At 36.3% G+C, this 144,179-nt stretch overlaps 2 protein-coding genes and 1 pseudogene across 3 annotated transcripts; 2 read left to right on the top strand and 1 right to left on the bottom strand.

The window, feature by feature from the left end:
• The first annotated feature begins 7,841 nt into the window (after positions 1 to 7,841).
• Positions 7,842 to 25,130, top strand: LOC120071184 (neuroblastoma-amplified sequence protein). 2 transcript variants are annotated; one of them, XM_039023294.2, is made up of 12 exons: positions 7,842 to 8,190; positions 8,339 to 8,387; positions 8,831 to 8,998; positions 9,409 to 9,610; positions 9,726 to 9,943; positions 10,826 to 11,825; positions 12,146 to 13,119; positions 19,811 to 19,896; positions 20,014 to 20,373; positions 20,651 to 21,851; positions 21,970 to 22,235; positions 22,327 to 25,130. In XM_039023294.2, exons 1-12 carry the CDS (start codon positions 8,107 to 8,109, stop codon positions 24,925 to 24,927), a joined length of 7,209 nt encoding a protein of 2,402 aa, XP_038879222.1. In that variant the 5' UTR covers positions 7,842 to 8,106; the 3' UTR covers positions 24,928 to 25,130. The 2 variants fall into 2 exon arrangements, with proteins under 2 accessions (XP_038879222.1, XP_090167440.1); XM_090311314.1 differs by lacking the exon at positions 9,409 to 9,610 and having other exon boundaries at positions 7,846 to 8,190.
• Positions 25,131 to 37,741: 12,611 nt separating this feature from the next.
• On the bottom strand, positions 37,742 to 131,714 carry PIR121 (transcription activator). The gene is made up of 30 exons (XM_039022792.2): positions 131,472 to 131,714; positions 131,188 to 131,260; positions 129,911 to 129,975; positions 125,616 to 125,693; positions 112,404 to 112,523; positions 112,260 to 112,330; positions 112,033 to 112,125; positions 103,866 to 103,935; positions 99,397 to 99,461; positions 99,043 to 99,238; positions 98,794 to 98,945; positions 98,342 to 98,435; positions 97,649 to 97,861; positions 87,647 to 87,858; positions 79,915 to 80,059; positions 69,550 to 69,718; positions 69,222 to 69,298; positions 67,783 to 67,953; positions 55,867 to 55,943; positions 55,686 to 55,788; positions 55,217 to 55,336; positions 54,977 to 55,120; positions 54,057 to 54,206; positions 53,679 to 53,822; positions 53,000 to 53,087; positions 52,533 to 52,660; positions 48,875 to 49,079; positions 40,587 to 40,759; positions 38,977 to 39,183; positions 37,742 to 38,169 (listed from the first exon to the last, which is right to left on the bottom strand). Exons 1-30 carry the CDS (start codon positions 131,523 to 131,525, stop codon positions 37,969 to 37,971), a joined length of 3,858 nt encoding a protein of 1,285 aa, XP_038878720.1. The 5' UTR covers positions 131,526 to 131,714; the 3' UTR covers positions 37,742 to 37,968.
• LOC150037862 (uncharacterized) lies at positions 93,737 to 96,420 on the top strand (annotated as a pseudogene).
• Positions 131,715 to 144,179: the final 12,465 nt, after the last annotated feature.

Raw genomic sequence — 144,179 nt, 5'->3', positions numbered from 1 at the left:
CATTAAATTCTACAAATTTAATTCACAATCGGATTAAGGTCGCAATTACCCACTTAACTAGATTAAACTAGTCTCTACAAAGGCAGACAACTAGTATTAACCTAGTCAAGAGAGCGTCATAATCAACAATTAAGGTAGGATAGCCCTAACCTTAATCAATATACATGTTTCTACCTCTATTGGGTTTGATAGTGGCCATATAAAAGAGAAAATACACGCATTAAGTTCTAGGATTCAATTGCACCAATTAATTGTTAAGATAGCTTACTCAATTAATCGAATTTTCTTCAAATCTAGTAATTAGTGCATCTTAGAATAGTTATTAAACACACAATTACTATTGCCTCTTGTAGATCTTGGCTAGATATTCTATCGAACATATTAAAAGCAACACATTCAATCATGAGTGTGACAACATGTAGGCTAAACATGTTCAAGATATAGATCATTTAACATGCTTCAAGAATTAAAAACAGATTCAAGAATGCTCAAATCAGGTTGCTAATGATAAAAACAAGTAAAAACTCAAAAGAATTTGCAAGAACTCTTGAAATAGAAACGAGATTCAATTACTTCACAAACCATAGACAAATTCATGAAGAATTACAAATTATTGATTACAACTCAAAAAGAAATTAAAATCTAACATAAGTAGGAAACAAAATTACCATAGAGACTAATTGATACGTAGAGAAATTCCAGCCTCCATTGATATCGTGTTTCTTTTCTTCAACAAAAATGAAAAAAAAATATTTATACTTGCAGGGTAGCGTCGCGACGCTAGGGTCAGCGTTGCAATGCTAAATCACAAAAAAACCAAGAAGCGTTGCGCTTGAGATGTGACGCTGGGCTTGACGTTGCATTGCGTGAGGTGCGTGCGGGATGAATCGCGTCAAAATTTAAAGCGTTGCAACGCTGTCCTGTTTTGTAGCAAAAGCGAGCTTTCTATCTTCAAGCGTTGCTCGACACTTCTCCTAGGGTCGTGATGCTAAAGCATGATGACATTTTGGTAATTTTTTATTCTCTTCAACTTTGTTGATTTTCTTGGTCATTTTTTTTAATCTTTTTGGGCCAATTTTCTCAGAATGACTCCTAATCACCTCCGGGATTGTTTTATCTACAAAATGAGCATTAAAAGTAAATAATCAACACGATTTTGGGGGAATTAACATAGAAAATATATGTCCTTTAAAGACCTAACAGTAGGGATGAGGTCACTGGTCTCGGTAAAAGGTGTAGAAATGGGGTTAATGGCCTTGGTGGATAGTAGATGGATGTTGTTGGGTTTTATGTCCTAAAACTCGTGGTATGTAAACAATGGAACTTATTCTAAAAATTCAGTAAAGGTGTTATTGAATAGATCTATTGCTTGAATAGAAATCCAATAAACCTAAAAGTCCCCTTGACTATTGGATGCATACTTGAACTTTATGTAGAGACATAAAGGTGGATCAGGTTCGAGTAAATAGTCAAAATGATCTATAGTATATGGATAAGGTTGGGTACCTTATTCTGGTAACACTACTGGATGCGGCCTGCTCTGTAGTTGTTACAAGGAGTTGTAAAGTGCTACAAATGAAGTGATCCTAATTCATTCATGTTGGACATGAGGAGTGGGGGTGTCCTTGTGCAAAAGAGTTTGTACAAGATCGGACCACGAAATGAGTCACTCTTACTTTATAACACTGTTTACTGTTTAAACTGACTATTTCAAAGCGATGACCTAGGCAACTTGACCTTAATCCTAAGTTAACTATGAACTTTTGTTTATCTGGAATTATCCTTAGATTTGCATAGGTGAGGGTTGGCTCAACAGCGGCGACTCAATAAGACTGTCATTTCAGGGTAAGACTAGATAGATAGCTGAGGACATAGGGTGCAAGAGGGAATTCACTCCTACCTACTTTAGGGAAAGTAGAGAGGTTGTTCCCTTAAGTGTTGATTCTGGGTCTTGAAGAAGGGATCCCGAACTCTCATTTGACATGAGAGAGACTCGATTTTGTGATTGAATCACATAAAAATTGTTCATTAGGGAATCAGTGGGGACTTAAGGAACAATAAGTCATTTCGGGGATAAAACAGAGATTTGACCCAACCGTTATTATGAACAACCTGTGAAGGGTTAACTTACTGATCATGGTTATATCGAGTGAACATAATATATCTACAGTGAGGGAAGTTCAACTATGGGCTTTAGTGGAGTGACCCATTAGTTAACGAATGGAGGTTAGATCGATATAATGAGTTTAACCAATTAATCTTGGATCGTTGGAGCTCATGATCTATAAGTCCATGAGGTCCCCCTACTAGCTCGAAAATGGATTAGCTCTAGAGTAACGTAATAAGTTAATTTGAACATTTCAAATTAAAATCAAACGGAATTGGAGAAAATGTATTTAAATATGATTTAAATATATGAAGATGAATTTATGTAAAAATTATTTTAATATTGGATATTAAAATAATTAGAATTATTTAAATTGTTAAAGTAATTATTTATTAATTTATTAGAAAATTAATCTGGAAAATTAATAAATTTTGATTTTAGAAATAAAATATGATTTTAAAATCAATTTCGGATTTTTGGAAATTGAAAAATTACACAAACTTGAAAAATGGATTTTTAAGTTCATCTTCAACTTACTCACTACGAACCCACCATCTCTTCCTTGATTTACTCCAAGCATGAGCTGCATCCTATGCAGTACATCTTTTTGCATGATAGTCTGCAATATATTGAAGAGATTGGAGTGAAGAAATGAGTGATGGACCGATTGAATTTTTGCCGAAAAATTTGGATGAAGAAGATGTTCTTCAATGGGTTGGTTCAGTGAGCTTTCTCCATATTCTCTTTGATTCCAGCTTATTTTGAGTCCTACAACTCAATCTAGAGTACCAAGAGGATAGTAAGGAAGATCTTATAGTGGTCTACACAAGGATTTAGAGGATTTTGCAGCTGGAAATCAAGATTTCAATGGTTCGGCCAAGGTATGTTCTTGAAATCCATTAAACTCTATTTTAACATGTTTCTTTTCAACCAAAATTAATGAATTAGAGTACTTTTGGATCTTGTTCCCTTCCGCTGCATGCTAGTGTTAATCCAACATGGAGTCAATGACTTTATGGATGGTGGAGGGATGGGATCAATGGGCTCGGTGAATTGTAGCTGGATGGGATCAATGGGCTTGGTGAATGGTGGTTGGATGGGATCAATGGACTCTGTGGATAGTGGATGGATGGGGTCATGGGACTCGGTGGACGGTGGAGGAATGAGGACACTAGTCTTGGTGGAAGGTGGAGGAATGGGGTCACAGGACTTAATGGAAGTTGGAGGAATGAGGTCACTAGTCTCGGTGGAATCCACACCTAAACCCTACATCGTTTACGAAGTACATTAGAGCAAACACTACATGTTATATATTTACATTAAAACAAGTTCGATATAATATTATGTACCTGACACAAGGATTGCAGTAAGCTAGTGATTGTTTGTACACCGGTCTGAAGGACACTTAAGTCAGACTTCACATCTTTCAACTTTGACCGCATCATCCAATTTATGCTTCATCATAGACACTCTGTGGTCTATGTCATAAAATGATGTATGAATGCCCACACCCCTCATGAGCTCTAGATGGAATGTATTCAGCTAAGACGACACTTGCTTCTCAATTAGAGGCACATGCTCGTTAGTAGGGAGCTCGTGAGACTCATTATGATGAGGGTGAGTCTCACGCTCATCAGTAGGGAGCTCGTGAGACTGATGCTCATCGAGTTCTAGCTCGTGAGACCGATGCTCGTGATTCTCGTAGTCAGTCATGTGATTTATGTGTCTCTGAGGAGCTCGTCTCAACATCAATGTGCTCGTTTATGGGTTGTTCATCAATCTTAATGTCCTTATACTGCCTCTCCCTATCTGACATGATGAGTGGTGTGGGTGTGATCCTTGTCTGTACAAAACAACAAAGAATTTATTAGCTATATGTGGCATTCACCTTAAATCCAAATAAATATTGATGTAATACACTAACCTCATTGGACTAAAAAATGTCTGTTGTATTGTTTTGGTCGGTGGTGAGTATATACACTCCTACCTCAAGAATCGAGGTACGACATGTTTACTCAGTCAATTTGATGTCATCTCATATGTCCACACCTACCATAATTCATACACAATTATAAAACAAGAATAAATAGTAATTCATATTGTAACTAAAATAAGTAGATCTCGTATGGCCAATGAATGAATATTACTTGGAATGCATGAGAAAACCCTGATAGGTTGTACTTCACAATGTAATTCTTATTGTTCTTGGACTTTTTTTTTAATAGTTATTTGTCTTGCTATCAATCCTCTTTGTAGTCCAAGTAACGTCCTCTCCCATAGCATGTTTCCCCAATCCATGAAATTAAAGTAATCTAAATCCTCCAAATCAATTAATAATGTCTTGTCAATATTGGCCTTCGTCTTCTCCTTCCCTATCATACCCAATTCAGTATAATAGACCAATGTCATCTTCATAGCATCCATATCGTTATCAAACTCCATCTCCTTGTACACTGTCTCTAGGATACTAATGTTAATGTCCCTCGCAAAATCATTCTTGAAGTACCTACTATGCAGTGATCCAAGTGCTTCACCCCTCATCACAACTATTGGATTAGGTGACCACTACAATCCCTTCACCAACAGGTAGTTTCTTTGGAGAATGTAACAACCATACCATTCAAATCGAAGGTCATTGCATCCTTCCTATCGTCTCATTTAATAGAATGTAGTGGATCAATAGACTGTCGAAGATAATGTCCATGTCCACGAATCGCCCAAATATTGTCTTTTTGAAGAGGGCAAACTGAGTGGGAGTAAGCTTATCTTTCACAATCTTGTTAGCCGCCCCAATGTGAGAGGATAGGCTGGTCGCTTGGCCTGGGAAATGATATTGGGAAGGAATCTTGAATTGTCTAGCCATATTGCACAAAATAACAAAGAACACCAGAAATTAAGCATTTTGTTCAATACTCGATATACGATGTACGATACTTTATGCACTATACTCAATACTCGATACATGATACATGATACACGATGTACGATACTAGATGCACTAAACTCAATACTCGATACTTGATACACGATACACGATATACGATACATGATTGCTCGATAGCAGATACACGATACATGCTACATAGTGTCCCTTACTCAATACACGATACATGAGTCTCAGTTTGATTTTCCATCTTATTTGTTAGGTTTTATGTCCTAAAACTCGGGGTTTGTAAACAATAAACTTATTTTGTTAACCAATAAAGATGTTATTGAAGTTTGATTCAATAAAGTTGTTATTGAATATATAAATTACTCATTTCATTTTAGAAATAATCAAAATCCAATAAACTAAGATCCATGGCTATTACATGAGTACTTGAACTTTATGTAGAGACATAAGAGTCGATCAAGTTCCAGTAGATAGCCAAAATGGTCTATAGTATACAAATAAGGCGAGGTACCTTATTATGGGGACACTATTGGATGTGTCCCACTTTCTAGATGTTACAAATGTTATAAAGTGCTACAAACAAAGTGATCCTAATTCGTTCATGTGGAAACATGAGGAATTCGAGCATCTTATATAAAGAGTTTGCATAAGATTGGACCAAGAAATAAGTCACTCATACTTTATAATGTTGTTTACTATTTAAGACAGACTATTTCAAAGCAATGATCTAGGTAACTTAACCTTAATCCTGAGCTAACTATGAACTCTTGTTTATTCGGGATTATCCTTATATTTGCATGGATGAGGGTGGCTCAATAGCGCTCGCTCAATAAGCCTTCCATTTCAGGGATAAGACCGGATAGATAACTGGGGACATAGGGTGCAATATGGAATTCATTCCTACTCGCTTTTAGGGATAGTAGAGAGGTTATTCCCTTAAGTGTTGAATCCAAGTTTTGAACAAGGGGCCACACTCTTTTATTGCCTGAGAGGGACTCGGTTTGATGATCGGATCTCAAACCAATTGTTTATTAGAGGATCATTGGGGCTTAAGGAATAAGAGGTAATATTGGAGGTAAAACAACTATTGACCCAGTCGTTATTATGAACAACTTGTGAAGGGTTAACTTACTAATGATGGTTATATCAAGTGGACACAATATATCTACAGTGAGGGGAGTGTAACTACTGGGCTTTACTGGAGTGACCTAGTAATTAGAATGGTGGTTAATTAGGTTAAAGAGTTTAGCCAATTATTCTTGGATCGTTGGAGTGCATGATCTGTAGGTCCATTAGGTCTTCCTGCTAGCTTACAAACGAATTAAACCTTAGAATAACGTGATGAGAAAAATTTGAAACGTTCAAATCCAAATTAAGGGATTTAGTAATTATATATGAAATAATTACATGTTTAATTATCGAATTTAACGAAATTGGAGAATCAAATAATATTTAAATTTGATTTAAATATTAATTTCATGAATAGAAATTCATGGTAGTGGAATTAGTGTCTAATTAATTTAATATTTGATATTAAATTAATATAATTAGTTAAATTATTTAATCAATCAAATCAATTAAATTTAAAAATTAAAAATTTGAATTTTGTGAAGATTCAAATTTAGAAAATCAATTTTGTTTTAATTTCATTTTTGAAAAATTAGATTAAAATTGAATTTTAGTGAATATTCAAATAATCGGTTTTAAATCAATTTTAAATCATTGATTTTGAATTGAAAATTGGGTTTTTTCATTTAAAGTGGGGTTTCCCACTTTGTGTCACAATTCCACCAAGAATATCCAAGGAGGAGCTATCCACCCCTCGTGTAATTTGTTTGCATGAAGAAATGGAATACAGTTCAGCTTTAATGCTAAGAAATTAGGCCATGCCAGAGTGGATTAGGGTGAGGTTTTGGGTTGGAGAAGAGTTCTTCAATTTTCAGTGGGTTCTTCCTCATTCTTCTCTCAATTCAATTCATTTTAATCCCACAATTTAATCTAAGGTTCTAGAGAATAGTAGGAAATATTCTTTGGTGGTCCACAAGCTTTTGGAGGAATAAAAGGAGTTCATCAAAAGTATTTCTGAAACCTTTTTGTTATTTCATGAATCTACTGATTTTGATGCTAATATTAATGAATTAGAGTGCTTAATGATCTTGAATTCTTGCGTTGTATGCTTACTAATTCTAACACATGACTTATCCTACTTAAACCCTAAACTCTAGACGGTCTGAAATACAAAAAATATAAAATTAAAACGAAAAATTCGAGCTCCAACCTAACGTGCAAGTTATGAAAACCGTATCGGTCGAGTATCGAGGAATATGATGCCATAATATAATAAACAAAGAGATGAATGATGCCAAAATATAAACAAAAAGAAGAATGTTACCCGATGTAGAGAGAATCGAGAGAGTTTCGAGTGTATAGGTGCAGTAGTCGAGGGATATAAGATCAAAAGACGAGAGAGAATAGTTTGAGAAATGAGTTGAAGTGGTGGAACAATGGACTTCAAACGGGTTAAGAATTCAAGAAGTTCAAAATGATCAAGTATACATTAATCAAATATCGAGTATGACGTGGCTATGGTCAAGTATCCACGTATGAAGTGCACACGTATCGAGTGATCCGAGTATCAAGTGACCATGCATCGGAGATCGAGTGATGGGTAATCAAGGATCGAATTTCTTGGTGTGGCAGACACGTGGGATGTTTCTCAATAAAATCACATGTGGATAATATCATAGAAGATCACTTTCAATTACTTTTTCCATTGGGACCATTTTTTATTTCAACCTCCCAAATGGGCGATTTATATAAAAAATCCTTATTGATCTTTTTACACAAAAATAATGAAAAATCTGCACAAAAGCACGCAACCGTGATCCCCATCTCCCCCGTCCCTATTTCTCTCGTGCTTCCCTCTCCTCCGCCTCTCTCCGTCGTACTACCCAGTCGCCGGCCGCTCCTCTCCCTGCGAATTTCCTTTCCGGTCACACCCGGATCCGCCGGTTGCAATTCCGCAACATGGACTAAGTTCAAGAGAAATTGTTCCGTATGCCCATTTTGATTGTCTGCGATCTCCGGTCTGCAGACAAATTTGGCCATGGAGGAGTCTCAACTGAAAGTACTGTACGAAACCCGTCGTCACGCTTCAAGACCGTTCCGTTCCAACTATCCTCCTCACCAGGTCTCTACTCAACTCCTTTCTTCTAACTTTTCTCCCTGACTTGAAGTCTGTCTATAAGCTCAATTCTCTAAACTTCCATTTCTTTTTCTGCAATGCATTTCTTTGTTGTTTAAATTCATATATGGGTATTTCTTCGTGTTGCATTTAGGCAAACGAGGGTGCTAAAGGGAGCTTCCTCTCTTTGTTTCGCATTGGAGGTATGTTGCATTTCTATGGATTTTTTTTTTCTTTTTCAGACCAGTAATTTTATGTTTCTCTCAACATATTGGCATGTTGCTCAATTGAATTGCGAGCTTGAGTAGAGTAATCAGTTTCCAAAGCTTTTACTTTTCATTTATTCCAATTCACCTATTTGATTGCTTATCGGCCTTTAGGGGATCAATTCAAGTTAAGATGAATAAGAGTTGTTTTTGGAACTGATTAAGATGTTGTTCATTGTATCTGACGTTGGTACCTATAGAAGTCAAAAGTTATTGTTGAAGGATGTGTATCTTGTAAGTGGTTGTGATCTTCAATTCACTTGGATTCAAGATGTTGATTCTTGATTGTTACGTGAAGACTGAGTTTCTAGATGATGTTCATTCTTTTGAGACATTCTATGAATTAATTCTTACTTCTCTCCTGATACGTGCCGTGGCAGGCAGACTCAAGGATAAATGGATTGGTTATAACCAACCGCATAGAGTAGGAAGATCGGTATCGTTATTTATTTCTCCAAGTGGGGAACATGTGGCGGTGGCTGCAGGAAATCAGATAACGATATTGCGGAAGGAAGATGACTACTTGGACCCATTTGGCATTTTTTTGGGTATTGTTTTTCTTCTGAAAATTTCTTGCAAATTTCTTTTTGACATGTGACTACTTTTAGAAATTGTCAAATTCAATCGGCTTCAGTCATCTACTTTGTAAAGGACTGGCAAATGAGTTTTCAATTACTCACCACGTACATCCAGGATTATGTTTATTCCGGGTTTTTTATTATTATTTTTTTATTCTTTCCTTTTCTCATTTGTTTCCATTTTATTTCCATATTTTAATTGAATTTTTAAAATTTTCCCAGACGTATTATGCTATTATGCTACTATGCCTGTCTTACTTTATTCTCTGGAACCTATTTCCAAATCCAAACCAGATGATGTCTTTCATTAGTAATAATGGATAGTTGAATAAGCAGTTGAAAATAAAACTAGTATTGTTTTCATTTGTCCCATGCATTAGAAACCAATGTTGCTTCATTCACTGTGGGAGCTTGGTCCGAAAGTTGCAATGTTCTTGGAGTCATTGATGATACCGATACAATTTATTTTATCAAATCAAACGGTGAAGAAATATCAAGAGTTACAGGGAGGCGATTAAAAGTTTCTCTGCCTATATTAGGCCTGATTGCAAAGGAGGATTCTGATATTCAAAGATCTTACTTGTAAGCAATTATCCAAGATTGGCTACAAAGAAGTTCTGGCTTGTGTAGTATTTAGTTGGGATTTTTAGTTTCATTTTTTGATCAACGTGTAAGTTGTCCAACCTCTATATTTCAGGTGTACCTTCTTCATTGTTGCATCAGATGGTTCTATTCGGCAAATGGAGATCAGTAAAGAGCCAACATTATCTTTTCCCCCTGCACACTCAAACAGTGGATTGACTACAAAGAGCCAATTTCCAAACAGGGTTTTCTGCTTTGATTATTATCCTGAGCTTTCTTTGTTCCTCATCGTTGGTAATTTTAGCACCTCTATACCTTCAAGGAGAAACTCTGGTATGATATCATACATTCTTGAATTATTGAAAAGAAAATTTATGCTTGATTTCTAAGCCACCATCACGTGAGAAAGAAAATAATGAGATATAATCGAACCACTACTCTTTTGTACTCCCTTTGATAGAGATCTTTTGTACATCCTTTGGATTATTCATACATCAATGAAATTGTTTCTTATCCAAAAGAAAAAAAAATACAACCACTACTCTTCTATAGTTTCTTCTAGGAAAATGAATCATAAGTTTTATATTCTGTGCTGTATCGTTTTTTTTAATAACTGCAACATAGAAAAATTTCTATGAAGAGGCAGTTCAGAATTATCTTTCTTTCCTCTTATTTTTGTATGGTTTCTTTTTATACTAATTGTACATGTTAGCATCAGTTTAAATAGAAGCTACCACTTTTTACCTATAGGTTTGCTTCCCCATAGTAGAAGATTGCCTGCTTTACGTGAGAGTTTGAGACCCTTCTGAATTCTTTGCCTATACTTATTATGTGAACTTGTACACTAGAGAAGGGTCTAGTCTTCTCCATGTTGCCAATGCTTGCCAATCAATTTTCTCTGCTAGCCTTCTTTCTTTACTTCCTTTTTTTACCCGACATTGTGATAACTCTAATAAAGCTTCAGTATTTTCTCAGTCAGAGTTTCATCTCCCTCTCTTTCTCTTTCTCTTTCTCTTACCAGTTTGGTTCTTTAACATCTCTTTTCAGTTGCATATTGTGGCCATGATATTTTAGTACCTTTATTGACATTCCATGTTATGTTTTCTGCTATGAAGTGGAACATTCTACGTGATTTGTGCATCCTTTAAATTGTGTGTATTTAAGTATAACCAGACGGCTTGTTTATTTAGTTATTTTCAATGTTTTTTTTCCCAGGATCCTGTTATCTTTCTCTTTGGCGTAGTGGGATATTTGAATTAGAGCTGTTATATTCTATTCAGTTTGACGGTTTATACTCTATACCAAAAGGATATGAAGGTCAAACATCACATTCAAAGCTGCAAGTTTCACCGAAGGCACAATTCATTGCAACTCTAGATGTGACAGGACAATTGTACATTTTTAATCTACATAGGGAACACTTTACCATTTCAAGCTTTTCTTTTCCAGAGAAATACAAATCTCAGGCGACAGATAAGACATTAAATGGAACAAATAGGATGCTAAATGACATTTTGGATTTTACATGGTGGTCTGATCATATACTTACAATTGCAAAGACAAGTGGTCTTGTTGCTATGATTGACATCCTCAGCGGTATAGAAGTTCAGGAGGACAGTCCTATTTATTCCAGGCCTATCATAGAAAGGGTACAGCAGTTAGAAGGCCAAAATTTTCTTTTAGAGTGTTTAGAAAATAAAGGGATGTCAGATCCAGCTAAATATAAGGAACATGGTGACTTGCATGACATGGATCAGAGGATGGAAGAGTCAATTAATAATTTTGACATCTCTCGGTTGGAGTGGAGCTTGCTATCATTCACACAGAGATCTGTTTTGGAAATGTACAATATCTTAATTAGAAATCAGAAGTATCAAGATGCCTTAATCTTTGCTGATTCTTATGGCTTGGATAAAGATGAAATTCTGAAGTCACAGTGGCTGCATTCTGATCAAGGAATTAATGAAATGAATGCATATCTGTCAAAGATAAAGGATCAGGTTTTCATCCTTTCTGAATGTATTGAAAAAGTTGGACCAGCAGAAGATATTGTAAAGGCAATGCTTGATTATGGACTGAAACTGACCAACCATTACCAATTTCTTGAAGTAGAAGATCTTGAAAGCAATGAAATGTGGAGTTTCCGCCTGGCTAGACTCCGATTATTGCAATTTAAGGACAGACTGGAAACATATCTTGGCATAAATATGGGCAGGTATTATGCTTTGAGAAATATTTCAATACTATTCCATGCTGACTATTGACAACAAGCCTTATTATTCATTGCTTTTGACAAGAAAGAGTGTCTGTGTCTTTGACCAAGTAATAGATTTGCAGATATATCATGTCTGTAATAGATTTATGGATATGATACGCTGTTCCCCATCTCATGCTCCATGATTATTGGTTGTACTTTTGAACACTATAAGATATTGTGACTCATTTCTGTTGCATACCTGTGTTGCATTCTTTAGGAAGCTTCATTGTTGTTATAACTTATTTTGACTAGCAGTTTTGACAACACAACTTCGTCAGGTTTTCTGTGCAGGAATATAGTAGCTTCCGTATGAAGCCTATCAAGGAAGCTGCTATCAATCTTGCAAAAAATGGAAAAATTGGGGCCTTAAACCTCTTGTTCAAGCGCCACGCATATTCTATGAGTCCTTTCTTGTTAGAAATTTTATCTGCTATTCCTGAAACAGTTCCTGTGCAGACTTATTTGCAGCTTCTTCCTGGAAGGTCTCCTCCTACTAGCATTGCAGTGAGGGAAGAGGACTGGGTTGAATGTCAAAATATGTTGAACTTTATAATGAAATTACCTGAAAATCATGAGCTTAGTTCACAGATTAGGACTGAACCTATTGTCAAGAAATATCTGGGACTTATCTGGCCTTCAATTAGTGAACTTGCAATGTGGTTCATGAAAAGAGCTAGAGACATTGATACTTTGAGTGGCCAGCTTGACAATTGTCTCTGCTTGCTTGATTGTGCTAATCGGAAAGGTATTCATGAATTACAAGAATTTTATGAGGATGTCAGTTACTTGCACCAGCTGATTTATTCGGAAGGAAGCGATGAAAATATCTGCACTAATCTTGTTTCTTGGGAGCAGTTGTCTTCATATGATAAATTTAAGTTGATGCTGAAGGGTACAAATGAGGAAAGTGTAATCCGAAGGTTAGTTGAAAAAGCAGTTCCGTTCATGAGAAAAAGATCAGCTGATATGGCCTCAGTTCCTAAAGGTCAACAAGAAGAATCTAATTTTTTGGGTAACCATGATATGACTGAGTCATTTCTAGTTAAATGGATGAAGGAAATAGCTTCGGAGAATAAGTTGGAGATATGCCAATTGGTTTTTGAAGAAGGGTGCAGAGACTTTGAAACTAGTGAGTTTTTTAGAAATGAGGTCGAAGCCATTGACTGTGCATTGCAGTGCATATATTTATCTACTGTAACTGATAGATGGAGTACCATGGCAAGCATTTTGTCAAAACTACCTCAAATGCAAGGTGATTTAACTTCATCGGTATCATATTTTTATTCCATTATGCAAGTTTTATGCTAGTCGTTTTTTCCTCTTTTTTTGTTGTAAGAATTTGTGATTTTCATTTGATATTTGGAAAGTACTAAAGTATGCAAAAAAACTGAGTGAGCTTACCACCCAGCTTGAATCTATCGTGAAGGAGTTGTAATTACAAAAAGAAGTGGGAAGAGTACACCATTATTATTTCACAAAATGAATCCAGTCCCCCAACTCTACCCAGCCTTTTCCCCCTTTTATTTATTTATTTATTTTCTTTGAAAAAAAATGGTCTTCATTAAGATAATCAAATGAGAGAAAAGCTCAATGTACAATATGGAAACAAAGAACAATAGAACCTAAGAATCAGGAAGTGCACCCGGGCATCTCAACTAAGTTGACATCCCTTAGCACCTTCATTATCTCCAATTATCAAAATAAAATTCGTACTATATATATGTCTACCAGTCAAAGACTAATACATCTCAAGTGCACAACTACCGGACAAAGTAAAACACAAAACACAAAATTTCATCAACGGGATAACCAGAAAACCCAAAACAGTCAACAAACGCCTACAAATACATTCAAGAAATTTCTAAAAATCTGGAAATATGATAGCCCTCCAATTTAAGCTTAGGTCTTGAATTGAAAAATCTGCAAAATGCTTGGAAAGTGTGCATCGGGCCAAAGTGTTGAGCTGGACGATATCAAAACGCTCTATCCAAGTGGTCTGCTTGTCATGGAATACTCGTTGATTTCTTTCGAACCAAATTTCAGACAGTAAGGCTTTCACCGCATTATTCCGCAGCAATTTGACTTTCTTTTTTAGAGAGGGACTCATCAAAATCTGCAACACATTAGTACGAAAGACATTTCCAAAGACCCAATTTAAATTGAACAAATGAAACAGTCCAAACCAGCAATTCCTCGCATAACTACAATTGAAAAACAAGTGCTGCAGCTCCTCTGAATCAGCCATACACAGTGGGCATATTTGTGGAGAAAGGCAGTGGAAAGGTAGTTTTTTCTGCATAACTGCAGAGAGGCACCAAAAAGCATGATCCACAACGTGATATTAACTCGGTGAGGGCTTTTGGTTTTCCAAAGAGATTTTCTAACTTTTTGTCCAAAGGGAAAATAAATGATAAGTGTTTAACGAGGGATATAACCGTAAAGACTCCGCTGCCTTCTAAGGACCAAATTCTCTTGTCTGTATTTTTGACACTTTTTCCCCTTGAAGAAGGCCAAGCAGTGTCATAAAATCTTTTATCTCCTCATCCTTCAATTGTCTACAAAAGCAAACTGACCAAGATGAGGGGGAATGGTCCCAATGTTCAGCTATTGATCCTTTTGGGTTGATAGCAATTCTATATAAACCAGGAAAGCGCTCATACAAAGACATTGTCAATCCAAGGATCCATCCAAAAGCCAATTCTGCATCCATTGCCTAGCTTGAAGACCGCCAATGCTTCAATTTTCATCCAAGATCTAGAAATGCTAGTCCAAGGGTTCCTTAGGCTTAGGCTACATTTGCTTGCTGTATGCCATCTGAACAAGCTACTACCATGGACGCTCTTTACAACTTGAGTCCAAAGGGATTTGTCTTCATTAAGAAATCTCCAACCCAACTTAGCTAGCAATGCCAAATTTCTGTTTCGAAGGCCTCCAATGCCAATTCCTCAATCTCTTCGGCCCTTATGACCTTCTCCCATTTGATTAGATGATTCATTTTACCTCCATTGTGACCTTCCCAATAGAAGTTTCTCATTTTTCTTTCTATGATAGCAATTACTTTTTCAGGCATAAGAAAGGTGGACATGTAGGAGGTTGGGAGATTAGACAAAACCGATTTACACAAAGTGCCTCTTCCTCCCCTTGATAAGTTGTATCTCCTCCATTTGTCTAATTTATCTTGAACTTTATCAATGACCGGCTGCCAAAAAGAGATTTTCATTTCATTTAATTTTTTTTAAAGGAGTCTCTTTCACTGCTTTGAGGAAAGTTAGATTAAATCTCTAGGATCCCCTGCTTAGGAGTTAACAAAAAAAGCATCTCAATTAGAGTTACAAAGGGTGTATAAAAACAAAAAACAATGTTAAAGATCACCAATAAGAGCATTGATCTTTAGCTATGTAATAAATCTCCCTCCGATCCTTTCCTTTCTAAAAAATATCCAAAAGTTCCTTTTAAAAAAAAAATCATTGGAAGATGATCAAAGCTGGTCTTTGGAGTTTTTTAGGCTTTTTCGGGTTAAATCATGTTACAATCATTTGATTTCCTCTTCACCTATGGAGAAATCTCTTTTTGCTGCTATTTGGAAGTTAAAAAGTCCGAGAAAGATTAACATTTTGATTTGGATTATGTTGAATAGAAGCCTCAATTCATCGGATGTTTTGCAGAAAAAGTTTCCCAAGCATGTTCTTATGCCTTCGGTTTGTCCTCTTTGTTTAAGGGCAGGGGAATCTCTCGATCGTATATTCTTCGAGTATTTGTTTGGTTTGCTCTTTTTGAGATATTAAAATTCAGTGGGTCTTCTCTAATCAATTGAGAGATAATGTTATTTGTTGATCGGACCGATAATGAATTCGAAGGCCATTTGTTTGTGGATCAGTGCTATTAAAGCTATTTCATTAGAGTTATGGTTCGAGAGGAATCAACGGTTTTCCATAACTTTTTTGCTCCAATCATGTTAGATTTGAATTGGCTCGTTTGAAATCTTCTTCGTGGTGTTCTAAGAAGTTTGCTAATTACTCCATTCAAGATATCCATCGCAGCTGGGCTGCTTTCATCTTTCCTTATTAGTTTTTGCTATCATTTTGCTATTATGATTTTTTTTTGGGTCTCTTATGCTTTTGCGTTTTTTTGCAATTGGTGTTCTTATCTTTAAGCATTAGCCTCTTTTTATTTTCTTAATGAAAAAAGACCAATTCATCCGAATTTGAAGGCCATTTGTTTGTGGATCAATGCTAATAAAGCTATTCCACTAGAGTTATGGTTCGAGAGGAATCAACGCGTTTTCTCTAATTTTTTTGCTCCAGTCATGTTAGATTTGAATCGACTCATTTGAGATCTTCGTGGTGTTCTAAGAAGTTTGCTAGTTACTCCATTAAAGATATCCATCGCAATTGGGATGCTTTCATCGTTCCTTATTAGTTTTGCTATCATTTTGATATTAGGATTTTTTTGGTCTCTTATGCTTTTATGTTTTTTGCCATTGGTGTTTGTATCTTTGAGCATTAACCTCTTTTCATTTAAGAAAATGAAAAGTGTTGTTTCCTTGATTAAAAAAAAGGACAAATGCTTTGACTATATTCATCCAAAGCATTTTAGCTTTCCCTTTGTCTCTCAAGGCAGATAGTCATATTATATCCAGCTCATGAGTCCAACATGCAAACTATGTGAAAACAACTCAATAACATATTCCACTTCTTCATACTCTTGGAAGATTGAAATATCGCAGGTCTACTTTCTTTTGAATTATTGCACTAAGGGTGCTAAAAACCATTATTTTTTCTCTTATTAATCTTAGGAGGAAAGAGTTTCTTTTTTTTTTTTTTTGAAAAGGATACGGGTCTCTTTATTAATGTAATAGAAAAGAGACTAATGCTCCAAAGTACATGAGGTTTATACAAAGGGCATAAAGATCAAAGTAAAGATAAACGTCCTAGCCTAATGAAGAGAAAAAAGAGAGAGTACAACTTTAGTGAAAAATGAGAGGATAAACCGAGACAAGGACTGAAAAAAGTTGAGGTGCTGGAAATATAAAAGCCTGCCAATTAAGGAAAATGTCTTGAATTGAGAAACCATCAAACTCTTTGTTCAAAGAGCACCAAGCTGAAGCATTCCTTTTAGCTGATTCAAACCGAAACTCCCAATTTTTTCCAGTATCGTGAAAGATTCTCTGATTTCTTTCGAACCAAATATCAGAAAGGACAGCCTTGACCATGTTAATCCATAGCAATCGAGACTTTTTTGGGAGAGAGGGGCTCGAAAGGAGATAGTTGAGGTTGCCTCTGAGACTATCACCAAAAACTCCTACAAAGTTGAACAACTGAAAGAAGGACCACCAACACTTTTCTGCAAAGGTACAAGAGAAGAAGAGGTGTTGCAAGTCTTCACTTGCCGAATTACATAGAGGACAAACTGAGGGCAGCAGGGTGACTGAATGAAGCTTTCTTTGCAGAACCAAGGAGCAATTCAAATGGCCAAAAAGTATTATCCATATGTGGATGTTAACTCTCCTTGGACTTTTAGATTTCCAAAGAACTTTGAGAAGGGAGGTTTATATTGTACTTCGGGGTATTGAGGTTTATATTGTATTATATTTGTTGTATTTTATTCTTTCCTTATTTGTAATTAGGTATTTCTTCTATTTAAGAAAAGAGCAATACCCCGAAGTAGATCTTCTATCAGTCATGCTTCCTGCCTAATCAGCATCAGTGTAAACCTCAATGTTTAGGTGGTCATGCTTCGTGAATAATATACCTTTTCCTGGAGTACCTTTCAAATATCTCAAAATTCTATGAACTACTTCAAAGTGAACTAACTCGGGAGCATGCATGAACTGACTTACTACGCTAACTACGAAAGCAATGTTAGGACGTGTGTGAGAGAGGTATACGAGTCTCCCTACATACCTCCTTTTCCTTTTACTTCTTTTTCAGTTGCAACAACCAATTTTAAATTTTGCTCAATAGGAGTGTCTGCTATCTTGCAACCAAGTAAACTTGTCTAATTCAGTAGGTCAAGAATATATTTCCTATGGTTGACAAGAATGCCATTTTTAGATCTGGAAAACTCCATTCCTAGGAAATACTTTAAGGTTCTCAGGTCCTTGATTTGAAAATCATTAGCAAGGTTTTTCTTCAAAATATTCAGTCCTATCTCATCATTACCTGTAAGAATGATATCATCAACATACACTATCAAAATGACCAACTTACCACTTCTAGTATGTTTATAGAATATAGTATGATCAGCTTGACTCTGACTGAATCCATAGCTTGTGACGGCCTTTCCAAACCGTTCAAACCATGCTCTGGGAGATTGTTTAAGCCCATATAATGATTTCTTTAACTTGCACACTTTGTTAATCCCGAGATCCACCTCAAAACTAGATGGCAAGTCCATAAAAACCTCTTCTTCAAGATCCCCATTGAGAAAGGCATTTTTCATATCAAGTTGATAAAGAGGCCAATCAAAATTAATTGCCACAGACAACAAGATTCTAATAGAATTAATTGTAGCTACTGGAGCAAATGTTTCTTGATAATCAATGCCATAAGTCTGAGTGAACCCCTTGGCAACCAATCTGGCCTTGTACCTTTCAATACTACCATCAGCTTTACATTTTACAGTGAACACCCATTTGCATCCTAACGTCTTCTTATCTTTTGGTAATTTGACTATGTCCCATGTGCAATTTTGTTTAGTGCATTGAACTCTTCCATCACTTGCTAATTTCCAATTCAAATCATTTAGGGCTTCCTGTATATTCCTTGGAACAAATATGTTGGTTATTTTGGATGTGCAGGCTTTATGACAGTTGGACAATCTATGATAAGAAAGATAGTTTTCAATGGGATATTTGGTGCATTTACAAGTACCTTTCCTATGGGCAATTAGAATATCAAGATCAGAGACATCAGGTAAAGGATTAGAAGGAGATGAAGTACAAGGAGAAATAGGAGTAGAGTGTCTAATACCTGGATCTTCAGGATCATTCATCGGAGTATATGATTGGTCTTGTGATAAGTCAATTGTCTGATCTCGGACTCTTTGAGTCAAGTTTCTTCTAGTATAAACCTGAAGTTCAGGATTTCAACTTGTAGAGTCATTTTGTAGTGTTTCTCCCCTTGAAGAAGAACTCTCCATACTTGGTATCGAAGGACTAGAGCTCATAATTGCAGGACCACTGATATTTGGGAGAGATAAAGTATCCCAAAAATTATCTTCAAGGTTAGATATCTCCCCCTAAAGAAAATTTGGGCAAAAAAAAGGTTGATTTTCCCAAAGAAACACATTCATACTCTTAAAATACTTGTGGGTCATCTGGACTAGGAATGGTTTTTTCTCCTGTGATGTAACCAATCTTTCCTTGTCCACGAATATACATCCGAACACTTTGGGACCAAGGAAGAAAATTATCCCCATTGAGTCCAATGGTAGTTATTTGGACAGTGGGACCGGTTGAATGGCCACGATTGTCGCAAACTCAAATGATGGGTGCCTTAGTGTCCGACATATCGTTGAAAAAAGAAAACCCAAAATACAAAATTAGCAAATATAATACAATAAGTACAATATAAAATTTCACAATAAAGGAAATAATCAACAAATGGCAACTAAGCCTTTGTCACCTGTTTGGCCACCCCCCTCCCCCTGGGTCCCCTATAAATTCTAATTACAATTAATGATGGTAAATGTTACTGTATTGCCCAAAAAAAAAACTCATTTCCTATTCCTCAATTGCTGATTCCAAAATGATGCCTTCCTAGTAGTAGTGAGGTTTATTTTCCACAAATGTTATGCAATGTTGATGTTGCTTCTGTATTCTAAAGCTATCTGATCTGCACATTAATTATTCATCATTGTTTGCTTTGCTGCCTGCTGTATTTTACAACTAAGTCATTGGTAATCGTTAAATCTCAATTGCTTTATGCTCAAAAACTCTTCAGACACCAAATCCTATGATGATCTGAAAAGAAGACTCAAGCTGGCAGAAGGCCACGTTGAAGCAGGAAGGCTTTTGTCATTTTACCAGGTTGGTAAACTTCTCATAAGTTGAGATTAGTATTATAAAACTGAAACTCTTTACTTTTTATTTTCTTCCAATAAATGTTAAATCCAACAATATCCAATTTGCTTTCTAATGTTTCAGGTGCCAAAGCCTATGCATTTTTTCGTAGAAGCTAATGATGATGGTAAAGGTGTAAAACAAATTATGCGCCTTATACTGTCAAAGTTTATTCGTCGACAATCCAGTCGGTCGGACAATGATTGGGCGAATATGTGGCGTGACATGCTGTGTCTGAGGGAGAAGGCATTTCCCTTTCTGGACCTGGAGTATATGCTGATAGAATTTTGCCGAGGATTGCTAAAAGCTGGGAAATTTTTGCTTGCAAGGAACTACTTAAAGGGTACCAGCTCAGTCTCTTTGGCAGCAGAGAAGGCTGAAAACCTTGTCATTCAAGCTGCTAGAGAGTATTTTTTCTCTGCTTCAAGTCTTAATGGTCCAGAAGTAAGTTTTCATGATTTCAATATATCAGGTTACTACATAGAGCCGAGACTTTAATTTGTCTTTGCAAAACTACATGCTTTTGCCGATTGTTTGTATCTCGTACTTTTGAAAAAAGTAACGAATAAGAATGCAATAACCTATACATTGCAAAAACTAGTGCATTAAATGAAGTAGACTTAAATTGTAACACTAAACTAGCACAGAGTTTGCTTATGGATTCCCCCCTGCCAAGTAGTAGATACTAGTTGAATGATAGCCGTGGAAAATCTTTTTACAGGTCTGGAAGGCAAAGGAGTGTCTCAACATATTTCCAAGCAGTAGAAATGTCAAAGCGGAGGTTGATATTATTGATGCTCTGACAGAATTACTACCAAGCCTTGGAGTGACTCTTCTGCCCGTGCAGTTCAGACAAATAAAAGATCCAATGGAGATAATAAAAATGGCAATTTCAAGTCAGACTGGAGCTTATATACATGTTGATGAACTCATTCAGGTTGGCAAGCTTCTCGGATTGAGCTCTACAACAGAGATATCAGCAGTTGAAGAAGCTATAGCTAGAGAAGCTGCAGTTGCTGGTGATCTGCAATTGGCATTTGATCTCTGCCTTAGTTTAACAAAGAAAGGGCATGGCTCCGTTTGGGATTTGTGTGCTGCAATAGCAAGAGGTCCTTCCCTTGAGAATATGGATATTAATTCTCGAAAGCATCTACTAGGTTTTGCTTTGAGCCATTGTGATGAGGAATCAATTTCTGAACTCCTCCATGCATGGAAAGAACTTGATATGCAAGGGCAATGCTCAAAATTAATGATGATGGCTGGATCAGATTGTTCAAATCCTCCAGTACAAAATTATTTGCTCTCACTTCAAGGAAACAATATTCAAAATATTGGTGAATTCAAAGATTGCTTTGAATTAGTTGATGATCAAGAATCTTTTCTAGATAGTACATTGAATAGGCTACTTTTTGTTGCAAAAGAACTACCTATTGAAAATAGGACTAAATTGGATACCTTTCTGAGAGAGAACGGAAAGATTTTGTCATTTGCTTATTTGCAACTCCCGTGGTTGCTTGAATTGAGTAAGAGTGCAGAAATTAAGAAACTGGGTGCAGGAACAGAATACTCGAGTATGAAAACACAAGCTATTGTTACTATTTTGTCATGGTTAGCTAGGAATGGGTTCGTTCCTAAAGACAGCTTGATCACCTCTCTTGCAAAATCAGTTATTGAATGTCCTACCAAGGAGGCAGACTTAACTTGCTGTATACTGTTGTTGAATCTCGTGGATGCCTTCAATGGGGTTGAAGTTTTTGAAGAGCAATTAAGGACGAGGGAAGACTACCAAAAAGCCAGTAGTATAATGACTGTGGGAATGACATATTGTTTGTTGCACGACTCTGGAGTTGAGTGCGATAGTCCAACCCAAAGGAGGCAGCTGCTTCTTGAAAAGTTTAAAGAAAAGAACACTTTTAACTCTGGTGATTTGCTTTCCTTTTTATATATTTTGATGGATTGTTGTTATTACTTTTTACAATGCTCCCTTTTATTTACATTGAGATGTGATGAAAACTTCTTTCATGTTTTTCTTGTTCTCAGATCAAAGTAGAAAAAGTAATGAAGTGGAATCAACATTTTGGCGGGAGTGGAAACTGAAGCTAGAAGAACAAAAACGTGTAGCTGATCATTCTAGAACGTTGGAGAATATTATTCCTGGCGTTGAAACATCACGGTTTTTATCTGGAGACCGTTATTACATTGAGAGCGTCGTTCTGTCCTTAATTGAATCAGTAAATTTGGAGAAGAAACATATTTTGAAGGACATTCTTAATCTAGCTAATACCTATGGCATGAATCGCACTGAGGTATTCAGGTTTGCTGACTTTAATATCTTAAAGTGCAAGTACAGAAGACAATTGTCTCATTTTAACCATGCAAAATAATATTTTCCTGCAGGTGCTACTGAAATATCTAAGTTCCATCCTTGTTTCAGAGGTTTGGAACAATGAGGATATTATGGTTGAAATCTCAGAATTCAGAGAGGAGCTTATTGGTTGTGCTGCAGAAACCATTGAAACTATTTCCACAGTTGTGTACCCATCTATTGCTGGGACTGATAAGTTGCGGCTACACTGTATATATGGTTTGCTCGCTGACTGCTACTTGAAGCTGGAAAAAGGTGAATGGTTACCACAGAAGGCACATCATGATGAAGCCTCCAGCTTGGGTTTGGCTCATTTCTATAAAATTGTCGAGCAAGAATGCAGACGAGTCGCCATGATAAAGAATCTCAATTTCAAAAATATTGCTGGATTGAGTGGGCTGAATTTCGAACGCTTCAGCGCTGAAATCTACTTGCACATTGATGATGGTAATATAGAAGTTTTGGCACAAATGGTGGAGACCCTGGCTGGTATCTATTCTGATCCGGAGCTGGAAGGTCTTATATGTTCCCAGGACATTTATAAGCACTACATCCTGAAACTATTAACAACCTTGGAGACTAGAATAAACATAGATTTCAAGAATGGAAGCCCTGAGAATTTTCAGGCTTTTGTTAGTCAACTTGAGCACAGTTATGATTTGAGCTCTACTTATCTTAGATTGTTGTCTCATTCAGATGCTTTGGATGTTATGAAGCGGTATTTCACTGTAATTTTACCCCTATATAGCAACTACGGAGATATACCTGATAACTCGGCATGGCAGGAGTGCCTCATCATCCTTCTAAACTTTTATATTAGATTGCTGGACGAAATGGGAAAAACTGAAACCAGAGGTGAATTTTTGAAATCTAATGCTGAATGTTTAAAGAGTTGTCTAAAGGTTCTTATTAGATTGGTTATAGAGGATAGTGTCTCACCAAGTGAGGGTTGGAACACCATTGTAAGCTATGCTACATGTGGTTTAGTAGATGATTCAGCTTTTGAAGCTTTTGTTTTCTGCAGAGCGATGGTTTTCTCTCGCTGTGGTTTTGGAGCTGTAGAACAGGTGTTGTCTGAGTCAGTTTCACTATATCCCACTGCTTTCGCTTATGGAACTGAGACTGGGGTCCAGGATATTTCTTGTGTATACCTGCAAATATTGGAGCCTGTTCTACTCGACTTGGTTAATTACTCCCATGAGCACCAGAATCTGCACTATCTATTATCCTCACTCAGTAGATTAGAAGGTAATCTGGAGAATTTAAGAAGTACCAGAGGCAAGGTTTGGGAAAAAATGGTGGAGTTCTCCGATAATCTGCAATTACCAAGCTCTGTCCGTGTCTATGTGTTAGAGCTTATGCAGTATATTACAGGCAGAAATATCAAAGGTCTCTCGTCTGATTTACAGTATAATGTTTTACCTTGGGAAGGTTGGGACCAGTTCCAGTATACAACCAAGGAGAGCGACCTAACAAGTATTCCAACAACATTAGACGACAAAGATACTTCTAGCAGGTTTACAAGTACTTTAGTTGCCTTGAAGTCAACTCAGCTTGCAGCAACAATCTCACCTAGCTTAGAAGTTACAACTGATGATCTTTTGAGCATTGAGACTACAGTTTCTTGCTTCATGGAATTGTGTGCAGTTGCAACTACGGATGTCCATGCGGATAGTTTGCTGGCCATTTTGGCAGAATGGGAAGGACTTTTCCTGATTGAGAGAGATGAAACTCAAGCCTCTGTAGCAGCCAGTGGAGGAATTGACTGGAGTGCAGATGGTTGGGATGAAGGGTGGGAAAATTTTCAGGAAGTGGAACCGGCAGCGAGTAAAGGGAGCGAGACTACCCCTGCCCCTACACTTCACCCTCTACATGTTTGTTGGACTGAAATTTTCAAAAAACTCATTTCACTTTCTCGGCCTAAGGATGTGTTGAGATTGATTGATGAATCGCTTTCGAAATCTTGTGGAATGTTGCTTGATGAAGATGATGCCAAAACCCTGAGCCACATTTTGGTCGATAAAGATTGTTTTTTTGCTTTGAAATTGGCGGCTTTGTTACCTTATGAAGCATTAAGATTGCATAGTCTGAATGCGGTTGAAAGCAAATTGAAACTAGACGGAATCTCAGATGAATTGGGCGGAGACCTTGAATTTTTATTGCTTATATTATCCTCCGGAATTGTATCAACCATTCTCACCAATGCTTCTTATGATAACACTTTCTCCTATCTCTGTTATCTGGTGGGAAATTTTTCACGTCACTTTCAAGATGACCAATTAACATGCATCAAACAGAAAGGGTGGAATGTAAGTAATAAAAATAGGAGAGAGTTGCTTATTTTTAAGAAGATTGGCTTCCCCATCTTCATATCAGAGCTCGTAAAGGCTGATCAGCCTGTTCTTGCTGCATTTATGGTGACGAAATTTATGTACACTGTTCGTCTTGTTAACGTGGCAGAGGCCAGTCTTCGTACATATTTGAAAAGGGAGCTCCTCCACACGGTACAGAATGATGAATCTGGTGACATGGAGGATTTGGTACCTGAAATTTTGAGGAACGCTGTTTCCAGGTTGAGAGAGAAGCTGGGAAGCCTAATCGAAACCGTATTGTTGTCGCTATCTCAAAATTGAGACGATTTCTGTAAGAAGTATTCCTTAAGAGTAAAGCAATACAGATTGGGATTGAAGCCAAATGTTTGTTTTAACTTCACTGTCAGTTTGCCATTTGAGCGTATTACGTTGCTATTTAGTTGAACAAAGTGAGTTATATTGTATTTTAGGCATTTGGTTTCCAACTACACACAAAAATAAAAAAGGTGATATGGAGGTTAAAATTTGTGCTGACAAGAGAAATAGCAAACTTTAATGTTTCATTTGAAAAAATGGCAAAAATGTTTGAAAATTGGAAAAATAGCAAAATGAATTTAAATAATAAAAAATACAAATGGGTAAATGACCAAACTATTCCAACGACTAACAAATTGAATACAAATAAACATATTTTAAAAACAACTTGAAAATTGTAAATACACTCTAACTTCTAGAAGCCAAGAACTAAAAAACAAATAGCATGGTCAAAATCCTAGAAATGGTTCGAAAATCTAAAAACTCACCAATATGGTCATCACCGAGAAACAATAGGTGACAGCTTCAATAAACAACCATGATAGTGTGTCTTTAGTGCGCTGAGCAAAAGAAGATCTGACAGTTATGCAAGATGATGGTGAGAGAAAAAAGAATGGAAGGTTCTAAAGGAGGTGACCCAAGATGTGACTGAGCTGAGGAGGATATGCTAGCATAGATTTTAAAGGAGAGGTTATGGAGATGTTATGACCACAAGCTTGTTGCAAATGGAAAATAGGAAAAAGAGAAAGAAAAGAATGGATAAGAGGGAGGTAAAATAAAATTAGATTTTTTTTTAAATTTTTTTTAAAAATATGTAGGGAGAAAAGCGTTGGATTTTATGTCGTAAAACTCGTGGTATAAACAATGGAACTTATTCTGAAAATTCAATAAGGAGTTATTGAATAGATGTTTTGCTTAACAGAAATCCAATAAACCTGAAAGTCCCTTGACTATTGGGTGAGTACTTGAATTTTATGTGGAGTCATAAAGGTGGATCAGGTTCGAGTAAATAGTCAAAATGATCTATAGTATATGAATAAGGTTGGGTACCTTATTCTAGTAACACTATTGGATGCGGCCTGCTATGTAGTTGTTACAAGGAGTTGTAAAGTGTTACAAACGAAGTGATCCTAATTCGTTCATGTGGCGACATAAGGAGTGAAGGTGTCCTTGTGCAAAAAGGTTTGTACAAGATTGAACCACGAAATCAGTCACTCTTACTTTATAGCGTTGTTTACTATTTAAGACTGACTATTTCAAAGCGATGACCTAAGTAGCCTTAATCCTGAGCTAACTATGAACTCTTGTTTATTTGGAATTATCCTTAGATTTGCATAGGTGAGGGTTGGCTCAACAGTGCCGACTCAATAAACCTCCTATTTCAGGAGTAAGACCGGATAGATAGTTGAGGACATAAGGTACAAGATGGAATTCGCTCCTACTCGCTTTTAGGGATAGTAGAGAGGTTGTTCCTTTAAGTGCTGATTCTGGGTCTTAACAAGGGGTCCCGCCCTCTCACTGACCCGAGAGGGACTCGATTTTGTTGATTGGATCACAAAACAATTGTTCGGGATCAATGGGACTTAAAGAACAAGAGGTAATTTTGGGGGTAAAATAGAGATTTAACCCAGCCGTTATTACGAACAACCTGTGAAGGGTTGACTTACTAATCATGGTTATATGGAGTGGACATAATATATCTATAGTGAGGGAAGTTCAACTATGGGCTTTAGTGGAGTGACCTATTAGTTAACGAATGGGGGTTAGATCGGTCTAATGAGTTTAGCCGATTAATCTCGGATCGTTGGAGCCCATGATCTGTAGGTCCATGAGGTTCCCTACTAGCTCGAAAATGGATTAGCTCTAGAGTTGTGTGATAAGTTAATTTGAAACGTTCAAATTAGAATCATGGAATTGGAGAATATATATTTAAATATGATTTAAAAATATGAAGATAGATTTGTGTCAAATTAATTTAATATTGAATATTAAATTAATTAAAATTATTTAAATTGTTTAAATAATTATTTATTAATTTTATTAGAAAATTAATTTGTGAAATTACTTCATAAAATTAATAAGTTTTGATTTAGAATTAAAATATGATTTTAAAATTAAAAAATGGATTTTGGAAATAGAAAAACACAAAATGGAAAATGGATTTTTCCATCTCCATCTTCAAAATAGCTCACAAAGAACCCATTATCTTCAACCTTCAATAACTCCAAGCATGAGCTGTATCCCATGTAGCAATCTCTTTGCATGATAGTCTGTAATATATTGAAGAGATTGGAGTGAAGTTGGAGTGATGAAACCGAGATTGAATTTTCCTAAAAATTCAAGAGAAGAAAGTGTTCTTCATTTTGGGTTGTTGTAGTGAGCATTCTCCAAGTTTCCAAGTTTCCAAGTTTCCTTTGGTTTCAGCTTATTTTGAGTCTCACAACTCAATCTAGAGTACCAAGAGAATAGTAAGGAAAATCTTGTGGTGGTTTGTATACAAATTTGGTGGATTTAGTAGCTGGAAATCGAGATTTCAAAGGTTCTTCAAAGATATGTTCTTGAAACCCATTAAATTATGTTTGATGTTTTTCATTTCTGCCCAAAGTTAATCAATTAGAGTGTTTATCCCAACAGAAAGAGCTTAGATTTTTTTTCATAAATTATAAATATATCGAAACTTTATAAATAAGGTTTTTTTTAAATGAAACAAAATAAAACAAATATTATCAAAATAATAAATAGGTATATAAATATATATTATATACCAATGATATATTGTTATATCACTAAATTATATTTTAAAAAGTATAAAGTATATAAATAGTAATAATATACAAAAAAAAAAATTATTATAATAACAAAATGTATAAACAAATAATAAAGAAAAAAGAATAAAATAGAATTTGATAACAAAAGATAGATTCAAATAGATATTGTTGGAGAAAAATCAGGGAGAATCTCTAATTTAAATCATGAAACATAAAAAATGAAGGTTAAAATCATATAACTCATATTACAATTACACTGCATGTGTAAATGTAGATTAGTTAATCTCATAACTTCATGTTACAATTATATTGTTTCTGTAAATGTATATTAATTAATTTTTAGAGCCCATCGAGGGCAAACTGGAAATAAGTTTAACTCTATATTACATTTTGAAGCTAATAACAACATGTTTAAACTAATGAAAAAAGATTTAGATAAAATGAAATCTGGTAACAAAAAGTTAAAGCAATTGAAAAAGAATTAGATAAAGCAAAATTGATGATAATGTGCTTAGAAGGTTGAAGAGAAGGTTTTGTTTCTACTAAATTATTATTCATATATAGTGTATTTGCAAGATTGACAGGTATATTAGAAAATAGTCAACCACCACACAAAAATCATAACTCCAATTCTCCGACATTCCCTGCAACCGCGAAAGTTTCGATTTATTATAGTGTCCAACTCTGATTCTCTTCGATGAACAAGATTTCATCTTCTTTGGCCGAAAAACAAAGAAAGTTGATTATAATAATGAAACAAAATAAGATTGAATCGTCATACAAGAACAAATGAAGAGGAAAAGGGGAAAATTGATAGATCGATGGAAAGAGGAAAAGAGGAAAAAGAAGTCTAATCCGTTGTAATAGCAAAAACAATAGCTTGTGAACAAAAACCATAACAAAACCTAAATTGATAAACACTTTGTGTGAAAAAACCCACAACGAAACCTAAATTAATAAACACTTTATGTGAATAACAAAAGTGATGGTTATTTTTTACGATAGTGATGGATATTTTTTTTCCAAATCATTAAAATAATATAAAACAATTTAAACGGATATGAGAAATATCCAGCTAATTTATTAAGAATATGTATAAAATTATGAAAAACAATCCAAAGATTTTAATAAATTTGAATATGTATAAAGTAATGAAACACAATTCAAAGATTAGAATAAATTTGAAACTTGATTAGATAAAATAAAATTTAATAATATATGGAGATTTGAAATATAAATTTGGTAGAAAAATCTGGATATCTAATTAAAGTGAGATTTATTCGAAAAATGGTTAAACAGAATCTAAATTAATTATAAAATATGCAGATTACGTTAACTACATGAGGAAAATCAGGAGGGCAGTGACATCTATCACATCTATTTTGCAATGATGCTTCAGTGAGTAGGGTAAATGAGCATTTACCCTCCCACTAAAATGAGACTATCGCATCCAATAATTACACCAACAACTCTTCTTCCTATAATTATTAGTCACCATTGTTTGGTTCATAAAATAATTAACTAGCTTAACATGTTCTTGTAAGTGTATCCCCTCATTTTAGATTCTAAAGTTTCGCCTCAATGAGCTAACCGTAGAGAAAAATCGATTGGAAAAAAAACTAAATCAATCATATCCATTTATGGAGTTTGAGTAAAAGGTCATGCAAATGCCATCTGTAGGAGGATACAAGCAAAGATATCTCGAGGCTGAACATGAAAGTTTACTAGAAACTAATGAGAGATACCATAGATGTGTTGACACATGTCCTACTCCCACTTACTATAAACACTCTCTCCATTCACCTTGTTATTGACCTATATAAATACCACCCGTAGGGGGACACAAGTAAACATACCTCGAGGCTGAGTATAGGTCTCACGGTGTGAACTTTTAGGGAGAAACGTGATAGGAAAAATGAAGTATCATATATTACATTTTTCTTCCATTGAATGTTTTACTTAGGGTTGACTAACTCAAAGAAAATATGGCCAATTCTTTTTTCTAAGTGTTTGTTAACTTTGTTCAACGTAACATTTACTTTGGATAGTTAAACAATGTTGATTTATGTTCGTTAAACATTTTGACAAACTTTAATTACTCATTGCATACTTGTAATATCTCTATCTACTTCACATTTCAGGTCAATTCTCAGGTAGGGGTGTTTTGTTTCCGTCAGCTTAAATACCCCAGCCTAGATAGAACCGTCCTTAAACAAAGGTGTCTTATAGATACGTTTGTTACAAATTTAATCTTTTATGATTATCCAATTTAATTCTAAAAATGAATTACAAGACTAAATCTATTCCTAATCTTATTAGAAATATTGTGATCATAGGTTTAAAATGAATCAATTTTAAACTATTTAACAAATGATTTGTAACCTATATTAAAATGCAACTCTTTCTTATAGATTTTAATTTCTAATTTCATTTAACTCATAACTAATATAAAGTATGAATTAAACAAATTAAAACCTAAGATTGCATCTAATGACATCTTTGAAAAATTATAACATTTATAATTTACCTAAAGTGATGTCATGCATCATTGTTCACACGAAGTCTCCGAAGAAACTTATTTTATGGAGTGGAACTTGTATTAATTTTGATTTGATGCGATATGGTTCGATCTTTAGTACTTGATCCTCTGATTCTCTCTTAGTTGAATGCATACGCTTGACTTGAAGAAGCAAAGCGCGTGATTTTCTTGAAGTTTAAGTCTTGGAAGAGCCTTGATTTTCTTGAAGTTGAAGTCTAAGAAGAGTCCTTGTATCTTTAGGAGACTCGTGTCTCCAAGGAGTGTATAGTTTCAGGAGTCTAGGAGTCTTTTGATTGTTGAGAGAATTCTTTATGGGCTCTCTAGAATGTAGAATTACTAACCTTCACAAATGAAGAGAGCTCCTCTATTTATAGAGTTTTCTAGTGTGCTTCGTGGGCTTGAGCTTGGTCAATCCATGTGTTGGGGTTGTTGTCCTAAATCTCGTAGAGTTCTATAGTTTGTAAACCTTATATGAACAAACATACTAATGATTAATAATATTTGATATTTTATTCACGTTGTCTATGAAATATATGATATTTTAGTTGCATTAACCACAAACCAATAAACTAACATCCAAGGTTATCGTTGTAACTTAAACATATATGTGAAAACATACAGGTGAATCATGTTTAAGTGATAACCTAAATGGTCTGTAGTATATGGATAAGGTTGGGTACCTTATCTTGGTGACACTATGAATATGGCCTGCTTTGTAGATGTTACAAATGTTGTAAAATACTACAAATAACCTGATCATTCATGTACTAGACATGCGAGCCAGGATATTCTATGCAAAGGAGTTTGTATAAGACCGAACCACGAATGTTTAATCTCATTATATAATGTCATTCACAATAGACCTTCATTTCACTAGAATGATCATAGGTAACATGACCTTAATCCTGAACGAGTAGTGAACTCCTGCCTATGAAGGCGATCCTTTGATTTGCATAGATGAGAGTGGCCAGATCGCCGACTTAACAAGCCTACCATTTTAGGCATTCATTTGATTGAGGAGCTGGAAACTCAGCTACACAAGATGGAGTTCACTCCTTCCACGAAGTAGGGGTAAGTAGATAAATTGTTCCTTTAAGGGCTGATTCTGGGTCTTGAATAATGTAGAACCACACCATCTCTTGAATCAAGAGGGGTTTAGTCATAGTGAGACTATGATCTATTGTTCATTAGAGGAATCAGTGGTACTTAAGGAGTTAGATGTAACTACAGGGGAAAAACGGTAATTTGACCCAGCTGTACTTACCAGCAATTTGTGAAGGATCATCGTACTATTGATTGGTTATATCCAATGGACACAGAAATATATTTGTAGTGCAAAGAGTGAAGCTGTCGGTCTTTAGTGAAGTGCTCGACATTTGGATATTGTGATTAAAGAGTTTAATTAATTATTTACGTATCATTTGAACTTCAAGCTACATGTCCATAAAGTTCCCTTGGTAGCTCAAAAGAATTTAGTTGAGAATTAGTTTTTGGATTAATTTGAATTGTTCAAATTAATAAGAGAGAATTTAATTATATTTGATATAATTAAATTGATTCGATTATATATGATATAATTGACATAATGTATTTGATACATTATAGTTTAATTGGAGGAATCAATATTTGAATGTGATTCAAATATATTTTCTATGAATAAGATTGATAGTTGTTAAATTTAATATAAATATGATTTATATTAAATGCCATAAAATAGAGAAAAGAACTATAGTTTATATTGTATATGATGCAATATTAAAACTATAGGTTATAAATATAATATGATAAGTTGGTTATCCCATTTATTTATATTATTAATTATTTGATAATTAATTCTCATTTTCTCTCTAACCACCTTAGTGGGAAGTTAAGTGGTTTTTGTGGCTTTTGGAATAAATAAAATAAGATTTTATTTTTTCCTAACTAAGTTACACGATTTGTGAGATAATTTTACACAATTTCAAGAGAGTCTATGCAATAGACTTTGTTATCTACACGATTGAAGACAACTCTATGCGATAACTTGTTCTTCTCGTCTTCCTCCTCCAAACTCCTAAACAGCCTCCTAACCAAAATAGCCAGAGCCCACCATTTATGAGTTCTCACCCCGAGAATACCAAGGTCACCAAGTGGTAGTGTCCTTCACTTTTGGTTCGAGTGTTCTGGTTGTTGTTTGTTCGAGGAGAGTTCATTGCTATTCGAGGAGTTCGAGTTAGTTCGAGGGATTTACGTGAAGAAGAGTTCTTCAAAGGAATTATCTTTTCAACCTTGTTTCTTATTCAAAAGCATGCTGTAATTTATGTTATGATGCATAATCTGGTTGCTTTACTGTAAATGTTTGTTTCAATCGAAATGAGATTTGGACGATCCACTTCCGCTCATAGATTCTCTGCAAAACGAGTTTTTTCACCATGGGCCTGGTCCTTGGGCTCAATTAGTTGGATTTTGGCCTATTTTGGCATTTGAGCCAAATTAAGCCCATTTTTGAGCTTAAATGCGCTTTAGCCTAAATTATAATATCAAATTGGACCAAATTAATTTTACTCAATCCAATGGTCATGATGAAAACAAGTGTCTTTACGGAATCTGCCAAGTCTTTAGTTTCAATTTGGGACACATGTCTATTGGGTATGTCCTAAAACTCGCAGCTTGTAAACATTAAACATATTCTATTCACTATAAAGTTGTTGTTGAAGTTTTTATCAATAAAGATGTTACTGAATACATTTTTTTATAAGATCCAATAAACGAACCATGACTATAACATGAATACTTAAACTTTACGTAGAGATATAAAAAAGGATCAAGTTTTAGAATATAGCAAAAAAGGTCTATAAGTATATGGATGAGGTTGGGTACCTTATCCTGGGGACACTATGGATGCGACTCACTTTGTATATTAATACAAACGATGTGATCCTAAAATTGTTCATGTGGAGACATGCGAGTGGGAGCATACTAGCAAAAGATGTTTGCATAAGATCGGACCACAAAATAGTCACTTTTCTTTATAACAATCATTTATTGTTAAAACTGACTATTTCAAATTGATGACCTAGGGTAACTCGATCTTAATCTTGAGCTAACTATGAACTCCTGTTTATTTGGAACTATCCTTTAATCTGCATAGGTGGGAGCGATTCAACATCACCACTCAATAGCCTCCCATTTTAGGGGTAAGATCAGATAGATAGCTAAGGACATAGTTCTACAAGAAAGAATTCACTCCTGCTCATCTTAGGGTTAGCAGATAGGTTGTTTCCTTAAGTGCTGACTCCTGGTCTTGAACAAAGAGGTCCCGCTCTCTCATGATAGAGAGGGATTTGGTTTATTGGTTAGACCACAAACCAATTATTTAATAGAGGATCAATGAAAACTTAAGGAGCAAGATGTATTACAAGGGTAAAACGGTAATTTTGACCTAGCTATAAATATGAACGACCCGTCAAGTATCGACTTACTGATTATGGTTAAATCAAGTGGACAGAAATATATCTATAGTAAAGAGAGTGCAACTACTGAGCTATAGTGGTATGTCTTGGTAATATTGATTAATTCAGTTTAAAGAGTCTAGCTAGTTAATCTCAAATTATTGAAGCTCATGATCTATAGGTTCATTAGATTCCTCTACTAACTCGTAAAAGGATTACCTTAGATTAGGATATTGAGTGAATTTGAAATGTTCAAATTCAAATTAAGGTTTAGATAATTATATTCGATATAATTAACGTTTAAATTTATTGAAATTAAATGTATTTGAAAAGTTTAATATATTTAAATATTGATTACATAAACAGGGAATTCATGTTTGAATTAGGTATTTTTATCAATTTAATATTTGATATTAAATTACTATTGTTTAATTAATTAAAATTATTTAATAAATTAAACCAATTTCAAATTTTAGAATTTCAATTTCAGAAATTGAATTTAGATTTAATTTAATTTAATTTAATTTGAAAATTAGATTGAATAAAACTAAAATTGAAAAAATTGAAAAAATATTTGTAAATCCATAGTGGATTTTCACCAAATTAAACACCTAGCCCACTAATTTGGTGATATTTGAAGTGTCAAATAGTTAATTAATTGATTTCGCATGTTTAATTTGATTAAATACCTCAGAATTCATTTGAATTTGAGGTATGCAAACGAAATTCTGAAAATTTTCTGCAAAAAACTTGCTTTTCTATTTAACCCTCCAATTCAATCCAAATTCCCTCCGAATTGGAGTTCCACCATTCAATCCAAGGCTGAGATTAGTAGAGAAGACTTTTGTGAAGGTTCTACGGCAAAGCTTGAAGGAGAATTCCGTGGAGAAAGCAAGGAATTTGTGAAAATTATCAAAGGTATTCAACTTGAAACCCTAATGACAAAATTGTGAACTTGCATGCTTGTTACTCAAATTAATTGAATTAGAGTGCTTAATGATTCTGTTTGCTTTCGTGTTATGCATGTTTACTCTATCAATGTTAACTTTTAAATGACCCCAAATTTGACGATTTGTAATTTTGTCATTGATTTGGGAAATGACATGACAATTTGACTGGGCCAAATTTTTTCATTCAACAATCATTCAATCCCATTTTTCATTACATACCATACATAACAGTTATATACTATGGTAATGAAAAAAATATAATAACATATATCCATACATTTGAAATTGTATATTATAATATTTATAATATAAATGATGCATGGATATGTTATTGATACATGTATATGTCATTGATGCATGGATATGTTATTAATGCATGCAACCATATATTATAACTATTATACTATATGATGCATGAACATGCTTAACTAAAAATCTTGCAAGCTCATAATATAACATTTATATTAAAATTATATATGAACAAATGTATATCCTATGGTGAGATCTTTTCTATATGACATACTGACATATATTAAATAAAAATTGCCATACATCCAATGTATAATTCAAAAACAATATTTTGGATCGGGGTTGGCTTCCTAAACCACTAATTAAATTATATAAAATTTATATTAATTTAATTGATAAAAATAAATTTAAAATACAATTATTACAAACAAGTTGAATATAAGAAGAATTTCTGCCACTGAACCACCTGGGAGAAGCGAACCGCCCCTTTGAACCTCTAGACCATGAACCGCTTGCCGAACCGGTCTCCTCGCCCGCGGCATCACGTTTGGAGTGATAGCGTCGCGACACTACGGAAAAAACCTTTCGCAGCCTCGCGTTGGAGCATTGCAGCGCTAGTTTACAATGCCGCAATGCTGCTGTACAGACAACCTCTATACAGTGCGATTTTTTTCTTTGAATTCCTCCGATTTGGCCCTGAATTTCACCAAAACGACGCTAGAAAACTACATGAATGACCCATACTTTAATTTATAGACTCGATAGTAATTATTATACCCAAAAAAAAAAAAACAATTGGTCCTTACATATGGAATAAAAAAGAAAATTCTAAAGCCGATCCCGAAAATATCCAAAACTTGCAAATCCCACATTCATCATACATAAATACATAACAGGAAAAAAAATTCTGACCATAGATCTGAATTTAATTCTAGAAAAATAAAAATTGAGACTAAAAAATCTGGCTCTGATACCAATTGAAATTCATGTGAACACTTGATGCAGAAGCCCAATTTTGAATTTTACATAAACAACATAAATTTAAGAGGACAGAAACGTTTCATATGCATTCTAATAATACAACATGTTTTATAGAATTTTAAAGAGGAATTAAAGGGATGAAATACTTACCCTTGAAGACCGAAAACTTCACGAAATTCCTCTTCGATCGCGAACAAACTTGCTCTCCCACAAATGTATGAATGCACAAAAATAGCAACGCTAAAACCTAATTGGCCGGACACCACTACAAAGAAATCTGTGTATTCTCTCCTTGCAATAATTGTGAGAGAATTCTGCAGAGTGATTTTGTAGGAAGTTCTATGTATCATTTTATAGAAGATAAAAACCATTTTTTTTATCTTTCCCTGCACCAGTTACACACTTAGGAGAGAAATAAGGGGAGAGGGTTATAAAAAATAACTTCCTCCAACAACATATTATTTTTTTTTAATAAAGAAAACTTTGGGTTGTATGAGTAAAAATAACTCAGATGAAATTCACTTCTTCATATATGGTAAGTAGATAGTTCCTTTGAGTATTGATTTCATGACTTAAACAAAGGGGCCCCATCCTGTCATAGAGTTGAGAGAGGCTTGGTTTATAATTGAATCATAAATATATTATTCATTACAGAATCAATGATATTAAAGGTGTAAGAGGTAATTACACGAGTATAACAAATATTTGACCAAATTGTAATTAAGAACAAGTTGTGAAAGGATCAACTTGCTTTTAATGATTATCTCCATGGACACAACATATCCTATAATGCAAGAGTGCAATTCTAGGTCTATAGTGGAGTGACCTATACTAAATGAATAAAAATTGATTAAACTAGCTTAATGAATTAGTTTGGATCATTTAAGATTATAATTTGTAGGTTCATAAATCCCCTAACTAGCTTATATAAACAATTAGAGATCAACTTTATTGGGAAAAAAAAATTGAAGCATTCAAGTTTTGGTTAAATGGAAACTTTGTTCAATTGAAATATTTAGCTTTGAAGCTTTGTTTAATTGAAAGATTCTGGTTTGGAAGCAATGGTTATCTAAAAACCCGTTTGGATTGACTTTCTAAAGATTTATAAAACACTTTTTTTTTTTTTTTTTTTTTTTTTTTTTTTTACAATTATAAACATTTATTTGGACATTTAGAAAGTTAATCCAAACACATCTTAAAAATCTTATATTAAAGTTTGCAAGGATTTATATTTTTCTACAATTGTTCAAAAGAGAAGAATTCCAAAACTTGATAGGAGAATTTTTATTGAACATTTTTGTACCCAATTTTGCTTTTTCCTAATGTTTTAAGAAAGATTAAATGATAGTTTTGAAGTGAGGTTTTACTTTATGGCACAAGATATTGTCAAGGATTTGATAGATTATTTTAGATAATATCTAAGAAACTGCATCTATTAATTATTTAAATGTGTTGTTTATGGCTAAATGCACTTTTGGTTCCAAAAGTTTGCAGTTCATCTCTATTTGGTCCATGAAATTACAAAACAAGCACTTTAGTCTGTCACATTTGCAAATGCCTCTAAGATCACCGACTTAATTTTGATGCTAATTGTGTTGATGAACTGTTGCATGACATTTAAGCTCTTCACGTTGCAATAAGATCGAAAACAACCAATACCAAACAGAACAAATCCATGACCATACGAGAAGGCTGATTTTTGTAGGTGGAGGGTTGAGTATATGAAGGGTGGTGATAATCTTGCCTCAAATTATGTGGCAAACAAGTGGGGATTATTTGGGACTTGACTTTTAATAGAACAGAATGAAGTGGCATTAGAGTTGATCAAAGTAATCAGTGTGAAAATAGCCCATTGTTTTCAGTGGCAACTCAAGAAAACATCATGCATGAAAAACAATCAACTTACAAACACCCCCGTAACATGTATAAAAGAAAGCGAAAGAAATGGTTTTAAAACATCAGAATTAGCTATGGCTCACCATCATTCTCATTGATAATACAGCTACTACTATCACAAATGTGAAACAATTAGCATCAATATCAAAGTAGGTAATGTTCTAGAGCCAAAAAAAAAAAAAAAAAAAAAAAAAAAGAGTTGAAGTTTCTCCTACAGAGGAAGCATATTGGAATTAGCTGACGGCACCCTTCTGGGGCAGTGTCTCAAAAGCAGAGACAGTGTTCTCAAATTTAATACGATGAAGAGGAGCTCCACTCTGCTTAATGGCACAAGCAGTCTTGTCTTCAAGAGGACAACGTGCCTTCAGCATTGAGAATACATGGTTGTTCAATCTTCTCGCCTTCTTCATGGCTTCTATTAACGACTCCCATCCCTGCATATAGAAAAACAAGGTCCGTGAAGCCAAAAAATGCAACTAACTCGTGAGAAAACATGCCACAGATGATGAAAAATACAATCATCACAGTTAAACAGCAGTTGAAATGCATAACTTTTCGAACATGTACGTATTTCTTAGTATATTGGTTGAGGACCAAATTTGTATGTGTTTGTATAACTCCAGGAGATTCGATTTGATATTTAAACTTTGATAAGGCTAAACAGTGGATCTTCTTTACTAGCTTTAATTGAGTTTGCATAAACATTATGAACAAGGCATCCAGTCACGGTCTCATTTGAAGTCTACATGTGGGTACCAAGATTAACATTGATCAGAACAAGGATCTTGACTGCTTGTTTAATATTATTGAATCTGATGGTGAATCTAAAATTAGTATGTACAGTGTGGAACTTGACGCATCTTTAGAGGAAACAGCTTGAAGATCTTTTTGTTGATAATTCTTCTGCTGATGCTTTTGAAACTTTGTTCTTGGTTGATGCTCAAGAACAATTGATTGAAGATCCTCAAAGATTATCCCTAGTCGCTAAGACCACCACCTCAATCCCTTCCAAGTTTTCATCTTTAATTGAGGTATGTGGACTGCAGTTGAATTTCTCCATCAGCTTGTGCTCTCTGCCTCTCTCCAAACTCTTGGGTGGATGTTCTATTAAAGATTTATGCCTCAGTTGGCATGCTTTTATTTTTCCATTCGAATCTTTTTATTTTCTTTAAATTCACTCCCTTGTCGATGTAAAGTTTTGTTGTTTAAAAAAAAAAAAAAAAAAAACTATAATTTCAAACCTGCATATAATGGGAACTCTTATGAGCTTGCACAATTGCTCCATCCTCTGCCTCAGCTATGTTCAGGAGTTGGTACGAAAAATCAAACAGCTCAAAATGTAGCTGTTGCCCGAGCAGGTAGACAATTGTGCAACCACCCCAAGCTACTGAATCACCAAGCAGTTCATGGTTGTTTGAAGGTGTTTGAGCAGACTCTTCCAGGTAACCCTTGAATACGTAGCAAAATAATATCAGCAAGAAATATTTAGATCATTTACTGTATATTAAAAAAAAATTAACTGTAAAAAGAAATTGAGGTTTTACATAAGCTTAGATTCACTTATTACTACAAGAAATGGGGAAAATCGATAATTTTAATTTATTTGCAGCACAAACCATCTAACCATCTAATGCTCCAAATACAAGGATACAAAATACAACTCAAATGAAAAAACAAGAAGTTTAAATAGATCAAATCAAAACTAAACCAACATTATAACTAGGACTATTTAGAGAAACGCTCACAGCACACATTCATCATAAGTTACAAAAAGACAAACTCAAAACAAGATATAGAAATTTCATTAAAAAATGCATTAAATGATTCCATGCTATATGTGAAAATGATGCTATAAGATTAGAATTCTACATCCTTGATCTCCACATATTCCATTTGAAATAACAATTTACTTTATTTAGCAGCTTTATTATCAGTTTCTCTGTTTGAAAGATACATTTTATTTAGGTCAATGAATTAATACCCCATATCACGAGTCCAAATCCTTAGTGAGTTCATAATTTGTTTTAGTTACATGTTACTATATGAACTCTTTTAAATCACCGATTGACCTAAAAACTTAAGCTAATGGGTGAATTTAATTATATCATCTAACACTCTCCATCACTTGTGGGTTTGAAATATGAAGAAGACCCAACAAATGGAAATAAATATTAATTGGGGAGGAAATAACATTGAAGGGGTTTGAACACAAGACCTCCTAAACCGACCTGCTCTGATACCATCTTAAATCACTGATTAATCCAAAAGCTTAAGCTAATAGGTAAAGGTAAATTTTATTATATCATCTAACAAACCCTAACGAAACAAACAATTCATTTTATGAAGTTGAGTAAACCACGGATGAACTAAAAGCCTCATGTAGTCAGGTAACTAACAACCAGCTTCAATTTTAATATCATTCTGGTATATAGAAGGTAATGAAATTAAATTCCGTTAGTAACTGTATATTGTACATGAAATAAATTTCAAGCTCTCTATAGAAAATGAACTAAATCATACACATTAACCACTTGGGTAACATCAATTCCATTTAATTAAAGAGGAGAATTACATAAAATAACGACAGTGAAATTAAAGCAACAATCAAATTTTAAAAACATGATCTAATCTGATTAGAGTCTAAGCTTCTGTCTTGATGCTGCATCACAAACCAACCATGGATAAAAAATTAATAATCAATTTAGAACATATACCCTTAGGTGAAAATGATTGAAAGAAGATAAACAATAATCATAATGCAGTTATTTATTTATTGTTTATTTTTAAGAAACAACACTTTCAATAGAAAAGACAAATCAAAACAACGGATAAAAAGGGTAGTGAGGCTCACTATTTGAAGTCCACTATATATCCTATAGAAATCTTTTGAAGTAGTGATGTCAATGAATCCAGTCTTGGGAGCAGCACTCCATTTGCTACAGTATTTATCCAGAGCAGCACTTGTAAAGGCAAGTGCATATTCTAGAACACTTCCAGTATTCAAGTTAGATTTGTACAGAAGATCTGCAAAAACAGAAAGATTGAATATAACTAAAACAGGAAGGAGAGGAAACAAGGTGAGGAAAAAAGGGAAGGAGAATATAACTAAAACAGGGAGGGTGCAAAAAGAAAAGTGGATGTAAAAAGTTGGCTATTAAATATAACTGCTAAAATTGTGCCTGGAGCAGATACATTGATAATTTTCTAGCATGAAAAAAGATTGACAAGGCTCGTTTAAAGTTTTCCATTCTTTAGAGGTACCTGGAGCAGTCAACACTATTATGGCCCAGTTCATGTGTAAAATGCCAATTATTTATTTTAAAAATGAATTTATATCATATTTTCGGTTGCTAAAGGTGAAAACAGCAAAAAAAAAAAAAAAAAAAACCTTTTTCTTTGCAGCTCTGTTGTTTATCTTTTGTCTTGAATTCTTGAATATATACACTTTCCATCAGAAAGAACAACAATGGTTAAAGAATTCTTGTGTTTGAGTGCTTTTTATTTTCTATTTTTTTTAAAAAAATATAATTTCAAGTTTTTAGATGCAAGGTGTAACGGTCATGCTTGTCCAGGGCCTGTTGCCCATGGCCGCATGCCCGATCCAACCCCCTTCTAGCATACTTTCATATCTTGTATTGTATTAGCTTAGTTAGCTTGCTTTCTTTACATTTTCATTGTAAGTGACCACTCGCCCTTTTGCATATGCAAGGGCGCCAGTTGGCTTTTTGTTCAGAATGCACTATATGGGGATAAGACTAACCATCACTTCCTCATACCCGGAGTAGTACTCTATAAAGCTGTTGTTGTTGCTTATTGCTTTCTAGTCTACTACAATCTTTCTTTCTTTATTCACACTCACAAAACTTCTTACGAAAACCTTTTCTCTAAACCCGTTTCTAAAACCGTTTTCCCTAAAACGGGGGTGGAGGTTGCGAGAGGCACTCGGTGTGCCATCGGCAGTCCGTATTCGAGTTGGCTGACTTGTTCGTGAGCGGGAACAAGTGCCGCACAATCGCTAAGAGAAGCTTCCGAAAGAGCGATTGTGACAGTTGGTATCAGAGCCAGGTTGGCTTATAGAGGGAAGATCAGTGATCATGTCGGCGACGAAGAACCTGAACAAGTCCCATGTGGACAGATTGGTAGAGATGGAAGAACAAATGCTCTACCTGAGAGAGGTCCCAGATAATGTCCGTTTCCTTGAGACTCGGCTACAAGAAGTTGCCGAGAAAGCCGATGGAATCGATGCGGTGGTAGGCCGCCTAGACGGATTACCCGTCAGAGAATTGATGATGAGGGTAGAGACCCTCGAGACCAAAACAGTACGGTCCGGCAGCTTTGAACGAGGCGATAGCTCCTCGGGCTCTGTTGCCCACATAGAGGAGCGTGTCGAAGAGCTGGACAGCTCCCAAAAAGCAATACTTCAGATGGTAACCGATTTATCTGAAGACTTTCGGTCGGCCTTGGATGTCGTCAGAGCCGAGATAGCGGATGTGAGTGCTAGGGTGAATCTCACCATCCGAGCGGTAGGGAACCAAGCCCCATCTGGGGGAGCAATGACAGTGAGCAGAATAAAAATCCCAGAACCGAAACCCTTCTGTGGGGTGCGAGAAGCGAAAGCCCTGGAAAATTTTATTTTCGACTTTGAGCAATACTTCAAGGCGACGAACACAGTGACTGAAGAGTCGAAAGTCACACTAGCAACGATGCATCTAGCTGAAGATGCGAAACTGTGGTGGAGATCACGATTTACAGACATACAGGAAGGACGCTGCACTATTGATACTTGGGATAGATTGAAACAAGAACTTCGTTCACAGTTCTTCCCTGAAAATGTCGAGATCTTGGCTCGACGAAAACTCCGAGAGCTAAAGCAAACAGGTAACATCAGGGACTATGTAAAACAGTTTGCAGGACTCATGTTGGACATACGAGATATGTCTGAAAAAGACAAGGTCTTTTGCTTTGTGGAAGGGCTGAAACCGTGGGCGATATCAAAACTATATGAACGGAGAGTACAGGATCTCCCCTCTGCCTATGCGGCAGCTAAACGGCTATACGACCTTAGCACTGACTCATAAGATGTGAGGAAGCAATCAACTTCCTCAAATGGGGGAAACAGAAACAGCCGTTCCAGTCCTCCCAGACCTGGGGGAGGAGACAGAAACACAGGGGGGGACCGTAAATCATCCCAACCGAGATCAGGAAACAACTGGCGGGGGCCGCCACAACAGCATAACAATTACAATCGCCCCCTGTCTTGTTTCATATGTAGAGGGCCACACAGGGCGGGCGAATGTCCAAATCGAACCGCGTTCAATGCTTTTCAAGCCACGTTAGCCTCTACCTCCGAAGACAAGGCTGAACTGGAGGAGACGGTAATCGAGCCAGCTGCAGAAATTGAGAATCCTAGGATGGGGGCATTGAAATTCTTATCTGCACTCCAGAAGAATATGGGAAAGGCGACGGAGCCACTAGAGAAAGGTCTCATGTATGTGGACGCTTGGGTCAACCAAAGATCGGCCAAAAATACTATGGTTGACTCTGGGGCTACCCATAACTTCATGGCTGAAACGGAAGCTCGCCGCCTGAACTTAACTTGGGAAAGAGATGCAGGGAAGATGAAAGCTGTGAATTCCGCAACCCTACCGATTACGGGGATAGCGAAGAGAACTCCGGTGAAGTTAGGAGACTGGAAGGGCTTCGTTGACTTCGTGATTGTCAAGATGGATGATTTCGACGTGGTACTGAGGATGGAATTCCTACTTGAACATAAAGTTATACCAATGCCCCTCGCCAAATGCTTAGTCATTACCGGATCTACACCGACCGTAGTCCAAGCCAGTATCAAGCAGCCAAATGGGGTGAGAATGATCTCAGCCCTTCAATTGAAGAGAGGCCTGGCCCACGACGAACCCACGTTCATGGCCACCCCGATAGAATCAGTTGAGTCCACTGAAGAGGAGATCCCCCAAGACGTTCTATTTGTCTTGGAAGAGTATCGGGACGTCATGCCGAAAAGCTTGCCCAAGTCCTTACCCCACGAAGGGGGATTGACCATGAGATTGAGTTGTTACCAGGGGCAAAGCCGCCTGCCAAGAATGCATATCGGATGGCCCCGCCAGAATTGGCTGAGCTTTGGAAACAGTTAGACGAGTTGTTAGATGCAGGATTTATCAGACCGGCGAAGGCCCCTTACGGAGCCCCAGTACTGTTCCAGAAGAAGAAGGATGGGAGCCTCCGGTTGCATCGACTATCGGGCCTTGAATAAGCTCACAGTCCGCAACAAATATCCCCTTCCTATCATTACTGACTTGTTTGATCAGCTTCACGGTGCTAAGTATTTCTCGAAGCTGGACCTACGGTCTGGATATTATCAGGTTCGAATTGCTGAAGGAGACGAACCTAAGACGACCTGTGTCACGAGATACGGAGCCTTCGAATTCCTCGTGATGCCCTTTGGCCTCACCAATGCTCCAGCAACGTTCTGTACCCTAATGAACCAAGTGTTTCACGAATACCTCGACAAATTCGTCGTAGTGTATCTTGATGACATTGTGGTCTATAGTGCCTCGCTGGAGAACCATCGACATCACCTCCAACTAGTCTTTGAAAAGCTGAGGAGAAATCAGTTGTATGTAAAGAGAGAGAAGTGCTCCTTTGCCCAAGAACGCATAAATTTCCTCGGCCACGTGATTGAGTGTGGTCGGATTGGTATGGAAGAGGGCAAGGTCGCCGCGATTAGAGACTGGAGGGTACCATCATCCGTGACCGAACTACGATCCTTCCTCGGACTAGCCAACTACTATAGGCGGTTCGTAGAAGGATTCTCGAAAAGAACAGGGCCATTAACCGAACTGTTGAAGAAGGATAGCCAATGGAGCTGGACTCCTGAATGTCAAGCCGCCTTTGAGGGCTTGAAGAAAGTGATGACTGAGGGGCCGATCCTCGAAATTGCCGACGTGACCAAACCATTTGAAGTAGAGACTGATGCTTCTGACTTCGCGTTGGGCGGTGTCCTCCTCCAAGACGGACACCCCATTGCGTATGAGAGTAGGAAACTAAATGATGCCGAACGGAGGTATGCCGCCTCCGAGAAAGAGATGTTAGCAGTAGTTCACTGCTTGAGGGCCTGGAGACAGTATCTCTTGGGGGCCAAGTTCGTGGTCAAGACCGACAACAACTCCATTTGTCACTTCTTCAACCAACCGAAGTTGTCGTCGAAACAGGCACGGTGGCAGGAGTGTCTAGCGGAGTTCGACTTCCAATTCGAACAGACCGGGGAAAAGTAACCAAGCGGCTGATGCTCTTAGCCGAAAGAGCGAACATGCGGCCCTGTGCATGTTCGCCCGCCTACAAGCAAGTACGTTGAGTGCAACAGTACGAGAGACTGTCAAAACTCACTTGACAAATGACACAGCGGCGCAGGCCATCCTACAGTTGGCCAGAGAGGGGAAGACACGCCAGTTCTGGGTGGAAAATGATCTACTATACACCAAAGGCAATCGCCTCTACATCCCCAGATCCGGGGAGTTACGTAGGTCGCTGATGAAGAAGTGTCACGACACACCGTGGGCAGGACATAATGGTTGGCAGAGGACTTATGCCCTTCTGAAACAAGGCTACTATTGGCCAAGCCTTCGAGACGATGTCATGCAATTTACCAAGACTTGCCTTGTCTGCCAACAAGATAAGGTCGAAAGGGCGAAATTAGCGAGTCTGCTGGAACCCCTACCTGTGCCCTCTAGACCATGGGAGAGCGTGTCTCTCGACTTCATCACCCATTTGCCCAAGGTGGGAGAGTTTGAATCGATCCTTGTTATCATCGACCGGTTCTCAAAATATGCCACTTTCGTCCCAACGCCGAAAATGTGCACAGCCGTAATGACTGCTCAGCTGTTCTTCAAACACATTGTGAAATTATGGGGTGTCCCCGCGAGCATTGTTAGCGATCGGGACGGAAGATTCACTGGGACATTCTGGACAAAATTGTTCAAAATATTGGGGTCAACACTGAATATCTCCTCTAGCTATCATCCCCAAACTGACGGCCAGACGGAACGCTTCAACAGTATGCTCGAGGAATATCTGCGTCACTTTATCGACGCTAGGCAGAAGAACTGGGTCCAGTTGTTAGATGTGGCTCAGTTCAGCTTCAATAGCCAGCAGAGTTCCGCGACCGGAAAAACGCCCTTCGAAGTGGTGTGCGGCAGACAGCCACTCATGCCACACTTGGTGGACCACCCTTATGCAGGCAAAAGTCCTCAGGCACATAACTTCACTAAAGAGTGGAGCAAAACCTCTGAGATAGCTCGCGCCTACCTAGAAAGAGCATCGAGGAGGATGAAGAAGTGGGCTGATAAGAAGCGGAGGGCCCTTGAGTTTCAAGCTGGGGACAAGGTCCTGATCAAGCTACGACCGGAACAGTTTCGTTTCCGAGGCCAGAGAGACCAACGGCTAGTAAGGAAATATGAAGGTCCAGTGGAGGTAATTGAGAAAGTCGGGAGAACCTCATATAGGGTTCAGTTACCCTCATGGATGAAGATTCATCCTGTCATCCATGTGAGTATCCTAAAGCCCTATCATCCCGATCCCGAGGATGAACAGCGAAACATGCTAAGGCGCCCACCGGTCACGATGAAGAGTTCTGCTGAGAAAGAAGTTGCACAAATCCTGGATAAACGTACGCGCCGTATTGGAAGACCCAGACGAGAACTGACAGAGTTCTTAGTGAAATGGAAGGATCTCCCCGACGAAGAGATCAGTTGGGAGCGGGCCGAAGATTTGAAGAATGCAGCTCCAGCCATCGCAGGTTTTGAACAAGGTCAGTTGACGGGGACGTCAACCAATTAAGTGGGGGAGAATGTAACGGTCATGCTTGTCCAGGGCCTGTTGCCCATGGCCGCATGCCCGATCCAACCCCCTTCTAGCATACTTTCATATCTTGTATTGTATTAGCTTAGTTAGCTTGCTTTCTTTACATTTTCATTGTAAGTGACCACTCGCCCTTTTGCATATACAGGGGCGCCAGTTGGCTTTTTGTTCAGAATGCACTATATGGGGATAAGACTAACCATCACTTCCTCATACCCGGAGTAGTACTCTATAAAGCTGTTGTTGTTGCTTATTGCTTTCTAGTCTACTACAATCTTTCTTTCTTTATTCACATTCACAAAACTTCTTACGAAAACCTTTTCTCTAAACCCGCTTTCTAAAACCGTTTTCCCTAAATCGGGGGTGGAGGTTGCGAGAGGCACTCGGTGTGCCATCGGCAGTCCGTATTCGAGTTGGCTGACTTGTTCGTGAGCGGGAACAAGTGCAGCACAATCGCTAAGAGAAGCTTCCGAAAGAGCGATTGTGACACAAGGCTCATTGTGACGAGCTATCTGCACGCTAAGAGGAGAGGCACTCAAAAACATTAGTTACATGATGAGGAACATCATTTTCTTTTGCTTTGGGAGAAGGAGTCATTTGTTAATCACTAATCTTAATAGATCCAACAGCAATTTGAGTCCATTTTTTTGTCCTAGTACTAAGTTGTCACTATCAATTGTGCACCCCATCAGCTTGCGAGATGAGTTCAGTTGATAGGTTGTGAGGATTCTGCCAATGGCCTACTTAAACCTTCCCTTTGGAGATAATCTTGAACCTTTCTCCTTTCAGGACCACAATGATGAAATGTGATGTTAACTCTCTATGAGAAGCAGTGCTATGTTACTCCTCCCATAGTCAAGTGGTTGTCGCACATTCCCTTTAAGATTTGACACTTTGCCAACTAGGACACTTTCATTGTGTCAAAAGGCACTGTTAGAAGTCCTTCAAAAGCTAATTCATCTTGTCTTCCAAGGTTTAGAAGATTTATTTCACAAATCTATTACACTCATAGTGGTGTATTTTGAATAAGTGTTAGAAGACACAAATCATACCACAGAGATGTCACCTTATTCTGCATAAATAAGCAACTGTCAGTTCTTTAGTTCCCAGCCTAGGGGTGAAAATTTGGGAGGTGTGTGCTTCAACTTTTTTGAGTGAGTTCCCTGGGAAGTTAATTTTTCAACTATCTCATATCTTCGATCATATAAAATTATTTTGTTTTAAAATAATTAATAAATAAAATACAGGGGTGAAGCATAAAAACAAACAAAAATTGGATCTCCTTTCCATGATTATGTTTTGTTTTTTATTTTTAGGCTCCACCCCTTTAGTTTATTGATTTATTATTTTAAAATAAAAATAATTTAAATTTTTATGTATTTCGATTTGTTTTCTTTTCCTATTTTAAAATTCTGTTTTATTACTTTTATATGGCAAGGTTTATTTTTCTTTCTTTCTTTCTTTCTTTCTTTCTTTTTTTTTTTTTTTTTTTTTTTTTTTTTTTTTTTTTTTTTTTAATGTACTAAACACTCTTTGATATCGAGTTTTCAAATTTTATCCCAAACAATTTAGAAGAAATTAGTTATGAAAAGTATTCCCAAATAAGTCTAGAAAGTTAGCATGGTGAGGGAGAGAGGAGAAGGAAAAGGAAAGAGTAGAGGTGGAGAAAAAGAAAGAAGAATAAAGGAAGAAGAGGAAAGAAGAATAGAAAAGGAAAAGAGAAGAAAGAAAAAGATGGGGTGACAACAGCCATGGATGGAAGGAGGGAGAAAGGAAAAAGAAAAAAGAAAAAGAAAAAGAAAAAGAAAAAATAAACATTTTTTAGTTTGAAAAAAAACTAAAATATTTTTTAAATAAAAAACATTGTCAGACTAATATAGTAAAAGAGGTGTCCAATCCAAAAGGACCAGGCCTAAAGGATTATTTAAAAATTCTTAGTCCAGAAGCCCAAAGGTGCGTATTAAACCTAACAATAAAGCACAACACCATAGGATATTATCACAAAGGGGAGGATGGAAAAGCACCTCCACCATCCCAAAATTGCTTCCAGTTATAATAGCCAGAAGCAGTCACCAGTTTTAATTTTCTGGTAGCACATTGTCACATGTACACATGACGGAAATCTAGACTTGTATGATAACATGACTTAAAGTTAAAACAGTAAAATATTCTCGGTTAGCAAAACCGGAATCATGCAACCTGGGTGAAATAGTAGAAATTGTCAAATGAACAGTAAAGAGATTGTTAGGGTGTGATATAGTAGAAAACCTGCTGCTTCAGCCTGTTTTGACATGGTATAGTATGACATTCCATTAGGGTTTCCAGGATTTGAAACAATCGCACTTGTTGCTGACTTGAATAGGCTTACAATAGGGCTATCTCCATCTTGAGAATGCAATATTTGCCCATCAGCACCTGGAATTATCCCTAACCAAGGTGCTGTCTGCATGAAATGTGTGATGTCTAATTCTCTCTGGTTTTTGGAGGAAGAAGAGAAACTTTTAGTTCATCCATATTTCATAGTCACCAAGAGATCAATAACAAGATTCAAATGTTTAACCACTAAATAGAAAATTATAATCATGGGCAACAATCACTATTCGGTCTCTTAATATTTTGTCAATGGAATGTATCCAAAAGTCGGCTCCCTAAGTTGAAGACTATTACATTATCATGACAGTGCTTAATATCACAAACAGGCATTTAATTGAACTCTCCCTTACAAATTTTTAATAAAGGGAAAAACACTAATCAATTCAAGACATTTAATCTTAAAAGCTAAGGTTTAAGAGAATCAAAATTCCATTATTTCATTCACAGAAGAAATATATATATACATGTATACAAGGGCAACCTAAGTAGGAGAGGGTAAATAAAAAAACAGCAAAGGATAATATGACAAAAATGTTAACAATAATATAATAATACTAATATTTAGCACTATAACAAATACATAGTGAACATACACGTTGCCCAAAAGTTGGGAAGTGTATGTTCATTATGCTTAATCAAAAGTTGATTTGCAAAACATCTAACGCTTGTAAAGATATCCGGTGGACACCAAACATTTTGGTACTTTCTGAAGAGATAATTAACTTCAATTTGTTTATGAGAACTGAGAAGAACCATAGAATATTCTAGGATTTGAAGAGATCTTGGGACAAGGTTTGGTTTGGTTGTTGGCAGGGTTCAATAAATGAATAGTAAGAGTTAAACTCACAGACGCTTTAGTTGTACTCCAATACCTTTACCTTAATTGTACTCCAATACCTTTACCTTAATTGTACTCCAATACCTTCATCTTACTTTCATCCCAAATAACAAGTAATCCTCCTGATCTTCCAATTTATGTAACACTAAACCACCCAACCTATCTTTAACTCCAAATAGACTTATCTTACTTATATTTGTAGATGCTCAAGTGTCTTCAATATGGAGCAAATTGATCGACTTTCCACAACTCCTACAAACCAATTTATCATCTGTTGACACAATTAGTATCTATCCTCGAGCTTTTCATCTCCATGAATCATAGACTAATGAGTCACTTATCACACGACCACTTCATCTCAATTTTTTTAATTAATTAATTTTATTTTTTATTTTTATGATTCTATTCCTTAAGGAAGTAAAAAAAATTAGAACTGCAAATAGTAGTTTCTCTACAAAAAGAAATTAGAACTGCAAATGGTAGTTTCTCTATTTTTGCAGGAAAAAGAACCTAAATTGACTGATGATCTTTCTTACAATTTGTTCTCAATGTTCCAATACTACTATGTAACTCTTTTCATTGATATAATGAAAAAAGACTAACGCTAAGAAATACAATTAGGAGAACAAAATACACCAAAAATAGACAAATGAAACTAAATTTTTGATGCATGACAGCACACTTCCATGGAATTAGTGCAAAAACAGCGGCTCTTGAATGAAGACAGCCAAAGATCTTCTTGAAAAAGGCAACACCATACAAACTTTAAACTTAATCCTTGAACAAAGATCTTTATGCACACCGTTGAAAAGTTGAAAACTAAACCAACTTGAAACTTTGGCTGCCTAAAAATTTTGAAATTGAAGTTGCGCTCCTCATGCATATTAATATAACTTTGAACAAAGAGAATTCATTCAAAAAAGGAGAATAAAAGCTTCTTCTTCATGCACAGAAAACTGAACCAACTTGAAACTTGGGCTGCCTGGAGAAAAGCTGAACTCTAATTTGCTGCCATAGTGCTTCATAAAGGCCACTTCAGAAAAAGAGGCCAGCCTAGTGCAATTATAATTTTTATCCTAAAGACATGATATTGAATATAAAAGGGGAAGGAAGATCAAATAAACCATACACATGTTTGCTCACACATTTAGGAGTATCTAATGGAAACTCTAACTTGGTAAACGATAAGACCTAAGTATGTCACTTATGCAAGTTTGGGCGTGCACGAGGCATGAGGGAGAGAATAGAATGAATTTCCTGTAAAGAGATAGAATAGAAATAGTCACCCTATGAATAGGGAGAAGTACTGGTGTAAAACAAAGAGTGTTTTTAATTCAAATGTTCAATAATCCTAAAAATGAGGGAAGCAAAGAATTTATAGGCTTAAAAAGCCGACATACAACCGGCTGAGCAGGTTGTAAATATACAAGCATTTGGTTGCCTCTTCTCCAATGGATATACTACTCTATAAAGTCTTGTGGAAGCTTCCATTAGATGAAATGTATTTGAAGTATGTGTTGGGAATGGAACTATAAAAAAGTCTCTAAAGATAAGTGGGGAAAGAGAAGTGACTCGGAAAATACAGAAAAGTGAGAAGCGAGAAGTGTCTAAGAAAATAGAGAAAATGGAGAAATGGAGAAAAATGAAGAAGCTAGAAACTTAGCTTGGAAGCAACCATTTAATCCTTCTTGAAGTCTCTTAGCTCTAGCTTTTGTCATTGCCAATTATTTTCTTATCAATCTCACTGTTTGTCTCCCTCATTTTGTTCTCTTTGTATGGTGGATATTGAAGGGCTTCAACATCTTTTCTTTGAGTGCTGTTTCTCCAAGGCTTGTTGGTGGAAGTTGTTCTCTATATGGCTGATCTGTGATGTGTTCAAGATTAATATTTTTCAGATTCTAGTTGGTTGTTTCCTGAAGCCTCAGTCCCAGTTATGCAGTTAAACCTAAAATGAATTTTGGTTTTTGAAAGGAACCAATGAGTTTTTTAAGACAAGCACATACCTCGGTTTGATCAATTTGAAGTTACCTGAGTTAAACCTTCCTCTTGGTGTTCTCTTTCCAAACTTTTTGCAGATTATTCTAAGTTTTATGCTTAAACGGAAATGTATTTATTTTACTTGTTTATTTATCTTGTATGGTTCTATGTATTGCTCTAAGTGTACTTGGCAATTCTTTTTGTTTTTTCTCAAGTGTTGTTTCCTTTTCAGACTAAAAAAGGAGAAAAAAAAAATACTGGACGACTTGGGATAACACTAAAAGATTTGCAATTAAGCAGCTTTTACAAAATCAATGCTCTGATTTGGTATTAATTCAGGAGACCAGAAAAGAAATTTTTCATAAGCAACTAATTAAGTCAATCTGGAGGATAAGAGAGCCATGTAGCATCAATGGGAAGATCTGCAGGGTTACTTGTTATGTGGGATGAAAGCAAGATACAAATGCAAGAGTTTATCAAAGGGGGTTACACTCTCTTGGTTAAATTTTCTTTTAAAATCAGAAAATTTGTTGAATAATGAATACAAATGGACCTAACAAATATAGGGAAAGAAGGCATTTTGGATTTACCACAGTTGCAAGATAGGACTCTGAATGTGAAACAGTAATTCATTAATGGCTGAAAATAAATCTTTCAGAAATAAAAATTGCAGACGTACAGATACTTTTGCATAATTTCAAAAGGAAAACAGAGAAAAATAGTTGCAGAAGTACTGACCAGCACTATATCAAGAAGGCTAATTAAATATAATACACTTCCAATCTCCTTTATTCCATGCAGGACCTCCACTCTGAGGTCTGACTTCGCTTCCCAGTTAAGACTTTCATTGATCAATCTGATGCAACCTGAACTCGGTGCAAATAATAATGTAATATATCACTTCAAGTTGGTTAATAGTTTAAATTAGTCTGTTTTGCTGATTTGTTTAAGTTGATACTTGGGTACTATAAATTATCTATAGTAGAAGTTCTTCCCTATTTACTTCTAGTTTTCTTTATTACCCTGGTCATACTCCTGATACTTCGACATTTCTTTTTCACTTATGTGCAATGTTGTAACGTTTAAGTGAATAATAGTGCTAAAACATAATGTAACTAAAAAGTATTCTTAAAATTAGTGGGGAAAAAAAATTCAAAGAAAAACCATAAACTCCTACATTTATAACCTTTATGGAAAAGATATACCTGCTACACCTCCATCAAATGGTAGTAGTCCTATAGATCTTGGCAATGCTTCTTGCAATCCTGCTATCATCGGTTCAAGTATAGCAATCTGAGAAAACGGTAAGACAAAATATTAGGCTGAAGCTGCTTGTCACAATAGGGCTCTTCTATGATCTTATGTTGGAGTGGGAGTGTTCCTCCATTCTACTGTATCGTACATAGTCCATTTCTTAGAACACTGGCAACTTTTCAACTCTCAAGAAAAATGTTAAGCATCTTCATTTAATTATAACTATTCATTAGTGTTACTCAATGACAAGGATGCTCTTTCTAAAATGAGATGCAAAATGACTTCTTACCGAGCTTTAGAACTTTATCTTATGCATCTTCATTGAATTAAAATCATTTATTGAGTACTCAATGACAAGGATTGAAAAACCAAAAAAACAAAAAACAAAAAGAATAGAAAAATTTTAAAAAAAACAAAAAACAGAAGGAAAACAGTAGACTGAGGCTAGTTATTTTAGAACAGTCATTTGGAGGCATTTTTCAACGCACAATATGTAAACTGTGTGTGTGCATGCAAATGCATATATCTCTATATATCCATCCATATGTATATATATAATATCATTTACTGATATTGCAAGCATTTTAACAAGTGTATTCCATGGACGGATATATCCAACTCATACTGTACCTTATTTGATATATGATCCAGAAGTGCTCGAATAAGCCATGGCAAGGATCTAGATCCTAGAAGTCTCGCAATGGACAGCATGTGAGTCATCCCAAAGAATCCACTATGCAACCGTGCAAAACTTTGATGAGCAGAATTCAAGTCCTAACATGATGGAGACAAATTAACAGCATAAACACAACTACAAATCTTTTTCAGAAAATACAACTATAAATCCTCTAACGAGAACAAAAATGTCAAAGTAGCAAATCCACGTAATAAATACTAGATTGATGATTTAATTAGATAGTATGGATTATACTTCAGATGAACTACCAATATGGTCTCATATATAAATATAAGTGATGTGCAATGTATTGATGATTATAATTAACATACTTGAGTACCATAGTAGAAGCTAGGCTTGGCATGGGGAACTGATGGTTTTTGAACTGGAACAAACGGAACTTTTGATGATCTTACAAATCGTTGAGTAGTATTGCATAGGATGAAGTTTGGCAAGAAGTCATTTTGCATCTCTGACCAAATCTGACAAGAAAAATTATATGAAAATTAAAAAGCTGAAGAAAAACACGTGAAAACTTCACTATCATATCAAAGTTCATGTTACATAACAAAAAGTATTGCTCGGGCAAAAGGCTAGCGTTCATATGTATTATTTTTTCTCATCATTAAAGCTATAAAGTAAACTTCCTTCAGCTAAAAGTTCACAAAATTAGCAACGGCATCTCCATCAAGAAAAAGAACAAAGGGGAGTAAAGGGAACAATGAACCAAAGGCATGTGAAATATAATCAAGAAAAGACGTAAAGGGTACAGAGGTTTAAGGTACAAGAAGCCAACAATGAATAAAAGTTATATTCTCTGAAAGATCAGCAACGCAACCAAACAAAAGGCTTTATAAGAATACACTTCGTTGAAATTATTGCCAAAAAGGTAAAAAAAGGAAGAAGAAAGACACATTCAAGAAAGTGGGAAGTTCAATCAAAGAACAATGGGAGAAGGAACTGTCACCCCTAAAGCAGGAACGTACTCAAAAAGAAATTAACAAGGACGAGCAAAATTGGAGGTCCTATATAAGATACCTCATTAAATTTCAGAAGAGGTAGATTTGTCACTGATAGTAAAATTTAGTGAATAAAGATCATTTCTGACAGAAAATCATCAAACTAATGTACTCATTATAAATCCCTGATTTTGTTCTATACATTAAGTACTTAGTATGTGAAGAATTTGCTGAAAATCTGTGAAGAGAAAAATTAGTTATTCCCTTCAAGAAAGGGAAGAGATATTTTTAACCTGGGAAGCCAATCGACTAGAGAATGACACAAGAGAGAGGTTTTCTTGCATCTCATTTAGCATGAGACAAAACGAGTCAATCAAAAGATCTTTGGATAGCAATTTGTGGGTCACTTTCAGGACATCCATCAGCTTTTCCAATTCCTGAAACATATTAATTTACTTTCATTTTGTTAACAAATAGAAATCATAGAAAGAACAAGCATAAATGACTCACGACTGAGTAAAGAAACTACTTACCACTATGCTGCAAAGATCTTGAGACTCAAACCGATCAAATAAAAATTCTAGATTCTCTCGGAAAATTTTGTTCATTCGTTGGGCAACCAAGCTTCTTAAATTAATGGTCCTCCCAAGTAACTGTTTAACACAAAAATTTGAACATAGGAAACAACAGATAAATATAAATGTCTACAAGTACCAAGTTCATACATACACACATGATAAACCAATTATTAGTCGAGAAATAAATATTCAAGATCATATCTGATCATGGGATACAGGCTCCCAAAAAAGGATTCTTTAAAAAGGATAACATTGTTAAACAATGATGATGCATATATGTAATAGTATTACTTCTATATCATACACAGAGAAAGCATAGACAATTTCCCACATGATGGTCTCCATCATAGGCAGCAGGAAGTGAAGGGGAAAATGAATCCTAAATTCAGATAGATCAGTAAGCTATAAAAAGAAAACGTTTTACCTTCACTCTAGTGATCTTTAGAAGGCCATTAAACCTCATAGCCTGGACAGAATATTTTTCTCCATTGTCTATGGCAAATAAGAAAGATGAATCAAGGATCTCTCTGCAATAATTGGCAATAGCACGAAGTTACTTTTCATTCATAGAGCAGCATGTGTCTAATCCAAAGAGCAGCACATACCTCGCAGCCCAACTCTTGTAATGTGTAAAGATTGAATCACATAGTTTTGAGACAAATATATCAAAACAATGATCGACCTATAATAGACAACAGAAGGTGGCATGAGGTAGTAAATGTGATAAAATGACAGATAGATCTAAAGAAAAAAGAATAACAAGGCACAGTACAAGTGACTATGCAAATATTGTGTCTCAAACGCTTAAAGTGTCTTTACATCAATGCAAAGGAAAATACTATTGAAGTTTTTGTTTTTTTTTTTTTTTTTTTTTGAAACGGAAAGAAGACTTTTTTTTTTTTTTTTTTTTTTTTTTTTTGAAAAGGAAACGGTTCATTATATTAAAGTATAGAGAAGAGCTAAGGCTCAGAGTGCAGAAGGGTTATACAATGAGTAAAACAGAAATACTAAGGCTTCTTTTAGGATCAGGAGATGCACCCGGGCATCTCAACTATGTTGACACCCCCTTAGCACCCTCATCACATCCAATGCAAACCCATAGTGAAGAAAGGACATTATTAACAAGAATCCAATTCGAGGAAACAATAATCGCAAAACAAGCGAAAACGATGGTCTAAAACAGAGCCAACACAATGACCTAAAACTGAGAGAAATAAATAAAGAGTTCAAAGAAACGGCGGCGGGAGGGGGTTAGGAAAGTAGAATAAGAGAAAAATTGGAATCCGGCACTAATTAATGTTGTCCGAAGGGGGAAGTGAAGATGATAACCCCCCAGTTGAGATTGAAATCCGATAGACTATAGGCATGGAAAGATTGGAGAGTATGCACCAGGAGGAGGCTTGACGGCGGGCAACTTCAAGGCGGTCTTGGCATCCAAGAGCTTTGTTTTGGAAAATCCTTTGATTTCTTTAAACCAAAGATCTGCCAAGAGGGCTTTTATTGCATTACACCAGAGTAGACAGGTGGGGTTGTGGAGATTAGGGCCGCCTAGGAGTTGTAACGCATTGCTTTTGAAGTCGTTGCACATAATCCATGAAAAGTTGAAGAAGCACAACAGTTTTTTCCAACACCAAGCTGAATAAGGGCATGTGAAAAAGAGGGAAGGGAGTCCTCACTGTGTTGGAGACAGAACGGGCATACAGAGGGTGAAAGGGAGGATGCTGGCTGTTTTCTTTGAAGAACTTCAGCTACATTCAGCTGACTAAAAAGCATAATCCAAATGAGGATATTGACTCTTCTAGGACTCTTTGTCTTTCAAATAGCCGAGAAGAGGGGCTTATCCAAAGGGGAGAAAGGGGATAGGTGTACTTTAAGGGAGTTAACTGTATAAAAACCAGTGGTTGAGATAGACCACACTCTTTTATCAAAAGAGGGAGGACTTCTACTTGCAATTTTCTCCAACAATTCTTGAAAGGCCAACACTTCTTCATCTTTGGGCAGTCTTTGGAAGGAGATGGACCAAGAAGCTATGCTGCTGTCCCAATGATTAGCAACTGAACCATTGGGAAGCATGGTGATTCTGAATAAGCTTGGATAAAGGGTGCTGAAGGGGGAAGATCCTTCCCATGTGTCTAACCAGAAAACAATTCGCCTGCTATTACCAAGTTTGAAAGTGGCCAAGGATTCTACCTTAAGCCAACTCTTTGAGATGCTAATCTATGGACTTTTCAAGCTTCTACCTCCTTTCCCTGTTGTATGCCAATCAAATGCATCTTTACCATGAATACTTCTTATAACTTTGCCCCAAAGAGAGTTTTCCTCATTGAAATATCTCCACCCCATTTAGCAAGGAGTGCAATGTTCATAGATCTGAAACCACCAAGGCCTAGACCACCATCTGCTATAGGTTTTTGAACCAAATCCCATTTAACCAAGTAATTTTTCTTGCTGCCATTGTTTTCTTCCCAAAAGAACTTTCTTATTATCCTTTCCATTCTAGATATTACTCCTTCGGGCATGAGGAAGATGGCCAAGTAATAGTTAGAAGGTTTGAGAGGACTGAAGTGCATAGAGTGGCTCTTCCTCCCCTAGAGAGGTTAAATCTCTTCCACTCGTCAAGTTTAGCTTGTACTTTGTCTAGGACCGGCTGCCAAAAGGAGGCTCTTTTCGGGTAACCCCCTAGAGGCAACCCTAGGTAGTAAAAAGGAAGTTGGTCAGCCGTACAGTTCAAGGATGCTGCTGTGCTAAAGAGTTCACTGTCGTCCACATTAATCCCATAGAGGGCTGATTTTTCCCAATTTACTTTCTGCCCTGAACATCATTCAAAGAACTCCACTGTATGTTTAAGTTTTACAAGCATGGAGCTGTCATATTTGCAAAACAGTAAAGTATCATCCGCGAATTGGAATATGGAAACTTGAACTTGCTCTTTGCCTACTATAAAACCTTCAATAATGCCGGATTGGGTGAGTTTGAAAATTAAAGCACTCAATACTTCACTGACAAGGAGATAAAGGAAAGAGGAGAGAGGATCACCTTGTCTTAGACCTCTTGAAGCAGCCACTCTTCCCCTTGGTCTACCATTAATAAATATCGAGTAAAGTGGGTCTTTCACACAGTCCATGATCCATTCTATCCATTTCTGATTGAAATTCTTGGATCTTAGCACTTTTTCTAAAAAACCTCAGTCTACTCGGTCGAAAGCTTTCTCCATATCAAGTTTAAGAATCCACCCCTTCTTCTTTTTTGCTCTATACTCTTCAACAGCTTCATTGGCAATAAGGATGGAATCCAAAATTTGTCTTCCTTCTATGAATGCACATTGGGAGGGAGCAACGATGCTAGGCATTATCCCTTTCAATCTCTCGGCTAGCACTTTAGCAATGACTTTGTATATTAAGGAGGCTAAGCTAATGGGTCTGTAATCACTGACCTTGATTGCTACTTTCTTCTTTTGAATCAAACATATGAAGTTCTCTTTTATGCAAGCATTGATCTTAGCATTCTTGTAGAAGTCATCAAAGGTGTCTTGGAAGCTTGACTTTAGAGGAGTCCAAAATTTCAACAAGAATTCTGAAGTGAAGCCATCAGGGCCTGGAGCTTTGCTTTTTCCGAGAGCTTTTATAGCTGAGAAGATTTCTGTGACTGAAAATTTAGCTTGCAAGAAAAGATTCTGATTTATATTCACGCATGGCCAATCTAAATTTATTGGAATATGCCTCCTCTCTGGGGATTTTAGGAAAAGATTGCTGTAATAATTGATTATTAGGCCTTCAATCTCTAAGCTCAACTTTATTGGCACTCCTTGCTCATCGACTAACTCATTTATGAAGTTTTTCCTCTTCTTTGCTGCTAAGAATCTATGGAAAAAGCTTGTATTCTCATCTCCCTGCTTGAGCCAATTTAACTTGCTTTTCTGTAATAGGTTGATTTCTTCCAGCCTATATAAGGCCATAAGATCTGCTTTTGATGAAGACCATGCTGCATAATCACTGCTGGAAAGGTGGGAAATCTCGGCAAGAGTGTCCTATTTTTCAATTTCTGCTAGCAGCCTCTCCTCCTTTTTTAGTTCTTCCTTATAGCTGTAATGCCACTTTTTTACCGCTGTTTTGACTTCTTTTAGCTTCTGATTGAGTACAAAACCAGCTCATCATGCACTTTACTGTTAAACCATGCTTTCTCAATAATTTGGATGCACTCTTTGTTGAGAAACCAGGGTCCCCAGCTGAAAGAACCAGCCTCTAGTAAAATTGGGTAGTGATCTGAGAATATTCGGGCTTGTCTATTGACTCTTGAATTTTCAAATAACTCATCCCATTCTTTTGATATAAAAAACCGGTCTAGTAGGGATCTTGAAACGAAGTTGCCTTCCCTTGACCAAGTGAAGCTCCCATTACTCAACCAGATTTCCAAGAGTTTTGCTTGTTCAATGAAATCATTAAATTTTCTCATGCCTCTAGTACTTCGGCCCAAGGGGAATCTGTCATGAATGAAACATTCAAAGAATACATAGAAAGAAACAAAATACAAATACAAAGGACAAATCCTTAGAGACAAATGAGACTAAACTAAAAACAGACAACCAGGGGATAAACTTTTCCAAACAACAAAATCTGACAAAGAAAGGAAGCTAGAAAACTTCAGTGCCAAAGAACTTTGGAAGCAGATGAAAGCCGATGAAGCGTGAAGCTGAGCTCTAAACCAGACTGACTAGAAATGCCATCGAAGAAGCCTCCCCCATAAACAGAGCCAACCAATCTTTCTGGGCAACCATGTACAAAAGAACAAGAAGTCTTGAGAAGAAGCATCCAAGGACTTTGGCAGACAACACTAGGATGAAACAATCAGACAAGCAACAATAGATCGGACCCTCCCATCTGAAGCTTACAGAAATATAAGTTAAATCCTCTCAGACCAGCCTTCTTACAGAGCATAAAATTTGAAGCCACTTCCAAGACCAGAATAATTTATCAAGCAACATAAAAACACCCACCAACTAGAAAGACCTCCAAGATCTCTTGAGTTCCATGGCAGGACTTTAAAGAAGAAGATAAAGCAATAGAGACCCCAAAATCTCACAAACAACTATAGTCAGAACTCAACCAAGAACAATACCACAAGCATCGATTATTGAAAGCAGATGCTTGGGAATATCTTCTTTATTGAGAGGAGTAAATAAAGAAACATCAGTCTTATCGGTCAACTGAGCTTTCTCCGGTTGAAATAATTGACAAATATCATTACCAAACCCATCAACTGTCTCTTCATCACTCGTAATCCCTCTATTTTAGAATTTTCAAGCTTTTCACCACTAGCACTAACTATTGATTCTTCATCTAAATCTTGCTTTTAGTTACGAATATTACTTGGAAGACTAGCCTGGAGACCTAATTCAGACTTTCTTTTCTGAGAAGAATTTGAAGGAAGGTATGGTGCACCTCTCTTGGAAAGAGTAGGGGCTTGAGCTCGGGCACAACACTCTTCTAACACTGGATTGCTGTCTGTAACACTTGACTTGAAGATATGTCTTTTCTCTTTGTTTTTTTTTTTGTTAGCAAAAGTCAGAATATGTGCTGTGACCCCATGATTCTTCAACGAAACTGAATTTTTAATCACTGCACTTTCCTTGAAGATGGTTCTCTTTTTCCTAGAAAAAGTGTTTGGGATAAGGCTTCAACAAAATTGAACATTTGTGAGAAATAGAGGGAAGATAAGGAGATGCATTCAAAGAAAAAGCACAATTTGCGATCTTTGAAGGAATGAGGGGGAGAGCTTGAGTGTTATTTTGCATACCATTACTGAAAGGTGAATGGCAATCAACAGAGACAGCTGTGTTTTCAGCTGCCTTTATCTTTTGGACTTCCTTCGAATGGCTATCAACGGGCGTTTTATTAAAAGAATTTCTCACGCCACGACCAAGGGCATCCCTTGGACTACTTTCAGAACTTCGAAGTGCAGCCGAAATCTCTCCTCATTAAAATGTCATCAATGTTCACATATACCCGGATTGGATCTCTGCTAACTTGCTCTTCCATTTGCGGCAGGGAGACACTTGCCAGATAATCTCTGTTGTTACTTTCAGTGGACTTTGTGTCAGCTTTTCCTTTTGCATTATCTTCGAACAAGACGCAAATGGGTTTCTTGAAAAATTGTGTGGATTATTGGGGGCAACAAGAAAAGCCCAGTCTAGATTCAAGCTAGAAAAATCTATTTCTTCGTCATTCATAACTTGCTTTAGTTGAAATAAATCAATTGGGTTGGAAAAATCTTTAAGAAACATAGCACCTTTAACTTTGATCGGAGGGTCCAAAAATTCTATATCTCCATAATTCAGAAAAATGTTTCCTAGGTTTTTATCTGTAATTTCAATGGTATGGCATAAAACCACAAAGACTTCTTTTAACTTGAATTTTTGTTTCAACAACATTAATAAGATTCAATGTTTCAAATGCAATGATTCTAAGCCACCAAATAGGACCCAATAGCTTCAAATGTTTGCCAGCTCCAATAGTCTAATGGAAGATTTTTAATCGAGATCCACCCACTGTATCCTTTTACCACATTCGGTCGACCGCGCACTTGCGTATTCCATTTTTTAAATTTCAAATGAAACTAACCACACTCTTACCATCTCCCTGGGTAATCAATTATTTCTTCCACATCTCCCTGATCCAAATGAATTAAAGCATTTTCCGTGGACAGCGGATTGATAATGATATTTGTATCGCAGTATAACTTTAGTGTGTTAGCTATTTTTGCCCATTCATCAAACTCAAACAGCCATGATACAATCCAAAGATTTTTAAAATTTGTCTTAAAAACGTAAGTTCTTTTGAATCCAGTAAAACGACTTGCTTTGTTTATCAGATACTAAGACAGGGGCATACTGCTTGCTGAAATTAATGTCCTTTTCCATGCTCTATTTTTCCTATATTGGAGCAGGGTATCGTGCTCCTTTGTCATTCTTCAGCGATTTTGACATGAATAGGCCCAAAATCCTTAGCTTTTTGCAGTGTTGCCATTCTTTTCAGACTAAGATTATCGCATGATGTTTCCTTCATCTCCAACAAAGTCTTGAGCATTTCGACGAAGGACTGCCATCCCCCCTGAAGATGGCCAAACAACACATCTCATAATCCAGCCCAAAGAGCTTCGAAACTTGGATAACTTTGTTGCTCCATTTCCATCTCTTCCATTTCTTACGAAATGACACAAGAGAGAGTTCTTGATCAAATATGATATATTTTCCACAAACCAAATAAGTTGCAGTTTAGAGAGGACTAGCTGCTTTCTGACTTCGACATTTTCCACAATAAACTTACCGGATTCAAACCAAATACAAAAATACGAATTATTCACTTTGCAACTTTTCACTTCCATGCTCGAAAATCCGGTTTGAATGTTGTTAACTCGGAATCTAGACGAATGACGATTGGACGACATGCACCGGTGAGGACTGCAGACGAAGGATAGAGGTGGCATGATGGTGGGTGAAGAAGATTTGGGGGGTTGGAAAGGATGGGTTTAGAAGGATGAACAACGGTTGACGGAGGATAGCCGAAAAGGACGAGTGGCTAGGAAAGTGTAGAATGGTCGGAAAGTTGGACAGAGGTGGACGGGCGGCTCTTCTTCACTTATTATACATACTATTGGAGTTTATAATTTCATTACAAATTCCCAATACGTTCTTTAAAAATAATCGCAATTCAAAAATAAATTATCGATCAATCCACATTCTGCTTAAACAATATAACCTCCCTGCACAGGATGTGGGCAAGGAGATCGAGTCTTCAGATTTGTGGCATCGCATAGAAGCGAATCAGGAAAATATGGATTGAATGAGTTTGGGTAATTTCCAAAAGGGAAGTAGTCTAAAAACCCCTAGGACAAAGCTTGCAAAGAATGTGAACTAATATCCACACTCGCTCTTCATTTCAGCTGAAAAGAATCATTGAGTTTTGAGAAGATAAATGGTGCTCCAACAGCTCTTTTTTGAGTTCTAATCAATAATTAGATTGCATACATACGCCATATATATTTCCAATAAAATATGAGAATTCATAGTCCAGCTAATGTAGCCTGAATGCTAAAAAGCTTGCAAAGAGTTTTTTTATTAATGAGAACATGACCTAATACACGGAGGCTCTCTCTATTTAAAGATAATTAAAAGAAATTAAAACTAAATTGGTAATTAAAATGTAATAAATCAAGGATTAACCAAGATTAACTTGATTTTACCAAAATATCCCTATCCTATTACATCATATTCTATCCTCTCAAAAGAAACTCGTCCTCGAGTTTTAAAACGGAAATAAAGGTAAAAATAAAAAATAAGCCATTCAAAAGAAAACACTTTTGAACAACTGATATCAATAACATCCAAATTTCTTGAGCCTAATTAATAGGTGGAATATTTATCTTTTTCCTACAAATCCAATTAATAAATGGTATATTTATCTTTTCCCTGTAAATCCTTTGTAAGATCTCCAACAATAATCTTCCGGTGATATGATCCTCAATTGGTGAAAATAAATCCTTTGACAATGTGAAACCCCTAGCAAAAATTTGAAAATTGTTTATCTTTAGGCGTGCATGGGCAGAAAATGAAAGATGCAAATTCTTTATGTAATTCTTTTGGTATGCTTTGGTGATACATGCGGGCCGGGTCAATTGGGTAATTGGTCAAATCTTTTGAATTGTGTTGTGCAACGGATAGGTCAATCTCATATTCTTCCTCATATGAGTCACCTTTGTTAACTTTCAATTCGACCTCTCGTATATTGTTGTCTATTCCACTCGGAAACCCAATATTTTCAATTTCAAACATATCATCTTCCACGTTATTTCGTGGTCGACTGCAATTAGGGTTTCAAACCTTTTTGAAGTAGGACGCCCATGGGTATTGTTTTCTTCTACTTCTGTCGTGTCATTGCTTTCAACGTCCACATCATCATTTTCATCAATCGATTGTTCCTCCTCGTTCAGTTCATGTTGTGCAATCTCAGAGTTAATCTTATTGATTTTTTTAACCTTGTTGTCAACAATTTCTTCAATTTTCGTTTTATGCCATAGGTCTTCATTTTTGCAATGGATTTCTTTTCCATTCGTTTCTTGCCCGATTTCACAGCCCCATTGGATGGATTCTTGATTTTCTTGCATTAATTCTTTTTTAAGTACTTTCAAGTGTTCAAAAAGTTGCTTCTCATTTTGAGTCATCTCTCCCAACAAACGTTGGATTTTCTTTGCTCCCTTCATTTCCTCCAATACTTCGGAATTGATGAACAAATTGGGTGCTCTTGAATAAGTTTCTTCATCAAAATTGTTGAAGGACCGATCCTTGAATTTTCTCGAACATGTTTTGAACCTTCTTCAGAGCACAAATAGTAATTTCTGTCCCAAAATGCATTAGATCTTCTATAAAATTCCATTCTTGGATGATTCTTCAAGCTTCTTTTCAAATTTTTTTGAATTTAGAAGGTTCCTCCTAGTTAGATTTTGATTTGATTCTTGGGGATTTCTCTCCATTTAGCATTTAGGCTACATCAAATCGGTATCAGAACAGCCGCCTGGGCCAAGATTGACTGCCGTTGGTGGAAGACCGGGAAACTCTTGGCGACGTTGATTGCAAGAGGGAGCTTCGTGAGTTGTGCTTGTTGTCAAACAACACACATCTAATTGGGGAGGACACTTGAAATTCCAAGAAAGGAAGAAGAAACCAAAGATTTTTCAAGATTTTGCAAGAATGGACTATTACTGACCAAAGAAGGTGTCCAAGAAAAAATCAAACAATTGGTATGGGCAAGAAAATAAATTTCACTTCCAAAAACAGTGCTGGAATTTTGATTCAAGTGATTCAGAAGAAGAATTCCCACATACTAATTTTACCCATGCCCGATTTTCTCGAAAAACCTATCATTATCCACAATAGAAATTTGATTCTAGTGATTCTAGTGACTCCGATGATATTTCTAAGGCAGTTTGGGATGGAATACAAAGGCCAAAATATCAACAAAGGGCTCAATGATCCAATCAAACCCGTTTTTCAAGAAACCAATTGACAAGACTTCATAAACCTCAAGGAATAATTAAAGGTTTTCCAGCAAGAAACCAACATTTTAATCATCCCATTAGAATTACTGAAAACCAGCACTTGGGAAGAAGCTTTGGAGGTCAATCCCGAGATATTTGATGGAAGATTCAGAATCTTCGGATGAAGGCTTTGTAGAGAATCATGAAAACTTGAATATGGCTCGAATAAGAAGATATTATGATCAAAGAACACCCAAAAATATCCCACTACCAATTTGTAGGTCGAAACATTTTAAAGAAAACTGAAATATTCAAATAAAAACAAGTATCAGAAGGATTTTCGCAAGGGAATTGATGAAATTTGGGATCTTTTGGGGAATTTCAAGAAAGACATGATTATATTCTTCAAGATTTTCCAAGAAACCTTCAAGAACTACATTCAAGCACTCAAGAAGATCAAGAATTCAACCAAACAAGGTGTGAAAATATACTAGAAACAAACAAAAAAGAAATACCAAGAGATTCGAGACTTGTGTATGAAATAATTGAAAGAAAATAGGTTGAGATATGGAACTCAAGTGTGAAGGCCATAATAGGCAAAGAAAAATCAGTGGAAGACAAGTCTAAAAAAGAAGGTAAAACGTTTGAGAAAAAAGTTTCCTTGGAAGAAGAAAAATTGAAGAGGCTGACACGGAGGTTGCACAATTTGAATTAGATGAGGAAGAACAATCAATTGAAAATTTGAAAATCAAAGATGGAGATGTTGAGAACGAAGAAGAAATTCTCTGTAGAGATGAAGTTAGTAAAACCATTTCGAAATCAAGGCTTCTTCTGCCATTTTTGAATGAAAAATCTATGGAGAAAATTGAGAAAACTGTACTGTTTGCAATTGATTCATTGTGCGAAGGAGGGAAAACTAGACTTGTTACAGAAACATGCAAGGAAGTCAACGATGTAAGATTTACAAGAATGGTTTTTTCTTTATCAATCAAGTCCAACCCATCTATTTTAAAGAAGCAACCCGAGGATATTGGGCTACACTAGTTTATCAATTTTGCTTTGTGTTTTTCAAGGAAGAGGATATTAATTTCCAGGTTCTTTTACGCCAATTTTCAACATATTTGGAGGAATCATTAATTTGGAAGCTTTGGCATATTGATGACCTTAAAAGGCAATTTTCAGTAGGAGTATTTTGCAATAGTCGAAAGAAGCATCCTTAAAAGAATGACTCATCCACTATTTTCATTCCATTATTTTTTATAAAAAAAACAGCAGTTGGGGTTTTTTTTAATTTTCAGATTATCTTTCTGTTGTATGCCTTGAAATAGGCAAGGTCTTCTCAGTATTGTACTCAACAATTGAATTTTAGTCCTTTCTAGGAGATGATGAGAATGCTATGGAGGTGTCAACCTAGTTAAGATGTCCTGGTGCATTTGCTGATCCTTTTTGTTTTGTTAAGTTTTGAATAGTTTTGCTCTTTATGGTTTGTTTCCTTTCATACACTTGTAACATCTTTCATTATCTTAATGAAGTGGATTGTTTCTTGTTCAAAAAAAAAAAAAACTCGAGGACGAGTTTCTTTTGGGAAAATAGAATATCATGTAATATGATTGGGATAATTTGGTAAATTCATATTAATCTTGGTTAATCCTTGATTAATTACATTTTAGTTACCCAATTAGTTTTTAGTTTCTTTTTAGTTAACCTTTTAGGATTCTTCTAATACTCTATAAATAGAGAGTCCCCCTCTTGTATTAAACAACTTATGATTAATAATAAGGATTTTGATTTGATTATTGGAGATTTATTTCCATTTAGCATTTAGGCTACATCACCAACCCAAGTGTATTAACCCAAAAAATGTTTGAATACGAAGCAATGCTAGGAGAAGTTAGGTTTTGTCCGGGCTTGTGATTGGGTATATTTAGCTGTAGTTGTTTTTGTAGTCCTTGTACTTGGATACTCTGCACTTTGATATTTGTTCACCATTTTTTGTCCGAATTTTTTAGATATGATGTGGATGCTAATGGGTGTCAACTAGTTGAGATGCCAGGGTGCACCTCCGGATCCTCTATATTGTATCTTGTACTTTTTTTTCATTATATCAATGAAAAGCGTTGTTTTCGTTAAAAAAAAATAAAAAATAAAAAAAAATAAAAGGAAGAAGAAGAAGAAGAAGAAGAAGTAATGCAAGACATCAATGCCTATCTGTTGATAGGTCCATCCACTTTTTTTGGATCCATGTCCTCAACTCTCGTGGACTTATCTCTCTTATGTAAACATTTTTGTTTATTCTTCTTTCCATATTAATCACATTTCTTTTTCTCAGTATTCCTTTTCACCGTTGCCCTAGTTTCCATACTTTTACGACTTCTCTTCATTTAAAACATAGGTCTGTAACATAGGAATGGACATGATATATGAAAAAGAATTCCTCTGAGGTAAATCATTGCTGTCAAAACTCAAATATTGAATTATAAGAGAGAGAAAACCTCAGCTTCAATTTCGTCATAGAGAAAACGCTGTTTCAAAGTAACCAAGGCATGTTGAGCTGAATCATTGTAAATGTCAAGTGGAAATAGAACACTCTCGAAAAGGCCAGCATTTTGAGACTCGAGGACATAATCCACCAACATCCAGGGAAGGGAGCATTCAATAGGAAACTGCAAGCAGAAAAGAGAATGAAAAAGTCATCTAATTTATGAATGTCGCACAGTTCTAAGAACACTTTAAGCAGCAAACAATTAAAACAATTAAAACAATTCCATGGGTTGTTATAGAATTGGAGGGAATGGTAAAAAGAAGAACAATAAATTCGTAGACCGTCCAGTGCAAGAAATTCATAGTTTTGAAGGGCTTATAGAACATTATGGAGATAATTTTTTTTTTAAAAAAAAAACTAATAGGTAGCTAAGAAGCTTGGACACAAACACAGACAACTTATACAACACAACACAAACAAAATGACACAAAAAATCTAAAGTAGGACAAGAGAGCGTGAAGATACATTTTTTTCTTTTCTTTTTTTCTTAATATATTTAATACTTCAAAAAAGATAAAAACAAATAAATTTGAACAGAAAAATAAAAGTGTTTGTAGTAGAGCAGAGAGCGGTTTGGATCTCCCCTCATGATTTGTTCCCATCTTTCAAATGGGTTTTTAGAGTTGGAACAAATTTTAGGGATTGTTCTTTTTTTTTTTTTTTTTTTTTTGAAATAATTAGATAAGTAATATACTAGGCAGAAGATATAGCAATGGGCTAAGCTAAATTTCAACGTTTTTTTCAAGTCAACATGTTTTTTTGCCCCTTTGCCACCATCCTCCAGTGGCTTTCGTTTCTCTACTCTCCCACTCATTCCCTATTAACCTCCTTAGCTGCTGTTTTCTGTCGATTTTATCTAATCAACCTTTGATTTTTGGTAACATTCTTGCAAAATCATGGACGTTAAGAGCTATTGCATCTGTAACATTTATATCTGTATTTGGCAAGAAAAGAGTGGTTTCTTTCTCGAAGATATGACCACTTTACAACCATAGACGGTAGCCAATTTGGTAACTTGGTCTAGCTCAATGTTGTTACCCAAAAAATCAGATTTGTCACGATTAATGTTCAGGCCGGATGCTACTTCAAAATATTTGATGATATTGAAGAGGTTTCTAAGATAAACTTCATTGTGGGAAGAAAAAGAATCTTCATCAATAGTATGACTTTTTCTTTACGATACAAATAATTTAAGAAAAAGAAAGTGGAATAAAAAAACAGTCATCAGCTAGCTAAATTTAATCATAGAAGTTAAAAGATAGAAGCAAAAGAGTTGATATTTCTATCTGATTTGAGATTCTCCCTAAACTCATACTCACCATGTCAACAAGCTGAATGTGCAAACTTACGTCAATAATATAGCTAGTTCCGTAACCATGAACCCCATACCTGAATAACACGAGAAGTCTCTAAATAAAACTCTCTAAACCATAAGAATCCAAGATCTGTTAATGTTGCAACAGTCGCTGCAAAAGAATACTAACATTAATAATTATCCATGAGGATCATAGGAAATAGCTCATCAACATTTTAATAACAAAAAAACCATTTGTAATGAGTCATAAGAACTTGAAAGTAATAACATTACCATGGCTTTTGAGATGCAAAGACGAACTAGCATTTTCTTTTTTGGGTATAGTAATATAAAAAAAAAAAGAGTAAGTGAATCGGCGGATCTATATGCTTATAAAATATGTGCCAAAGAGTGGCAGAGTACCTGTATAATCAAATATGTGAAGAAAGAAGCTGAGCTTGTAGAAAAAGTTCTCTAACAGTTTCAAATCATTAATGGGAATCTCAGATGCATTATTCCCAAAAAGCCCTCCCGGCTTTCTAAGGTTTCCACCAGACACCACCTCATAAATCAGAAATTGCAAGCAGTGAACCTGAAACAAAATAAAAGATTACAAAGTAATCTAACTTACCCTCAAGCTTCTTGGGTTTTAGTTCTATATTTTAGATATTTAAATTCATTAAAAATAGGAAAATTTATCAACTTGTAGTATAAAATATCATTCAATCTATGACTGTCAACAGAAGAGAAGTATGCTTCATATCTTCACTAACTCCAATGAAAGTGAGCATTCGATGAAAGCCAACAGAAGAGAAGTTTGTTGGCAAACTAAGTGAATATAATATTAAATTTACGTCCACCCATCAATTTAAGCTTTTGAGTCAATAACTGATTTAACATTGTATAAGAGTAGGAGCTCTAGGAGATCCTATGACAACTCCTGCAATGTTCTTTCCTCTTCACTCAATATTGATTTCCATTTGTTGGGTCTTCTACAAATTTTCAAGCCTACAAGTGAGAGAGAATGTTAATATAATATTAAATTTACTTTCTTTTTTTTGGTAAAAGAAACAATTCATTGATATGTATAAGGGAAGAACCCGAGCAAAGATATTACAATAGAGATCGCCAATTACTGACTAAAATAGATAAATTGAAGTGAGTGAAAGGGTACTTTAATTTACACCAAGAAAAAGCAATAGACAAAATGAGTTCTAAAAATCGAGCACTAGAAGAACATGTATCATTAAAAAGTCTTCCGTTCCTTTCACCCCATAAGCACCAAAGGAAGGCACGAATAAAGGCCAACCAAATCACCAGCTTAGTACCATCAAAAGGATGACCCACTAACACGGAGGCTAAAGCTTCGGAAATATTATTAGGACAAGTGAAATACCAACCAAAAGCAGGCAAGAGGAGATCCCAAAAGCTAGTAGCAAAAGAATAGTGAAAAAAAATGAAACAACGACTCAGTATGCTTATGTCACATATGACACCAAGAGGGAGAAAGAGACATATAAGAGACATATAAGAACATGTATCATTAAAAAGTCTTCCGTTCCTTTCACCCCATAAGCACCAAAGGAAGGCACGAATAAAGGCCAACCAAATCACCAGCTTAGTACCATCAAAAGGATGACCCACTAACACGGAGGCTAAAGCTTCGGAAATATTATTAAGACAAGTGAAATACCAACCAAAAGCAGGCAAGAGGAGATCCCAAAAGCTAGTAGCAAAAGAATAGTGAAAAAAAATGAAACAACGACTCAGTATGCTTATGTCACATATGACACCAAGAGGGAGAAAGAGACATAAAAGGGCATGCAACGTTGCAAGCGATTAGCAGTATTGATGGCTCCCTAGCTGAGCTCCCAAAGAAAGATTTTAATCCTCTTGGGATATCTATCCTTCCAAATCATCAAATAAAGGTCAGTCAAAACTGAATAGATATCATCCACCAAATCAGTCATAAGAGATTTAACAGTAAAGCCCATAGAAGGAACAAGAGGCCACAACCAAGCATCAAGGGAGGAACGTAAGCGGACAGATGCCAGATGAAGGGATAATGAAGCCCATTCAACAATCTCCAATTCAGTAAGATTGCGACGTAAATTCAAATTCCAAGCAAACGTAGCAGAGATCCAAGCATTAGCAACAATAATCTCAAGTTGTTGCATAAGACGAAAGTGCCTTGGATAAGTGTTGACAAGGACACCACAACTTAACCAAGAATCATGCTAGAAAGACGTAGAAGAACCATCACCAATACGGCGTTGAATCCGATTGGCAATCAGATCAGTAAATTTACAAATGTACCTCAAATGAGCTCGAGAAGAACCACCAGAAATAGGTGAGGACCAAACACAATCAGAGCAATAATACTTAGCAACAATGAGCTTCCTCCATAAAGCATCATACTTAGATAAGAATCGCCAAGTCCATTTCCGTAAGAAGAGTAGAGTTTCAATGTTTAAAATTTTCAATGCCAAGACCACCCAATAATCGAGGGCACTGAGAAATTACCCAATTCACATTAAGTAAGCCACAACACCACAAGAACCTTCCCAAAAGAAATCTCTAACCAACTTATCAAGGCAACCAATAACAAAGGAGGGAGCTTATGCTACTCTCTCAACCACTGGCTGCCAAAACGAAACAGACTTAGAATTGCCACCCAAAGGAAACCCTAAATAAGATGCAGGCAAAACCTCTTTTGCAACCAAAAGATCGCAACAACCAATCAAAATTAGAGTCTGAAACATGAATCCCAAGGAGCTCACTCTTAGCAAGATTGATTTTAAGCCCCAAAGCACATTAAAAAATGTGAACAATGTGAACAATGTCAAACAAGTTCTGTAAGGCAAATTTCTCAGCAGTAGAGAACAATAAAGTGTCATCAGCAAACTATAATTGAGCCAGAGAAAATTCTGAGTGGCCAATAGTATGAGCAATAGTAAAACCCAATGCGAAACTGTGGTCAAGAAGACGACTCAGACAATTAGCAACTAATATAAATAAGAAGGGAGAGAGAGGGTCGCCCTGTGTTATGCCGCGTGAGGGAATAATCTTGCCACAGGGGTGGCCACTAAGAATGATGGAACAAATCGCACTAGTTATGCAACCTCTAATCCAAGTGCGCCAACAACAACCAAATCATTTTATATGAAGAATAGAATCAAGGAAATCCCAATCAACCATATCAAAAGCCTTCTCAAGGTCCAGTTTTAAAACCACCCCTGGTTTATTCCTCATAGTCCAATCATCAATAAGCTCGTCAGCCATCAAAGAAGCATAAGAATCTTTCTATTAGCCACAAAAGCAAGCTGATTGGCAGCAATGGTGAACGGAAGAACTTTCTTCTGACAATTTGATAATGTTGAAATTATATTTTAGCCCTAAGGGCATTTTTGTCTTTTATCAGTCTAGGGTTTCTCATTGTTTGGTTATTTATACATGTTCTTGTATTGTGTACTGTGTATCTGAATTAAAAATAAAAACTCTTATCATGGTTTTTTCTCCCTGGTCTAGGGTTTTCCACGTAACTCTGGTGTTTTTTCTTTTTCCCCTAACTTTTCAAGATGGTATCAGAGCATGGTGATGAGAACGTCGCTGGAATAGAAGAGATTCAGTCATCGACTCTAATAGGGGATGGAAATCCAAGAGAAAACTCTAACAGTGCTGAAATTAGGGCTACCGTCGATCAATACCTACGGTCATTACTTGGACCGATTCAGATTCAACCAGCCCTAATCGATCCAGCCGTCACTGAAGTCGGAGGACCCCCGCCGCTGCCGACGACGACTTCAACCACAGTGCCGCCGCTGCCGTCGAGACTCGACCATCTGCCGTCAACCCAGCCCAGATACGAGCGTCCGCCGTCGACTTCCTATGTTTTCCAGCCGCCGGGTTTTACAGCCGCTGATTCTGCTCCAGATCCCGCCGACGGAAGTGTTTCAGGTCAGTCGTTCTCCATTCTGTCTACCCATCGAATCTTCCATCTTCGAGTCTTCCTTCATCATCAAGTTTTCCATCTTCGAATCTTCCAAGCCCTCTGAATGTGCCCGATATATCGATCTACCAGAACCCACATCATCATTTGAACCACCCGGTCCAGCAGAACCCGGTTCAACCAAACCCGGTCCAGTCGAAACCTTTACAGCAACTTCTTGTCTCCCACTATTTTTCCTCTGGTCAGCCAGCTCCTCCTGTTGGTTTTCCCACACCAACAGAAACGATATCTCCAGGGGTTTATGGGCAGAAACAACCTACAACGATTCATGGTGGGACTGTTAGTGTTCAACAGCAACTGGCAAACCTTCAACACCAAATTTCTGCACTTGGAGCAGCTGTTAGATCTTCGGCCAATCCTTCAACAGATTTTCTACCAGATACATACCCGGGGGTTCCGTTATGTTCAGAAACTCCGGTAACTACTTACCCTACTTTGCCTTTCACAAACATTATGTCTGGGTCTGTAGGCAATTTTGCAGGAATTTCCATTGGCGAAAAAGTTAATGGACAAAATTATTTTTCTTGGTCACAATCTGTGAGGATGGTTCTCAAGGGGCGGCACAAGTTCAGGTATCTAACAGGAGAAATACCCAGACCAAACCTCGGGGATCCTCAGGAACGGATATGGAAGGGGGAGGATTCTCTCCTTCGCTCAATTTTAATAAATAGTATGGAGCCTCTGATCTGTAAGCCTCTTCTTTACTCAGCTTCTGCTCGGGATATCTGGGAAGTTGTCCAGAAACTTTACTCGAAGAGGCAGAATGCTTCACGTCTTTATACCTTGATAAAACAGGTGCATGAGTGCAAGCAAGGGACACTCGACGTAACATCCTATTTCAATAAATTATCACTGTTGTGGCAGGAGATGGATCTATGTCGGGAAATAGTTTGGAATTGCCCAGTTGACAAGGTTCAGTATTCAAAGATTGAGGAGGCTAACCATGTTTCGGATTTTCTAGTTGGCTTAAACTCGAAGTTTGATGGTGTTCGGAGCCGAATTTTGGGACAAAGACCAATGTCGTCCCTAATGGAAGTTTGCTCCGAGGTCAGATTGGAAGAAGATCGAACCAGCGCTATGAATGGTATAACGCCTAATACCCTGGACTCTGCTGCGTTTGGAGTCAAGTCATCGGGTTCAGAAAATGACAAACAGAATGGAAAGAACCCTCCAATTTGTGAGCATTGCAAGAAACCATGACATACGAAAGATCAATGCTGGAAATTACATGGCCGACCTCCAAATAGCAAGCGACGTCCTCCGAACGACAAATCTAAGTCCGGTCGCGCCTTCGTTAGTGTAGCTGTTGATGGTGCCCCTCCAGAGACGAGCCAGGTGGATCCAGGTACGGTCGGAATCGACAGTATTGCACAGTGAGGTACTCCCCATTCCTTTAGTTTCTTTGCTAAGGGAGATGAATCCTGGATCCTTGATTCTGGAGCAACGGACCATCTAACTGGATCATCTGACTAATTCCTCTCCTATTATCCAAGTGCTGGAAATGAGAGAATAAGAATTGCAGATGGGTCATTTGCCCCCGTTGCAGGAAAAGGCCATTTATCCCCACTTCAAGGACTGATTTTGCATAATATCTTACATGTGCCAAAAATATCCTATAATTTGCTATCAATCAGTAAGTTAACCAGAGATTTGAACTGCAAAGTTGTGTTCTCACCAGATAATGTTTTGTTTCAGGACCTGAGCTCGGGGAAGATGATTGGCACTGCCTGACACAATAGGGGGCTCTATTTTCTTTCCAACGATGCTTCGTTTAGGAGTTTATCTAGCACTTGTTTACTGTCTTCTCTTACTATTTCTGAAACTGATTTCTTATTATGGCATTTTCGTCTTGGACATCCAAATTTTCATTATATGAAATATCTATTTCCCCATTTATTTCGTAATGTGAATGTGTTATCTTTGTCGTGTGATGTTTGTATCCGTGCTAAGCAGCCTAGGGCGTCTTTTACCTCACAACCCTACAAACCTTCCTGGCCCTTCCACCTGATACATAGTGACGTTTGGGGCCCTTCGAATGTCACAACGGTATCAAGTAAATGGTGATTCGTTACCTTCATCGATGATCACACTTGTCTTACATGAGTGTTTCTTCTTACAGACAAGTCTAAAGTGACGACGGTCTTTCAACAGTTTTACACTACCGTCGAAACCCAGTTCAATACCAAAGTCGCCATTCTTCAAAGTGACAATGGGCGTGAATTTGTTAATCAGACTCTTCGTGAGTTCTTAAACTCGAAAGGAATTGTCCACCAAAATTCCTGTGCTTATACACCTCAGCAGAATGGGGTGGCCGAACGGAAAAATCGCCACCTCATTGAAGTAGTCCGATCCCTCATGATACCTGCATCCTTACCCTCGTATCTATGGGGGGATGTTGTTCTTACTGCAGCTCATCTCATAAATCGGATGCCCTCCCGTGTGCTCAAATTCCAAACCCCCTTAGAACATTTTAAAGAATCCATCTCGTCCACTCGCCTTTTCCCTGATGTTCCTCTTAGAGTTTTTGGGTGCACCGTGTTCGTCCATAATCATGGTCCTCACCAAAGTAAATTTGCTCCTAGGGCCCAAAAGTGCGTCTTTGTTGGTTATCTGCTCCATCAACGGGGCTACAAGTGCTTTCAGCCTTCCTCTCGAAAGTATTTTGTCACCATGGATGTCACATTTCTGGAGGACAAGCCATTCTTTCCCGTTAGTCCTCTTCAGGGGGAGACTTCGAGTGAAGAGGCTAACACTTCCACCTACTCTGTTCCCTTAGACTTGTTTCCCGAACCTATCCCTGAAACAGAAACAAATGAACCTATCCTTCCTACAAAACAAGTGTCTTGGATAACCTACTATCGAAAGCATCTCCGAAAGGAAATGGTTCCCGAAATTGTTTCCCCTGTTGCTCTGCCGGAAGGTGTTCAAGAGTCAAAATCGGAACCGGCTCAGGTTCAAGGTACTTAGGTGAAGTCAGAGATGATGACAGTGCAGTCAGGGATGATGGCAATAATGAAGCGCCCAATGGTGCTCAGGGGACTGAAAATGAACAACAGTTGGGTACAGATCAACAGGTTGACAAGACCAATGAGATTGAGGTTGATGCTACCTTGGATTTGCCAATAGCTCTGCGAAAAGGTACTAGGTCGTGCATCAAACACTCTATGACAAGCTTCTTGTCTTATAGTAACCTGTCTACGAGATTTAGAGCTTTCACCACTAGCCTGGATAATGTGATAATTCCGAACAATGTGCACAAGGCTCTGAAAATTCCAGAATGGCGAGGTGCAATTATGGAGGAGATGCGGGCCCTTGAGACTAACAAAACATGGAATCTGGTTAGTCTTCCGAGAGGGCACAAAACCGTAGGGTGCAAGTGGGTGTTTACTGTCAAATACAAGTCAAATGGAACTCTCGACAGATATAAGGCCAGATTGGTTGCAAAAGGATTCACTCAGACGTATGGAGTGGATTACTCAGAAACCTTCTCACCTGTGGCAAAACTTAACACTATTCGTGTCCTCCTTTCTGTGGCTGTTAATCAAGACTGGCCTCTCCATCAGTTGGATGTGAAAAATGCATTCCTGAATGGTGAACTAGGAGAAGAGGTTTATATGAACCCACCTCCAGGTTTTGAAGTCCAGTTTGGCAATCAGGTGTGCAAATTGAAAAAATCCTTGTATGGACTGAAGCAGTCCCCTAGAGCTTGGTTCGATCGATTCACCACCTTTGTTAAATCTCAGGGGTTTGTTCAAGGGCATTCAGATCACATCTTGTTCACTAAGAAGTCAGCACCAGGAAAAATAGCAGTACTGATTGTCTATGTTGATGATATTATACTATCAGGAGATGATTCAGCAGAAATTGACAAGTTGAAACGATGAATGGCAGATGAGTTTGAGATAAACGATCTCGGTACCTTGCGATATTTTCTAGGAATGGAGGTAGCAAGATCAGTAGAAGGGATCTCAGTGTCTCAGAGGAAATCTACCTCAGGATACTGTACCTTTGTGTGGGGAAACTTAGTTACCCGGAGAAGTAAGAAGCAAGGCGTCGTGGCTAGAAGTAGTGCCGAAGCCGAATATAGGGCTATGAGCTTGGGTATATGCGAAGAGATTTGGTTGAAGAAGGTTTTGGTAGATCTACATCAAGAAAGTCATGACCCGATGAGACTTTACTGCGATAACAAGGCTACCATTAATATTGCACACAATCCGGTTCAACATGACAGAACCAAACATGTTGAGATTGACGAACACTTCATCAAAGAAAAACTGGATAACGGTAGCATTTGCATTCCTTATGTTTCGTCCAGCCAACAAGTTGCGAATGTTCTCACCAAAGGGTTACCCAGACAAACTTTTGACACCTGTGTTAGCAAGTTAGGTCTCATTGACATCTACGCCCCAACTTGAGGGGGAGTGTTGAAATTATATTTTAGCCCTAAGGGTGTTTTTGTCTTTTATCAATTTAGGGTTTCTCATTGTTTGGTTATTTATACATGTTCTTGTATTGTGTACTGTGTATCTAAATTAAAAATAAAAACTCTTATCGTGGTTTTTTCTCCCTGGTCTAAGGTTTTCCACGTAACTCTGGTGTTTTTTCTTTTTCCCCTAACTTTTCAAGAGATAAAACACGGGCAATAATCTTGTAAGCACATGAAATAAGACTAATAGGTCTATAGTAAAAAACAAATCTTGAGTCAACCTTCTTAGGAATCAGACAAATATAAGTCTCATTCAGCTTCATATTAATAAACCTAGATGTATAAAAATCATTAATAACTAACAGCATATCAGATTTGAGGGTAGTCCAAAAAAATCTGAAAAAAAAAGCTACAAAACCATTTGGTCCAGGGGATTTACTAACACCAATGGAGGAAACAACAGCAAAAACCTCATCTTCAGTAAAAGGACGCTCGAGGTCCATGGCTTGATGGGAAGAAATAGGATTCCACTCAAGATTAGTTGGAAGAAAATGTTGACCCATGTCTTTTGTGAAGAGAGATGAATAAAATGACAAAAATTCGGTCTCAATATCTTGAGAAGTCAAAAGACTATTACCATCCCGGGAGAGAATTTCCATAATGGACGACTTACGGCAGCGAGCAACAACAATTCTGTGGAAAAATCGGGTACTTTGATCACCCTCAAGAAGCCATTTCAGCTTACAACACTGCTGCCAATGAATGTGATCTTGAATGGTCAGGTTTTAAATCTGTTAACGAATGGTCAGGTCTTCCATTATGATCATATTAAATTTACTTTCACTCATCAGCTTAAACTTTTGGGTCAATCAGTAACATTGTGGTTGTGACTAGAAGAGATTTTTATGCCATTTTTTAAAAAAGACATAAAAATGACTTTTCATCGAAATAATGAAAGAGTGTAATTCTCAAAGTACATAAGATACACATTTTTTTTAATATTTGTGAGTGTCCGGGCTAGTTTGTGTACACTTCAACTAATCTCACAGATCAACCCGTCTGGCCCTATTATTTGGGTGTCAAGGAAATTCACAGGATATTAAGGAAACAAAAATGGAATTCAAACTTGCCTCATCATCAAGCCTTTGCAATCAGACAAAACTTTGTTAAAATGTCATCGAGGAAATAGCTAAGACAATTGCTCAGAATAGAGAATGGGTTACCTTTGGCCCCCTCAAATTAAAAATGGAAGGGTGAAACGCATGACTCCACGGTTCTGCAAAAGTCATTCCATCTTATGGGGGATGAATCAGATGTAGAAAAGAGATATTCCTTTACATATATGGAGCCTTGAAACGTTCAAAGCAATCAGAATTTGTAGTGGGGGCTTCACTGATTATGCTGATAGTAACTCATGTTTGTTGAAGTGTATGGAGGTTGTAATAAATTTGAAAGGGAAATACCATGGATATATTCCAGCTAAGGTGATCCTTCTTGATAAAGACTCTCTCTTTAATGCGCAAGTTAGTTCTTTTCAGGAAAAAAAATTCTTGATCAGTGTTCAGGGCTCCTTTCCAGCAGCTTGTCAGTTCTATTAGAATACAAACAGTCTCGATCCTAACCCAGTGGACATTTGGAGGATCCAAGACGGCTATCGAAGTTCAAAAGTTAATATCCACCATCCCTCTTCTAAAGAAGATTGCAATTAGTCCAAGGAAGGCCCCCACATGTCAAACATTTATTGACAATACTGACAAGTCTGAAGGGGCTGATAAAATGCGGACTACAAAAGTATTTAGATTTCATTGTCACTAAAAACAGCAGTTAATGAAAAGTGAACTTTTTTTTATTAAAAAAAGAAAGAAAAGGAAAGGAAAGAAAAGAAAAGAAAAAGAAGAAGACCGAAGAACCATAAAATAAATGTTTCATTAAAACCGAGTCCTCCTTCCTCATAAGTAACATCCCATGAAATAAATTTAGAATCAGGATAACAATATTAGAACAGACCTTTGTGGATGCACACAAGACAAATAAGAAATAAGTGGAAAGGTTGGAAAGCATGAATTGGGTCAAAGTGAGTCTTTCCTTTTGGAGCATTGTTTGCTTCATCTATTCAATCTGGAAGCAATTTTTCGTCATGACAGGATCCCAAAAAGAGAGGCTAGGCAGGTTACCTCATAGCAAGAGGCCCAAGACAAGACGAAGTAAGCTATTTTATGACCTGACAAGGCACGCTATCTGAATTTTTCTTCTTTCGTCATACACCATCATGTGGGATATTATGTTCAAACCATTTTTTTCTTTTCATTTCAAACAGTACTACAAAAAAAAAGGGGGGGTAAACCAAAGAGACCTGAGTAGCTGTAGGTGCAACTGGCCGTGGATAAAAGAAGTTCACTTTACTTTCTTCACCTCTTTGCGTAGACTGTGCTTCAGAATCAGATTTGCTTCTATTTGCCATCCAATCAGCTGACAAGGTTCGCATATCAGAAAGAATCCTGAAAGACAGTCAAATGCAGAAGTTATGAAGAACTGATAACGTCAATTTGAATTTACCCAGAAGTGTTCTAAGCAAATTAATAAGTTATTATTATTATCATTATTTGTTAAAAGATAGAAAATAGAGAACACTAAGTTTACATGGAAAACCCTAGAACAGGGAGAAAAAAAACCTTAGAACAGATAAAGAGTCTCTTTTTATTATTTTAACATAAAATGAAAGGGACCCCCTCCCTTCCCCTGACCTCCTGTCCTCCCCTGTTTCAGCCCTGCTCTCCAGCCTTGGCCTTGCCATACCAAACCACGCTGGTATCTTAGTCCTTCAGTCAGCCCCAGAATCCAAGGAGGTGAAGAGTTGCAAAATAGGTGTCCATTTCTTCTGTATGTGGAAAGTGAGCAATGGATTTTTCATAGAAGACCTGAAAAAAGGACAAAAAGTTCTCTTTTCTCCACTAATGGTGCAATGGCTAGAGGGTAACCTAAAGAGATTACTGTATGGCTCATCTTTTGAATTTTTTCTCCTTAAAGAAAGGGTTGATCAGTGTGTCATGCGCCTCTCCAAATTCCGGGAAAGCAGGGGCTGGTTCATAGAATGTGCAATCTGGCCATCATCAGGTGGAAGGAAAAACATTCACATCCCTTTTGGGGATGGCATCTCAGGCTGGCAAGAACTCAATGACATGGTCAGTGGCTGCCTCAAGAATTCCTCATCCCCCCCCCCCAGTTGTATACAAGCCAGCACTGAGCTCCCCTCTTCAGCCACAAACTTCCCCAAGGAACCAGAATTCCCCTGTCTCCCCTGTTTCGGTGGTCAAAAAACAGAATAGGCAGCATCAATGGGTGATCAAGCAAGCTGATGTGCTCCAACCTGATTTCTCTGACCTTTGGATTGTCTCACGTCTTTTTGAATTCAATAATTGACTTCATATTTGTAAGGCACTCAAAGACCACTTTCAATCTAATGTTATTATCAATCCTCTATTTGCAAAAAATGCCCTGGTAACAATGGACCGAGACTCATTGGATGAACTAGATAAACTCTCACGCAAGTGGCAGAAATTTGGCTCATTCCATCTGAAATTTGAAAGATGGAACAACTCCTCCCATGGTAGACCAGCTCATGTCAAGGGTTATGGGGGTTGGATCTCTATCAAGAACTTACCCCTAGATTATTGGTGCAAACAGACCTTCGAGGCCATTGGGAAATACTTTGGGGGATTAGAAAGCATAGCTATGGAGACACTTAATTTGATTAATGTTACAGAGGCCAAATATTTGTGGTTTTATCCCAACAACAATTGAAATATCAAATGAAAAAAGAGGATCAATTTACTTGAATTTTGGAGATATCACATCATCCAGCCCTCCTAGTAAGGTCAGTGATGACTTATTTGAATCTGACTTTACAAATCCTATTGATTTAATCCAGATTAATGTGATGAAGGCTTTTATTGTGACCCATTAAATTCAAAATTCAACTTCCTACTTCCTTCTAATTGCAACATTAAGTTCTCTAGAAGTCCAGGAGTCTTCGTGGATAATAAAGAAAGCAAGATGAGAGAGATTGAATCCAAGGCCAAGAAGTTAAGAGGCCGTTCGAAATCTGAGCCGCCCCCCATTCATGCCTCACGAGTCACGCCTCTGCCTTTTGATCTTCCCGAGCAGCCACCTTCAGCACCGTCTGCAGAGGACAAAGAATTATTTAAAGAAAAAATTATAGAGGGACGTGACCCTTTAACTTCCCCTCAAAAAGGCGCCAAGATTGATCTACTGATTGAAAGTAAAACAAAGGGTCATGACCCTTCAAATTCTTCTCACAAAGGCCCCAAAATTGACTTGGGAAAACCCAGTCCGACCCTTCCTAATCAGAATCCCGGTTCGTCTTCAACCAAACTTGAGAAGTCTGTTACTCAAGACTTTATCACAAAGAAGCCGAAGGCCTTGGTCTCCATTCCTTCCTCCCACAGACGGATCCAAAAGGTGAAAAGGATTAAGACACTCAAGCATCACATTTCTGCAAAATCGAATTCATTTGGGCTGAGACCTTTTCCCAGACACTTCATCAAAAAGCAAACATCCTTTCAAAACCCCTGGTCAGCCATCTCCAACCCGTATATTCTTGAAGTAAGTTGTGCTAACCTACAAGCCAATCCTTAAACTTTGAGGCCTGGAAGGGAAAGTCCTATCCAACCTTCTCTACATTGCACCCGAAGTGATAACATCTCTGCAGATAGCCAATTTCCCAGCCGTAACAAGTTTATTTTCCCCTCTCCATTCTCCCAAGACTCAGGTGATGACTTGTTAGCTAGCGTGAGCAGCGAGGAGCTAGATGTTAATGATGATGAAGATAAAAAAGAACTTGATGACAATCAAGAAGGCATGGACTTCTCCCTAAGTCGGCTCTTCCTCCTCCCCGATGAACATTCTCAGGTTAGTGAAAGCATTTTCCCAACCCCCCTCTAAATTTGTCAGATGTACCACAGAGTCTACACTCCATCATAAAAGAGTGTGATTTCATTTTAGCTTGATCAAAAGGAAAAGTGTTGAAGAATCCTCGGTGAGTCTTAATGAAGATAGTTACTTGGAACACAAGAGGTTTAGAGGATTCATCAAAAAGATTGCTTCTAAAAAGATTTATGAAAAAAGTCAATCCGGATATTGTCCTTATCCAAGAGACAAAAAAAGACAGAATTGAGGGCTCATTTATCAAAAGCCTTTGGAGCTCAAAAGAGGTAGGATGGGTCTTGGTGGAAGCTAAAGGAAAATCGGAAGGCATACTCTCAATGTGGGATGAGAGAAAAATTCTAGTCACCGACAGCTCAAAAGATGATTTCTCCCTTTCAATCAAATGTCAAACGTTAAACAAAAAGATCTGTTGGATAACAAATGTATATGGTCCTTGTGATTACCGAGAAAGGAGAAGATTTTGGGCAGAATTATCCTCTCTGGCAGAAAAATTTGATGATCCATGGTGTATTAGGGGAGATTTCAACCGCATTCAAAGGAGGCATGAGAGATTTCCAGCTGGTAGAGCAACGAAAGACATGAATAACTTCAATAAGTTCATCAAATTAAACAACCTGCTGGAACTTCCACTCTTAAATGGACAATTCACTTGGTCAAGGGAAGGTAATGGTGCTTCAAGATCTCTCATCGTTTTCTTGTATCAAACACATGGGAAGAAGTTTTCGATAACTCAAGGGTTACAAGACAAGCTAGAACCATGTCAGATCACTTTCCTCTTACCTTAGAAGCAAGAGCTTTTGAATGGGGGCCCTCACCATTTTGGTTTTGTAACAGCTGGCTGAGCAACAAAGATTGCTGTAAATTGATTGAAAAATCTCTGAAAATGAAGAAAAAACATAAATGGGCAGGTTTTACTCTCTCCACCAACTTAAGAGAAACAAAATCAGTCCTAAAGAAATGGTTTCATGACTATGAAAAAGAGAAGAAGATGAAAGAGGACAGCTTACTAATAGAAATTCATAGAAAAGACTCTCTCATAGTGGGAGTATTCTCTCAAGTCAGTGATGAAGATGCAGCCTTTTCCTTTAAGGCAGATCTCCTAGCCTTTTACCAATTAGAAGAAAGAAGCCTCATTCAAAAATGCAAGATAAAATGGTTAAAAGAAAAGGATGAGAACACTTCTTTCTTCCACAAATTCCTATCAGCCAGAAAGAGAAAAAACTTGATTGCAGAATTGCTTAATGATCAAGATATTCTAACCAAATCCACCGGGGATGTTGAAGATACTATTTTGGCCTTCTACTCATTTGTATACTCAAAAGATAATGATCCTCGAGTCATTCCTATCAACCTTGACTGGTCAAGAGTCTCAATAAGTCAAAATGAGCAGCTGGTTGTAAGTTTTTCTACTCTAGAAATCAAGCTAGCAGTGAAAGGGTTAGGAAGGAATAAGGCACCAGGGCCAGATGGCTTCACGCCAGATTTCTTCATCCATTTTTGTCATCTTCTGAAAGACAATCTTATAAAATGTTTGATGATTTCTACAGCAACAGTAAGCTCAATTCATGTATTAAAGAGAACTTTTTTTGTTTAATTCCACAAAAGACTGATGCAATGAAAGTCAAAGACTTCAGACCAATTAGTCTCACTACCCTCTTGTACAAGATAATAGCAAAGGTCCTAGCGGAGAGGCTAAAAAGAATCATGCCAAACATAATCGCCCCCACTCAAAGTGCGTTTATCGAAGGAAGACAGATCCTAGACCCCATCCTAATTGCAAATGAAGGAGTCAAGGACTATAGATCGAAAGGGAAGAAAGGATGGCTCCTAAAGCTTGATTTGGAGAAAGCATTTGATAGAATGGACTGGTCATTCCTTGAAAAAGTCCTAATTGGAAAGAATTTCAGCTCAAAATGGATATCTTGGATTTTGGGGTGCATCACCAATCCAAAATTCTCTATCTTTATCAATGGAAAGCCTCGTGGAAGGATAGTGGCATCTAGAGGAATTAGGCAAGGAGACCCCCTTTCTCCTTTCCTCTTCATCCTTGTAGGAGAAGTCTTAAATGCTTTAATCAACTGGTTACATGAGAAAGATCGTTTTGAAGGCTTTTTGGTTGGGAAAGATCAAGTCCACGTTTCAATTTTGCAATTTGCCGATGACACCCTTATTTTTTGCAAATATGATGATGATATGTTAGAATCTCTTCGAGTTACTCTTGACCTTTTTGAATGGTGTTCTGGATAGAAAATTAATTGGGAGAAATCATCCCTTTGTGGTATAAACATTGACCAAGACATGCTGGATAAGTGGGCAGAAAAGTTCAATTGTAAAGCAAAGCAACTTCCCCTTCTCTATTTAGGACTTCCTTTGGGAGGTTATCCGAAAAAGATTGATTTCTAGCAGCCTGTTATTGATAAACTTCAAGGAACTCTTGACAAATGGAGAAGATATAACATCTCAAGAGGAGGAAGAACAACCCTTTGTAAGTCGGTTCTTTCAAACCTCCCCACCCTACCCAAATAAATCATAAACTCATATCCAGTATTGGAACCTTGAAACAATGGAAAAATAATATAGGAAAAAAGTTGAGAACATAAAACAAAGGAACACTACTTAATAAAGCAGACCAAATCATGCAACAATCTTCCATTCCTATAAGTACTTATCTGAATATGATCATGGAACAATCAATAAATAAGAGTAACAATAAATGATGCTTGTGAAACTCTTAGGTTTGAGAAAGAATCAGAATGCTCTATTCATTCACCAAAGATATGAATATATACAAGTGTACAAAGCATAGAAAAGGAAAATATCATAAAATATTTACAAGAATGGAAAATCCTAATTATAGAATTATAACACTCCCCCTCAAGTTGGAGCATATATGTTAATCATGCCCAACTTGTTATATAGATAATCTATACGTCTTCCATCTAATGCTTTCGTGAAGATATCTCCTAATTGTTCTCCAGTCTTCACATATCCTGTAGATACCAACCCTTGTTGAATTTTCTCACGTACAAAATGGCAATCAACATCAATATGTTTAGTCCTTTCATGAAATACTGGATTAGACGCAATATGAAGTGCCGCCTGATTATCACACCACAACTTTGTCGGTGTGGTGATTTCAAATCTCAACTCAACAAGAAGTTGATATATCCAAATCAATTCACACACAGACTGTGCCATTGCTCTATATTCTGATTTTGCACTTGAACGTGACACCACATTTTTCTTCTTACTCTTCCAAGAAATCAAATTACCACCAACAAAAATACAATACCCTGAGGTTGATCTTTTGTCTTCTTTAGATCCTGCCCAATCAGCGTCTGAGAAACATTCAATATTAGTATGACCATAATCCTTATATAACAAACCACGCCTAAGAGCAGCCTTCAAATAACAAAGAATTTGTTCCAATGCAACCCAATGATCATCTGTAGGGCATGACATGTACTGACTCATAATACTTACTGAATAGGCTATGTCGGGTCGAGTCACTGTAAGGTAATTAAGTTTTCCCACTAACCTCCTATATCTTTCAGGATCTTTTAGCAATTCTCCATATTTTGTGAGCTGTAAGTTAGGCATCATTAGGGTACTACATGGCTTAACCCCTAGCTTTCCTATTTCAGTCAACAAGTCAAGTACATATTTTCTCTGTAATAATAGAATTCCTTTCTTGCTTCTTATTACCTCAATTCCTAAGAAGTATTTTAACATGCCCAAATCTTTTGTATAGAATTGACTATAAAGAAAGGTCTTTAAAGACTGGATACCTGAAGCATCATCACCAGTAGTCACAATATCATCCACATATACAACTAATAAGATGACACCACCCTCAGATCTCTTAAAAAAGACTGAATGATCTGACCTACTCTTCCGCATTCCAAAGCTTTCAATCACCTGACTAAATTTACCAAACCAAGCTCGTGGGCTCTGCTTTAATCCATAGAAGGATTTACAAAGGAAACACACCGTTCCATTCTTCCCCTGAGCAACAAACCCTAGTAGTTGCTCCATATACACCTCTTCTTGAAGATCACCATGAAGAAATGCATTTTTAACATTGTGGATCAAAATTAAATTTTTGGTACTAAAAGGAGATTTAATATCACAATTTGGATAATGCCGAAGGGGTTGTTAATTGCGCACCAGTAAAGAAATTGGAACTTCCTTCTCACAGCCTTTCTCCACAGTGGAAGCCATGGTAGCAGAATTTGGGTTAGAGAGAAATTAAGAGTATTTCATGACATAGCTTTCCCTTGGTCAGTTTCGAGATAGCTTGGCTCAATCAGAGTGCCTTTTCATGGTGCATCCTTTCCAAGTTTTTCGAAGATTACTCCATTAAAGATTTTTGTTTAATTTGGCGCGATTTTATTTTTTCAGCATAGCATTAGTTGTTTTTGGCTGCTTTGTTTTTCGTGTTTTGACCTAATTGTTGTTGTACTTACATTTTTGTTACTCCTTTGTACAGGCTGCGTTTTAGCCTTGGTCTTAAATATGTTGAATTTGATCTGTTTGGATATGATGAGAGCATTAAGGGGGTGTCAACCTAGTTGAGATGCCCGAGTGTACCTCCCGATCCATAGACCTATATGCTTTTTGCTCTTTGTATCTCTCTTGTACTTTGAGCAGTAGTCCCATTTCATTTTATTAATGAAGAGTCTCGTTCCAAAAAAAAAAAACAGAAAAAACAGAAAACCAAACTTCCATAGAGCAGAATCATCATGCCACCTTTTCCACCTTGGCACAAGATCACTCAACTGCTGGAATCACACAAAAATTTTTATCTAACCCCTGCACTTTCATGTCATGAATTATAATCCTGCCCTCATCATTGGTGAAGAGAATAATATTTACATCACTTTCCTTCCACACAAACCCAACTAAGGGGAAGGTCGTCATTATTCCTACCAGCAAATATGTTTTCTCATGAAGATTCTGTTTAAATTTTTAAAGCAGAATAGAAAATTTTCACCAACTCTTAATCAACCAAAAATTTAAAATAAATAGATTAACTTAGTTTTTTAAAACAAAAAGAAAGAAAAAAAACATTATGGAACAGAATTTTGTTTAAAACCAAGGAAATCAGAAATACTCTCCACCTTGAAATTTCTTTCTTCTTCCGGAAGGTAGTTCGTAACATGGTGGCCAATGTGTTTTGAACAAAATCTTGAACCTCAGCATGTACTGTTTCCCACAAAGCATCAGCTACCAGAGTATCACACTGCTGCATCATTGACCCAACGCTCTTTATATAGCTAACCAGCTCAACAAGAGCTTTCCTTTCCTCTGCACTATAATTATGTCTCACCACCTAGAAAAAACATCAAAGAACAAGCAAGTCAACTAGTCAAAAGAAAAATCAGAGGACATGGACAGGCTGTCTTTTTTTTTTTTTTTTTGGGGGGGGGAAAGGAAATGAAACAATATAATAAAGTGATTAAGGCTCAAACCAGTAATGTTAAACTCGTACGATCAAAATGAAATGCAAGCAAAACGACTCAGACCATATTTTTGACTCGGAAATAACATGTATCCTCCGTCGAGTTTTGAATCATAGGAAATGTAACGAATTGGATCAATCTGATTAAAAAAATAATAGTTCAGCTTTTGACTCACCTGAATCACAGCACATGCTAGGAATTGGAGCATGGGTGGAAATTTTGAATCGAACCCAAAAGAAATCGAAGGAGAAGAAGAAATCGAAGAAGATGAGGGAAAAATTGAAGAAGATGGCAAAGAAGAAGATGCAGTAGAAGATGGCAAAGAGGAAGATGCAGTCTAAAAAGCACAGAAACTGACATGCAACACGAATACAATACGATACCGACACGACAACATGCCAATTTTAGAAAAACGTAGGACATGATACATTGAGGACATTTTATATATATTTTTTTCAAATATAAATATATGCTGGGCATATAAACATATTGTGAAATATTACTTTTAAAAACATCAAAAATAACAACCATACAATTCATGAAAAATATAATAGATAAGATGATCAACGGTCCAACATCATAAGTCATAACAAATAGAAACAAAAATATATTTAAGAAAAGGAAAAAAAAAACAGAAGAGAAAGATAAAAATAAAAGCAGAAATAGATTTAAGAAAAAGGGAAAAAAACAGAATAAATAGAATAATTTTAAAAAAAAACTATATATAGCCATTACAATTTTAAATAAAAAAAATAAAATCTTGAATTTTTTATAAATAAAAATATTAACAAAACAATTTAATTTTTTTTTTAAAAAAAAAAAAAAAGAAACAATATTTTTAGATATGTTAAAAATTAGCCAAGCAAGTATCATCAATTAGAGGAAGAATACTGCCACTCGGCTGCCAGATTTGCAGCATGCAATGCCAGTTTGCTTGCTCATTTAATGCTTCTAGAAATACAGTCCTTTTTCGTATGCTTTTTGCCCGTCTAGTTCTCACTCTTCTTATTTTTATTTTTTTCTCTGCCTTTCTTCTTGAAGAAGATGTCGAAGAAGCCAAACAAGAGAAAAAAAGGTCGTTTTTCGTGTCGTAGAGGTGTCTGAAGCCGTGTCAAGCCAAGTCTCGCCATGCTCGGCCGTGTTGGAGATACAAAATTTAATGATAAAATAATCGACACGTCAGCTGGCGTGTTGGACACGTGTCTAGGGTGCATCGGTGTCTGACACAAACACTTGGCCATTTTGTGAGAGTCCATGCTTCTTAGGATGCAGTAGAAGATGGTAGAGGTTTTGAGTGGATTACAAAAGATTGAATAGTGCAATTGTTCCAAAAAAAATCCCAATGCCGGTAATAGAGGAATTATTAGATGAGCCACATGGATCCACAATTTATTCGAAGCTCGACTTGAGACCGAGTATCATCAGATCAGAATGAAGGAAGAAGAGGTCCCTAAAATGGCTTTTAGAACTCATGAAGGCCACTATGAGTCTTTCGTGATGCCATTTAGGCTGCCAATGCACTGGCGACATTCCAATCCTTGATGAATCACATATTTCGCCCTTTCTTGAGAAGATGTGTGTTGGTATCTTTTGACGAAATCTTAATGCACCGCTCAAACTGGGACACACACCTGAAACGCTTGGGTATGGTACTTAATGTGATGAAAGACAATTATTTGCAAACTGCAAGAAAGTATATTCAAACAGACTAGAATACAATATCTCGGTGGATTTCACCCGATGGTGTTAAAGTGAAGGAGGAGAAAATTAAAGCCATTTTAGCCCAAGAATCAAAGAGAGCTTATGGGATTCCTGGGATTAACTGGATATTATTGGTGATTCGTGAGGAATTATGGAATTATTACACAACCTTTGCATCGTTTTGTTACACAGATGTGTTTTAGTGGTATGAGGAAGTAGGGCAGACCTTCAAGTATCTTAAAAATCTTAAAAAGGTTATGACCTCGCTTCCAGTGTTAGCTTTACTTGATTTCGACTTACCATTTATTATTGAAACAAATGCATCAGGGACCGATTTGAGGATTGTTTTTACATAAAACCATCGCCCAATTGCTTATTTCAATTAGACTCTCTCAGCAAGAGCTCAAGCTAAATCGGTTTACGAAAGAGAGCTGATGGCGGTGGTTTTAGCGGTCCAAAAATGTAGACATTACTTGTTGGAACACCAATCATGGTGATCTCTGATCAAAGAGCATTGAACTTGTTCGAACAATGGGAAGTCTGACCATATTATCAAAAATTACTAACCAAGCTCCTCAGGTATGATTTTGAGATACTCTACCACTCGGGACTTCAAAATAAAGTAGCGGACACCCCGCCAAGGATACCTCCCTCATCCGAGGAGAATACACCACTTATCATGGAGTTGAACACGATCAACACATATTCCATACTGGATGTGGAGATAATCCAACAAGAGGTGGAGAAAGACTTGGAGTTAGACATTTCATGATTCGGTCATGAGGACATTCCGGATTTTTGAGAACATATAAGCGAATGATTGGGGAAATCTTCCGCACAGGAATGAAGAAGGATGAATATGTTGCGAAATGTTTCGTGTGTCAAGAGAACAAGAATGAGGCTCTATCACCGACTCGTTTCTTGCAAGCGCTGCCAATTCCGGATTGTATTTAGGAAGATGTATCTATGGATTTTGTAGAAGGCTTGTCAATATCCAAAGGGAAGGATGTAATTATGGTCGTCAATCGCTTGAGTATATACAGCCACTTTATTACCTTGAGCCACCATTTTTCAGCAAAGCAAGTTGCCGTTGCCTTCGATACTGACCATGACAAGATTTTTGTCACTTTTGGAGTGAACTATGTGCAATTCAAGAAACGAAATTGAGGAAGAGTACGACCTTCCATCCTCAGACGAATGGGATGAGAGAAATTGTGAACAAGTGCTTGGAGACTTATTTGAGGTACTTTTGCAACGAACCAAAGAAATGGGGTCAATGGTTACACTGAGCCGAATTTTGGTATGATATGAATTACCATATCTCAATTAACACGGCTTCGTTCACCATAGTGTATGGTAGAAAAGCACGGCCAATTATCACTTATAGGGATAGGAAAACAACTCAGCACATTAGAGAGAGACTTGGGCCTTGCTGAAATTAAAAGATCAACTCGGACTAGCTCAGAATCGAATGTGTAAATTTGCTAACAAGAAACAATGAGAAGTTGAGTTTGCTGTGGGCAGTGCTATTGAGGCGACTCCGGGCGCGCGCCTGAGGCGAGAGGCGAGACAACCGGAGCCCTCTGCGCCTCTTTTGTCACTGAGGCGTGCAGGTTGAAGAAGGCGCTCGCCTTGCAGCGCCTGGCCACACCTTGTGCCTTGGCCAAGGTGTGCGCGGGGTGAATGTCCTTTCGTTTCCCTTTTATTTTTTTTAAATAGAAATGTAAGCCTATGTAAAAAGAGGCCCTCCATGCAACCTAATATTAAATTACACAGCCACCTACACATAAAAAAGCAAAAATCAATATAGAAAAACGTGAATGTCTCTTCCTATTCTCCACTTTTGGGCTGGTTTTTTCATCTTCCAAGTTTGGAATTCTCCTTCTCCTAAAATTCTGAGATTCTTCCAAAAAAAAGGGAAACATTTTCTACAACTTTTCCCATCCAAATTCTTCAGCCGCCACAAATTTGAAGGGTAGAAAAAGCAATAAAAAAAAGGTTAGTTTGTAGACTTTGTTTTTTCCGATTTTTTTCATTTTCGACACCCATGTTGTTGAGGTGCAGCCAGGCGCTCGCCTTAGGCGAGAGGCGAGGCGATGGGAAGCCATACCGGCTTGCAAGTACCTCGGGCAAGCACCTTCAATGGGGCCCTCGCCTTTTGCGCCTTTTTGTCGCCTTGAACATGTTCAAGGTAACACAGGCGCTCGCTTTTTTTTTTTTAAATGATCTTCAAGTTTTCTAGTTTTCTGCTTTCTTCAAACTTTCTTCTTTAATATCAAGAATCAAGATTTAAACAAGAAGCCAAGAAAAACCGAAGGAAGGAGAAATGAAGAAAAAGAATAGCACAAGTAGTAGAAAAAAGTTGAAGAAGTCATCTTTTTGTTTACCCATCGGGCCATCCATCGGTTGCTTTTCAAAAATGAAGCAAAGGAAGAAGAAGAGAGGTCAAAAATCAGAAGGAAAGAAGAAATGTTTTTTATTTTTTATATTTCCTTGAAGAGAAATGAAGGGTTGGCTGCTAGCATTAAAGTAATGTTGGCTGCATGCCAACCAAACTGCCAAATCGCAAAATTTCTACCCCGTTACTCAAAGAACTAATTTTTAACTATTTAAATCATTTCTATTTCTATTTCTTTTTCCAAATATATATTTCTCTCTCATATTGTTTTAGTTAATTTTTATTTTAGTTCTTAATAATTTTGTTAATATTTTAATATTTTAACATTTTAAAAATCTATGTATATTCTTTTATCAATAATTGTAAAAATAATATTTATTTATTAATTTTTTTAAGTGCGCCTTGCTTCAGTCGGGCAATGCTTTTTGGTTGCCTCTTGCCTTGAGGCGATTAAAGAGCTTGTCGCCTTACAGTGCACCTTGCGCTTTGAAAACACTGTTCGACACTAATATTTTTTCATATTCAACTTTCTTTTCTTTTTCAACTTGGTTTTATCCGATTTTTTCATTTTCGGTTTTTTCTGTATTTTTTTTTCCAGACTTGTTTTTTCAGTTTTGGACTTTTCGTATGCTTTTTCTTCTGTTTTCTCTTTTTTTTCTTTTATGTTTTTCATATACAACTTTCTGTATGCTGTTTTTTCTGATTTTTTTTATTTTCGTTTTTTTTCAGTATACTATTTTTTTCCAGACTTTCAGTATGCTGTTTTTTTCAAAATACTAATTTTTTCCAACTTTTTTTTTTCTGATTTTTTTCATTTTTGTTTTTTCAGTATACTATTTTTTTTTCCAGACTTTCAGTATGCTGTTTTTTTCAATATACTATTTTTTTCCAACTTGTTTTTTTCTGATTTTTTCATTTTTGTTTTTTCAGTATACTATTTTTTTTTTTCCAGACTTTCAGAATGCTGTTTTTTTCAATATACTTTTTTTTCCAACATGTTTTTTTTTCCCATTTTTTCATTTTATGTTTTTTATAATAGGATGGGAGAAGGAGAGCAAAAACAGAAACATCCCGGTTAGCAATATGTCATCTTAAAAAACGAAAAAGATATGAACATATGTAAATGTATGTTTTGTGGAAAAATCACAAAGGGTGGCATTTGTCGGGCAACACAACACCTAGTGCGTGGAAACCGAAATGTAAAAGCATGCTTGAAGTGCCCTACAAATGTAAGAGAGGAATTGAAAGAGTATCAAATGAAGTCAAAAGCAACGAGGGAGGAATGCAATGCCCTCCCCAACTATGGTGGTGCTTATGATTTGAATATAATTGATGGAGATGAGATGGAGGATGAGATGGAAGTTGGTGGATGTGGATCAAGTACCGGAACATCTAAAAAACGAGTAATTCAATCACAATCACAACCGCAAGCATATCCACCACGAATTAAAGGAGCAAAGGAGAAATTTATATATCCAAATCCAGCCAAGGTAGTTGATGAGCGGAATAGATTAAAGAAGCTGAAGCAATCAACCATCACCGAAAAATACAACAAAGAAGGGAGAGATGCTACAGTTCAATTTATCATGCATTGGATTTATCAAGCAGGTATTCCCTTGAATACAATTCGGTTGAAAAGTTTTTAGGTAATGATTGAAGCCATAGGACAATTTGGACCTGGGTTGATACCTCCTTCTTATCATGAGGCTAGAGTGACATGCTTAAAAAAGGAAGTAGACCATACAAAAAATTTAATGAGCAACCATGAGGTTGAATGGAAAAAAAATGGTTGTTCTTTGATGTCTAATGGGTGGACTGATAGAAGAGATAGAACCTTGATAAATTTTTTAGTGCATTCTGCTACGGGGACATTGTTTTTTGAATCGATTGATGCATCTTCATGCATCAAAACTGGAGAAAAAGTATTTGAACTCTTGCATAGCATGGTGGAAAAGATAGGAGAAGAGAATATTGTCCAAGTTGTGACTGATAATGCCTCGAACTATGACCTAGCTAGCAAATATTTGGAAGCTAAGCGGCCACATTTATATTGGACACCATGTGTTGCCTGCTGTTTAGATTTGATATTAGAGGACATTGGAATGATCGATCAGATCAAAAGGTGCCTTCAAAGGGTTGTAGCACTAAGTGGTTTTATTTATAATCATTTATACGTACTTAACATGATGAGGGAGTTCACCAATCAACATGAATTGGTGAGACCAGTGGTTACACGTTTTGCAACATCATTTTTGACCCTCGCAAGTATACATAGGAATAAAGCAAACTTGAGAAAGATGTTTATTTCTGAGAAATGGACGACTTCCAAATGGGCAAAAGATCTAAAGGGAAAAAGAGCAGCCAACACCATTTTGATGCCATCCTTTTGGAACTCAATGGTCTACACTTTAAAGGCATCCAGACCATTAGTTCGAGTACTTAGACTTGTTGATGGTGATAAACCTGCAATGGGATATATCTATGAGGCGATGGATAGGGCAAAAGAGGTCATTAAGAGTGGGTTTAATGATAATGAGATGAAGCACAAACCAATTTGGAAAATCATTGATAGAAGATGGGACTGTTAACTTCATCGACCATTACATGCTACAGGCTATTATTTGAATCCATTACTTTTCTATGACCACAAGGACAGAATTACTCAAGATGTTGAAGTCATGAGTAGTCTTCTTAAAGTTGTACAAAGATTAATACCATCTACTAGTGATCAAAATCGATGCACGGTGGAATTAGAGTTATATTCTGAAGCTAAAGACATGTTTGGCATTGACTTAACAATCAACACAAGAAAAGTTAAGACGCCAAGTAAGGACTCACATTCCCTACTGCATTAATAGTGTATGTGTATATAAGTATGTTATTTCTTCTAAATCACGTCAAACGTGTGAACAGCATCATGATGGGCTCTTTATGGTGGTAGTACTCCAGTTTTGCAAAAGTTAGCTATGAGAGTCCTTAATCTGACGTGTAGCGCTTCTGGGTGTGAGCGCAATTGGAGTGTTTTTGAACATGTAAGTGATCATATTGTTTTCTACATTATTAGTTTAAAATTTAAAACAACCTTTTAATTCCATATTGGTTAATAATTTGTAGACTCATACAAAAAAGAGAAACAGGTTGGAACAGAAGCGCTTAAATAATCTCGTTTATATAAAGAATAATCAAGCACTTAAAGAGCGCTTTGATTTAAAGGATCAACTTGATCCAATCTCCTTAGATCACATAGACGAGAGTAATGAATGGTTGGTCGGAACATTAGATGAAGATAATAATGAAGCTGAAGTTGACAATGAGCTAGTTTTTTATGAGGACGACCTCACATGGGGAGATGTAGCTCGTGCTAGTGGCGTTACAGAACCCATCACGTACACTAGATCAAAAGGAAAGTCAGTTGCCTCTACCTCTACCTCCACTTTTAAAGTTCAAAAGCAAACACCAACTATACAAGTGTTTAATGATGAAGATGAAGACGACAATGAAGAGGAATTAGACATTGAGGAAGACAATGGCCAAGGGGGAGCAATGGATGAAACCTTAGATTTAGATGGGAATGATGTTGAATTTGACGTTTGATGATCATGTCTTGAACTTTTACTTTTAGAATTTTGTTCATTTTTATTTATTAGATTACTATTATTAATCTTTGAGGCTTTGACATTTGTATATAAACTTATGTTCTTCTTCTACATATATTATATATTATATATTTATTTATTTATTAATTGCGCCTTGCTTTGCTCGGGCGTCGCCTTTTTGTCGCCTCTCGCCTTGAGGCGATCAAGGGATGTGTCGCCTTGAGGTGTGCCTTGCACTTTGAAAACACTGCCTGTGGGGGACTTAGTTTTTTTTCAAAGTGAGGCCTTACCGACGGAAAACAGTAGCCAAGAAAAGAGGTGAGAAGCTATCCCCAAGGTCTTTCAGTCCTTATACTGTGGTGGAACGGATAGGTTCAGTAGCATAGGATAGGTTCAGTGGCATACTCGTTGGTCTTCCGACTACAGTAGCCTTTCCTGATGTTTTCAATGTATCCCAATTGAAAAAGACAGTGGGGATTGAGGTTGTAGTCCAAGTGGATCCTCCCATGTTGTTTGATGAGTTTAAATGGTCAACAAAACTTGAGCACATTCTGGGAGTGCACTGGAATGCAGCGGAAGGACGCCAGGAATGGTTGGTCCAATGGGCTAACCAACAAGCCAATGAAGCAACGTGGAAACTGGTGGAAGTGGAACTTATCAGGAATCAATTCCCGGATGCTCACCTTGAGAACAAGGTGAATTTCCAGAGCAGAGGTAATGTGAGACCTCCATTATAAAAGTATATGACAAGAAGAAGGGTAAGAAGGGAATTCGACAAGCAGAAAGTAAGGAGGGGACCAGCTAAGGACCATTGTAAGTGTGGGGACCAGTTGAAGGGTTTTTGTAGGGTTTTAGATTTCAGTGTGAAGGGGGAACGTTTTGGGGAGTGTGAGCTCATTTTGGAGGAGAGACGGCTCTCTCAAATAGCCGACTAGCTCTTGTGTGTTTCTTGCTATTTTCCTTGCTTTTGTTACGTTGTTCTTAGGATATTGTAGCTGGTTATTGTTGAACTCTTGTGTAATCTGTTGATATATAATACTAGAACACTGGGAGGCTGATATCCCCTGTTTTGGGTGGTGTTTAAAGTGTCTCTTGTAGTGTTTGTGTTTTTCTGCAGGAAATTTGGACACCTAACCGCTTGTTTCATTCTATTTTGAGCATTCGTCTCTTTCATTATATCAATGAAAAACTTCGTTTCATTTTTTAAAAAAAAGGTTATCAAACCGGGCCTAATTTATCCATTTCCCTTTTCTTTTACCATTTACAGTTTGATGGAATGAGCTTGAACTCTTATCCTATCCTTGCAGCCATTTAGTTTTTAAAATAATGTTAGAAGAAACAAAGCCAACACCCCAGAAAGACAAGCATATGAGAGAGAGAAGGGAAAAATAATGGAGTTACAATGACATTAGGATTGCCAAACTCATCATACCTCAACTAGTTAAGGTATTATCATATTGAGCAAAAGGTCAAAAGTTAGAAAAACAATAAGATTAGGATAGAACACATATCAAAATTATTTTAGCAACACTAAAAGCCAAGAATACTAATCTTGCTAAGACATGATATTATGAGAAAATATTTAGACCAATCAGGCTCTAATTTGAAAGACAAGTGAAATAGAATAATATAAAAAGGTAGGAAAAGGAAAATAAGGATTGAAATACAAACAATCTAGGTGAAAATAAAATAAAATAATCTACAGACTAACTAAGGTCTATAATTTTGTTTTGGGATGTGATGAGGGTGTCATGGGTGTGTCAACCTAGTTGAGATAGCCTGATGTACTTACCGATCCCTAGTTCTAGTTTTAGTTTATGTTATTTTCTTGTATCTTTGTAATTTGAGCATTAGTCTTTATTCATTTTATCAATGATAAGTGTTGTTTCCTCTTAAGAAAAAACAAGCCAAATAGTAAAGAGTGACATCTATATAACTGTTATTGCAAAAATTAAAATTTAGAACCTTTTCATAGTCTGAGAACGATGAAGTTTCATGAGATTCCGAAGAAATAACATCTTTGCATGGGCGAGAGAACTTCCATGCACATTGTTCCCAAATACGTGCAGTCCATCTGCTCAGGAGTTGAAAACCTTCAACAACCATGTCATACATGTTTCCTTTAACATCTTTGCACCACTCAATATCTGGATTCTCTGTTGATTTCAACAGCAGCAGCTGCATGTTCAAGGTCAAGTAAAGTTTCAGTCGAACCCCAGAAGCATTATTTGTACATAGGCCACTTTGCAAACTTTCTCATCATTTGTGACATGCTATAAAGAGAATGTCCTATTATGATCCTCTCTACTCCCTGATAGAGAATGAGAACCCATCACAAGTGATCAATGGATCCTTCTATTTCCTTTTTAGGGTTTACAAGAAACAATAGTACAAATCATCGTTTTCAGTGATTTTCAGGATTTTTATGCCTTCAAAATCTCATATTTTATGGTTTAATGCAACTTTTTGTTTTTAAAGGAAATGCTTGTTGTAGATTTGTATATAGTATAGTTGCATTTGGATTAGTCATTTGTATCTTTTAATTATTTTTTTATGTCCTTTCCTTTAAAAGTTAATTCCTAAGTTAAAATTTCTCGTGTATTATTTGAAGAATTATTGCATTTAGGAAAAGGAGAGGGCTGAAGACAAAGATATTACCTGATTCATTGATGATGCAAATCGAATGGTGAAATCATCATGCTCTGCCCGAATTGCTCCGATGTGGTTGATGATAAGGTAATGTCTTTGATATGTAGACTATTGTCAAGGCTTTTACTCAAATGTATACTGAGATCTCAACCACATGGTTAAACCTCAGAACGGGGGGGAATGGAAATAGGAATTGCTTGAGAAATGGGGATGCAAACAAAAAAACAAAATACCAATAAGAAAACAACACATGATGTAGTGTGATCCTAAAATGAAAGGTGTAAAATTATTTTAAGCATTTGATCACATTGTAAGAAAGGAGCATGCATATCTTGTATGTATAGATTTTATGTACTGCGGGAATTTGATAAAGTTTTAATGCATTTTTCTTTAAACCAAAGCTTCAGACTTTTTATGCCCAGTCGAGAGAGTAAACACCAAAAAGTAACCGAACAGGATATTCTTGTGCTTCACGTGGTGGAAGCTCATGTGGTGCTGGAAGAGTAAGAAAACGAGCTTGAGCAGAAAATTTTTGGAAGTATATCGACAACTCTTTCAAGATTGCTGCAGGAGAAAGATGAAGATCTGGAAATGCTGGAATCACCGGATCATTCTGGAAAGATATGAAAAATATATGATAGCCAAAATATAATGTCTTATAAGTAATAAAAGGTCAATTATTTGATTATTCATTCTTTAGGCTGCAATACCTTAAAGATGTTAATGAGTCTGTTAATCTTCACCCTCTTATAAAGTGATTCGCTGTCCTTCTCTGATGATGTTGCTAATACAACAAGAACAGGCAAAATACGTAAAAGCACATGCCTCTCTGGATATAGAAGTGCAAAATCCAACTCCAGTGACTCCACGGCAAAGACAATGAGGATCTGAAGAATGTCTTCTACACTATATCATGTCAAGGAAGTCTAGAAGGATGAAACGGATTTTTTTTAGGGGTACCAATATAACTTTTGTAGAACTTCAAGACAAATCAAGAAATAAAAATTGAGTCCCTGGACGAATTCAATCCTCTTCATTTGGCAGACATCTAAGAGTGAGGATACTTATTTACACGAAACATCTCAACATGCAGATTTAATAAAATGGCCCATCGTGTGCTTAAGAAGATCTGTTGCAAAATGCATAGCAAAAAATAGAGGGAGAGAGAAAACAAAGAAAGTTAGAAGTTAAAAGGATGACTAATATTATAGTGCTAAGCTAACAAAGCATTATCTCATAATTCATTAGAAATCAAGAAAATTCAAGAAATGATATTTTAAATCATATGATTTGAAATCCAAGAAATGGTTTCAAATTTTTTGGTTAAATATCACTTTTGGCCCACGAACTTTCATAAAAGTAACAATTTAGTCCTTGAACTTTGATGTATAAACAATCTTGTACTTTCAAATTTCTAATAATTTAGTCTTTGAACTTTGATTTTTGGAAAATAAAGTAAAAAAAAATCACTTATTAAGTTTTTGATCTTGATTTATTTAATTAGGATTTAAAATATGATAAGGTAAATCATTCTATTCTATAATCTATGAGATAACAAAAGGCAAAATTCATTTGAAATCCATTAGGATTTGATATCACTTGAAGACCTACGCAACCTAAGAGGCCGTTTGGTAGATGGGTTGGAATGGGTTGGGCTTGAAAGCCCATGTTTGGTTTAAAGGCCGGTTTGTAATCCATCCCATTATCCCTGGTTTTGCATTTCCACCAATTCAAATCCCATGTTTCACTTCTCCGGTTCCCAATGCATGCGTTCACTTCCCCGGTTTCGCATTCCACCGTTTCACTTCCCCCAATTTTTACCCACCAACATTGATCTCATTTTGCTTTTCCCACCGTTTCACAGACTCATCTCTCTCTCTCCCCGTTTGGTCTTCTCCTCTTTGAAACCATTAATGCTTTGATTTTCCCCTTCAATGCTCCTCTAATCTTCGTCTTCCTCCCTGATCTCACGTTCTTTCTGTCTCTAAAACTCTAATCTATGGAACCTCTAACGCAAAGGGAACGTTGAAGCTCTCTCTTGCCGCTCCAACGGCCAAAAGTGACTTCTCTTGCTGTCGTCAAGAGCTTGGTAGGATGGGGTCTTCTGACATTGGAAGTTTGGTAGGGGAAGGCTCCTTCCCACAAAAAGGTTAGTGGCTTACCTTTAAGGCCGATGATGATCATTTTAATTAGAGCTGATTTTGGTTTGTTTCATATGCTTCAAATGTGTTTGTATTTCGTCCTTTTTTTAAAAAATGTCTTGGATCTGTTGTTTCTTCGTTTGCATGCTTCAGATCTTTTCTTACTTTGGTTTTGTTTTTCCAGATATGTTCTGTTCTTATTTCGCCTTCCTTCAACTGTGTTGGATTTGTTCCTAATTTGGTTTTGGGTTGCATGTTTCGGATCTGATCTGCTTTCATGATTTTTTTATACTTTGAATCTGTTCTTCTCAGTTTTGGTTTACATTCTTTGGATTTGTTCTTATTTCGCCTTCCTCGAATGTGTTGGATCTGTTCCTAATTTGGTTTTTTGTTGCATGTTTCAGATCGGATCTGCTTTCGTGATTTTTTGATATTTTCGAATTTGTTTTCCTTGGTTCTGGTTTGCATTTTTCGAATTTGTTCTTACTAGTCCTCGTTTTTTAGGCCAATGATGAGAAATCTTTTTTCCAAATATATAATTAGTTGATATTTTTGCCTACACAGATTTGTCACTAGTCACAACTAGGTTTTCTTTCAGGGAAAGAAGAATTGTTTTTTAATTGTTTTTAATTATATATGTTTCATTTTTTTTCTTTGCCTAAATACTTATTAAAGACTTATAAATCTGCCTTTCCATTATTATACTCTTTTTGTGTTAAATATGTGTACGTTTGCAACTAAAACATGTTTGATGATGTATTTATCGATTCATCTAATTTTTTACCTGAGGCCTCTTTAGTTTTACAAATTTTTGTGTTTTGTATTTTATGTATTATGTTTTGGTGTGATTATAACTCACTTCTATTTTTTGGATTTATTTTATTAGAATTGATGGTGTATACTAATGTTTGTGTTGTGATTATGGATGGGACGGATCAGTGATGTTAACTATGTTCATAGTTCTTTCATTCTTTTGTATGTTTTATAATTCTGAGCAAATCAAAAATTCCAAACCTGAGACCTCTATTCTGAGTTTTCATTTTATCATTGTTTTGACTATTTCCAACCTATGTTTCTGACTTGACTATGAATAATTGGATCATTAGTTTGATTCTAACCAAACTGTTCACTTATTTGTCTTTTCATCCATAAATGTATTAATTTATTATTATTATTATGTTTCATGGTTGAGCTGGTGGTTGGGGTAGATTAATGGATATGCCACTTCCATTTATTTTAAAACACTATTCTAAACTGGACTGTTTGAAAGGTGGTTGGGTTTTAATTGTTCCATTAACTCAAGGTCTATATATAATCATCCCTTCACAATCCTTCACACCATCTCTTCCTCTTCGAAACTGAAACTATCCAAGGGGTCCACACTCCAAGGGTAAGTAATCAAAGATGTTCTTTTATTCTCACTCTCTGCTTCATAGATTCTGCTCCTTTCTTTTATTTTTGTACTGGCTTCTTTATTCTTCTTTTTCATGTGATGGGCCTACCGTGGACTCACTTCTACAACTTCACTTCTTTTGTTGGTTTATCAAGTTAAAGTGTGCCAGTGCACTTAACCTTGCTAAGGTATGCAATATCTTTTTTTATCATTCTTTTATGTTTTTACAATTATCTTGCATTATAAATTTATCATTTCATTCTTTCATTTTATGACATGTAGGTTTTATCGTTCATGGAAAAAAGATTACTCTTCTTTCAAGGTCATTTTAAAAAGATGCACTGATTTTTAAGTCAAGAACCAAATCAAAATTTCTTAATGGAAAGTACTTGTTTTCTATTGTTTTAAAAAAAAAAAAAAAAAAAAAAAAAAAAAAAATCACGGTTATCATTTAAGCAGAGAACATTATACCCAAAATTTACTTGAGCAAAACAAAATCATCACGGTTTTCTCTATGCAAAAAGCAAAGTAACCACAGTTTAGTTAAGCAAAAAATTAGACTTTTTCTATTTAAAAAATATATTTTGTCATTTCGAAAAAAAAAAATATATATATATATATATATATATATATATGTAGTCCCTAATATGATTCCCAAGTGAAAAAAAACAAATTTCATTACCAAAATGAAAATAATTTTTTTATGAACTGACACGTTTTTTATAAGGAAAAAGATCTTAAACAATCTTATATAATTTTATAAACACCAATGTTATAAAAAACACAACCTTAGAAAAAAGTTTTATAAAAAATTTTGTTTGAACCTTCGAAGACAGTTTTATAACCAATTTTGTAAACACAATATTATAAAAAACATAACCTTAGAAAAATTTTATAACAAATTTCGTAAACACAATATTATCAAAAAGTTCTAAACAGTTTTATAACAAATTTTACAAACATAATGTTATATGTCATAATTTTTTTATCTATAGAGTACCTTAAAATTTACGAAATTATGATTTATATGTGAATTTTTTATAAGTTATGATTTATATGTAATAATTTTTTATCTAGAAAGTACTTTAGAATGTAGGAAACTATGATTTGTATGTGATAATTTTTTTTATCTAGAAAGTACTTTAAAAATGTAGGAAATTATGATTTGTGTGTGACTAACTTTTTTTATTTAGAAAGTGCGATAGAATTTAGGAAACTGTGATTTATATGTGAGAGTTTTTTTTATCTAGAAAATACTTTAGAATTTAGGAATTTATGATTTGTATGTGATAATTTTTTTATTTAGAAAGTAATTTAGAATTTAGGAAATTATGATTTATATGTGAATTTTTTTATTTAGAAAGTACTTTAGAATTTAGGAAATTATGATTTATATGTGATAATTTTTTTAATTTAGAAAGTACTTTAAAATTTAGGAAATTATGGTTTATAGTATGATGTAGAAGATAGATTTTAAAAAATAGTAAAAGTAATAATTAAAAAAAATAATCAAACCCAGCCCAATTCTGACCTTGCAATCCAAACACAGCAATCAATAACACAGCAAATCCAACCCTACACTCCAAACACCGTAATCTGATTCCTAGTAATCCTGATTACATCCTAACAAATCCCATCGTAATTTGAATTCCCAGTAATCCTGTATTCCAACTCCGCAAACAGGCCCTAATAGACTGTAGACAATACGGCTCACAAAATTGAAAATATCCTGACCCTACAGCCCTCGTTCACATATACAACATAACATTTTAGGGGTAGTTTCAAGAACCTGTACGTCATCAAATCCAACTCTGCACTCCAAACACTGTAATCTAATTCCTAGTAATCCTGGTTACATCCTAGCAAACCCCATCGTAATCTAATTCCCAGTAATCCTGCATTCCAACCCCACAAACGAGCCCACAAAATTGAAAATATCCTGACCCTACAGCCCTCGTTCACATATACAACATAACAGTTTAGGGGTAGTTTCAAGAACCTGTAAGTCATCTAATTCTTCTCTCATTGAATCAGAATCTTGCCATTGAATACTGACTTGTGTGAAGGTCCTGGAGAAAGAAAAGAAAATGAATAAGAAAAAATTACTTTTTATTACGAGCCAGAACTTCTATCAATATTGACCTTTCTATTATTTACATTCACGATCATAGACAGATAATAAAAATAATTCCATGAAAAATATTAAAGCCCAAAATTAGGCAAATTTGTAATACTAGAAAGATATTTGGCAAACATAACACTCCGCAAATTGATTGGGGATATAGTCGGATTAGAGCAAATTGGGGTAAATTCATGTTACTCTTGGTATAATCCTTGAATAATCACTTTTAGTGTCTTTTTTTTAAGATACGAACTCCAAAGGTAAAAAGAAAACATAAAAAGACAATAAAATAACGGTTAAAAAACCAGTTGATCCAAAAGCTTAAGTTGATGGGTGAAGACAAATTTGATATTATATTCTAACACTCTCCTCACTTGTACGCTTGAAATATATAGAAGACCCAACAAAATCAATATTAATTGGGAAGAAAATAACATTGCAGGGGTTTGAATATAGCACCTCCTAGACCATTAAATCTCCTTTGACCCAAAAGCTTAAGTTGATGGGTGAAGGCACATTTAATATTATATTCTAACAATAACCATAAAGGAACAACATAAATCTAAGAAACAAAAGTATTCCAAAGGTAAATATATAAGGAGCACCAAGAAGAAGCCTTCAACTGAGCTAACTCAAAACGATCAATCCAAAAAAGAGACTTGTCATGATTCCTCTCTAACCATGATTTAGGTACAATTGCTTTCACCCCATTAATCCAAGAAAGCAGCTTGTTGAGATAGTTCTCTTCTGAAAATATTGGAGAAGACCCAATGTAGATTTAAGATCTCAAGCAAATTGGCCCAACAGATTGCAGGCTTGATGCATTTTCTGGGAATTTTCTTCTGCAAAATATCTGAAGAACTAAGGCAATCCTTTAACATAGTCCATAAGAAAACATTAATTCCCTTTGGGCTTTTAGACTTTCACAGGGCTCTAAGAATCTCTTTCTCCAAGGCCAAACAGCACATTCAAGACATCAATCATTGAAAGCTTTAAACTCAGCCAGGCAAATGGTCCCCAAATCATCATGAACTTTCTAGTAGAAGAACCAATGCATAGGATTCTGTAGTAAATCTACCAAAGAGAGTTCAAGCCAACACAAATGGGAGATGCATGCGACGAGGTAGCTTTATTACTCGTATCCTCAACAAAAAAGATATCCTTCTTGCACCAAATACAAAAACAATAATCATGAATACATCTGTTCAACGAGATTTTGAAGAAATTTAATTCGTTGAATTTGAACTTTGTATTTGTATTGATTTTTAGTATAAGTGAGTAGAATCTCAAGTACACGTTCCTTTGATGCCTTTCTCTCGAATGTTACAAGAAATTGAAGTCTTCCAAATCTTCTTGGAGCTTCAGCCTTAAGTCTTTAGGAACTTGGAGGGGAGTTTTAGCCTCCTAAGCCTTCGATCTTTAGATCTTTAAAGCTCGGGAGCTTCAGTGTTGAGTTCTTCAAAACTTGAGAGTCTTGGTTTTCAGTTCTTCAGAGCTTCAAAGATTAAGAACTTTGGCATTCAGAACCTCAGAGCTTGAGAGCTTCAATCTTCAGTTCTTTAGAGCTTGGAAGCTTCCGTCTTTTGAGCTTGAGAACTTGGGAGCTTAAGTCTTCAGAACTTGAGGGCTTGGGATTTTCAATCTTTAGAGCATGAGAACTTGAATTTATGAAACAAAACAAAAGGCTTGAGGGCTTGAAAAACTTTGATCTTCACAGCTTTAGAGTTTGAAGAGCTTCGGCCTTCAGTTATTCAGAACTTGAGGGTTCCGGTCTTCAAATCTTCAGAACTTCGATTTTCAAATCTTGAGAGTTTCGATCTTTGAACACTATGTTTTTTCTCTACCTAACTCAAAGCATACCTTTCTCAAAGCTCCAGGTCATCCTCCCCTCCTCCTCTCCCTACTCCCTTTGAACACTCTGTTTTTTCTCTACCTAATTCAGAGCATACCTTTCTGAGAGGTTCCACAACCAATTCGAGGGAGTTCTCAATAGACAAAGGGGATGTCCTCCTTGATTCGCCCTTCAGCATGAGTAGTGAAGAAGAGGATTGGGCAAGATCATATGGTTTTTCAGAAGAAAAAAGAAAAGAAGACCCTATAGTTCCAGACTTGAATCCCCTGTTTCAGACAGAGGATGACAACCTTTCAGAGGCAGTTGGCTCAGTTTTTCCAGCCATTCCAAGTGACCTCCCAGCTCACCTAACCTCAATTGTCACAGATTGTCATCTCATCTTGGATTATCGACTAGTAGTTGAGGCTATAACCCTTCCTTTAAGCCTGAATTATGAGAATTGTGTCGTGGAATACTAAACGCCTGAAAGATGTTAATAAAAGGTTAGCTCTCAAGCATTTTCTAAAGAAAATTAATCCAGCAGTAGTTCTAATTCAAGAATCAAAGAAAGATAGCTTTGAATTGAGCTTCATCAAAACCTTGTGGAGTTCTAAAGATATAGGATGGGAATTTGTGGAATCTTTTGGTTATTCAGGTGGACTATTGACTTTATGGGATAAGAATTTTATCTCTGTGGTTGAAACTTTGAAAGGGGGGTATTCATTATCAGTAAAGTGCATCACTGCTTGCAATAAGACTTGTTGGATCACTAATGTCTATGGACCAAACGATTACAAAGAAAGAAAATTCATGTGGCCAGAACTTCTATCTCTTTCATATTATTGTGTAGAAGCATGGTATATCGGGGGAGACTTCAATATCACAAGATGGGCGCATGAAAAATATCCTTTGAGCAGAAGCACTAAAGGAATGAGGAAGTTTAACAACTTCATAGACCAAGCCGATCTTTTGGAGATACGGTTGGGAAATGGCAGCTTCACTTGGTCTAGGGAAAGTGTTTCAGCTTCAAGATCTCTTTTAGATCGATTTCTCATCTCCAAAACTTGGGACGAGTTGTTTGAAAATTATAGAGCTAATAGACAAGTCAAATCCTTCTCAGATCACTTTCCAATTTTGCTAGAAGCTGGGTCATTCCCCTTTTAGATTTTGTAACAGCCGGTTGTTTAATAAGGAGTGTGTCAAAATCATCGAATCAGTTTGGTCAAACAGTAAAATTCAAGGGTGGGCTGGTTTTGCCCTTAATCAGAAACTGAAATGTGTAAAGGCAGCAGTAAAGGAATGGCACTCTAAATTCCAAGAAGATCAAAGAAGGAAAGAAGAGGGATTGTTAAAAGAAATAGAAAAATGGGATGCTCTTGCCGACTGTTGTACCCTTACTAGTAGTGAATTGGCACTTAGATTCACTTTGAAGTCAGATTTAATGTCTCTTTACAGATTGGAAGAAATTAATCTAATTCAGAAAAGTAAGTTGAATTGGTTAAAGTTGGGAGATGAAAAACACAAGTTTTTTCCATAAGTACTTAGCTGCAAAGAAGAGAAGAAATTTTATTGTTGAATTAGTAGATGATCAAGGGGTGCCAACAACTTCTTTTCAAGAGATTGAACATTTAATCCTGAATGCTTACAGCAACATCTTCCTTAAGTCCCCGGGTTTAAGGCATCTTCCCTTGAACCTTGATTGGTCTTGTATCAACTCAACTCAGAATGCAAGCTTACAAATCAAGTTTTCACTTGAAGAAATCAAGGCTGCTGTAAGGAAACTTGGAAAATGTAAAAAACCCGGACCCGATGGATTCACAGTGGAGTTTCTGCTGAAATTTTGGCACCTGATCAAGGAAAATCTGCAATCCACCTTTGAAGATTTCTATAAGAATGGTAAGCTTAATGCATGCATAAAGGAAAACTTCATTTGTCTTATTCAAAAGAATAAAATAGCAGTCAAAGTTAGTGATTTCAGGCCAATTAGCTTAACATCAATGATATATAAGGTTGTTGCAAAGGTGCTGGTTGAAAGATTAAAATTGGTAATGCCTAGCATTATAGCTTCTTCCCAAAGTGCCTTTATTGAAAGAAGGCAAATTTTAGACCCCATCCTCATTGCTAACAAAGCCGTAGAAGAGTATAGAGTGAAAAAGAAGAAAGGGTGGATTCTCAAACTTGACTTGGAAAAGGCCTTCGACCGTGTTGATTGGGATTTCCTAGAAAAGGTGTTGAGAAGCAAAAACTTTGGTCAGAAATGGATAGATTGGATTATGGGTTGTGTTAAAAATCCAATGTTTTCAGTTTTCATCAATGGTAAACCAAGGGGAAGAGTGGCTGCCACAAGAGGCATTAGGCAAGGTGATCCCCTTTCACCTTTCCTTTTCCTTCTTGTAAGTGAAGTTTTAAGTGCTTTGGTGACCAAGATCATTCAAGCCGGTCTATATGAAGGTTTTGTGGTTGGCAAAGATAAAATTCAGATCTCCATCCTTCAATTTGCGGACTATACGCTTTTGTTTTGCAAGTATGACAGCAACATGCTTGCAAAACTAAAGCAAACGGTGGAGTTTTTCGAATGGTGCTCAAGGCAGAAGGTAAACTGGGATAAATCTGCCCTTTACGGTATAAATGTGGATGAAAATGAATTGTTATCCACGGCTGCTTCATTAAATTGTAAGGCAGATCAGCTTCCAATCCTTTACCTTGGGCTGCCTTTAGGTGGATACCCGAAAAAACTGTCTTTTTGGCAACCAGTTTTGGACAGCTTTCAAGCCAAATTGGACAAATGGAAGCGTTTCAATCTCTCTAGAGGTGGTAGGGTCACATTATGCAAGTCAATTTTGTCTAACCTCCAAACGCACTTTATGTCCATATTTATATTGCCGGATGGAGTTGCTTCAAAATTGGAGAAAATCACGAGGAACTTCTTCTGGGAAGGGCACAATGGCAGTAAGCTAAATCATTTGGTGAAGTGGGCTTTGGTACAAAAACCAATGACAGATGGAGGCTTCAGCCTTGATGGATTTAAAACTATGAATTTAGCACAACTTGCTAAATGGGGCGAGAGATTTTTCAAAGAGGAAGGCTCATTTTGGGGGCAAGTTATCAGAAGCATTCATGGCACGGATCCTTTTAATTGGCACACGGCAGGTAAAGGGGGTAGAAGTTTGAGAAGCCCATGGATCAGTATTTCTAAGTCTTGGCTAAAAGTTGAATCGTTGGCCACTTTCAAACTTGGAAATGGCAGCAAAATTGCATTTTGGATGGACCCTTGGGTGGGAGTGACTCCTTTCAGTTCCTTATTTCCAAATCTCTTCCGAATCTCCTTGTTTCCAAATGGCTTGGTTGCCGACCATTGGGACAATAGTTTGGCTGCTTGATCAATCACCTTTCGTCGATTGCTTAAAGAAGAGGATATCATCTCTTTTCAAGATTTGCTTGGAGTCATTGCAACAAGGAAAGTTTCAGAAGTTGTTGATAGTAAGGTATGGTCTATTTCAGCCTCGGGACTCTTTACGGTCAATTCACTTAGAGTACACCTTTCCCACTCCTCCCTAATGGATAAAACTCTCTACTCGGCCCTATGGAAGACTTGCAGCCCGAGAAGAATTAACATTCTAGTCTGGATAATGCTTTGTGGTCAATTGAATGTAGCCTCGGTGTTGCAAAGCAAGCTGGCCGCCAGCTATATCTCTCCTTCAATATGCCCTATGTGCCTAAATTGGTCAGAAGACTCCCTCCACCTTTTCTTTGTTTGTTCATATTCAGCTTGGTGTTGGAATAAGTTGCTGTCCTTCTTCAACATTTCATGGGTTATGAGTAATGACTTTAAGGGCAACTTGCTGCAGCTTTTAGTTGGTATAAATCTACACAAATCCAGCAGTTTATTGTGGTTGAATGCAGTCAAGGCTCTGTTGGTTGATCTTTGGTTTGAAAGAAATCAAAGGGTATTCCTTGATAAGGCTCTTGGCTGTCAAGATCGATTCGAATCAGCCCGTCGGCTAGCTTCTTCTTGGTGTATCCTATCCAAGCACTTTAATGCCTATAGTTTATCATAATTCAATCTCAATTGGAGGGTGTTTGCCTCCCTCCCAAGTGATGGGTTTTAGTCTCTTCAGCATCCAGCGGTTTTCTTAGATTTTCATTGATTTTTCAGTCTGTTTATTTAAGTATTAGCCCCGATGTTTGTTCCTTTTGGGGAGTGTAATGCTTTCTGCTTTTCTTTTAAGCTAGTCTTAGTTTATCTTTGGATATGATGAGGGCGCTAAGGAGGTGTCAACCTAGTTGAGATGCTCGGGTGTGCTAGCTAACCCGTTTGGTATTCGGTTGTTATTTAACTCATTGTATAATCCTCTTGTACCTTGGGCTTTTGCTCGATATTCTCTTATATCAATGAATTGTTTCTTTTTCCAAAAAAAAAAAAGAAACCAAAGAGTGTTCAATGGGAAGGAAACTCCTTGATTTGCTCGTTTTGAGGCGGGCAAAACTCAACGTCTCTCTTTGGTGCTCCCTTTCTAAATGCTTTGAAGCCTATTCTTTGCAAGACATAAGCTTAAATTGGCAAGACGTTCTTTCATATGGAAGATTAACTGAAGATCGGTGATAGTGACAGCAGCTTTTCTTTTCTTAGTATTCTTAACTGTCCTAATTTCCTTGATGTACTATAGGTCTTTGTAGCTTAGTTCTTTGCAACTTCAATTTGTGAAGTTTTTCCTTGTATTGTCTCATTAGAATACTCTTTTGTTAGCCTTTGTCGGCTTTTCATCTTTGGTGGATATGATGAGGGTGCTAAGGGGGTGTCAACCTAGTTGAGATGTCCAGGTGCACCTACTGATCCTTTGGTTTTTTGTTTGGTTCTTTGTTTTAGCCTTTATTCACAAAGTACTCATCTCTTGTACTAAATTTTACTGATTAATAAAGACTGTTTCCTTTTCAAAAAAAATATATATAAAATATAATATGAACACATTGAGGGTAAAAATATATAACATCCCTCACCCACCAACTGAATAAATATTATGCAAAAATTTAGGTGGTTATAAGTTATTAGAAAACAGTTCAAAACTAAAAGAAAAATCTTGATCCACCCAAACCCCCTTAACTCCACTAACCGACATGACCTTTTTTTATTTAAAAACTTCTCAAGCCTCAGGAAATCGACTAATAAAAAAAGGAACATAATAAATTCATGTACCTTTACACAACTTAGAAAATCAGTATCAAAAAGGAACACGGAACCCACAAGACCACACCGCTCTTGAACTCGAAGCAACTGCAAAAAGAACTTGATGATTCGATGAAGCTGTTGGCAGAAGGTGATGCCTTTTAGAGAGAAGCCTTGGAGAAGAAGCAAAATCGTGAAGTAGAAGAGTCAAGAGTGACCATTCGATGAAGGAGAAGAAAGAAGCACAAAGGAAGAAATCAAAGCGGTGGTTCTTGTGGTTAAGTAATTGAAATCTTCCTTAACATGGGCTTCATGGGTTGTGGATCAAATAGTTTTTTTTAAATAATAATAAATAAAATATAATTTGGCGCTCGCCCATCACAAAGGTGAAGGCGCACCGAGGCGCCAAAAGGCATCAAATGGTGATCGCCTCTTTTAAGAGCCTCACCTAGACATCACAAGAGGCGCAAAGGCTCTTGGGCACCTCGCCTGTCGCCTTAGGCGTGCGCCCGGGGTCACCTCAACAACATTGCTTTTGTCCAATAGCATGTTGTATTTTTCCAATTTGGAACTTTGGCACATTAATACTTTGTCCTTTGTATGTCACTTCCAGTGGGAGTGTTGATCTTCTATTTAGCCATGTTTACGTTTTGTAGTTCTTGGATATGGTGTTGGTGCTAAGGGGATCAACCTAGTTGAGATGCCTGGGTGCACCTCTTGATCTTTAGGTTCTTTTTTATCATTGTATCCCTATATTGTACTTTGAGCATTAGTCTCTATTCACTAATTCAATGAATGAGGCTCGTTTCCATTTAAAAAATAAGAAAATAATAATTATAATTATAATAATAAATAAATAAATAATAAAAAATAACCCCTTTTTCATTTCATCAATGAAAAGTTATGTTTCCTTTCCAAAAAAAACAATCGAGCTTCCCATTTACATCCCAATGGCCTATTTAGAAGGCAAGAAAAGGAAGAAAAAAAGAAAGAAAAAAAAAAACCCCTCATTCGCTAAATCATAAAGACAAAAGAAAATGTTTTCATACCTTTTATACCAAGAGAAATCGTTGGGTATGCTTGCCTTGGCATTTTTAAGATGATCAAGTTGAACTAAGACATCAAGCAATTTCAGCATTGACCTAAGGTGAAAAAGTTTAGTTAGAATTTAGAAATATTGAAATTGACATAAAATTAAAATTTCCCAACATTAGGGGATAAGTGATAGTGTAATTATATGTTAGAGGAGCTTGAGTTCAAAGTTGACATAACACACCAGAGATGAGTAACTGTGGGGCCATTGATGCGCCTCTCCGGCCTCGAGAAACGTTGCATATCAGCAGCAAGCTGCATAAAAGATAGCCTACATAAATGGGTAATTTAAATTAATAATAATGGAACAATTCACTAAATGCAATACCTTCGATGCGGCTGATGCTTGCCATCTTTGAATTTCACGTAGACGACTCATTTCCAAATCCAAAACTTGATACGTTTCCAAATATAGGTCAGCTTGACTTTGCTTCATAGATTCGGGTAGCTGCCAAAAAATTTTAAACCAATAAGCAAAGTTTTTGGAGAAATTATTTTCTTATTGAACATAGGAAACGGTTACAAGAAAATTTAGTATGACAAGAATTTAAGAAAACAAAATCTAACTCAGAGGATATATACGCAGAAGCCTGGACCATATTCTTTGGCACTGTGAGTTTGCAAGATTCTTTCTTCCAGACGTTTGGTTTGATGATCGCTCAGCATAGAGACATCAGTGTTATGATTGAGGAATCAGCCTTTTGGGAGGAAGGATTGTTTTTTATGGTGTGTTGGGGTGGGGGCGGTCTTACAGGTTTTATAGGATGAATGAAATAGGAGAGTGTTTAGGAGTGTGGATAGAGAACCTTCAGATGTTTGGTCCCTCGTTCGTTTTCATGTTTCTCTTTGGGCTTCGATTTTGAAGGATTTTTGTAATTATCCTATAGGCATTTTGTTACATAGTTGGAGCCCCTTCTTGTAGAGGAAGCTCTCTTTTGGTGGGTTTGATTTTTTGTATGCCCATGTATTCTTTTGTTTTTTTTCTCAATAAAAGTTGTTTTCATAAAAAAAAAAAAGGACAATAAGTGGACTAGATAGGACGGGTTGCTCTGTATATTATGACTCACAATGGTACGGCTTCTAAGCGAGAACACTGCCTTCAGAAAAATTTGAAAAAGCCTTATTCTTCATGCCATTCTTTGTCGAGTTTTTGCTCGAAAAGCCATGGATTCTAACCATGACCCCAAGTGGTGTTCTGCAATGAAAAACAGGTCAATCCATACAAATACCTCCGAGGAATACGAAGAAGTAAGCACCACCTTTACTAGAAGGAAGCCCATTTGATTTTGTTTCACTTTGAGACGAAACTCCATAAAATCCATTTTAGAAGACAAGAGGATCAGCAACGCACCCGAATATCTCAATTAGGTTGGCACGTCCATAGCTCCCTCATCATATCCCAATATTGAAATAATGAAAAGAGTCAAATGTTCAACAAATGATGATACATAATAAGGAACAAAATGAACCATGGTTGGCTTCAATCTACGACATTAGGGATACCGGGCAATGTTGATGACTGGTTCACAGCAATAGAGATAGTTTGTTCATTAAATGAATCATGGCTAGCTTCAATCCATGGGTCCATCTCCTTTATCATGGTATTCATCTCTCTCTTCTTAAAGAAAGCTTCCTCGTATGTGGGTGGTTGGCCTTCATAAATGATATTGACGGCATCATAGCTATGGGAATACAAAGGCGGCTCTTTCCCCATTGTAATCACCAGTTCAATAGAGAAACCTCGCTTGCTAGTAATTTCTTCAATCCATATAACTTGGTGGAGATAGAGAAAAGATTAGGGAATGAGATTTTTAGAGGAACCAAATCCAACCAAGGATCTCTCCAAAAGCTTATTCTTTCACCATTACCAACCTTGAAGGCTGCCAAGGAATCCACTTTTAACCAAAATCTTGAAATATTAATCCATAGGCTTCTAAGGCTGCTGGAAAATTTACCATTGGTATGCCAACCAAACTTACTTCTTCCATGAATGCTTATAATAACTTTCCTCCAAAGTGAGTTGACCTCAAAGAAAAACCTCCACCCCCATTTTGCTAGAAGGCCCTGATTTCTGATTTTCAAGCACCCAATGCCGAGTCCACCATCTTCTTGGGACCATGAAGCTATGCTCCATTTAACCAGATGATTTATTTTGCTTTCGAAATGCCCTTCCCAAAAAAAATCCCTCATTGTTCTTTCTAGAGATTGAATCATCTTTTCTGGCATTTGAAAAAGTGACATATAGTAAGTTGGTATATGAGAAAGAACTGACTTACATAGGGTGGCGCGACCTCCTCTTGAAAGATTGTATCTCTTCCATTTGTCCAGTTTGCTTTGGACTTTGTCGATCACTGGTTGCCAAAAAGCTAATTGTTTAGGGTATCCCCCTAGAGAAAGGCCAAGGTACATAAATGGGAGGTGAACAGCCTTGCAATTTAGGAGGGCTACTTCTGATTGTAACTTGAAATGGTCTATATTGATGCCACATAAAGCTGATTTTTCCCAATTAACCTTCAGCCCCGAACACCACTCAAATAATTCAGTATTTTCTTTAGGTTGCTGAGTTTTTCTTTGTCATCTTGGCAGAAAATTAGAGTATCATCCGCAAATTGTAAAATAGAAACATGAATTATGTCTTTGCCAACAATAAAACCTTCAAACTTGCCTTTTTCTTGAAACTGGGAAAGTAATGCATTTAGGACTTCACTGATTAGTAAAAATAAGAAAGGAGAAAGAGGGTCACCTTGCCTTATTCCTCTTGAAGCTTGAATTCTGCCACAAAGTCTTCCATTTATAAAGATTGAGAATTTTGTGTTAGAAATACAACCCATCATCCACATAATCCATCTTGAGTCAAAATTCTTCTCGACCAGAATTTTTTCAAGAAACTCCCAATCCACCCTGTTGAAGGCCTTTTCTAAATCAAGTTTTAGAATCCACCCTTTTTTTCCCTTGGAATGGTTAGGCTTATTGGCCTGAAATCACATACCCGAGTAGCATCCTTTTTCTTCTGAATAAGGCTGATGAAGTTTTCTTTTATGCATGAATTTAACTCTCCATTATTGTAGAAATCTTCAAAAAGTTCTAGATATTTATCCTTGAAGAAATCCCAAAATTTGAGAAGGAATTCAGCTGTAAAACCATCCGGTCCAGGGGCCTTGTTTTTACCTAACAGATTTAGGGCAGATTTGATCTCTACTAAAGAGAACCTTGCTGTCAACTTTGCATTATCAGCAGTAGAAACTTTGGACCATTTCAGGTTGAAAGGCACTATTCTTTGACCTGGAAACTTGGTATATAAAGTGGAGTAGAAATCTAAGATGAGGTCTTCAATCTCTTTGAAAGAATTGGTTGCTACTCCTTGATCATTTATGAGCTCAGAAATCAGATTTCTTCTTTTTTTGCATCCAAAAATCTATGAAAGAATTTTGTATTTTCATCCCCTAAATTTAGCCAATTCAGCTTACTTTTTTGTCTTAGATTTCTTTCATCTGTTCTATAATGGAAAAAAATTCAGCCAACAACACATTTCTCAAACTTCTGTTTGAATCTTTTAAGCCATAAGCTTCTACTTGTTGATCAATTTCCTTTAATTTTCTTAATAATACTTCCTCATTTGATTTTCTTGCTTTCTCAAACTCTACATGCCAAGTTTTAAGGGCTGTTTTAACTTTTCTTAACTTCATGGAGATGACAAATCCAGCCCAACCTTGCTGAACATCCACTGACAAAGTGTCTTTAACAATTTTACAGTTTTCTACTATGGATAACCAACTGTTACAAAATCTGAAGGGAGATGGCCCCCATTCAAAAGATCCGGCTTCAAGAAGGATTGGAAAATGGTCTGAACATGTTCTTGCCAGTCTTACTACTCCAGTATTTGCAAAGATATCATCCCAAGTATTTGATACCAGAAATCTATCAAGAAGTGAAGAAGAAGCTGGAGGACCTTCTCTTGACCAAGTAAATTGGCCATTTCCAAGGGGGATTTCCAATAATTTTGCTGAATCAATAAATTTATTAAACTTCTTCATCCCTTTTGTTAATCTCCCCGTTGGATTCTTTCTTGAATCCTTCTAGTGATGTTGAAATCTCCTCCAATGCACCAAGACTCACAATAATACCCTGAAAGTGAATATAATTCCGGCCAAATGTGCTTTCTTTCTTTGTAATCCGTAGTACCATAAACATTTGTGACCCAGCTGTCTTCTTGCATAATGTAATGCATGTAATTGATAAAGAGTAGCCTTCCTTAAGAACTTCTGTCATAGTGATCTTACTTTCATCCCACATGGTTAACAAGCCTCCTGAATGACCTTGTGCTTCCACATACTCCCACCGTCTATCTTTGGAACTCCAAATTTCTTCTATGAATCTGATGTCAAAAGACTTTTTCTTGGTTTCTTGGATCATGACCAAGTCCGGATTGACTTTTCTGACATTTCTTCTTACTGCCAATCTTTTGGAGGCATCATTCAAACCTCCAGTATTCCATGAAATGATTTTCATATTGAGTTCTTGTAATTAACCCAAAATCAATCCACTATCCTCTACCAATGTAATCAGGTTGCTGGGAATATCTTCTTTTTCGATGGGCTTAATGCAAGAATTGATGAAACTAACTGTGTTGAGATTTTCTTCAGGTTGGAACAAACAGTGCAAGTCTTGTTGCTGCTCATAATCAAGGTACTCTTCTTCTTGGAGGAAGTCATGGACTAGGCTGCCATTCTCCTCACTGCTAATGCTGAGTAGGGAGTCTTCATCTGAGTCATAGCCTTTGAAAAATTCCGTTGGGGGATCGGATAAGCCTTTTATAAAGGCTACTTGTGAGTCTAGGACTTTGAAATCTTGGAAGGAGAAGGAGCAAGGATGAGAGGGATAAGATACTGACCTGGAAGAGGAGTCGGAAGGTAATTGAACCTTGATGCAACAGTTTTCTAAAATGTCTACATTCAACAGGGAAGTCCAACCGTTTTGGAAGGAAGTTTTCTTCCTTATGAAGTGTTTTCGAAAAGGTTTTAAGATGGAAACCTTGCTTGTATTTTTTGGATTAATTCCAGGTAAGGTAGGGGGAGAGGAAAAGCCACCTAATGAATCTTTTCTCAATGGTTCGTAGGTGTGAAAGGGAAAGGCAGAAAGTGACGATTGGCCTTCTGTATGGGCAGGAAGATCAACTGATGGCTTGGAAACCAAAAAATCATCACACGGAGGGGCTGCATCCTTTAGATGGACTTTTTGTTTGTCCATTAATAAAAAATCTTCTTCCTTTAATGAAATAGACTGTTGGACTTCCTCGAAGGATAAATTTGAATTGGAGGCCGTTGGTATTCCGAGAGAGGAGATTAAAGGGGCCATTGGTAGTGTAGAAACCGTTGGACTTCCTTTGGAATGAATTGGATTTATTATAGCTTCTCTCTTCAATAAATGATACTCCTCTCCTCTTAATGACTCCACTTCTTTCTCTTTCTTATTGTTCACACTAAACCGGTTAGGGAAAAGTCCAGATTGATCTTCACCAATAATAGATTCCGACGGGCTGACTACTCCTCCATCTATCTGAAAAGTCACCGAAGTCAACTTTTTAAATGGGGAAGTTTCTTGACTCTCCTTTTCCGGTTGTTTAACATCTTTCATCGCCGTTTGGGACAAAATTCCCTTTGAAAACAGGGGATTTCTGGAAAAGTTCAAGTGATTGACTGCTATCTTGAGGAAGGACCATTACTCAGCCTCATTTGAATCATATAATCCTTCATCAATCAATACTTGATTAAATCTAGCCTTGTCTATCGGATTTGAGAGATTCTTTTCATTAAAAACCTCTTGGCCTTCTTTGGAGGGTTTAAAAATTCAATATCACCAAAATGAAGAAAGATGCTTCCCCTGTTTTCATCTGAAATTTCTAAAGTTGCTGGTATAAACCCACATAAATTTTTCTTAACTTGAATTCTAGCTTCTGCCACATTTAAGAGGTTTAAAGTTTCTATGGCAATTTCTTCTAATCCACCAAAATAAGCACCAATTGCTTCAAATATTTGCTTGCACCAAAATTCTAATGGTAGATTTTTAATAGAAATCCAACCTCCATATCCTTTAACTACCTTTATTTGCCACACACCTGGATGTTCAATCAAGTCTTCCAAATTCCCTTTTCCAGCTTTAAAAGGGATGATTCAGTTGAAAGAGGAGTGATGAGAATTTTAGACTTAGACCACTGTCTTAGTACCTCTGAAACTTCCTTCCATTCATTGAATTCACAAAAACGGCTGACTACCCACAATTTACTGAAATCTTCTTTGAGGACATCATGATGTTTTTGAACCCAAAAATTAGATTTGCTCTGTTTTTTGGTGTTCTGAAGGGGCAGGGGACTTTGTTTTTCTGGAAAAATAGGCTTAATCATTCTTCCCCTTACTATGTTTGCATAGAAGATTGGGACTGAGCGAGGGTTTTTTGTCATCTGTTCAACTTCAAAGAGGGACAAAGCATCATTTAACAAGGTAAAGAAGGAATACCAATCTGAATTAAGAGTTCCTAATGGAATGTGAATGAAGAACCGTCCTCCAACTGCAGGCCCACTACACATCTTAAAAACCAGTTTGAGTAGATTCTGATTTTAGAAATCTTGGTTACACCAGAAGCATCTTGCCCGCTTTTGACAAAGAAGCTAGATGTTGGAAGTTTTGAAAGGGTCGAGATGTTCTCCACAAACCAAAGTAGCTGCGATTTTGACAAGGAAATTTGCTATTTGGCTTCCACATCTTCAATGATTACTGAACCAGCTTGGATGAGGGCACAGAAGTGGTTGTCCTTAATTTTACAGCTGATGACTTCGACGGCTAAGTTAGGCTTGGAGGAGAGGGTCGATGGATGAGCCATGAGAGATAGATGAGCCGAGGGTCGCAGGTGAGGGTTGAGGTTGGAGGGAATAGGCAAAGCTTGGTCGGAGATGGAGAGAGGGTGGGGAGTTAGGTCGGAATAGGGTGCCAGAGGGAGGGAAGGGGAGAGGGGAGAGAGGAGAGAGGAGAGGATCCCACTCCAAATTACTTCTTCAATTTCCACAAGCACCACTGAATAGTCAAACGCAAAATCACAAACAAACTTTGAACACAAATGGGGTGGCTAAAAGGAAAAATCTGATTTTCTGTCTTCTAAAGGCATTGTCCACCAAAGCTTGTGTGCCTATACACCTCAACAGAATGAGGTGGCTAAAAGAAAAAATCGTCACCTTCTTGAGATTGCATGATCTCTCATGCTATCTACTTCACTTCCATCTTACTTATGGGGGGATGTAGTTTTGACTGCAACTCATCTTATTAATCGAATACCTTCCTGTGTCCTCCAACACCAAACCCCTCTTGAATGCCTCAAGGAGTCATACCCTACCAAGCAGCTTATGCCTGATGTTCCTCTTCGAGTTTTTGGGTGCACTGCCTTTGTCCATAGTCATGGCCCTAACCAAAATAAATTTGCCCCTCGTGCTCATAAATGTGTCTTCGTTGGGTATCCCCTTCACCAGCGAGGTTATAAATGTTTCCACCCTTCTTCCTGGAAATATTTCATCTCCATGGATGTAACGTTCCTTGAGGATAAACCATTCTTTCCCATTAGTCATCTTCAGGGGGAGAGTACTAATGAAGAGACTAATTGGTCCACATCTTCAGTCCCTGCTGACCTTCCTAAACTCCTTCACGAACCCATCCTGAGTGCCCATGACACCGTTCTACCCACTAAACAAGCCCCTTGGATAACCTACTACAGGGAGAATCTCATAAAGGAAATGGTGTCCCCTACTACTCCGTCAGTTCCGGTCCATGAATCTGAACCAATGCAAACTCAAGCTACTACTGGCCCTGGTAATACTAACTTGTGTGTCGAGGATGATATTGTTGATTTGGCTGAGAATTTTTTTATTTTTTTTTTTGGAAAAGGAAACAAGTCTTTTTATTTATATAATTAAATGAGACTAATGCTCAAAGTACAAGAGGTATGTACAAAGAGCATAAAACGTAAAATCTAAGGATCGGGAAGCGCATCCGGACATCTTAACTAGGTTGACACCCCCTTAGTGCCCTCATCATATCCTACAAACTAAACTCAATGAAAAAATTGTTCGATGCTATAATAGACCTTACAATGAATCAATTAAGATACAAAAAGACAGCTTTCAACCAAAACTTCTACAACAAAATACCAAAGAAGAAGAACAAACATTCTAGAACAAGATCACAATACGCTGTAAATCTGAATCCAAAGACTTCAAACTTCTGTCAATCTTCTTGTATGAAGCCCTCCAATTTAAGCTTATTTCTTGTAATGAGTAAGCAGCAAAGGTTTTAGAAAGAGAGCACCACAATAAAGCATAAAGCCTAGCAGCTTCAAAACGAGCAAACCAAGGAGTTTCCTTGTCTTGGAACACTTTTTGATTTCTTTCAAACCAAAGTTCAATGAGCAAAGCTTTTACTGCATTAATCCACAACATATTTGCAGTTTTCTTAAAGATTGGCCCCATAAGAATCTGCTACACATTATTCTTGAATTCATTATCGAAAACCCAAGAAATATTAAAGCATTCAAAAAGAGCTCTCCAACAGTTAGCATAGGCACAGTCAAAGAAAAAATGTTGTAGATCTTCCCCTTCTGTTTTGCATAGAACACATCAATTAGGAGATAAACAGTGATAAGACAGCTTCCATTGTAAAACAAAAGAACAATTAAGTGCCCCAAACAACATGATCCAAACTGTAATACTCACTCTCTGAGGACAGTTGGACTTCCTAAAGCTTTCTGTAGGCAATTATCAAGCGGGGAAGCCAAAGAAAGATGTTTGACCAATGATTTTACTGAGAAAGAATCACTCGGTACAAGAGACCAAGGACGTGTATCTTGGCAATCCTTTATCTCTTTCTTGGAAATAGTAATCAGCAAATTCTGAAATTCTATAATCTCTTCTTCTTTTAAGAGTCTTTTGAAAGTGATAGACCAAGAAGTGTGATGATCTCGATGATTCAAAACTGATCATTTGGGTTGAGAGCTATTCCAAACAAGGTCGGGAAACTAATCTTAAGAGGGATTTTGTTGATTTGGCTGAGAATGACAGGAATGATATGTTAGTTCCAAAAAATAACAAGGTTGCAAGCAGTGATGAGAATTCAACAGAAACACAAGAGGATGAGATTCTTCATCAAGTTGGAAAATGTAATCAAAATCCCATTACATATGAGGAATCAGACAAACTAAAAAGTTATGATCTCTCTCTTAACATACCCATTGCATTGAGAAAGGGCATCGGATCCTACACCAAGTACCCCATGTATAGTTGTATGTCTTACAGTAATCTGTCTTTTGGGTTCAGGGGCGTTCATTGCCAGCCTGGATACAGTAACAATACCGAAAAACATACATATGACTATGGAAATTCCTGAGTGGAAGACTGTCTTCATTGAAGAAATGAGAGCTCTTGAAAAGAATAATATGTGGGACCTTGTTGCTCTTCCTAAAAGGCATAAAACAGTTGGGTGCAAGTGGATGTTCACTCTGAAGTACAAATCAGATGGAACTCTAGACAGATACAAGGCCAGATTTGTAGCAAAAGGGTTTACTCAAACTTATGGGATAGATTATTCTGAGACTTTCTCCCCTATAGCGACGTTAAACACGGTTCGGGTCCGATGTATATGAGCCCCCCAAGTTTTGAAGCTCAGTTTGATCATCAGGTTTGTAAACTCAGGAAGTCTTTGTATGGCTTGAAACAGTCCTCGAGAGCGTGGTTCGATAGATTTACTACCTTTGTTAAGTCCCAAGGTTTCACTCAAGGACACTCTGATCACACGTTGTCAGTATCTAGGAAAATTGTTGTTCTAATTGTGTGTGTTGATGATATTGTCCTGTCAAGAGATGATGCTGCTAAGATCACCACGCTGAAAAAGAAAATGGCTTATGAGTTTGACATCAAAGATCTAGGGAATCTAAAGTATTTCCTTGGAATGGACGTGGCAAGATCAAGGGAAGGGATCGTTGTCTCACAACGGAAATACACTCTTGACCTGTTAAAAGAAACAAGTATGACTGGATGTAGACCTACTGACATTCCTATTGAATTCAATGCGAAATGAGGAGATTCTATTGACAAAGTTTCTATTGATAAAGAGAGGTATTAGCATCTAGTAGGAAAGCTGATTTACTTATCACTAGACCAGATATTTCCTATGTTGTCAGTGTTGTTAGTCAGTTTAGGCAAACAACCTACAAAGAACATATGGAAGCTGTGAATCGGATTCTGAGATATTTGAAAAGCTCACCAAGTAAAGGTTTGATGTTTAGAAAAATTGACAGAAAATGCATTGAGGCTTATACTGACTCTGATTGGGCAGGATCGGTTATTGACAGAAAGTCTACCTCTGGATATTGTACTTTTGTGAGGGGTAACCTAGTTACTTGGAGAAGTAAGAAGCAAAGTGTTGTTGCTAAAAGCAGTGTTGAAGCTGAATACAGAGCTATGAGTTTGGGAATCTGTGAATAAATCTGGTTGAAGAAAGTTTTGTTTGATCTACACCAAAACAGTGTTCTACCTATGAAGTTCAATTGTGATAATAAATCAGCTATAAGCATAGACAATAATCCTGTACAACGTGATAGAACGAAACATGTGGAGATTGACAAGCACTTTATAAAAGAGAAACTAGACAATTGCAGTATCTGTATTTCGTATATTCCATCTAGTCAACAAGTTGTTGATTTTCTCACCAAAGGGTTACTCTGGCAAAGTTTTTATTCATGTGTTAGTAAGTTGGGTCTGATTGACATCTACGCCGCAACTTGAAGGGGAATGTTGGAAATAAAGGGTTTTATTGATAGTTTATAGCCCTAAGGGTATTTTAGTATTTTACTTTACCCTAGGTTTATTTCCTTTTTTATTTTAGGGCTTGCTAGAGCCTATAAATCTGACTTCTATTGTAATTTCCATAGTGTGTTAAAAAATAATAAAAGAGACTCTCTATCATGGTTTTTTCTCCCTGTTCTAGGGTTTTCCACGTAAACCTAGTGTTCTCTATTTTCTATCTTCTAACAGATATGATATAAGAGCTTCTCCCTCATCTACTTTTTCATGAAAAGGACTAATTTTTATGGCTTCCTGATGCGTGGGCTAGATTATGGGATCTTTGGAGAGTGGAATAATAGTGTTTAGAGGTTTGGAGAGGGAACCTTTAGATGTTTTTCCCTTGTTAGATTTCATGTTTCTCTTTGAACTTTGGTTTTGAAGAGAATTTTTAATTATTCTATAGATTCTATTTTGAACAATTGCAGCCCTTTTCCCGCAGTAGCGCAACCAGAGGATGGAGGGGAAAAGAAAAAAGAAAAAACCAACAACAACAACTGCAGCTGCATTCCTTTAAAGGTCTTCCTTTTTAGGGGGGCTTTTCTTTTTCTATGTCATTGTATTCTTTCATTCATTCACAATGAAAGTTGTTGTCTCATCCAAAAACAAAAACAATACAAATATGATTGATGTCAAGAATTGTTTTTAAGGGGGTGGAAGGAAACATCATAGAGCCTTTTAAGGTTGGGTCTAATGAAGTGGCCTTATTGCACCTCCAATTTGGGGATGACACGATTCTGTTCTGCTCCGAGAAAGAAGATTCCTTCTTAATCCTTAATCATTTGGTGGAATTCTTTGAAGCCATGTCTGGTCATAAAATTAACAGGAGCAAGTGTCAAATTCTGGGGATTAACAATGACCAGGAGAAGATGGAGAGTTCGGGTGTGAGGTTGGTTTTTTTCCCTCTTCTTACCTTGGACTCCCCCGGGAGGTAATCCGAGGGCTATGTCGTTTTGGGATCCCATTACTGAGAAGATCCGAAAGAGGCTTTCTACATGGAAGAAAAGTTTCTTCTCCAAAGCAGGTAGGTTAATGTTGATCAGATCGGTGTTAAGTGGTATTCTTGTGTATTACTTTTCCCTTTTCCGAGCACCTAGTTCAATTTGCAAGGGCTTAAAAAAATTAATGAGGGACTTGTTTTGGGAAGGTGTGGATGAAGGGAAGGGTTCTCACTTGGTGAGCTAGGAGGCGATTGGGCATCCTGTGCATCAGGGGGGTTTGGAGATTGGTAATTTAAGGACTCGCAATAGAGCTCTGTTGGCTAAGTGGTTTTGGCGCTTCGCCCTTGAGCCCGAGGCTTTATGGCGTAGGATCATTGTGAGCAAGCACGGTAACCATCCTTTTGATTAGGTGGAGAAAGGGGTTAACGGCACACATCAGAATCCTTGGAAAGATATTTCGATCGAGCTTCCTACTTGTTCTCTTTTTGTTTGGTGTGTTGTGGGGGATGGTAAGGAAACGTACTTTTGGGAAGACTAGTGGGTGGGGGAAATTGCTCTCTCTTCTGTCTTTCCGCATCTTTATCATTTATCTGCCTTTAAAAACCGAACAGTCTCAGATTTCTTGATTTGGTATGAGAACTCTGTGTCTTTTTCTTTTGGGTTTCGCCGTCATTTGTCCAATAGGGAAACAGTGGAGGTTGCCTCTCTTCTTTCTCTTCTAGAAGGGTGCATATTTAGGGAGGGGAGATGGGATGTTCGTACTTGGAGTTTGAATCCTAATGAGGGATTTTCTTGTAAGTCTTTCTTCAGGATGTTATTGGATCCCTCTCCCTTAGAGGTGTGTGTTCAAAGTGATTTGGAGGATTAAGATACCTAAGAAAGTCAGGTTCTTTATTTGTTAAGTCTTGCTTGGTCGTGTAAACACTTTCGATAGGCTTGTTAGGAGAAGAACTTCACTGGTGGGACCTTTCTGTTGTATCCTTTGTCGGAAGATGGAAGAAGATCTGGATCATATCCTTTGGGACTGCCAGTATGCGAGGACTATATGGAGTTTCTTTTTGCAGGAGTTCGATGTGAGCATTGCTGGTCAGGGAGACATTCGTATGATGATCGAGGAGTTCCTTCTCCATCCACCTTTCTGAAAGAGAAGCCATTTTTTGTGGCTTGCTGGGGTGTCGGTTGTTTGGGATATTTGGGGGGAAAGGAATGATAGAGTGTTTGGAGGGAGGGACAGGGAACCTTGTGAGGTGTGGTCTTTGGTGAGATTTCATGTGTCCCTTTGGGCTTTGGGTTTGAAGTTGTTATGTAACTATTCTATTGGTAACATTTTACTTAGCTGGAACCCCTTCCTTTCGTTGGGGTTTTTCTTTGGTGTGCTTGTTTTTTATCGCCGCTGTATTCTTCCATTTTCTTTCTCAATGAAAGCAGTTGTTCTTATAAAAGAAAAAAAGGTTGTTACACTTGTAGAAAGAAGAAGAAAAAAATGTTACCTAGCCTACAAGTTTTCTGCAATAACACATTACCAATGCCATACAGATATTAACTTATCACATACATATGGACCGGTGAACTCTACACATCTTCACATAATATGATCGAGTTTTTGTTCCATGATGCTTACAAATAAAGATGTTCCCTATCAAGAAAATCAAATCCATGAACTGTAGTAATAAGATTACATGTGCAATAGGCAGTATCAAATACTTTCATAAAGCATTTTAACCTGTGGAAGTGCTTTAACACAGCTTCGATATGTATAAAGCACCGATGCCATCTCTTTACCCTCATGAATAAGAGCATTCTGCAAATGAGTAAGTAATATCAGCAAACAGCTTGATTGGAAACATCTTAAATAGATTAAGACATATCGTCAACAAGAAGTTACTCGATTCAATGTAAAGATTGTTCCAATATGCTTGAAGAGACTCGTTTCATTTTCCCAAAAAAAAAAATGCTTGGCGTCTTATCTTTTTTTTTTCTTTAAACTAAACTTCACTGAAGAAATGAAAAGAGGCTAATCCTCAAAATACAAGGAAACAAAAGGTAATAAAAACAAAAATACAAGAAAAATACAAAAGCAATGACATAAGGACTAAGCTAGAAAGACAAAGTCATTTGAATTTATATGCTCGGTTTCTTATCCAGAAATATATATATATATGTATGTATCTATCTATCTATGTATGCATGCATGCATGTATATATGTTCTGATTTTGGAAGTAGTGCTCCCTCCCCCTCAATGTGTAGTAGCTTGTCCTTGAGGAGTTAGGAGTTCCTAAATTATCTCCTTCTTCATTGCCCATTTTTTAATAGAATGTAGAACAGGATGTTGAAGGAGTTTAGCCTCTCGATGTGCTTACCTCTTAAGACAGATTCGATGACCAATATTTGAGGAGTAAAAGATTTTGGGGGAAAAACTATGATTTTTTAGTATTGTACAACTAGACTCTCCTTTGGCTCATTTGAAAAGAATCACCTTTTTGGGTTAATGTTACATTATGTGGCTTCTTGGTGTTGTTCAACTTCAAACCACAAGAAATTATTTTGTAATTATAGTCTTATAATTATATCTTTAGAATGCAAAGCATTTTTGTAAATCCTTGGGTGGGGTTTTTTTTCTCCCAGCTATTAGGTTGTTCTTTTTGTGATTAATACAAATTCTTGATTCTTATCCCAAAAATAATAAAATAAAAAAAATAATAATAAAGAAGTGGCATGCTCTATCCCATATCTTAAATTTACCCTCTGAGAGACAAGACAAGTTGGACATTTCCTAAAACGAATTTAATATTTCTATTGAAGCAAGTCAAATCCATATGAACTTTTTTTTGAAAAGGATACGACAGTTTTCATCAAGGGAATGAAAAGAGAGTAATACTCAAAATACAATGATACATAGAACAAAGAGTAGACAAACCAAGAAATAAATAGATAAATAGAACTGAAAAACCGAAAGTCAAAACAAACAATTACAAAAGAAAGATGAAAGCATTGAAAACCATTAAAATTCTTGTAAAGGGAACACCAAAAAGAAAATTTGAGCCGAGCCAAATTGAAACAAGCATAATGGAGCTTAACAGAAATCTGAAAGACATTTATTGTGGCAAAGTACTACCCATCTCTTGGTGTCTGGCCTGTTGTTCAGGGTGGATCTACTAGGTTTCTTGGCATTTTATTTCTCTAACTATTGATTTGATTGTCTCTCGCATTCGGATTCATGTTGGTAATAGGTCCCTTGGTTGGAATGTGGAATCCTTTGCAATGTTTTTCCTCATTTATTTCATCTTGCACTTCAACCTGATTTTTCAGTGGCAAATGCTTGGGCTGCTAAAACAGAGGCTTGGAATTTGTGTCTTCGCTGCAACCTTAATGATTTGGAGACTGTTGAATGGCTTCTTTGTCCCATATTTTATCATCAATCAGGTTGTGCTCCTTACCTGATTCTTGGTCCTCGTCATTGGACGCCTCTTTGTCCTTCTCTGTTAAATCCCTCCTTGATGTTTTGATTGGGGAGGCTAAGCCCCAATACGAGACCTTAATTTTGTTATTTGGAAAGATTTCCATCCCAAGAAGATTAAAATTTTCCTTTGGGCGCGATTAATACTGTTGATTGACGATCGTCTTCAGTGTCATATGCCTTATATGTCTCTCTCGCCTTCTTGGTGTTCTATGTGTCGGTGTAATTGTGAATCTTAAGATCACCTTTTTGTGATTGCCCTTTTGCTTCCCATTTTTAGCATATCGTCTTGACGGCTTTTGGTTGGTTCTCTGCCATGCTCAAACAGTATTTTTAATATTTTGGCATTTCTATTGCTTTTTGTGGGTGCAAGGATAACCAACCTTTTAATCTTTTTAGCCTGTCTTATTTAGTCTCCAATTGGAAGTGCTTCTTGTGATTGCCTTTTGGCTTTTGGGGTTTCCCCTCTTTCATTAAATCAATAAATGTTTCTTATCCACACACACAAAAATAAAATAAAATAAAACCACCACCCAGAGCATGACTTGAATTTGGTCAGAAGAGTTGGAGACTGAAGAATCCCTAGCTTGTTTTTTAAACCTCCAAAGGGGCTGCTGCAGAAGCTCATCATTAGCAAACTCAAACCACTTCAAAGGGGAGGCTAGCTGGAGGAAGGTGAGGAAGAGGAGTAGAAAGGATAGAGAATCGAGCATACCTTTTAAGATGCCAATACTTTTATAAGCTGCCATTTGTTTATTTGTAAGTTTTTTTTTTTTCTTTTACTTTTGGGACAAGGAATATTGCATAGATGGAAAGATCAAACTGCTCTCGGGAGTCAAAACCCAGATGTAATTTGATCCAATGTTCTCTCTCGGCCAAAAAGATGGGATCTGGTGCATTATGATGGTATGATTGCACCCATCTCGTCCAAAATGACTAAACCCTCAACATGTATGTCTATTCCAAAATTTATTGTCAAGTAGTGGTACAACCTAAGCACAACAATCGACCATCTCCTGTCTAACAGTGGCTGTATCTTCATGCAAACAAACCAAAAAGAAAGGAACTCCCAAAATTACAATAAACCAAATAAACAATGAAGAACAAAGTGCCCCGTGGAGAATCAAACACAATAATCTCAGAAGAAAACTCATGAAATCAAAGAGCCACTGAATGTTCATAGAAAAGAAAAAGGCTATTGTGTTATAAATTATCAAGTTTTAACTTTTGTTTCATATTTTAAAATATGAAAAGAAAAAAGAAAATAATCTTTTGAACAAGAAGCAAATTCAATTGATGAAAAAATATAAAAAGCTCAAGGATACAAACTTTATGGGGAGTCAAAAGAACAAAATACCTAGCCAACCAAAACAACAAACACTGGCGAAATCTCAAAAGAAAGCAAAACAGGCTCTCCAAGAACAAAAGGGCCCAAGCAAACAAAGACCCCAAAAAATGAAAGAAAAAATATCCACAAGGATAGCCACAGCCGCAGGGAACAAGCAACCAAGCACCATAGCCAACCAACAACCCCAAAGAATGTCCAATGAAAAACCATCAAACTGAAGGAAAAAAAAAAAAAAACAAAGGCAGAAATATCACCAAACCGAAGGAAAAAAACAACCGAAAGCAGAAAGACCACCAAAATGAAGGAAAAAACGAAAGCAGAGAGACCACCAAACTGAAGAAAAGAAACAACCAAAAGCAGAAAGACCACCATCGAAGCTATCAAAAGGGAACTCCAACTATAAAATGAATTGGCAGCCGAAAAACAGGAAGTTGCCACTAGAACCCCTCAGAAAATCAGAACTAATGTTTTAGTCGTTTAGGCTTTATCCCATGATAATTTTTTTAAGACAAATTATATGTGTGTGCGTGCGTGCGTGTGTGTATATATATATAAAGATAAAGTAAAAAAATTTAAAAATTTAAAAAGATTAAAAAATAAAAATAAAAAAACCCGGATTCTGCATCAAATTGAAATAGAACTCCTTTAGCAAAAGGAGAATGAAAGCAGAACGATGAACTTGGCTTAAGAGACCTGAAGAAGGCATTGGGTCCAAAACAATAGCTTAAAAGAGGGATGAACCGAAGGAAGAGGATTCCTACAGATCGGATTGCTCATCATCAATCAAAGAACAAAAACCATCTCCAAAGAAGTTTTCATCTTCTCTATAATTTTGATAATCAGTAAGCAGATTTTCTAAAACAAAGTTACAACCACTGAGAAAGGTCTCATTTAAAACTTCATCTCCATCATCCACTGAAGCTTGAATTAAATTTGCATGTGAATGTTCACATAGCAATGAATGAGACTTCTTAAACGCTTGAGACTCGCTTAAATATTCTAGGACATCCTCCACAAGCACTTGACTAACAAAACCAAAATAAAGGCCTCTTGGAAAGGCCATCCATGGGAACCAAAGAATCAGAATAACTCTCCTCAATAAATGAAAAGCTCCACATAAAAGTTTTTGTTCATAGATAAAAGAAAGTAATTTTTGTTCTTAGATAAAAGAATAAACTTTAAATACTTGACATGGATAGTAAACCAGCATACCAACTGATTGAGAGCTTTGGTGTCTTCTGCTAGGGATAGGCGATACGCGGAAACATCGCTATACTCTACAACAATTATTCTATATCAGTTATGCAAATAATGAATCATCTTATATTCAGAAATGCCTTTACAGAAAAACACAAAACATATTATAAAAAATGAATATTTAGAACAAAAGGAGAATGAGAGATCTTCTAACTGTAAACTCGAATAAAAAAAATCACAAAAATTAAAAATTAACTAAAAGTGTGAGCTTTGTGGATCATTACGAGTAACAATAATATCTAATGTGGCTCAATCGAGGACTTCATCCATCCATGGTTCATCTAAGAAGTCATTTGTTAATTTTGTAGTCGAGTTTGATAAATTTCAACAGTATTAAAATCATCAAAAGCATCTTCATCATCTGTGTACGCCTATTACAATGATTGTTGATTCAAGTAACATAAATTGTTGTCTTTTTTCTTCATCTACCTAATGATTCAGAGACTCTAGTGCTACTGATTATATGACAGGTAATTCCAATTTATTTCCACCCTTTTATCACCTACAATCCCTTGCCAATGTTACTTTAGCAAATGAATCAAAATATAATGTTCTTGGATTTGGCATAGTAAACCTCACCCCTCATCTCTTTCCTCTTCATGTGTTGTACATTTACTTCAATTCTCTTTTAACTTGATATTTGTTAGTAGACTCACTCGTGGCCTTAATTTTTATATCTCAATCTATACAGACTATTGATTGCTTCAAGATTATGACATGAGGAAGAATATTGGGAGAGGACATGAATATGGAGGACTTTATACTTTTGATCATCGAGTACCAAAAGTTATTGTGTTCTGGGTTTGTTTCTATTATTCATGTCCATTGTTGTCTAGATCATCCATCTCTCACAATGTTAAGAATGCCCTGCCCCAGACCCAGTTTCAAGATTCGTCTACAATAAATGGTTCCTAATGTCGGTTTTCCAAATTTCATTGTCTTAGTTCGAGATAGAGTCAATAGACGAGCAAGTTCTCCCTTTGAGTTTCATTGATTCTGATATTTCGTTGATTCCAGCTTTACTCTCAATCCATACTTAGTAATTGTCATTGAAAATACCATCGGCATAAATCCTCTATTCTGTTCGACTAAAAAGTTTCTAAAACAATCGTCCCGCATTTGAAGAATAGAAAAAGTTCAATTCAAAAGTAGGAATTCTTGTCAATGCGAAAATCATAGCCGTACTAAATCTAGATGCTCAATGTCCATATACAACTCTAGAAAATGGATACCTATTGGACTCTCAGTTGCGCCTCTCTCAGTTGACACCCAAACACCCGGTCCTTGCAACTCTGGCTGATCATCCTACATCAATTGAAGTCGGAAACTAAGAAATGCAAGCATTCAAAGTTCAGAAGTAAAACCCATGACAGAATTCTCATTTCTGACCAAAACATACTAAATTTAAAGCTAAACAACTGAAATAAGTCTCACGAAATGGATTAGTAGAGCATCGAAAGTCAAATGACCGCCAAAAATAAACAAATGGTGGTTTCTGAAAGTGGTGAAGCATTACCTCAAGGGAGAATGTGGACAACGCAGCAATGGCTTCTTCGACGGGAACAGCCATTAAGGAGTAAAACAAAGAGAGATCTAGAAAGCGGTCGCGTTTAAGATCATATGTATAGCATAGAATCTCGGTCGAAACCGTTCTGCTTCGGTAAACTCACTTTCTTCTTCGTCTCGTTTCGCTGTTGGTTTCTTTGTTTTTACTCCAAAATTTCAGTTGAGTGAGTGCGGTAGGCAGAAATGGAAATTGTGCTTGATGTAGTCGTCGAAAATTAAATCTATTTCAATTAGATTTTTTATAATAATTTGCATTTTAAGTATAATGGTTGAATTTTTTACCCAATTTTTAAAATGGTTGAATTTTTTACTAAATTTTTAAAATAAAAATGTGTTGTTAGTATTATGAATATTATAATAGAAAATGGAGGTCCATTACTTAGTGTCTCAAAGTCATGTGTTACCATTCATGTTTGTTGTCCATGTAATTCCACATGCACTTGTCACTTTGCCTATAAATACTGACATTTGGTGGATCTTAAGAACACACCAACATTGGTGAGAATTCCAATTCCACCAATTTCCATATTATCCAATTTTATGATTTTGGTTATTATATATTTTAATTATTTTATTTTATAATTTTAGTTTTTATTTATTTATTATTATTATATTATATTTTTCATATATGTATTCCCGTTGTGCTCCTCAATTTTCATAACACGAACTCCTGTCGTTTTCTTCTAAAGGTAGGTCCTAAAGGTATGTCGGATTTTTCCTCTTCGTTATAATTAATAAATTTAATGTTATTTTGCATGTTCAATATCAATTAAATTTCTAACATAAATACAATATTTTATGATAGTGCTGCCATGACAAATCTCACATAATTAAAAATTATCATCTTTGATATTAACGACAATAATTATTTGTCATGGGTACTTGACACAAAAATCCACCTAGATGCTATGAATCTTGTGGAGATTATTAAAGAATGAAATATGACATTCAGTCAGGACAAAGCAAAAGTTATGATTTTCCTTCGTCATCATATCCATGAGGGATTGAAAATAGAGTATCCTACAATAAAAGATCCTCGTATCTTATGGAAAAATTTAAAAGAAAGGTATGATTATCAAATAACAGTTATTCTTCCTAAAGCTCGTTATGAGTGGATGCACTTGAGGCTACAAAATTTCAAATCAGTAAGTGATTACAACTCCGCATTATTTAAAATCAGTTCAAGATTGTTGTTATGTGAAGAGAAAATTGTTGATGCTGATATATTAGATAATACATTTTCTACACTTCATGTCTCGAATATACTCCTGTAGCAGCAATATTGGGAGAAATGTTTTAAACAGTATTATGAATTAATTTTATGTCTTCTCGTGGTCAAACAAAATAACGAGTTATTGATGAAGAATCATGAATCTCGACCAACTGAAACAACACCATTCCCTGAAGTGAATTATATGAATTTTAATTAATTGTGTCGAGGTTGTGGTTGCGGTCGAGGTCGTGACCGTGGCAAAGGAAAAAATTATTATTATTTTCGTGGTGGTCGATCTAATCATTTAAATTTTAAAAGAACCACACAAAATGATAATCACAAAAGGAAAGCCCCACAAGATAAAAGTTCAAAGAGTGTTGAAAATAAGTGCTTCCGATGTGGAATGACTGGGCATTGGTCACGTACCTATCGTACATCAAAACACTTAGCTAATCTCTATCAAACCATACCAAGATAGTGACATATTTAGCCCATCTCATATGACAATTTTGGATATGGCAGATTTATTTGAATCTCCTGAAGAGAATATTGGCACGGTTGGTGGCACATCAAGTGTTTCTTTTGACTTTGAGAATATCTAGACTTAATGTTATTGTTTTCTTTTATCTATCTTCATGTTTTTTTTTAGTAACTTTGTATATTTTTGTTGGATTTAATGTCCCAAAACTCGTAGTTTGTAAATTAATAAACATATTCGATTTTGTTTTTCCATAAAGTTGTTATTGAAATTGTAATCTTGAATCCAATAAACTAAGGTCCCGAGGCTATTTAATGTAATTTGAACTTATGTAGTGACATAAATGTGGATCAAGCTCAAATATATAGCCAAAATGGTCTATAGTATATGAATAAGGTTGGGCGCCTTATTCTGGGGACACTATGGATACGGCCCACTTTGTAGTTAGTACAAACGATGTGATCTTGAATCGTTCATATAGAGATACGTGAGTGGGGACATCCTATATAAAGAGTTTACATAAGACTGAACCATGAAATAGTCACTTTTTACGTTCTAAATGCCGTTTTATGTATAAAACTGACTATTTCTTTAATTGATGGCCTAGGTAACTTAATCTTAATCCTGAGCTAACTATGAACTCTTGTTCACTCGGAATTATCCTTAGATCTACATAGGTGAGGGCAACTCAATATCGCTGGCCCAATAAGCCTCCCATTTCAGGGGTAAGATCGGGTGAATAGCTGGGAACATAGGGTGCAAGACGGAATTCACTCCTACCCGTTATAGGGATAGTAGATAGGTTGTTCCTTTTAGTATTGAACTCAGGTCTTGAACAAGGGGCCTCACCCTCTCCTTGGCTCGAGAGGGATTCGGTTTATAGGTTGGACCTTAAACCAATTGTTCATTAGAGGATCAGTAGAACTTAAGGAACAAGATGTAGTATTGGGGATAAAACAGTTTTTATGACCTAGCCGAGATTAAGAACAACCTGTGAAAGATTAGCTTACTAATCATGGTTATATCAAATGGACACAAATATATCTATAGTGAGGGGAGTGCAACTACGGGACTCTAGTGAAATGACCCGTTAGTTAATGAATGTTGATTAGCTCCGTCTAAAGAGTTTAGCCAGCTAATCTCAGATCGTTGGAGCCCATGATCTATAGGTCCATTAGGTTCCCCTACTAGCTCATATGGAATAAACTTAGAACGGTATGATAGAATAATTCGAATTGTTCGAATTAGGTGAAGAGAGAGAAATCGACAAGTATATGTGATATAGTGGTCGGGTTTTTCAGTTTAGAAATACAACTTTAATATTTAAATGTGATTTAAATATCAAGAATATGAATACATTCATTTTCGGAAGCTCGAAAATGATGGAAATGGTCAAAGATGTAAAAAGTCAAAGAGTTGACTTTTTGACTTTGACAAGTCAAACTTTGACTAACCTTATATTCAAATGTGATTTGAATTTCGAGAAAATGAATGCGGATTTATGCTCGGGAGGTCAAAATTAGCCAACATGGAAAAAATCATAAAAAGTCAAAATGTTGACTTTTTGGTCAAAGTCAATGACTATTTTGCCCTTTGACTATAGTTAGTGGGAAAATCCAAACTTTTGTTGGATAATTCCTCTAACAAAATAGTGGGTTAGGTGTTGGCTTACAGTGGAGACATTAAGCCTACTAAGATAATGGATTATAGGTATTGGGTTTTTATGGATTTGGTTCATGCAATTGTTGCATGCCTTTTTTTCTATAAATTGGGCTTTTCAATTTAGTTGAAAAACTGTTGCCATTTTTGAAAATTGTTTTCTAAAAATTTGGGCTAAAAAAAGGAAAACCCAAACCACAAAATTTCATCTTATTTTCTGTCTTTTTTCTCTCTCTCGGTTTTCTTCATCCACCGGGTCCCACAACTCGGTTCTGAGTCTAGAGGATAGTAGGTCAACTCTAGTGGTGATCCGAAAGAGTTCGAGTCAAGATTCAGCAAGGGGAAGCGGTTTTCGGGAACTTCAAAAGTAAGTTAATTATTGTTTTTTCCCCCTTCAAATTGCATGTTTTTTCCTTTAAGTTAAGAGCAATTAGAGTGTAATTAGATCCCAATTCCGCTGCGTATGTCTCGAGTTCCATCATTTTAAGTGTCGTTTTTTTTTTTATTGTAATTATTTTCTTCTAATGAAGAAACATGGATCATTTTTATATGTTGGGTGTTTCAAAAAATGAGCAAAGAAAATCTATGTTTGGAAGACAGTGCAACAGCACATACGATACTTATAAATAAAAAATACTTTCTCAAATTGACAATGCTGAAAGCAGAAGCAGATACAATATCAGGTTCTACAAACTTGATTAAAGGTCTTGGAAAAACAAATATTATTTTGCCTAGAGGAACAAAATTTACAATTAACAATGCATTGTTCTCTAGTCAATCAAAGAGAAATCTTCTAAGTTTTAAAGATATACGTTGCAATGGTTATCATATTGAGACTAATAGTAAGAATAATATAGAATATCTATATATCATATCCACTGTCTCAAATGAAAAACGTATATTAAAATAGTTGTCTGTTTTATCTTTTGGATTGTATTATACTCATATATGAGTAATTGAAACATATGCAACAATGAACCTGAAGTTCATGAATCCATATATATGTACAATTTGGCATGACTGATTGGGTCATCCAGGATCTATAATGATAAGGAGAATTATTGAAAATTCAAATGAACACCCATTAAAGAACTAGAAGATTGTTCAATCTAATGAATTATTATGTGATGCTTGCTCTCAAGAAAAATTGATAATTAAACCATCACCATCTAAAGTGGGGGCTGAATCACCCACATTTTTAGAACAAATTCATGGTGATATATATGAACCCATTAACCCATCAAGTAGACCATTTAGATATTTTATGGTATTAATAGATGCATCCAGCAGATGATCACACGTATGTTTATTACCAAGTTGAAATCTTGCATTTGCAAGATTACTTGCTCAAATGATTAAGTTAAGAGCACAATTTTTTTTATTATACAATTAAGACCATTCGTCTTGATAATACTGGTGAATTTACATCCCAAGCTTTTGATATTATTGTATGTCAATTGGGATAAGTGTTGGACATCCTGTAGCTCATGCTCATACACAAAATGGTTTAGCAGAATCATTTATAAAACATTTGCAATTAATTGCAAGACGACTTATGAGAGTTAAGCTTCCTTCATCTCTATAGGGACAAGCTATTTTGCATGCAGCGTCACTTGTACGCATTAGGCTAGTAGCTTATCATAAGTACTCGCCATTACAATTAGCTTATGGTCATGAGCCAAATATTTCCCATATGAGAATTTTTGGATGAGCAGTATATGTTCCAATTGCTCCATCACAATGCACTAATATGGGTTCTCAAATGAGGTTAGGAATATATGTTGGATATGATTCCCCATCAATTATTTTGAGCCTCCTGATAGATGATATATTTACTATACAATTTACTAATTGCCATTTTAATGAGACAAATTTTCCAACATTAGGGGAGGAATTAAGAAGCTGGAAAAAGAATTACATGGAATTCATCATTATTGTCTCATTTAGATCCCCGTACGGATCAATGTGAACTTGAAGTTTATAAAATAATTCATTTGTAAAATATAACAAATCAATTACCAGATGTATTTATAGATGCAAAGAAAGTAACTAAGTCACATATACCAATTGCAAATGTTCCATAAAAAATTGATACCCCAACACAACAAGTTGTCCCTAATGAGTCTGAAACACGCCAGAAGCATGGTAGACTAATGGGTTCCAAAGATAAAAATCCTCAAAAATGAAAATAATTAATAGTGAAAAAACTTGGTTGAGGATGTAAATACCCATAAAGAAATCCTCGACATATAAAGAAATCATCGACATGACTAGTGAGGAAGATGGAATACCTAAAGATAATATGAGATTCAATAAACTATGTCATGACAGGAAAAAGATGGAATCGAACTAATGTAATTATTGAAAACATTTTTGCATATAATGTTGCTTTTGATATTATATCTGAAAATGAGGACCCTGAACTAAAATATGTCGAAGAATGTCGACATAGAAAAGATTGGCTTTAGTAGAAAGAAGCAATCAAGGCAGAATTAAACTCACTTTCAAAACGTCAGGTTTTTGGACCTATAGTCTAAACACCAGAAGATGTTAAACTTGTGGGATACAAATGGGTATTTGTGAGGAAAAAAAATGAAAATAATGAGGTTGCAAGATATAAAGCAAGACTAATTGCACAAGGTTTTTCACAAAGACCTGGTAATGATTTTGAGGAGACGTATTCTTTGATGGTGGATGCAATTACATTAAGATATTTAATTGACTTAATTGTATACAAAAGTCTAGATATGCATCTTATGGATGTAGTCACAATATATTTATATGGATCTCTTGATAATGATATTTATATGAGAATCCTATATGGATTTAAGGTACCTGGAACATATACATCAAATTCCCAAGAATGGTATTCAATAAAGTTATAGAGATCACTATACGGATTGAAACAATCAGGACGGATGTGGTACAATCGCCTGAGTGGATATTTATTGAAAGAAGGATATCAAAATAATCAAATATATCCGTGTGTTTTCAGAATTTTCTATTATAACTGTATATGTTGATGACTTGAATATAATTGGAACTCCTGAAGAGCTTTCAAAGGCAATAGAATATCTTGAGAAAGAATTTGAAATGGAAGATCTCGGAAAAACAAAATTTTACCTTGGTTTGCAAATTGAGCATTTAGCAGATTAAGTATTTATTCGTCAATCAACTTATACAGGAAAAATTTTGAAAATATTTTACATGGACAAAGCACGTCCATTAAATATTATACTGGAAGTCCGTTGATTGGATATAAAGAAAGATATATTTCGACCTCGAGAAGATAATGAAAAACTTCTTGGTCCTGAAGTACCATATCTTAGTACAATTAGTGCACTTATGTATCTTGTTAATAATACGAGACCAAATATTGTATTTTCAGTAAATTTATTAGCTAGATATAGTTCTTCTCCTACAAAAATACATTTGAATGGAATTAAGCATATACTCCGTTATCTTCGAGGAACAATTAATATGCGTTTGTTTTATTCAAATAAATAAAATTTTGATCTAGTTGGTTATGCAAATTTTGGATATTTATCTGATCCACACAAAGCTAGATCTCAAACAGGTCATTTGTTCATATGTGGAGGAACTGCTATATCATGGCAATCAATGAAACAGACTATAATGGCCACTTCTTCAAATCATGTTGAAATTTTTGCAATTCATGAGGCTAGTAAAAATGTATATGGCTAAGGTCAATGACTCAACACGTTCGTGAAACGTGAGACTTGACTTCTAATTAAAACCTTCCAACAATATTATACGAAGACAACACAATTTGCATAGCCCAAATCAAATGAGGATATATTAAAGGAGATAGAACAAATCATATTTCACCAAAACTTTTTTACACTCATGATCTTGAAGAAAATAATGACACCACTATACAACAAATTGTTTGAAGGATAACCTGGCATACTTATTTATAAAAGCATTGTCAACCACAACTTTTGAAACATTGGTGCACAATATTGGAATGCGACGACTCAAAAATCTTAAGTAATATTTTCATGAGGGAGAGTAAATATATTGTATTTTTAGGAATATGAATTATACGAAATATGTACTCTTGTTTCTTCATTAGGGTTTTTCACATTGAGTTTTTCCTAAGGTTTTAACAAGACATATTCATATATACATGTGCATCTAAATGGGAGTATTATGAATATTATAATAGAAAATAGATGTCTATTGCTTGGTGTCCCAAAGACCATATATCACCATTCGTGTTGTCTATGTGCCATGTTATTCATGTTTGGTCTCCATGTTCACGCAGCGGAAGTATCAAGGATTCATAAGCATTTTTAATTCACTAATTTTGGCAAAAACTAAAGCATGTTTTTCTAAAAAGAGGGTTTTAAGATCATACCTTTGAAAACTCTCCAAGAATCTGAATGTACAGCAGTAGTCTTCACCAGAGATCACCGTGAACCACCTCAAAGTCTTCCCTACTATCCTCTTGGAGCTTTAGACATAGTTGTAGGACTCAAGAACAACTTGAAATGGTGAAGAACAGTGAAGAACACACAACAGCCGGATGGAAGAACCTTTTTCTTCTCACAGAGATTTTCTCTCAAAATTTCTGCATTCGTTCTTCTCAATTGACTCCAAACTTCTTTATATATTGCAGATGAACATGCAAAGAAGTGAAATGCATGGCTTGTAGCTCATGCTTGGAGAATAAATGAAGAATTTTTTTTGGCTTTTGTGTGAACATGAAGATGAAAATAATGGAAAAAAATGCATTCTCCATTTTGTACAACATGCAAAATCCGATTTTCATTTTTCTTTTAAAACACAAAATGATTTCAAAACCATTTTGATTAATAAAATTGAAAAATGATTTTCTAAAATTAATTTCATAAATTAATTTCAAAATAATAATAAAATTAATATCAAATATTAAATTAATTTTTGCACAATAATCATCTTCATATATTTAAATCATATTTAAATATATATTTTTCTGTTCCGTATAATTTGAACGTTTCAAATTCATTTCTCAAGCTGCTCTAAACCTTATCCATTTACGAGCTAGTAGGGGGACCTTGCAGATCTACAAATCATGGGCTCCAACGATTCGAGATTAATCGGTTAAACTCATTAGTCCGATCTAACTCCCATTCTTTAACTAACGGGACACTCCACTATAGCCCATAGTTGAACTCCCCTCATTGTAGATATATTATGTCCACTTAATAACCATAATCAGTAAGTTGATCCTTCACAGGTTGTTCGTAATCACAGCTAGGTCAAAAATACAGTTTTACCCTTATGAATACATCTTGTTCCTTAAGTTCCTACTGATCCTTTAATGAACAATTCTGATTCATAATCTCCATGAATCAAATCCTTTCTCTATCATGAGAATGTGGGGCTCTGATTGTTTAAGACATGGAATCAGTATTTAAGAGAACAACCTATCTGCTAACCCTAAATAGGGTAGGAGTGAATTTCATCTTGCAAGGCTATGTCCCCAGCTATTCATCCGGTCTTATCCCAAAATGGTAAGCTTATTGAGCAGTGGTGTTGGACTACTCTCACTATTTGCAGATCAAAGGATAATACTGAACAAACAGGAGTTTATAGCTAGCTCAGAATTAAGATCGAGTTAACCTAGGTTACATAATAAATGAAATAATCAGTTTTAACAATAAACGGTCGTTAAAAAGAAAAGTGACTAATTTCTTGGTCCAGTCTATATGCAAACTCATTGCATAGGATGTCCCCACTCACATGTATCAACATGAACGATTTGTAGATCACATCGTTTGTAGCACCTTACAACCTCTTGTAACAACTACAGAGTGGGTCGCATCCAATAGTGTTACCAAGATGAGATACCCAATTTCATCTATATACTAATTAGACCATTTAGGCTATATACTATCAACTTGATCATGTTTATGTTATTACATGAAGTTACAACATTCAGACTATAGCCAAGGATGCACTTATTGGATTTCCATAATAAGATGCAAAAATCAACAAGTCATTGTTATTGATAAATAGAATGTTTAACACGAACTGCGAGTTCTAGGACATTCCCAACATACATCCTACTTGCCACTTTGCCTATAAATAGTGACATTTGGTGGATCTTAAAAACACACAACATTGGTGAGAACTCCACTTTCACCAATTTCCATATTATCCAATTTAATGATTTTGGTTATTTTATGTTTTAGTTATTTTATTTTATAATTTTAGTTTTTATTTATTTATTATTATTATATAAAAATATTATTATATTATATTTTTCATATTTGTATTCCCGTTGTGCTCCTAATTTTCATAATAGTTAGAAGTTACTTTTTTTAGTTTTCAAATTTTCACTTGGTATTTTAAATTATTGAAAAAAAATAGATAATAAATAAATAAATTTGGAGGTATAAGTAGTGTCCATAGACTTAATTTTAAAAAACAAAAAACAAAAAATGAAATGATTATCAAATGGGATCGTAACAAATAGTGTTTTTAATTAATGCAAACATGGTAATTAGCTGAAAAATGGTATGGTTGAACCATTTTGGAGGTCGAAAATAAAAAAAATGTTTCACTTTTTAAATTCATCTTCAAGCAATGTTACAAAATTTTTCTCTTCCTCAATCATCATTCGTTTTATTCTTCTTCTTCTCTGGCGAGCGCCTAAATTAGTTCTCCTTTCTCTCGTTCTCTGTTTTTCTTCTGTAGACTATAAGATCCTTCTTCGACAAGCAAAATCATGTCCAGATTTGGTGATGTTGTAGATCGAGATGGAGGTTGGCAAGCGAGGTCGTGAGAGGAGTGCGAGACAGAGAAAAAGGGAGAGAGAGAGCAATCTGTGAGAGAGAAAATATAGAAGAGAGTGAGACAAAGCACAACGAGATTGGTCATTTCGCATGTGCATGAGGATCTTGTTTTGGTAATTTCACCTAATGTTAACATTAGTGAAGAGTAAAAAAAAAACCCTCATTTTTCAAAAAGCAGCACAAGTCATATTTTTCTATCTTAATTTGGGTCATTCGTACAAAAATCCCCTAAATACATGTTAGATACAAAATTATTAACATTTTGTTTCTGAATAAGTTATTCTCACACATCATATTTTTCACTTTGTTTATTTGTCTTCTCTTTCTTCACTTATTTTGTTTTCCATTTTATACTTAATTTCATTTTCAAAATAAGTTAATTAATTAATTAACTAATTAGTATTTTGGGATTTGTATTATAGGGTAATTTGGTGAACTTACTTATAAAAATAGCAAAAAGTATGAAGTTATTTCAAATATGGCAATCTGGTTTTAATTGTTGAAAATTAAAAGAAGAAGAAGAGATGGAGTAACCCTTTAATTTTTTTTTTCTTTTTTCTTTTGTTGTGTGCGTCGATAATATGGCATCTGCCACTGATGTAGCCCCTTATCTTATAACTAGTTTGATACCACGTGCATTGCACGTATATTATAAAGTTTAAAATGTAACTTGATTATAAAATTTTAAAAATACAATTTATCTATAATAGAGTGTTCAACAGTATTTTTGAAGAAATTTAATTCGTTGAATTCGAACTTAGTATTTGCATTGATTTGTAGTATATGTAGGTACAATCTCTAATACATGTTCCTTTGATTATTTCTCTCAAATATTGCAAGGAGCTTAAATCTTCACAATCTTCTTAGAGCTTCAGCTTTGAAGACTTCAGGAGCTTGAAGTCTTAGTCTCTTAAGTCTTTGGTCTTCAGATCTTTAGAACTTTGAAGTTTCAATGTTGAGTGTTTCAGAACTTGATAGCCTCAATCTTCAGTTGTTCATAACTTGAGAACTTGGGAGCTCCAGAACTTAAGAGCTTGAAAAGCTTCAGTTTTCAATTCTTCAGATCTTGAGAGCTTCGATCTTTGGAGCTTGAGAACTTGGAAGCTTCAGTTTTTAAATCTTCAAAACTGATCTTGAAAGCTTCGATCTTCAATACTTCAGAACTTCAATCTTAAGAATTTCCTATCTTCTAAGCTTTCAATCCCCCTTTCAATTAAAGTGTAAGGTTCCTATTTATAGAGTTTTCATGGACGAATGGGCTTGTCCCTTGGACCCAATTAATAGAGTTTTGAGAGAGGGTCGTTTTTGGGCCAAATTTAATGTATATTTGGGCTCAATTGAACTTGGACCCAAATTTGATATTTAATTGAACCAAATTCATTAATTCGAGGAATATTCAGGTAAATAGCAGTGATCACACTATCACTTGGAAAAATAGCAAAAGGTAGAGTAGTTTTGAATTATAGCAAAACACATGGAGATCATGTAAGTCAAACTTTTGAAAATCCTAAAATGCCCTTATGGTCTCTTTTAATTGCAGTGTAATTAATTTGACATTTGTATTAATGAGACTGTAATTAATTCAACTATATATTCCAGCAGACTTTCAATGCCAACTAATTTGATTATTTCAAGCGGATAATCATCTTTAATACTTATTTTGAATTTTCAAATCTTCTACAACAACTAATTTTAAAATCTTCATTTGAAATTTAAATGATCATATTATATTAATTATTACAACTGAAATTTATTGTTTTTATTATACTTTCTATTAAACTTAATCAAGATTCACAATTTTAAAATACTTTTGAACATTATACTTATCATAATTTTGTTTCAAATATAAAATATTAGAATACTAACACGTAGCCCTAGCTTTCTTCATCCTCTCAATATTTTCTTCTTATGGCTATTAAACGATTAAGAGTTTTGTTCAATGGTAAGTGAGATGAAAATAACTACTATCATGACTTCCAATTTATTGAAGTTTCTGTTGCTTCAAACACATCTTTTAAACATCTTGTCGATCTAATTCAGTCTAAGGTTTTTCCAACTTCTGAATGTATTATTTCTCGGTTAATAATGTATCGGGATGGCTGCAGAGATCCTAATTTGACAGAATCGTGGAAAACAATTGATGACAAGTCTACTTTGCAGGATGAAAGACTCGGCTTAATCGGCCACGACCAATAGTTTAAGTCGCAGAGTCTCTTCCTTCCAAAGTGATTCCTATCGAGCCATTATGAAAAGGTAGATCAGACATATAGACGGTATTGGTATTAACCTATTTTCCTTAGGGGTCTTATACCCACCTTGACTAATTCGATCAAGGAAGAATGTATCCTTAATATTGTTTGTTTCTCTTCTATTCATCAGATCTCTACGATTGACATCAACACCACATTATAATTGGTTAGTAATTTTAGTTGATGATTTTTAATTGGGATTTTCACACTATATCTAAATTGATTTCTTTCTTCATGAATGCAATTATTTAGATAA

Source organism: Benincasa hispida, chromosome 2, assembly GCF_027475165.1.
Source record: "Benincasa hispida cultivar pf3 chromosome 2, pf3_genome.v1.1, whole genome shotgun sequence".
NCBI lineage: Eukaryota > Viridiplantae > Streptophyta > Magnoliopsida > Cucurbitales > Cucurbitaceae > Benincasa > Benincasa hispida.
The sequence above is the reverse complement of the archived record's forward strand: the minus strand, read 5'-3'. Positions and strand labels throughout refer to the sequence as shown.

Excerpts from the sequence above, each read along its gene's own strand:
- LOC120071184 (XM_039023294.2), top strand. The coding sequence starts at position 8,107 with ATGGAGGAGTCTCAACTGAAAGTACTGTACGAAACCCGTCGTCACGCT. Across the intron at positions 8,191-8,338 it reads CCAACTATCCTCCTCACCAG|GCAAACGAGGGTGCTAAAGG; the intron begins GTCTCTACTCAA and ends TGTTGCATTTAG. Across the intron at positions 21,852-21,969 it reads AAAGAACACTTTTAACTCTG|ATCAAAGTAGAAAAAGTAAT; the intron begins GTGATTTGCTTT and ends TCTTGTTCTCAG.
- PIR121 (XM_039022792.2), bottom strand. The coding sequence starts at position 131,525 with ATGGCTGTTCCCGTCGAAGAAGCCATTGCTGCGTTGTCCACATTCTCC. Across the intron at positions 112,331-112,403 it reads AAGCATCAGCCGCATCGAAG|CTTGCTGCTGATATGCAACG; the intron begins GTATTGCATTTA and ends TCTTTTATGCAG. Across the intron at positions 55,337-55,685 it reads TAAAGATCACTAGAGTGAAG|TTACTTGGGAGGACCATTAA; the intron begins GTAAAACGTTTT and ends TGTGTTAAACAG.